We start from the raw sequence: 107,867 nt of genomic DNA, 5'->3' as shown, positions 1-107,867 counted from the left end.
GCTTTAAGAATCTCTGCAATGTAGCACTGTCAACCTAGGTTACCAATTGTTGATATAAAGCTAAGTTCTTCTGTTGACATTATTTCCACTTTAAACACCTTAATTAGAAAAGCATCTCCACAGCAATCGAACTCTCTTACGTTAACATCAGGAAGAACTTTTTTTTCGATGACACCTTTGCCCTTGCGTGAAATCGTCATAAAATATCAGGTTAAATCGTTACCTATTGGAAAACATACCTAACTCAATTGACGGGCCAGAGTAATCAAGGTCACCAATGTAATAGCGGTAAATAAATGAATGTAATCAAGGGAAAAAGACCAGACATGGAAAACAGATATACACAACAAAGAACATAAAGAAACTAAAATCATACATACAAAGTAACAAAAACAAATGAGCAACTCCTAAAAACTGGGAACATGGACAAGGTGCACCGAGAGGATAAGCGTCCTCTGCTTTAGATGGTACATCTAGACACAAATACATGTATATAGTTCTAGATTCCCCATACTTTGTAAGTAATATTTCCAAATCATCTTCCAAATATACAGAGGAAGATGTTTACAAAATGCTGGAATTTTTAATCGACAACATATTTAAAACGGTTGGCATTCCAATGGGAACAAATTGTGCTCCTTTACTTGCTGACCTATTTCGTCACTCTTATGAGGCTGACTTTATAGCTGATTTGATCATGAGAATGTTAACATAATTGTCTGTTTACAAAATGTAGTTCTGCAATAATGATAACAACTTAACGTTAAAATAAGGGGGGAGCAAATTCAGCCGGAATCTTTGGAATCAATGTGGAATCGTATAGATATTTTCAGAAGAGCAAAACAAAGCAAATGTTGTAAACCGTATTGAACCATTTTACATTTAATTTGGGTGTCCTTTGTCATGTTGTATGTTCTCACATAAGGTATTGTTACTTGATTGAAACTTGCAATTCTAAAAAATGCAGTGGTCGCTTATCCTATCGGTCCATCTTGTCCATTTTGTTTATTGTTGTCCCTGTGTACGTTAAAATTTGGTTATTTCATTTACTGTGTGTGCATGTGTGTGTGTGTTTGTGTTTTCTACGTGTAATTATTATCTTTCAATGACAGTCTCATTATTACGGTTGAAATCATAGTTCCCTTGATTTTCCCCTTGATCTTATGAATATTCCTTGCAGGACAGTTGAAATTTTGGTAAATAAACATTCGCTTTTATATTCCAAAAATACATGAAAATGCTAAGGAAAACAAATTATCGCAGATCGTACTCTCAGAGTTTTCACATGTTTTTTTAAATACAATATTTAAATTTGTTATTGGCATTTTTAGGCTGTTTCTATATTTACTGATTTCATAAAAGACGGTATGTTAGTCTTTTGTGTCTACAAAATTTGATCGAAAGACGATTAGAATATAAGCTTGACTCTCACACATGACACCAGGTTTTTTTTCAGTAAAGATTTGATTTTTTTTAATGTAGAAGATAAACCATAAATTATATTACGTTTTATAGGGGATATTTTGTCTTAAGATGGCATTATTTAGAATGTAAATGCTCGTTCAAATGTCAAGAAGCTTTCTGGAACGCTTGGCATCCAAGCAATCAAAAATGTTTCATTAAAGTGCATGTAAATGTTCATTAGCCATAATTAGGCTTTGGTTTATCTGGGTTATCTGCTTTGTAAGTGTGAACTATAAATAAATCGTAAGAGATGAATGATTTTTCAATCTTTCTAACGCTAGCAGTGACAAGTGACATTCAGTGAATTAGGGGTAAAAGCACAGAGACGGTCGTTTCATCTTAATTTCAATCAACAATAACGTCGGATGTCTTTTTCATTCATGGAACTTTTACATTTCAGGAACTGAAACTGTAAAATGAGAAGTAAAACATAAGTCTTTACCGATTGCATAATATATTATGTAAATTTCTTTGTGAACAACCTAAACATTTATTATGGACGCCTTTAAAATTAAATGTAAATATTTCGAAACACATATCTGGGGGAAAAACTGAAGGTTAAAACAATTTCATTTCGAATAATAGATAAAAAATGGTGGATCGGAATAAATATTCACGTTATTAATTTTCATGTTATGTTATCTAACCTGATATATGTACTTTCACATATACCATACACTAATTTGTATACAAAAAAAATCAAATGCTACATGTCAAATTTGAAACAGTTATTTGAATATTAAATAACTGTGTTTGATCAATAAATTCCCCTATTCCTCACACAAAGATCTTGGGATCCACGATTAAAGGAGAAATTTTAAAATGAATATAACCATATATTCTGTAAATGCTTCCATCAAATATACTGCCGTTGGTTTAAATAACACGCTTTGTATGACCGATATCAAAATGGGCGTGATCTTGATTGCACATGTATCGGTAATAGCCCGGAAATTTAACAAGGACGTTTTTAAGAAAATACCAAGAAATTAACATCATAGAAGTCACAAATAGAACAATCGGCAGACATCTATATATAGAATGTGACTAAGGATTATATAATTTGGTATCATCTATAACAACACAAAAAAGTGAAGCATCTTACTTCTGTCTATGGCAATATCCATACCCGTACTGTCTCTATGTGGTAAAAATGCTAAAACTTTTTTGTTTTATTCATATTTAATATTGGAATGCTAACTGCAATTCAAGGTACGGTACTATTTAAATTTTACAACATTTGTATTTAGCACTACTAAAACTTTTCAGCGATCAATATACTTAAAGGGAACCAAAGATATAGCGGTAATAAAAAATGTAATTCATGGACACAGACCAGACATGGAAAACAGACATACACAACAAAAAACATGAAGTAACTATAATCATACATATAAAGTAGGAAAAGCAAATGAGCAACTCGCACTCCATTGAGAAAACTTGGAACATCGATCAGGTGCACCAGTAGGGTAAGCGTCCTCTGCTTTTCTAGAAAACCCACCGAGTTGCTGATAAAAAAGTCAAGTCCGGGGTAGACAACAGAGGAAAGGAAAACTACGACACGTTGAATAAATCAGTTTGCATGGTGCAGATGGATACACCATAACAATTCACGCGTTCATGATGACGACCATTTAACTACCATATAAATATATATATATATTAAGTAGTGATGCATTTAATCTTATAGCAACATAACCCTTTTTTATTTTATTTAGATTTCTATTGCGATACAAAACGTCTGCATTGTTTCGGCAAGCACTGGCATAACGCATGAGTTTTGATATGAACACTCAATTTTTATACACAGGTGCTGACGGGATGTTGTGAGCGATGATAGTGTCAGTCCTTTCTCCCGTCTGGACCGTTCGCCGGTTTTTTTCGTCCACACCTTTTCGTCATGTGGCTATGTTTCAATATCTTTTTTCAATGCTTTGTTCAACCTCTGCCAACAATTGAACAAATTGGTTAAAAGGGAAAAAAGTGTTTAAATGTCTTATATGTTACAAACCCCACTCCACATTAAAAGGACACAACTGTTACAAAATGCAATTATATTTCTTTTCAACCTACATGTACCTGTATCTATAAATTTTACAATAACATTTTCACAATAAAACATGTGCGAAAATATTTCTCAACCATTTAATTACTTTTATCTTATATTCATCATTTACAAAAAAAAAATGGAAATTTTACACCTAGTTACATACACATAGTATCTCTGTTAGCAAATATACAATCAACCTTACGACTTGGTCGGTTATAAACGATGAGTATAAATTATTGCATTATACTTGTTCTAACAATTCTGTTCCCTGACTGATATTATTTTGACTTTGCTTCTTTCTATCAATATATTGTTATTGCTTAATAAGTCATACATTGTAACCGATTAGATTTTCTTTCACATTTGACGAATTAAATATAGATTAGGCCCAAAGATAATTCTCGCTCTACCCATTAACTAAATACTAGCCCGTCAAATAGTTTTTTTTTCGTATTATATCTGTTTTCGTCTTTGTTCTTCTCCGAAGTAAAACATTTGATATCATTTGAATTTAAACGAATACCTATTGGTTTGTTTGAGTTGAGGACATTCAAAATCAGAAAAATATGAATCCCTTAAATGTATAGGGTCAACGGCCCATCTTATTGAAATTTGTTTACAAAAGTAAGACGCGGATAAACAAAAATTGTTTAAAACTGAGGTTCAATGTACTCTATTGTTACATGTAGTTATATGTTTGCGTTTTTATTATGCGTAAACTGTCAGGTGTTGTTGAATAACCTAAAAAAATAGACGCATTTTATAGATTATTTTTCTTACTCCATTAAAGCATCAAGAGTCACGACATTTCCCTGTGCATCTCTTTTGTAAAACGGGGAGAATTTATTAAAGGTTTCATTTTCTGTGTACTCATATAAGCTAATTAACTTTGATTATGATTAAAAATTGAATTAACATCAGATAAAATTTCCATAACCTTATGGATGATAATGATGAAGTTGTTACATCGTTATTATTAAATTACTGCAATGTGTCCGAACCTGATAATGATGGAATACTTGTTGATCGGTGTTACATGAAAAAAGTACCAGAAGTATAAAGCAAGGAATGAGTTCTTCCATCATAAGATATACACGTTTTAAACGTTTTCTATATACAAAATTAGAAGTGATGGGACAATGATTTGAAATAGGAGTAGGATATACATAGTCGGTGGACAAAGACTATCCCAAAACCATAGGCGAACACACTATGTTCATCGGAACTTGACCAAAGGAATTTACACAACAACGTCATGTTTGTATGTCTTTGAAAAACCCAGAGACAAATACAACTAGAAGTATGAACCAGAAGAACCGATAACAACGCTATTAAACATCCGGCGCGCCGCTTGTATCAATGATAAATCACAGTCAATTGATTGCCTTCATTTACCACAAATAAACCAATTGACTCTGTCAACTCGACCAAATTATCCTTTGGCAACCACACATTTGTAATATGTGTTATTTTTCGGTATAATATGTGAATTTGATTTGAATGTTAGATTTAATTTCTTTAAAAAATCAACAACAAAATAATAATAATAATAAAAATAAATAAATAAATAAAATAAAATTGCGGTTTACACCATATAATTTAAACTCCGAAACTTCCTATCTTGTTTCAAAAACACCTTTCAACTTCTTCTCTCAAATGTCCTTGAACATGAAACCTAAACTATAAATGGTCAGTAATACTAGAAATGTAAGACAGAATGTCATAAATAATAACTTTAATAGGTTTTAGTGATATGTGTAGTCTAGCCAAACTGGTTTACATGTGTTATAGGTGTTGATATATTAAACCGTGGTGCGCGAAACCTTGGTGTGAAAACATTAATTTGTCGCTACCTTAAGTTGTCACAATTTTGTATGCTTACAAAGCGTTTACCGAGAGTGGTAAAATCTTTATCCAACAATAATTTCAAAAACGTCGAAGGATTTTCATTATGTTCTTCATAGTACATATGATGTTTCTTATGTAACTTTTGTTATTTCTATAATTACGAAAAATGCAATTTTTGATATTTTGGTGATGGAATATTCTACTAATCAATATAGAGTGGCTGAGATAAGAAATGGTAGAGTAAATTGTTAGGAGAACCTATGACAGGGTAACAGAAGAACGGATAACTACGTATATCCCGCTTTCAAATCAGGGAAAAAGTGCATATGTTATGTATTAAAAATAAAGTTGGGATGTTTTTATTTGGAATTTGTTTTCTTTTATGCCCCTTTATGCATAGATGTTTAATTTCTAATGCCACTGACTCTATACCCAAAACTGTTTTTTCGAATCACCCTTAAGAGTCTAACTAACCTGACAGAGATAAAATATACTTATGTTAAGTTTAGTCTAATGCTGATTTTTTTCTAGTACGGACTAAATTGAACAGCTACAAATTATTCGGGAATTCATTCCGTCTATCTTTTTAATTTGGTTTTAACAGGTTATCCGGAACAATTTTTCTCTTTGAGCAATCCAGGTTATATTGTGAAATCAGTTTTTTTTTAATGAGACCCTTACTATCGACTAGTCCGGACGATTTATTGTGAACCGTTTACGTGTTAATGCAAGGTAATTTTTGTATAATTTTGTATAACTTGTTTATACATAAATTACATTCCTTAATGAATCTGAAAACAGATGTCTGTAATCCTCGTCCAATTGTACTTGTTATTCGTATTTATTTCCTTGGAAAATGGCACAAAAATAAGGTTCAACATAGCGGCGTCCGTATGAGACATAGAGCACAGAATTTATGTTAATAAAAAATATGTTTTATTAGAGTAATCAAGGGAACCAAGCTTCTAGCGGTAATCAAAACAATGTAAACCAGACAGGAAAAACAGACATACACAACAAAAGAAATAAAGTAACTAAAACAGTACATACACAGTAATAATAATAAATGAGCAACTCGGACTCCAATAAAAACTGGGTGCATGAACCAGGTGCACCGTAAGGGTTAGCGTGGTTGGTTCTCAGCCATAAATGTTAAGGCTAATACTTTTACCAACAAACAGTTTCAATGACATGTAATAGAAAATGTCACGATTCGTTAGCTCTCGAATATATAGACATCGTGTTTGTTTGATTTTTTGTTAATAACTGACGGACAAAGAACATTGTCATTCATCAAATACCGGCCAGCATTTAAGCACTTACTAACATAAGTGACAAAACTGGTTTTCATTAAATTTAATACGCATAGGTGATGTTTCCTAATTTCTAGAACAGAAATATGACGTGTTCTTATACCTACACATTTTTTTCATTAAATTAAACAATTAAATCGTATTAAATATATAGTACTTATTATTGATTGAGTATTCATTTCGGTAAATTGTCAATGTTCAAAAGTCCCTATATATTTGTTAAGATGTATAAATTCATTTTTTAACTTCACTTGATAATTGCATTGTGAACTAACATGTTTACGAATATTACAGATTTTGATTTATAAGGGCACACCTCTTTGATCGTCAGAAAATATCTTATTTCTGAAGGCTTATAAATATGAAATAAAAAATGCAGTGGATACTTTGCGTTTGTTTATTGTCTAGGCTTTTATTTGTTACAGGAAGGGATGATTGTGTATAATCATATCCAAATAACTGGAAATGAACGTACAATGGAACAAGAAATACTACTGTCACTGGTAAAACATGTAAGATGTGGAAAAAATACCAACTATGCTCAATATGGAATAATGAACTATTGTCGTGCACCAAGGGATGACGTCGACTCCCCCGAAGGACCCTGGTGCTATGTTTATCATCCTCGTAGGTGGGAACGGTGTTTTGTTCCAATTTGTAGTATGTATATTATATTATTCAACCTCAATTTATTTTGATTAAGAGCACCTTCAAGTACATATATATTATTTTCCAAATGGCATTTGTTAATTTAATCAGGTACAATTTTCTGAATGTTTCATTATTAACTATTTTACGATTGTTATATTCATAAATCAAGATTGCAAAAAAAACATAAATGACACAAATTACAATGTAACTCTAAATGTAACTATTTCCCGAAACCATTGTCGGAAGTGGAACATGGCCTCCAAACTTCCAGCTGGCGGACCCCAACAAAGTTATCATAACGAGACATTAAACTACTGCAGGACACCACCTGGTGACACGGAAACTACACCATGGTGCTACATAAACAGTAAAGAAAAACGATTTGAGAGTTGTAATGTTTCATTATGTAGTAAGTAATTCCGATAAATTTACGAATGGACCTACGATGTATTAATCATAGGTATTGTAATGTTGAAATATAATTATATTTTTTTCCCTCCATTATTGTCGTTGTGAAATTTTTATCTACCAATGTCACCAATACCACATCTCTTTATCTTGTCCTACTCAAAATATCCATATTAGAGTATTCTCGATATTGTAATGATGTTTGTTGATTTGTCGATTTTTAACATTTCAATGTCCTGTTTCAACTTATTTTTGTTTTCAACAGAAGCATTCGATTTTAATGTGCATTTTATTATGAATGAAAAAAAAATTGTTTTAACATAATTTATATGCATTTTTAAAATTACTATGCATTAAGTATGCTGTATGCATGTATCACTGAATTCGATAAATAACATATGACGCAATTCGTAAAGTAATATGAAAGAATTATCATCAAATTCGGCATACTAAAACTAAAACTTTTTTTAGTAAAATTGCATTAAGGGAAGTTTTAACTGAGTTAACGTTTCTTTTGTAGGTGACATCAGAAGTAAGTTTACGACGATATGAACTATATATATCTGATGAATTGATAAATAATGATAAGACAAAACAATTTTAGGAATATTGATACAAATGCTGCTGTAAAAACAGTTTAGTTTTGACCACTATAAATCAAGTATATTAGATGCTTATCAGAAAGCTAATTTTCCCTTTTATAATTTTAATTAAATGTTTATGGAGAACGGATATAAACAGAGAAAATCACACTGTAAAATTCCGATAGAGGTAGAATTTAATAGTATAGCACATCTTTTCAACTTTTCAAGCTACCCTATATCCAGTCTTGGTCGGATCTTATCTATTGACTGAACCATCAATTCTGACAGGGTGTCAGTACGGCTCAGTGGTGACATTTAGATGTACGAAAGGATACAAAATCAAAGGTCCTTCAGCTATAATGTGTACGGTGGATGCACATCACTCGATTAAAGGTCATTGGAATGTAACACAACCAGAATGTGAGGGTAATTTTGCACTTAGTGCAGCTATTTACTTATACAACCAGAGTGAAAACGAATCTGGGTCCCTTTAACAGGAAAACCCTTCATCTCAGGGTACAAGAAAGTGGACATGAAAAATGAAATTTATTTACAGTTACAATATTTGAAGACAACTTTAATATTGTACGAGAGGAGTAAATTACAGAATGTGAATATTTAGCACACTGTTCTATCTTTGAATTGAGTTTATACTGTTAATAAAATAAACAATTCATAATGTTAGATAATATATTACATAGTCGATTCTACGTGGTATATTAAACAATTGTATGTACATTATATTTTATTTTATGTCAATGTGTCCCCTGCAACGCCCCATTTATATTTTTCATGAAATGTTATGTTTGGTATTTTGTGACAAGTCATAAAGACTTTTTATAAGAAATAAACTACCAATTTCTATGCTCTGTTTTGTTTTGTTTTTGTTTTTGTTTTTGTTTGTTTTTGTTTTGTTTTGTTTTGTTTTGTTTTTTGTTTTGTTTTTTTTTTTTTTTTTGTTTTTTTTTTGTGGTCATATTCTTCATACATTTAATTCGGTTTTAATTTTTGATATTACAAATTAAATGTATGGAGTTATCTACTCTCGTGATGCTTGTTAACACTTTGCATATACAGTGCGATTGGCTTGTAATTTGTAGCTTATCTGTAATAGCAATATAATATAACCTATAATTTCAGTGATAATAACACCTTTTTTTAATTTTCTGATGATATTAAGGTATTTGATTTATAATTGAAATGATATCATTCTTTTTTTCAATAACGAATATATTTAGAAATGCAGTGAATCATAATATTTAAGTTTGTTATTGTTTCTTCCAACAGGTGAGGTTTTTAATTTAAGCTACAAGTGCTGTATATGTAACATATTAGTTAATATATAGAATAAATTTCAAACAGTATGAATCTGCTCGTCTTCTAATGAATCGGATGTGAGCAATTTCATTATTTGTACTAGAATAGCAATGAAACTTTGCCTGCAATACAAATGAATGATGCTCGACAATGAGGCTGCATTTTCCTATGTAGTGTCGACTGAATAGGGTATATGAGTCTCGTTCTAGTAATCGTTTTTCTTACGGCAATTTCCAATGTAGAACGTATCAAAATCCGAGGCAGCATTTTAGTGTTTTACTTCGTGAATCTCCAAACATTGTTTTAGAATGCAAAGTTTTCTCTTTTCTGCTTTTGATTTTTCGAACCACTTGTTTCAGGAGGTAATAAATAGTTTTGGTTTTAACACCAAAAGTTGTTGTCTTTTAATACTGAATTCAATGTTCTGAAAATGACAAATATTCATGCATTGTAATGAAAGTATATGACCCTTTTGTCCGAAAAAAAACAGAGTCACATTAAGATACTTCCATACCAATTTTTAAGAATGAAATGTTTACAAGGTGCTCGGGGATAATGTTAAAACAGTGAAGGTAAACAATTTCGGTAATGCTTGTTTTCCCAGTATGATAAGGTTCAACATACAAGTTTGTTGGCCTCTTCACATATTATTTGCACCAGAAATGAAGGCACGTGTACATATTTGCTCTGTTTTAAAGAAAACTGAACAATAAAAATTTACCTTTAAATCCAGACTTTGATACTGTTTAAGGAACAGAACAATGTGACCCTTTTCCAGCAAATGTTTTGGAATAACAAAAGAACCGTACCGGACAACATCAGAGATCTGTTCTCCTTTATAACTGTCAAAGAAGAGGCACATGGAAGGTAAAGTAAAGAAGAGCTCCTACTTGTACATTGTATGTAAGTTAACAGGAATTCAATGTGTGTTTGGGACTGAACTTCAATTTTAAAGCACACTTACGAAATTTAAAAAGACAAACGTATATTTTATTTTCTGTTTTGCATAGTGTAGATGAAAATATAAAAAAAAACAAATTATATTAAATCAGCAACATCAGAAATACGATAGTAAATTGGAAACAGTGAATAACCACAGTATTATCAGGACTGCAAACGAAGGCTTAGATTCAACGAGCGACAAGTTAAATCTTAATGCGCTCTTTGTGCGAGTGATTATACTTTGATTATTCACTGTTTCTAATTTACTATCCTTATTTCTTGATAGCCAAGTTTGTAGTATAACACATTAAAAAAATACCTAAAACACCGTGGCTTCATTCCTTCCTTTGAACAACATAGAACCCCTGGGTGATTGATTTAGCTTCCTATTTCGATAGTTTAGGTTTTGAATACTTCTTGTTTACAATCAAGTGTTGGATTAAGATATTCCTATATATTTGATTTTAATTATGCTGACGAAAGGTTTCTCCTTTAAGGCACGGACAGTGAATCGATATAATTAGCAATATATATGATTGGTTTCTTTTATATTTATCAACCTCTTCATTATTTCAAGGTACCCAATTCCTGACATGACCCATTTTGTTGCCAAAGAATAAATGAACTGTTCATATCGTATTTGGCTTTTTTTTTTACATAATTGCATTCACATAAAAATGTGCTGGGTTTCGTTTCTTATGACTTTATTGTTCTTCACAAATTAAAACGAAATATTATGCTAATTTAGATAGAGTTAAACTTAAAACTATTCCTTTATACAGAAACATGTTCTGCTAATATATTCATTCCTTTGTAGTAACAATACTGTTTCCTGTCTGAAGCCGTCATTGATTTTCTGAAACAGTTCGAGACCTTCGCCAAGTTCAGTTAGCAGTTTTCTAATAAAAAATAATGAAAAATAAGACATTGTAGTTAACAAAAATAATATAAGCTTATTATTATAAACATTTGACGTTTAACAATTAACATGTATATTAACCAAAAGACTTACTTGTTTATGGCAACAAATGTCATTATAACCTGTTTTCACGTTTGTGGCACATACTTAGATTTTGATGTTTTTGAAATGCCTATCCCATTTTTTGTCGCTATGATATTGTTGCCAATAGAAATGTAGAAAAGGACTTTAAAAGTATGTGCAGGATATGATTAAAATAGAGGACATACTTTTTACACGTACGATCACATAGTAAAGCGGCGCAGCATCTAAAATAGTTGCTTCAAGTCAGCAGTATAATGTTATTTGTTTCTATGTCCTTTCGTCCGTCTCCATATCAGTCCACAATTCATCTCAATTATAGGAAAGAATAATCAAGGAAACCAAGGTTTTAGCGGTTATCAAAAAGGATGTAATCCAGGGACAAAGACCAGACATGGAAAACAGACATACATAACAAAGAACACAACTGGGACTCCATTAAAAACTGAACCAGGTGCACCAGTAGGATAAACGTCCTCTGCTTTTCTAGAAACACCCGCCGAGTTGCTCATAAAAAGTCAAGTTGGGATAGTCGAAAGAGGAACCAAAAACTAAAAAATAAACACAGCAGCGCTAAGCTTGTCGTAAAAGGCGACTAAATAGTGTTCAGAACCCTAGCCAGGGCTAGGGTGTTCTGCCCATAGAATTACTGGGTTGTGTGCCCCAGGTGGTGGAATGGGGTACCCCTGGCGTGTTACATGCTGGGGTTGTCAGGCTAAAATACGGAAAACCTGACCGCAAACCAGAGTGGTGCACCGTGTTGGGAAAGATGCAACGTTCCTCGCTCGTTAAAAACCCTACTGTGGTATTCGTCCGGAATAGGAACCATAGGGCTTCGCCACAGGATGCTTAATTGCCCGACCCTACCCACCTCTCCTTATTTCCAGCGGCAATCAAAATTTCTCGACCCCATTGTCTATGTGTCCCGTCCCATTTTTCAATTCATCATCATTTCATGTTCATTTTATTATCCACTGCATGTTCATCGCTTGAATATAGCTGAAATATTGCTGCTCGGGCGTTAAACCCCAACAAACAAACAAACAAACAAAAGCAATATAACCCTGTTCCACAAGCCTATTCGTTAGACTTCCAGCGCGATACAAATGGTCTGCGTAGAGTCGGCAAGTTCTGGCATAACGTATGGGTTGTGTAATGAACACACCATACGCATGTGCTAAAGGGATGTTGCCACAGATGAAAGGAAAGCTGAATGAAAAATCATCACGTTTGTCGTAAAGTGAATCATCAGTTTTCCTCTTCCGTCGATTTCTAAGTGTAGGTCAAGATGTGAGGCTGATATAGTATCCTTTATCTCAAGTTCTTTGGGGTAGATGTGACATATCAAATCCCCAAAGTAAGGATTGTTGAAAGATAATACGTCATCTTTATAGCTGAAACTGAGATTAAAGGATCTAGCTAAACGATATTTGTCTTCCGAATCAGATCAGCCTCATAAGAGTGAAGGAATAGGTCAACAAGGGAGCACAATTTATTCCCATTGGAATTCCGACGGTTAGTTGAAAAATGCGTCCAGCACATTGGGCAAATATGTTGTCGATTAAAAGTTCCTGCATTTTGTAAACATCTTCTTCTGTATATTTGGAAGATGATTTGGAATTATTTCTTTCAAAGTATGAGGAATCTCTGCCAGGAACTATATATTTGTATCGTTGTATACCATCTTTTTTGAGAAAACAAGAACGATGTATAATATTCTTAAGTCGGGAATTTAACTGAGTTGAATATTGCCACATGTATAGGTTTGTATAAATTGTCTATGCACTTACATAGTTAGATATAATTTGAGGTCTTCTATTTCTCATCTGTTTGATGGTGTGTTGTATGTCAACATCCTGATCTATCCTCATTTTCTCTATAACACCTGACATTACACAGTACAGACCAGTATTGTCACATCCATTCCTGAAATATTTAGAAAGACTGTTATTACAAACTACTAAGACCTCTACTGTATTTATATATGACAAAAGAGTAGTTCAATAAAAGCGATATAAAATGTAAATAATCATTATTGCTTTTAATTGTTTGAAAAAAAGTTATTTCAATCAGATCAATATACGAATTTCGCTGCCAATGACAATCACAGATTTCACAGTTCTAACATCGTTGGGAATTTTGCAGACCCTTCTATAATTTTACGTTACCTTCCCTGTATCAATTTGATCCGATGGAGCAGTGTAGCGAATAGAGTCGTCACATTCTTAGACGTTTGAAGAATATTGATTTGTTGTGACATGCATCATTAATTTGATCCTCTATCCTACATAATAACACATAGATGAACTGTCCCGTACTACCATACATCGTGGACTAAGTTAGAGCCCTAGATTAATTCTACCAGATGGAATGACCCGGCCAGCAAAAGCTCTATTTTTATATAGCCTAGCTGCCCGAGTTGTCTAGGGCGCTGGACTTTGTGCAGCCGGTGTTGCCATAGATATCACAGCGGTACGAGTTCGAGTCCCGCGGAGGGAACGACAAAAAATTTGACAGTTCTAACATCATTGGGAATTTGTCATTGTTATACGTTTACATATCTTCCCTGTATCAATATCGTACAAATTTTCTTTAATAGCAAAAATAAATAAATCAATTAGTATCAAGTAGACCAAACAGGAGAAATACTTAACAACGCAAACATGATCAACCACGTTGACTTTGTGAAACATATTGTGTTTGAGGTAACTGAGGTATATTGTCTCAATTCACACCCTCCGAAATCCCTTTGGTCTTATGTGTATGTATCAGATATCTTAAACAGTGTAAACTTGAAATCTTTACTGAAGAGTTGGGTGTTATCTACAAAAACAAATATCTGAAATGCGTCCACTTCCTTGTTTAGCCTTTTTAGATAAACCTAGGGTCTTAAACGAAATGACTTCATGAAATAACAATGCTAACAAATTTTGTGATTTTGATATTTAATACTGGAATACTCATAGCAGCTCAAGGTAAGATTTGAATACAGTATGAAACTTATTGCGTTTATTATGCGTAAACAATTTAATAGATGATATACTTCCACATGTGCTTATACAATAGTGTCATTAATTGTAATGCATGTCATCACAAGCGGGACGATGGAAGATACATATAAAGGCGTATCAAGACAAACACAAAATATAACTAATAATTCTAAACTCATATAACCATCATCTTCTTACATTTTCGAACGTTTTTAAAAAAATACATCCTGATATAAAAAAGTGAGGTCAGTCATTCATGGAAATAGTGTAATGTAATAAGTTATAAGATTAAATTGTATGTTTATGTCTTTTTATGAAAGGTGTTTTTCCTGGTTGTATAAAGTCGAGTTTTATCTTGTATTAGTACAGACTATATTGTACATATCGCAAATATACAACAACTACTTACATTAACACCACAAATTTGATCAATGTACTTTTGTACATTGTAGTCACAAAATTGCGATTTGACTTTTTCAACAAGTCTTCAACTTTCATCAATTGTCCTTTTTAGAAAGTCGATATTTACTTGAAAAACGAGTATTGCAAACATTTATGAAAATATAGATAGATAATCGATGACCCACGATAAGGTAATATAGAGGGAAACCTGCCTGTCTACACAGATCCCCTTTTGGCATTTAAAAAATGATTCGAATGAGATACGTGTTCAGTTCGCATGGTTCCGAAATACATTGCAATCGATATAAAGAAACTAACAACTGTCTAGTATAGACATGTATTCAGACTATTCGGGTTTCAGTTTAGACTGGCGTAACTGTATAATATATGATGTTATGTGCCATTCCTTTCACGACGAGAGGGGATATACAGATTCAATTTTATATTAACACTTGTAAAGGAGACATTTGATAAAAGTATATCATATATTTTCTGCGAAAATTGGAGTCTCTCTCTTTAGTAAAATTCAGGCAGATCATATGATATGGGAAGCAAGGGGTAAACTTTCTTGGACTTCATTTTTCGTTCCAATGAATTGTTTACGTCATATATAGCTTATGTTGTGTACAGTCTGTTTTAAGTGGACAATTGATTGCTAAGAAAACGATTAAAAAAAACCAACACAAATCAACTATTGTTAAAAAAAGAGTTTTTTTCCCTCTTTTAAATGACTGTTGATGCTTTTCTTATTCATTTTGTCTCTTAAATCGTTCCAGTTAATAAAAGCAACATTCAACTTTGAGATTCAGGATTTTATTTTACTCAAAGAGTGTAAAATGTAACAAGTGGCAATCAATAATACAAAACTTTTGACGAAATTGGTAAGATCAACTCAAATACATTTAATTAGAAATGAGCAACTGGTACTGATAAGAGGTTATACATCAAGTGCTTTTTATTAAACTCTTATTAATTCAAACCAAATAATATTCTATTTCATTGGCGGATAGAGTGGGTCCAGTGTGGATATCTGTTGTGGTAAAATTATCGAAATATTAAGTTTTAATCTAAAGCAGCCAAAATCTACCCTTGACAACCCATGCTTTGCAAATTTTATGGGAGAGGCGCATGCCCGGCACGCCCCGCCTGAATCCGCCCCCTGTTATTCAGATTAACAGGTTTTCTGTTATGTTATTTTTTTTTTATTCGGGTAAAAAATGCGGAATCTTGTTTGATTTTTTTTTAATATAGGGATCTATTTTCTTGCAGGGGTGTATGAGATAATTTCATGTGCTAACATGCTTTACATATCTTCAGGTTCTGGTGATTGCTTTATTATTTCTGATTTTCAATCTAAATTGATAAAATGATAGAGCTTGTGTCACCTAAACATGCCTCGAATTATATGACACATGTAGGAAAATCTAACTGTGAATAAATGATAATCATTAAACTGGTGTATTGATTATTGTGTTCTCTCTCAATAAACTTAGATACCCTGTATGGTTATTGATAAGCTTCGTCGTAAAACGACATAATTTTTTTTATGATCCAACATTATGATAAAGGTTTGGTACTAGATCTGACAGCTACTCACCGCTACCTGAATTCATGAAAAAAGTAACTATAAGAAATATAATTCATGGGTTGGATGTTTTTTTTTTTTTTACATAGCTGAATTTCAATCTACCAAAAAATGCAAATGTATTCATATTCATATGTACGTATTTGTTAAAATATTTCTATTAAGAGCTACCTATATACTGTACATGATCATATACTGCAAACAGCAAATTAGTTTGCTAGTACATGCTCATGCAACACATACATGTATAACAAACCTTTTTTGTACTTTAAGATGTACATGAAATTTCATTGAAACTCAACGAAAGTACCTTAACTACCCTGCATACTTACATTATCATCACAAATTGATAAATATATCAAATGCATCTACCTTTTTAAATGTTCATACTTTTTTTACATTGAAGTCACTAAAAAATGTCTCTTAATCTTTCATAGATGTTCCTTGGTAGGAAATCGATATTTATTTTAAATACCAATATTGCAAATATTTATGAAAATGTCGATAGGCAAGGTAATTTAAAGTGAAACCTGCCTGACTATAAAAAAAGATTCGAATGAGACACGTGTTCAGTTCGCATGGTTCCAAAATACATTGAAATCGATATAAAGATACTAAAACTAGTATAGACATGTATTCAGACTTCAGGTTTCAGTTTAGACTGGTTTCACTGTATAGCGTAAGATGTTACGTGCCCTTTCTTTCACGACAAGAGGGAATATACAGATTCAACTTTTTATTACCACTTGATAAGGGAAACATTTGATAAAAGCATATCATATTTTTTCTTGCGAAATTTGGAGTCTCACCATTGTAAAATTCAGACAGATCCTATGATATGGGAAGCAAGTGGTAAACTTTCTTGTACTTTATTTTTCGTTCCAATGAATTGTTTACATCATATAATGTGTACAATCTGTTTTACGTGGACAATTGATTGCTGAGAAAACGATTTAAAAAAACAACATAGTACATCAACTCGTTATATCCCTCTTTTAAATGAATGTTGGTGCTTTTTTTTATTTATTTTTGTCTCTTTAATCGTTCCAGTTAATAACAGCAACATGCAACAAGTGGTATTCAGTGATACAGACTATTGACGAAATTGAAAAAGATGAACTCATATACTTATTCAAACGATAACTAAACGAGTACTTAATCCATAATGATCAAACAATTAGCACAGGCAAATTTTATCGGGCAAACCTGGTTTGATCTACATGAAAACTTTCGATTAATCATTCCTGCATTATATAATCCTTTGACTTGTTTTTTTCCCACAAAATTACATAGCCATTTATACGTAAATATTTCGATTTACAATATGTTATTCAAAAGTGATTCTGAGAAAGGGTGCATCTGTGATATGATATAGGTAAAAATGTTTTGAAAACAAAACTTGTAGTGTGCCACCGAATGGCTGGTTTTTACATTGACACACCCTTTAACATTATTTTGAATTTATAATGAGGAATGGGGAAATTTATGGTATATGACAAAGACACCAGTTCATTTCAACTCTTGATTGGTATGAATTTTCCATGTAAACAATTTAACACTGCCTATTTTAGAATTCCGATTCTCCCCTGGTCATAACCAGAAGGGAAGTCTTCACCCCGACCCCAACAAGAGTCCCTTCTCCAATAGAATCCCGACAGCATTTTTATGAAATATTTACGTTAATAATTGGGTTTTACAATTTTGAATTCTTCAGCATTATTTTTAATTAGATATGATGGAAACAATGTATATTTCATATAACTCAGTACCTTTAAAGCTAATTTCAACATCATCCCAATTCATGGTCCCAATCTTTTGTAGACAATTGACATATCCCCATCAACATTCCCCATCTCCATATTTCTATTTTTTATATAACAGAGACTAGGAAGTTTACCCGATATAAGTATTGTAATTAAAAAAAAAATCACTTGTTTATATAGATTTATTCATGTTATTTATAATCATATGCAATACATGAAAGTTTACACCATGTTTTTTTACATTTACAAGTATACCACACCTCGTTTTGCCTTAGTATTGCCTTGGTTAACAAGTGTTCATTTATTTACTTACGTTGATATGAAGAAAAATTGAAGTGTCTTGTTTTGACAAATATTCAGATTCAAAACTTCATTGTAAAAAGAAAAAGTGTTAGCTGTTTTAGGGATTTTATGCGTAATCTTTCAGGTGATGATGAATTATATAATAACATGTTACAAATTGACCATTCCTTTATGCATATTTTTATCCATGCCAGCTTTTGATTTCTTCTTATCCCCCGTAAAACATCAAGGGTTAAGACATAATTCCGTTTATTTCATTAGTAAAACGGGGTGAACTCTAGTTTTTGTATACTCAAATAACTCATTAACTTTGATTCAGAAAATAAATTCAAATTGCAACAGAAGTAGTTTCATCTCCTTATGGATGATAATTATTAAATTGTTACAACTCTATATTCCGTTGCTTCAATGGTTTTGATATGATCACGATCGAATGGTTGTTTATCAGTAATCACCTATATGTGTCATAAATTAGAAAACAAACTGCTTAGATATGTTAAAAGGGTAATCAAGGGAACCGAGATTCTATCGAAAATAAAAAAAAAATAATAATCCAAGGACAAAGACCAGACACGGAAATAGGTAAACACAACAAAATAATGAATACAAGTAACAAAAGTGAATGAGCAACTCGGACTCCACTAACAACTGGGAGTATGAACCAGGTGAACCGGTAGGGTAGGCGTCCTCTGCTTTCCTAGAAACCCCTTTTGAGTTGCTCATAAAGATTCAGGCCCAGGGTTGACTTAAGAGGGAAAGAAAACCACGACACGTTGAACAAATCAAATTCCATGGAGCGGATGGATACACCGTAACAATCTGATTTATCATAGTGATGACCATGAAACCTCTGTAGTAATGACTTCAATCTTGTAGTAACATAATCCTGTTTAAGAAGCCTAACTGTAAGATGTCTAGCGCGATACAAAAAGCCCGTGTTGTTACGGCAAGCTCTTGTCTAACGTATGAGTTGTGATATGTAAAATCCATACGTAGGTGCTGAAGGGATATTACCAAAGATAAAAGGGAAGTTAACAATTCTAAATGAAAGGTCATCATCTTTATAATAAAGTTTGTTCAATAGTTGTCTTTAACTATGGATCTCTAATCTGATCTTTAATATAAAAAATGAAGTCGCCGTGGATACATGTAGGAGCCAAAATATCGTCTAAATATCTGAAGGCGTTGTCAATTAGTTTTACAAAATGTTGTTTGGAATGGTCTTCATTTATTTAAGCTGTAAATTTATCTCCGCAACAATAGAGAAATAGGTCCGCAATACATGGTCAAATTACTGGAAGATAACTGGTATTGCATTAGCAACCGAAAGTGTTGCTTAACAAGAATTCGATTGCTGAAACGATGTCTAATTAACGCAGTGTTTATGTTTTTCGTTACTTAAAATGATCTTTAAGAATTTGAACAAATGTATTCAAATCTCGATTTATGAAAGGACATATTTGATCCAATAATTCGTGCATATGAGATTTTGTGAAAGTGCTGTGTTTAGTGTAGAAAAATCAAAACTTTGAACTTTTGAACAGATCCGGAAGATCCCACATTGGCATATATTTATCAAGCACTTCAGGCTAACTAATCAAAAAAAAATTCATAAACTTTGTTACAAACATTTGTAGGTAGAATGTTATAATACTCAACGCACTAGTGAGTAATAATAAAAAGTGTAGTGAACAATGATTTGAAAAGGACATAAATCAATATTTATAGGGTGATTTGATGTCTGGGAATACAGTACATGTATTTTGTATGAGGAACTTTAATTAATCTAGGCTCGATTTGTGAAGCCGTTTATGTAAGTTCCTCATATCAGCCTCTGAAAATTTAGTCAGCTTGAATATTGGTGAATTCGTAACTTAATTTAGTAGAATTGTAATATACAATATTCCTCAAATAATAACGATATTGTTTGCAGCATTATTATTAAGAATAAAAAACAACTTCCATGCCGAGTTCATTCAACTTAGGGAAATACGGTCTTTATGTTTACATCAGGAATTAAGTGGTTTATAAATATTTAATCTGTATATCTGAATAGTGAATATCTAAACAAATCAAATTCCATTTATGTGCTTCTAGACAAATGAAATTGAACTGTTTAGTAGACTGTATACAAAGCATATTAAAACTTATCAAAATTAGATACTACAATAAGTAAAGATACCTTAATTGGTAGATATGGAAAACAGAAAGACAATGGAAAGTGAAACGAGACAAAAATCTCGCAAAAGACAGTAGTTGGCCTTCAATTTACATGGTATATGTATACAAAAATGTAAATAGAGACAGAATGTATTAAAAATCGAAAAAAAAAACAAAATATTCTGCATTTGCTAACTGTTAAAGAAAACCAAGACTGTGTTGAATCATATCCAAATGACTGGAGAGGAAACTACAATGGAACAGTGCATACAACTGTCACTGGCAAAACGTGTAAAATGTGGAATGGCTCATTTTTTTTCTAACTATGGGCTAACCAACTATTGTCGTGCACCAAAGATTGACGCAGATTCTTATCATGGACCTTGGTGTTATGTCGACGGATATCCTTTATTGGGAACACTGTTTTATTCCAATCTGTAGTGAGTATATATTATTTATTTTGAACACACATGCTATTATTCACTCCCACATAAATTATGTGTATATAATGTTAGTGTTCCACCTACTGTGTGTGTGTGTGTGTGTGTGTGTGTGTGTGTGTGTGTGTGTGTGTGAAAATAGTTTTTTTTCTTTCTAAAAAAAATATTTTTGCATTGATGGGTTATTGATTGTGTCATTTTGTCTGCGTATGAAAATATTATACAAACAGAGAACAGGTATTAAAAAAAATCCGTGTGTTTAAGATCGTTAGAAAGCATTGACATTTCAAAATTAAAGTTCAAATTAAAGAAAACACAATTGATAATGACAAGGTAGAAAGAGAAACAGTGTTAATTGCACTTATTGACTAGATCTTATTAGATCCCCTTATTATATTTTATTAAACTAAATTTCCTTTCAATAAAAAGATAAAACCAAATTATCTAAACTTAAATGATGTAAGTGTTTTTAAATCCTCAAATTCCTAATATTTGATGGCATTTGATTGATATAATTGTTTGCATAATTCAAATAAATTCAGCAAAGATTAGTAGACGTAACAAAAATACCACAGAAAAAAACAGAGTGAATTCCTCCTGTATTTATAACAAGAATAAACAGACAGTGGATCGAAAGCTACATTTACGGTCAACTGAAAGAAGCTTAAGACATGAGTTATCGAAACATCGAAACCGTATTATATAGTTTAGATTATTTAAAGACATTTCAACAATCTCTAATGTAATAGACAAATACAATTCAAATCCGTTTTAATTACATGAAAAAAAAAACTTATTTCAAGTGATAAGAAAAATGTTATATAAATAAAAATGTAAACAGAGAGCAACACGGGGAAATTTTTTTGCGTAAACAATTCAACGAAACTGTTTTTAAACTATACAATATCAATTTTTTTTTGTTTAAGCACTTCAATAAAGGTGCATATCTTAGTAGTTTTATCAACTCAAGTAGATAAAGCTTTTTGAACATGCAATACAACTATATTTGTTCAATGATTTCAACCCTGTGTTAAGCTGCATTCGTTAGTACTAATAAAACGTTTGCAAACTAGGTACACCTGCCGTGGAAAAAAAATAACAGATTGCCTCTTTAAAAATGTACTTTGGCGTAAAATATAGATATATGGTATCAATTAATCTAAGCTCTTTTCCTCTCGTAATGATAGACAAAGATTGTATAAGGAACAGAAATGACCAAAACTACAACGGAACATTGAACGTCACAATATCTGGTTACCATTGTCGGCCGTGGAAATATGATCCTCCAATTGACGGAACTCCACCGCGTTTTCATGGGGAGACATTAAACTACTGCAGAACACCACATGGATACACACAAACTATACCATGGTGCTACACAATTAGTGCAAAAAAACGACTGGAGATATGTAATGTTTCTTTATGCGGTAAGGTTTTTATTATTGCATATCAGTTCTTGAATATTAATGTTAATGTAAAACTAATGACAATCAAGAACATAAATGACAATTTGTACGAAGACGTGACTAAGGAATTCATTTAATTTGCTCGCACGTACAATGTTAATTAACTTCTCAGGCATGCAGTCCGATTTTCCCACTGTATTTTTTTTTTCTATTTCTTGACAACTATCTTTTATTGATGATAATCTCATTGTAACGATTTCGAAAGGCCACTACACCCATAACATTTCCTGAATACGAAACGTGTGCTAGGGTTTGCAACACGGTCAATTATCTTTAATATGTAACCATGCACACATCACCTCTTGACTTGTTCTTGTGTTTAGAGTGTCATTGATATCTCATACATTACACCAGAGCTGTAAGGATAACATATATTCGTATAACCATATTTGTCATGCTAAAGTTCCACGAAATATAAAATTATAGAGCAGTTTAATGCTGTTAAAAAAATGTGTAAGTACTCAAGTCGCCACCATAATTCATTAATTAGTTTTTGCGTCAAATCAATCAGTATTTTATGAAGGTATTTGTATCTTTTGTAGGTGATATCAGATGTAAGTTTTTTTTTATAAATACATACACTTTGTTACCTTTTCACATTATTTCACCTTTTTGTCGGTCATAAATATTATTTGAAGTTAAGAAGGTTCTTTTTAGTTTGTAAATCAATTTACACATCCAGGTATGTTTTTATCATTATTCATGAAGGAAGTGAGTGAATAACTTCAACATGTCCGTACGTCTATCACAATGTTAATCCTTATATTTCAGACCGTATAATATTAATAATCAAAATATGATCGTTGAATAATGTTATCCGTTTTTATGCCGTCCTGAAACTATTATACAACAACACAAAATTATATTAGAAAAAAATGAAAACCCATTAATTAAAAGAAAAAAAAATGTAAAAAATACTTTGTTCAATGCATTGTGTATTAAAAACATAACCAGCGATTGTGGGACTGTTTGTCCTTTACATTCTATTCATTTTTAGCCGACATTTTTCTTTCATAAAGGACATATTCAAACCTCAAACCTTAATTGACGCATTTATTTTTTTTCCAAGCTACCATATGCCCAGACTTAATTGGGTCTAATATGTTGATTGAACCGTCAATCCTTACAGGACATCAGTATAACTCAGTGGTACACTTTAGATGTAAGAATGGATACATGATTCATGGCCCTTCAGCTATAAAGTGTATTGTGAATTCGCAAAGTACAATCATAGGTCATTGGAACGCAACACAACCAGAATGTGTGGGTAAGTGTTATAAAATTCATCTTTTTGCACTTAATTACAAATGAAATTCGATCAGTGCTATATAAATCACAGAACATTAACTTCCTTAAATTCTATAGATGAAAACAAAAATAATTTGGCTTCCTGAAATTAAAAATCTTCCTGACAAACATCTTACACAAAAGCATCATTAAGCAAATGCTTTATTTACCTTATATCCTTACATATGAAATTGAAATTCTCTAAAAACAATTATGAAGTATGCAAATAGTTGTGTAAATCTCTTCTACAAAAATATTTCCGTTTTATTGGATGCCATTCTTTTTAGAAAAGCAGAAAAAAACACCTATCATGCAGGTACAAATACTTTAGACAAAGCTTATTATATTTATTTTTAATTATAGTCCTTTTTGTTTGTTTGTTTTTTGTTTGTTTGTTTGTTTGTTTTGTTTTATTTTTTATGTTTTTTTTTCCGTTTCTTTGTTTTTAGTTTGGTTTGTTTACCTAGGTATTAAGTGTCCACCCATTACAATAAACCATTCAAATATATCGAACATGAGCAGCACGAGATTTCCTGGTAGGATAGAAGTAGCATTAAATATGTACAGCAGTTGTCGTTATCATATGATCATTCGAAAATCCATATTATTTTGACATTTATGTATTTTCTAGTCATTATATCCATTGAAGTGATGACAGAATACTGCATTGAAAACAATAACAATCAATAAGTTTGAAGTATTTAATTGTTACACACCTCATTTTTTTCTAGCCATCCTCTGTCCAGATTTGGTTTCTTCTGATCGGTTGATCACACCAACGCAACTGTCAGGATATCTAAATGGCTCAGTGGTGGTTTTCAAATGTAAGATTGGATACAAGATTCAAGGTCCAACGGTTATTAGTTGTATGCGGGATTCAGAGGAAACTATCACAGGTCACTGGAATGCGACGCAACCAAAGTGTGTGGGTGAGTTATATTTTTGCATTTTTAGTTCATCATCATTGCTTAACCATAGTATCATAAGAAAAATCCTCTTTTATTGTATTAACAGTTATTTGTTAAACACTGTATTATACCATTGTTATGATTTACTTGACTTGTCTTCCGTCGTCTCTGACACAATATACTGTTCTCTGTAGGTCGGATCGATTGTTTGTGCATACATATATGTTGCTACATATATCTTTTTTAACTGTAAAAGATGTATCAGACGTTACTATCATGCAGCAACATAACACAATTAGATATGCCAGCTACCCTAACAAAGATTGTTTTGAGGACATTATTATTAATATTATTACTACTATTTTTTATAATATTTGTATAGCGTATTATATATTAATATAACTACTCTAAGCGTTTTGCATACATAAAAAATATCACACAATATAAACAATAGTATGTAAATAATATAAACAAACAACTGAAATTCAATTTAAAATTCATAGAAAATTTATCCAAAGTAAAAAACTATTTAAAAAAATAATTTTAATAAAGGATATCTTTACTACTGTCTAAAATATTAAAAAAAATATTTATATTTAAATATTTATTCTAACTGTAATGAATTACACTAGTACTGAGTTTAGGTCTAAAACAAAAATTTCGATCTTAACACAATCTTAGATCGTCTCAAATTATACTGAACAATCTTAACAAACACAAAAAATTTCAAGACTATGTAAAAAAGTAAGATCGATTTCAGTTCGAAATGTTAAGACTGTTTAAGACTACAAGATTGTCTTCAGTTCGACACATGTAAGACCAGCTGTTTTGTTGTCTGTTCAGACTAGTTCAGACTTTGTTGGATCATTTGAGATTGTATGAAAATTCTGTGTTAAGATGTTATAAGATCGCGTCTAGACTTGTAAAGCCTTAAAATCGTGAACATGAATTGTCCCCCTTTGACAATATTCTTTAATTATATGCCTTTTTTAGATTTTTTTTATAAATGTAACAGTTCATTTTGATTCTGAATATTATATGTATTTAAAGAAGATATATCAAAATAATTTATTTCGTTTTGATTCTAATTATTATTTACATTTACTTATAAAAATAAATGTTGTTAGATTTTTATCCATGTTTAGTGTATTCAATATCCCTCCGACTTTAAAAATTTTTATACTGATGATTTTGAATACATATGGTCAATTTATCGGGTAATTGTAGAAAAAAAAAACTTGCAGGTGCCACTGTGTGCTGAACTACCTCCAAATTCTGTTTATAGTTAACTTGCATTCTAAATATCTGACTGAAATATATCCATAAAAGTTTTTACCTAATTCAAAAAAAAAAAAAAAAAAAAGAAAAGAAAAATCGTAGAATTAAAATCCCTCGTAAACACCAATTAATCATATCCGTATTGTATAATGTTTTGCAGTTTTGTTTAAGACATCAAAAAATATCAATCTGCGAAACACGTTTGCAGATTATGGAAGTCGCTAGCCGACACCCTGCAACGATAAAAATAATTCAGCCGCGCTTACAACCACAGCAATCAAGCCTTATCGCGACGAGATGTTTATTAAACTCTCAATTTCCAAATAAATTTATTCATTGCGTTTAATTACGTCGGTTTTGTTTATTCTATACATTTATATCTTTCACGTACTATAATCTGAATTCAAGAGTGCTATAAGAACATGTAAACCACTAAAGGAATAAAAATGTTTCATCATTATTACAAAGGATATTTTGTGTTAAATATTAATCGACCTTTCACTAAGTGTTGTAAATGTATACCTAATGAACCGTCATATATAAATGACCTTATTTATTAAAAGCATTGCATTTCAAAATCATATACAGTTGTGATCACTTCTAACCTCTCTTCGATCCTGTCAGGATTCGCTGTCATAGAACAGTTCTAAACTGTGAGAAACTGTTTAAATATTGTTATTAATGCACATGCTGTATCATTTCTTTTTATTGACAAGTTTATCATAATAGTGTACACACATCTTCAAGTATTAACCAACATGTATAATTATCAGTTATGCATGTACACACGAAAATAAAAACAACAAATTATGAGATGAGTACTTTTTGCTTCCTGGATCGCAATAAAAATCATACATAATGGGGTCTGGCTGTATCCCCCTTCACGAATAATTTACTTGGCACAGTAAGGTAGTTGGCCTTGGATAACCCCAATATTTTCCCATATTTCAATCTTCATTTACATTGGTACATTGAATTAAACTAACTGTACAAGAAGTACATCTTCTGACGTGTTTTTTAAGAAATTTCACCGTGCAGATTATAAACTAAAAGTACTAAAAATATCCATTTTTTTATAAATCCGAATCGTTTGACAAACTGGAAACATTTAGTCAATGTTTCAATTTCTTAGTTCCCAAATGAGCTGGAGGCTGACATGTTTGTTCTAGAAGTTGAACATTTGCTTGAAATTATCAGTTTCACTAAGAAGCTTGAATATCAGGAGCCATTCAAACATTCTACTGACTGCGAATATTTCTATGTTGGTTACCTCCCTTACCAAAGGTCTACAACCTTAAGGTCGTCATTATTTACTGCAAAATGACTTACTGTTTCATTTTATTCATAAGTTCTATGTCATCCCTAAATACTGAAGACGTCTTAACTGAGTTAAAATGATACTGTACAGAAATTGGCAACACATAAAAGTTGTTAAAGAGATGATTGTATACTATAATCAACATCCCTCGTTCGTCTGTTATAATAGACAACGGACTGCAGCAAACAAAGAACTAATGACAAATAATTTAAGATGCTATCCATGTGAAAATCAAATGAATCCTATGATATAGTAAATTTCATCCAACTGATTTATTTGTTCAAAGTAATGTTTCTGTTATATGTATGGGAAATAGTAAAAGCGTCAGTGGATGGCTCTGAAAACGATTTGAATGTTCTCTTAAAAAAGCAACATATTGTGCATACAAAGTTATCTCCCTTTTTCAAAGAACTTCAATGTTTTATACGTATTTTTCGCTATAACTGTTGCATGTTAACAAAAACCAACATTCAACTTTAAGAAAGTATTGATCTTTGATATGAAAATGACGAACATTTTTTGGAAAACAAAGACAAATAAATCTAATATCTGTTCTTACCCTCATGTTTCCCGGACTGACAGCTGTTAATTTTACGTCATAGCATTTATCAATTTTTCGTCCTGAATATGTATACACTATTGCTTATTATAAAAATAGTAATGCTTTATCTGTATATAACATATTTCATTAAAATATCACAAATCAATTATGTAATACAGGCATTATTTTCGTTACATATCTGTTTATTCTCTGCATTCCAGGGCAGGATGACAGATTACATATTATCAGGCCTCTTATGAGCTTCACTAACATTAAATGCATCCAAACGTTCAAACCTTAATGGTTCTTTTTTTTCTGCCAATCGGGTAACGTCTAAGTCTAATTGGCGTTGCGTTTGTCATATGAAGTTTTGGTATGATTTAAGAAGAGCAGGAAAGCACATATCCGGGAGCATGAATTATGGGAAAAAACGATAGGTGTTCGTTAAGATCACCGAGAAAAGTCAAATGTAGCAGAAGGATAAAGAATCAGCACTGAAAAGCACGCAATGCAACAACGAACTATTTATGATTGTTAAAAAAAAATGGCAAAATATTTTAATTAGTGTAAAACTAGATTGATAAATCGCTCTTTTTTATATTGCTTTTGTTACATGCATTATCCCTTCACTTAATACATGAAATGGATATTGAAGAGTAGACTGATATTTCTCTAAAGCAAAGTTGAACTGGTTATGAACAAAAATATGTTATATGATGATATTTGTTACTTAAGCAAATTCAACACTAAATGTTGCCATAGAACATTATGTGTATTTTCATATTTTGCAACCATTTTCTTAAATTGTATGCATCATCCATAACAAGGAAAAGGATGTATTTATTAGTGAAATATACATACAGTTTATATTCAACAAGTTGGTCGTAACGAAATATCATACCACTCTTCTATCATTCACAATCCAAGTATACCATTAGACAGGGGCTACCAAATGGATATTTCTATTACTTTGTTTAATTAAACAGCACTTTAAAAAAAAATAAACAGGAGGTGATTATCATTACATTTGATATATGAATGTGATTTAATGTTAAAAGAAACCTTACCATTGGACGTGCAAACAGTTTGAATGACTTATATAGTCAATTGTGTGTTAATGTGTTTGAGTTCATGTCGGTATTAAATTAAATTTTTAATTGTTGAAATCAATCTAAATATTTGTAGAATATGTTGCTTTTTTGTTGTTTGTTGTTTGTTTGTTTTTCTTTTTGGAGCATGAAAATGTATTGTGAAGTAAAAAAAAATGTTCAACATTTTAACTATTATCTTTGATTAATTAAAATAAATTTTTCATATCCATATATACTTCAAAATATATTTTTCCATCATCCCCTTTCAAAATCCCATCGCTAATTAAAATATTCCCCCATTCCCCATGTACCATATAATGGGAAGATTTTCTGACACAAGTACAGTTTATAACTCCTTCAATGGGTTATATGTCAGAAGTATTGACTTCCTGAGACATATCAAAAACAGATTGATTTTTGTGTCTTGATGTCCCGTTACACATACGTAATGTCTACTACATAAGTACTGTTGTGTGGTCAATAACACAATTCAGCATTTAATATACATGTAATAATATGCATTAATCACATTTACACACTGACTACGCCGATCAGTATTACTGTTAAGGCGTGCAAAAAGAGTAACCAAGGGTCCAAGTTTCGAACTTAAATCGAAGGCACACAATCCAGGGACTAATACCAAGCAACACAAAGCAAACAATAACCGAAATAATGCGAACGAAAAAAATGGACTACAAAGTCGTAGCATAAACTTTTTTTTCAACTAGTTATTTGATGTATTTTTTTATTTAGCAATGTGAATGTAAATACAAAATATTTCTCATCATTTCCAAAATTCTGGGAACAATTTTCTCGCAGAAAAGCTAGTGACTTTTTTATTTTGTGTAAATCGAATGAAAAAAAAATGAATATTTTTTAAGTGATGCAAATGACTATTTACTGTGTTTCTGGTTAAGACTGATATATTGACACATGCCACAATAAAGTTGTTCCACCAGCCGTCTTTATAAACACTCGTTTGCCTTTTCTTTCTAATAAGTTTGAAATTAAGTTATTTAAGACAAGTAAGAAATGCTACGAGCCATCTATTACAGGTTTTCTTAGTCTGTTATGGATTGTACACGAAACAACTTGTTTATTAAACCGGCCTGATTCCTAATCAAAGCGTTTGCTTACCATCCTACCAACATATTACAGCACTTAAGATAATTTTCCTTATCACTTGTCTTTTTCCTGCATTTCTTCATTTTGGGATGCATCTCATATTGTAAAGTGACTAATTATAAATATGATATGATGTTTACTTGCACAAAGTCCACATGAAATATATACCTAATTACACTATTGATATGCAATTCCCATTCCTCATTATCTTTATACACAATGACATAAGAAATTTACCCAACACAACTACAGTAATCTGTATGTTGAATAGGTATATAAACAATGCATCAATAAATAAAAACTGTTGTGTTACGACTCTAAACCGCTAAGGGGACGAAAAAAAATATATCGAAAAATTGAAGTTTTTATAAGTAAAAAGTTACTCAACCAAGAGTCTTTATAGACATTCGTTTGCGTTTTTCTAATACCTATGAATGTATTTGTTCAAGACAAGGAAGACACGATACGAGCTATATATTACAAGTTTTGTAGTCTGTATCGATTGTACACGGAATAATTTTGTTCTAATCGGTCCTGCTTTCCAAATTCAAGTTGTTCTTTTCCCTCCCATCAACATATTTTCAGCACTTAAGGTAAATTCCCTGAAAACTGAAACGTGTCTTTTTCCTGAATACCTCCATCAGATGGTGCATCTTAGATTGTTAAGTGACTTACTGTAATTACTAAATTTGACGTTTACATGCACAACATTTCACATGAGAATAATTGTCTACTTTTACAATTGATATGCAATTCCCATTCCTAATTATATATATATACACATGTAAATGAAAAATTAACCGAACACAAATACTTTAATCTATCTGTTTAATAGTTAGACATATTTTGTATCATTGAAATTTAACTGTCGTGTTAAGTCTCTTAGGCACTAAAAGGGCACTCAAATATACTTAAGATATGAAGGTATGTTTATTTGACTATCTTAATTGAGTAAAACTCTCTCATGTCTACACCTTCCGATGAGAGAGAAGAATTTTCTGTTTAGGTCTGTCTTGGTAACATTTCAATCATGTACTTATCTTAAAATTATCCTGACTATAATTCCTCCTGATTTTTTAAACTGAGGATTTAACATCAATCTTTGTATTGTGTGCATGTATCATACATCCTTCCCGTTGAGTATAGCATGTTGATGACACTTCCTTTATGCGTTTTATGTAACACAATTCTCGTGTTATGGTTGTACATGTAACCACAATCACCATAGATCATAACTGATTTGTGTATACATTAAATTTGACAACTACGACGTTTATAATATCGCAAAAATTCTCTTAAATAAAAAAGGTAAATCGATCACTTATTGTCAAGTAAACCCAACAGGAAAATACTTAAGGCAAAATAATAGGTCACGCTGACTTTGTGAAATATATTGTATTTGAGTTATATTGTCTTACTGTTTTTTTTTTGTTTTGTTTTTTTTTTTATTTTATTTTGTTTTCTTTATTCAGGTATTTCTTTCTTTCTTTAAATGAATTTCATTTCATTTCCAATTTGTACTGAAATCTATTTGGTCGTATGTACATGTACCTTATTTAAACAGTGTTATCTTGAATTCAATATTTACTGACGAATTGGGTGTTATCTACAAAAACAAATGCCTAAACTTCCTTGTATAATTTTCTAGATAAATGTGGGGTCTTACACGAACTGATTTGATGGAATAACAATGCTAATACATTTTTTGATTTTTATATTGAATGCTGGATTACTCACAGCAGCTGAAGGTAAGATCTGAATATAGTATGAAACGATTACGCTTATTATGAGTGAACAATTTGAAACAGATAATGTACTTTCATCTAGTGCTTATACAACACTGTCATTAACTGTATTGCATCACTAGCAGGTTGATAGAAGACACATGTACAGACATATCAATATAAATAAAAATATAAATAATAGTAAGTCCTATAATCTTCTTGCATTTTCGAACGTTACTAAATAAAAAACATTTTAATATAAAAAAGTCAGATCAGTCATTAATGGAAATAGTGTAATGTAATACGTTATACAATTAAATTGTATGTTTAATGTCTTCTAATGAAAGGTGTTTTACTTGGTAGTAAAAAGTCGAGTCAAATATACAATAACTACGCAGGTTAGTTAAAGTACTTCCGGGAAAAGTATGATGGAATTTACGGATCACTTTAAACCTCTCTTATTTCTACCACATCATAAATATGTTTCAGTAAAAGTTATGATATAAGAAAACAAGCGATCAAAATTACTTCATTTATTTTTTGTCTATATTAAGAATCGACAGTAAGCATGTCAAGTGACACTTAAAGACATATGGACGAACTTCACTTAAAACCGAAAAGTCCTGCGTGATAATTCCAAAAGATCTATATAACCAATACATTATAAAATGTGGCGTTAAAAAGAGTTTTAGAAAAGTGTTATGCCTACGATTTTTAACAATTTTTAATTCGTAATTTCTCTTTTTGTAGAATTGCAATATACAATATTCATCAAATAATAACAATATTGTATGCAGCATCATTATTAAGAATAAAAAATAACTTCCATGCTGAGTTCATTCAACTTAGGGAAATACGATCCTTATGTTTACATCAGGAATAAAAGGGTCTTCAAATGTTTCATCTGTATATCTAAATAGTGAATATCTAAACAAATCAAATTCCATTTATTTGCTTCTAGACAAATGACATTGAAAGAGTAATCAAGGGAACCAAGGTTATAGCGGTAATCAAAAGAATGTAATACAGGGAAAAAAAACAGACATGGAAAACAGACATACACAGCAAAGAACATAAAGTAACTAAAATTATACATACAAAGTAACAAAAGTAAATGAGCAACTCGGACTCAACTAAAAACTGAGAGCATGGACCAGATGCACCGGTAGGGTAAGCGTCCTCTGCTTTTCTAGAAACATAGTTCCCCATAAAATGTCAAGTCCGGGGTAGACAAACGAGGAAATCAATCCTCACAGGATATCAGTATAACTCAGTGGTAACATTTAAATGTAAAAATGGATACATGATTCATGGCCCCACAGCAATAAGATGCACGGTAGATGCGCATCAAACGTTTAAAGGTCATTGGAATGCAACACAGCCAGTATGTGTGCGTAAGTATTTTGATTTAACATGTTTTGTATATTAAATTGATTATATACAACGATCTTAATTTGCTCAAAAGTCAAGTATTAAGTATTATATATATATAAAAAAAAGAAAAACGCGGTTGTGATAAGAAGAAATGTCATCAATTGTCAAAACTCATCTTAATACGTGAACTTTCGTCGATGATCATATTTTAAGTATACAAGGGGATAAAATTAAAATTCCCAAACATAATATGATCAACAAAATGTCAAAATGTGCAATAAAAATGAGTCACGTGATCGATGAATCAAACCTTGGTCGGACCACATAAAGGTCAAAAGTGCAATAGGAAGATGACAAATTTGTAGATTCAAATTTAAATGGTAGGTCAATGAAAATTCCTGTTTTTTTTCAAAACGTGCTGCGTGAAGTCTGAAATATCTACATGGAAGTTAAAAAAGGTTTGTAGTACTCATGAGATGAGATATTAAAAAAAAACATAATAATATTGCCATTTTTTAATTTTTTAAACAAGAATTTTAAACCACTATTGAAATTAAAATTGTTCACATCAGTACAGTCTTCAGAAATACGTCAGTTTTTTGAGAAATTGAACTGAAATCGATGTGTCAAAGCCACACAAATGATACTTTTTTTGACAATTTTAACATTTCAAACAATAATATAACAACATTAAGGTAATTTCAGGTATTTGCAATCATTCCATTTTCAGAAAAAAAAAATGTAATATCATTTTCAAGAATTTGGTCTGAAATATAGAATCACATCCATCAACGTAATGATGATATAGTAAATTTTAACATTTTTACAATACTTTTAGACAAATAGATACATTTAAATGTATATTTAAAGTGTTCGCACACATACACTGTGCCAAATGTATCATTTTGAAGATTTTTGACTGAAATATGAGTGTCGCAACTACCAGCCGGATAAAAATATTGCCAGTCTTAATATTTTTAACAATAATTTTGCACCATTTTTGAAATTAAAACTGCTCGCACCCTTACAATCGGCAAAAATATGTATTTTTTGAGAAATTTGATCGAAATAAATGTGTCAAAGCCACACACATGATACTTTTTTGACAATTTTAACATTTTAAACAATAATATAACAACATTAAGGTAATTTCAGGTATTTGCAATCATTCCATTTAAAAAAAAATGTAATATCATTTTCAAGAATTTGGTCTGAAATATAGAATCACATCCATCAACGTAATGATGATATAGTAAATTTTAACATTTTTACAATACTTTTAGACTAATAGATACATTAAAATGTCAATTTAAAGTATTCGCACACATACACTGTGCCAAATGTATCATTTTGAAGATTTTTGACTGAAATATGAGTGTCGCAACTAGCAACTGTATAAAAATATTACCAGTCTTAATATTTTTAACAACAATTTTCCACCATTTTTGAAATTAAGACTGTTCGCACCCTTACAATCGGCAAAAATATGTATTTTTTTTTTTTGGAGAAATTTGATCGAAATAAATGTGTCAAAGCCACACACATGATACTTTTTGACATTTTTAGCATTTTAAACAATAATATAAGACCATTAAGGATATTTCAGGTGTTTCCAATCATTCAATTTGCAAAAATAATATATCATTTTTAAGACTTCGGTCTGAAATATATATATATAACAACAATCAACAAAAAACCTTATCTGGACAATTTCCTCATGTTTAAGAATAAATTTAGAAATAAAATTTATTCACAATTTAAACATGTATCTATAGTTTTAAGAATATTTTGCATGATTTTTCTCATGCAGCTCGGAATGACAAAAATACATGTAAACAATGCAAATATCGCGTGATTTCGGTAATTTACGAACTCACCGGCGAGATTCTGAAATAAATATTGATTGCACAAAACTTTCTACATCCTCATGCATCATATGCGTAGGATAAAACATTTACTTTACTTTTTCTTTTCGGAATGGGAACAAGGCATAGGACAACAGGAAACAGGTTCATGCAATGGGAATGGAGCTATAGGGAATATACTATGGGGCAATGGGAGATGGGGCTATGCGGAATGGGGCATGGGGTAATGGGGAATAGGGTATGGAGCAAAGGGAAATGCGGGATTGGACATAGGGGTGTGGGGTAGGTGGGAAGTTTATCCCATGCAGGGATACCCATGTGCAATTTATGAGAAAACAATTAGAGGAATTGAAGTATGACATACTAGAAGTTCACTCCGGTTAATTGTGCAGAATATCGGCAACAAATACACAAACTTCAAAAAAGGGATATTTCCAACACGTCAAAATTCAAGCCTAAAAATTAGAACAGGAAACATGGACGATCTGTAAAGAAAAAACAAATAACGCATCTTAGACAAATACACTATCGTAGAAGAGCTATCAACAAAATTGTATATGTCAAAGCTGTTCAGCCTGTCTTTGCGTATGTTTTGTGCCAGTTGGTATGAAGGTTTATCAGGCCTTCCATTAATATGTTGATAACAATTGTGTATATGCACTAAAACATGATGGAACATTTTGTCAAAATATTTCTTTTGATAGCCATATGTTATTTTCAGTGTGTCAAATGTGTTATATCTATTTCATTATAAATAATTTGTCCAAATGTACAGATCATTTCAATATTGTCTTTGAGCAATAATCATCCTGTGAGATTATGATTGATATATCTAGTAAAGTTATCAAAATATACATTTGACAGAAATAAGCCTTGTAACATTTTTCGTCACATTTTGTAGAAACATACTGATATATTGGTTTTATAATTCTAGCGATCTAGTTTCTTTCAGAAATATTTAACCAACGTATCATAAGTATTGGTTAATCAATAGTTAACAGTGACGGTCACGAGTTTTCATTTTTGTGTTTACCGAATTGTCTGAGGAATTCAGTAATAAAGAACAATGAAATATGCAAAAAAATAAGATTGAATTTAAAATCTTTTAACATTGACAATTAAACTTCCAGCTACCATATGTCCAGATTTGAGCGGTTCTGATCTGTTGATTGAACCATCAATCCTCACAGGATATCAGTATAACTCAGTGGTAACATTTAAATGTAAAAATGGATACATGATTCATGGCCCCACAGCAATAAGATGCACGGTAGATGCGCATCAAACGTTTAAAGGTCATTGGAATGCAACACAGCCAGTATGTGTGCGTAAGTGTTTTGATTTAACATGTTTTGTATATTAAATTGATTATGTACAACGATCTTAATTTGCTCAAATGTCAAGTATTATGTAATACAAACAAATAAAAAAAACGCGGTTGTATTAAGACGAAATGTCATGAATTGTTACAAACTCATCTTAATACGTAAAATTTCGTCGATGTTCATATTTTAAGTATACAAGGGGATACAATTAAACTTCCCAAACATAATACGATCAACAAAATGTCAAAATGTGCAATAAAAATGAGTCACGTGATCAGTGAATCAAGCCTTGGTTGGACCACATAAATGTCAAAAGTGCGGCGGGAAGATGACACATTTGTAAATCCAAATTTTAATGGTAGGTCAATGAATATGCATATTTTTCAAAAATTGCTGCGGGAAGTCTGAAATATCTACATAGAAGTTAAACAATGACTTGTAACTTGCATGAAATGAGATATATGGCGTTTCCTTGTATTTTGACGAATATTAAAACAAAACGTTAATGATAGATAACTTCCCGGAACAATTTTCTGGTAAAATGAAATATGCTCTTTGAAAGGAAGTATAAATCAGGTAAATTGAAATAGCGCATGCCACTGCACTTTTGCATTTTCTTAACCATATTCTTTTAACACATAGTGGCGACATAGAAACAAACGCACTGGCGACCTCAGATACGTTGGCATGTGACGGATACGTGTGAGCAACCGTCTAAGTTGCCATAGCAGACTACGCTTTTTTTTTCATTGAATATTGTACTTATTTATAATATAACTTGCAGAAAAGTTACTAGTTGTGTTAAAGATGTCTCTTTTTTTCTGCTGAACAAAACATGGTTACCCCGTTTTTTGTATGGTATCGTAGAAAATATTCCATATCCAACAATTTTGTGGCAATATTTCCTTACATTAGAAATTTGTTACGACTTCTCAATCCCCCAAAAGCTACATAAATGAATACAGAAAGTTCATTTTTTTAAATAACATAGTATGTAGCGGCTTAGTATTTGGTGTACAATTTGAACTCACTAAAGTATTTGTTTTATAATGAATATGAGGTATCATCATAGAAACTTAAAGTTGATGAATAATTTGCCAAATAAGAAGACACCATCGTGGTGCTTTTTCTTCATACATAGATAAAATAATTCAATGATAGTGATTTTGACATAGCTCCCACCCACCCACACACACACACACACATACACGCACAAACATACACAAACACACTTCACCATAGTAGCAAATGAAGTATCATCATTCAAGGAATACATGTTTATAACAGTTATTTTAAGGATGTACATAATTAGCGTTATTTAGCTTTATTGATGTCTGTACATCACTACTTGTATATTTGATTTAATATGCTAGGGATAAGTGTTGCTACATCCACATGTATATTCATGCAATAATTCAAACATTTTATCTTTTTATAGTTCATAGTTAACACATACATGTATGCTTAACAGGAATGGTCATGCTTCTTCAAATTTTCTGAGTTTTCAACTTTTGTTCAGATTAAGATTGCAAAAGAAATGTTTTTTTTTAACATTTTATTTTCAAAATAATTATGTGTACATACAAAGCAATAGTAAGTGTTAGCACATAATAGAAAGTTATGTTGATCATATTGATCACTGTACCTGTCTTATAGCATATTATTCCATTAACACCTCCATCTAGTGGAATGCAGTTAAGACAAAATTTGGCACAGAACCTTTTTCAAATGCACTTTCCATTGAACACATAACTACTTGTATTTCACTAATACATCCAATTTCAATGTACATGTATAATGTGCACATAAATTATGGCAAGTAAATGCTTCCTTCCGTTAACTTTGCAAACAGTTATTGAAATCAAAATTAAATCCTGCATCTAAGTTCCAGGGAATATTTATTCACAATTTCACAATTAATAAGTCAAGTTTCCTGTCAGTCTCAGTTGAAAACTGTTGAAGTTCGATAATATTCTATACTCGATATTCCATCATCAAAGTTCTAGATCTATCAACCATGAGTAAAATTAACCCTGCTGTTCATGGTTTTGAAACAGCTTGGAGTTGGAAAATATCTCTGTAAACAAAGACAGTAAAATTCAAATTAGCATTTCCTTCATGCAATTAAATCACTGGTCAGTCATTTAAAGAGCCACGCATCCGGCCACACGGGTAGAAATGCATCAAAAAAAATTCTTCACACATAATACAAAAAATTGACAAGTCATTGAATATATTATCGAAAAGAAAACGATAACTTGAATTCCCATTTAGTTAGTGTTTATTTAAAAGACATACTTTACAATTTGATTAACACTGTTAAAAGAAGATAATATAAACAGACAGTTACTAATATCAATTTACAATTTGCGATAATGTTAATATATTTATCATTTCAATACACATTTCGGCAGATGAAGATTTTTTCGAATTTGAAACTGATGACAGTTGTTCAATGCATGTTAGTAGGTCAGTGATGAATGAACCCCACTAGGCGGTCCTGCACATAGTTACAACCGTCTTATACCAAAATAAAAAGATTTTAAGATACCACTTACCCAAACGTTGTACTGGTAACATGTATGACCTCAGAATTCGTCGATGATCGAAGTGTAATGTCTCGGTCAATGCAAACATGACGTCTTATTTGTTTACTACAGGTGCTCTGACGTTCCAAGCTGCTCTGTGACGTCAAAATCAATACAAAAAAGGCTGTCAGTTTTGTTATGTCGTGTTTCTTAATAAAGATGAGGGTTTATTCAATCGTTAATGTATAGATTAAAAGAACTAAGGACTACATTTAATACTAAAAATATTCTTTTGTGTTATTTACAAAGATTTTGGCTACTTCGGGAAAAAAATTCTCCCAACTTAAAACGTCATATTTTATGCGCGTGATCAGACATCAACCAGATGTTTAAGAAAACTCCTTAACATTCTCGCGAAAAAAAAATTATGCCGCTGTGAAAGTGTTCTAAACTGTAACCTAGTAACAGGTACTTTAATTTAACAATTTTTTCCGATTTTCATTTGAACGCAATATACATTTCCATGACAAATCGTCGTAGCTATTTTTTTTTAATTTGGAACGATAAAAGTTAGGTATCTAAGAGTAGAATAATGTTCATATCAATTAACATTTTGGCACATGTTCACTATGCAAACAGTTTCTTCGTACGTGAATATATGTTTTTTTTTTCTGTATTGTTTTGCTTTGTTTATTGTTTTGTTTGTTATTGTTTTTGTTTGTTTGTTTGTTTTTGTTTGTTTTTGTTTTTTTGTTTTTTTTTGTATCAATGTTTACATTGATGATGCAACTTCATTTTAATTTTCATCTGCACCTTCTCTAAAAAATAAACTCACACTGTGTTGTTCTTCTTGTCTACCGTATTCACATAGGTGACTAATTTTATCATGTTATTCCTTTCACTATACCTAAAAAAACAAAAAGCAATATAATCACAAGGTATCCTGATATGATACACGTGCAATGTGATATTGGATACCGATTGAATGGAAACGGTAGTATACAGTGTACAAAATCTGGTAACTGGAGTAATATGCCTTCATGCAAGGGTAAATTACATTCTAAATGCTTTTATTTGACAAATATTATGAACAATAATACATGTATGTATAATGAAAAATTGAATTCACGTAACCGACTTTTTCAATTTATAATTAAATATTTTAATTATGTTTATTTTTAATTGTCTAAGAACACATTTGGAACCAAATTAGACGGATATTATAACCACGCTTATTTGTATCATTTTTAACTACACAAATAAAAGAATATGAATATTGCATATAAATTAATTACATGACAACACAGCAATAAAAAGCAAAATGCATTGTGGAGAGAAAATTGAACCATATTATAAATGTGTAGCCCAAATACAGGTGAATAGTCAGTAAACATATGCAATAAACTGTTCGCAGTGTCACTGATAAAATAGCCCTATTCTAAAATATTTTCTTTTAAGCACATTAATCATGTTATGATAATGACGATAAAACATATGTTTGACAGGATAATAATAATAAATAATAAAAAAAAACAGTTTTACAAGAAAGCATTTGATTATTTTGTTGAACAATGTCATCATTACTACCGTTATGCACAAAAATACCGTTGAGCAATGAATACATCAATAGTATTTCCAAAGATATTGCATTGCCTAATCATTATGGTAGAATTTTGCATTGCTTTCAAAGTTGTATTTGAAACAAAATTTGAATACAAATAGAATATAATTCAGAGTCGGTGTCATTTTTTCGTAAGAAAAACACTAAATATTTGAAAGTCTACCGTAGAAATTACATGTACAATTAGAAGGTTTAGTTTTTCTTTGTGTGGTTCCTAAACAAACAGTATACATAAATTACTAGAATTGTTCATCAGTTTGGGGTCTTAAGAAAGGGGTAGTTGAGTTGACACTTGCACTCCCTCTTTTTGATTATTTTGCGCAATATAAGTTAAATGATGAATTATTTTTTCCTTTTAATTATTTCCATAGGCATTAAATGTCCTCTCATCACATTAGAACATTCCAATGTATTGAGCCGAAGTATTAGATTTCCAGAAACAATTCAAGTAAAATGTAATAGTGGTTACCAGTTGAATGGATCGAGTAGTATACAGTGTACACAATCTGGTAACTGGAGTCCTTTACCTACATGTGATGGTATGATATATATATATATATAAAAACGATTCCATGACATGTTTATTCGTATAATATCTGTATCATTCTTATTCATAATGTCTACTTTTGATCGAATTCAAACATTTTACATATCAAAGTTTGTTTAATATTGGTACAAAAACCTGGAAACAGAGGCGATCTTCATAAAAATGGAGACTAAGACTAAAGTACGTTTCTGACATTATTACATTTATTAACCTGACAAATATTCTCTCAATCATGGAACTTGGATAAGATTAAAGACTGAGGTTTCGTAGTAGATGTTCGACTTGAGTGTTTGAGGTCATTGTTTTGATCGACCCAAAGCCGAGTCAAACAAAAGTCTGTAGAGTGAATAGTTATAAACACACCATATAAGAAGATGCTAAGATAAAGTTGGTCCAGAGTTAAAATAATTAGAGTGGCGTAGAATGTTTTCTTGTTGACTGTCGACATATTGAAAATTAGCAGAATCAAATCGCGTTATCGTAAAAATTCTTAGCAAGTCATTCTCAATTGATCAAAACTCGCTTTGCCGTCCCATAATGCCTGAATTGAATTATTCAGAAATAAAAAAAAAACCCTTGAGCAATAGATGCACCAATAGTACTTCAAAAAAATATTGCATTGCGTAGTCATCAAGTTAGAATTTTGAATTGCTTTTTAAGCTGTATTGGAAACAAAGTTTGAATACAGATAGAATATAATTCAGTATCAGTGTCATTGTTACGTAAGAAGAACATTAAATATTTTAAAGTCTACTATATTAAATACATCTACAATTAGCAGGTTGATTTTTCTTTGTGTGGTTCCTAAAACACAGTATGTATACCTTAATGGAATAGAATTGTTCATCAGTATGGGATCTTTAGAAAGGGGTAGTTGAGTTGGTAGTTGGACTCCCTCTTTTTGATAATATTGTGCAATATAAGTAAAACGATGAATTATTTTCTACTTTTAATTATTTCCATAGGCATTAAGTGTCCTCTCATCACATTAAAACATTCCAATGTACTGAGCCGAAGTATTAGATTTCCAGAATCAATTCAAGTAAAATGTAATAGTGGTTACCAGTTGAATGGATCGAGTAGTATACAGTGTACACAATCTGGTAACTGGAGTTCTTTACCTACATGTGAAGGTATGATATATAATAAAACCTATTCCATGACATGGTTATTTGTATAATATCTGTATCATTCTTATTCATAATGTCTACTTTTGATCGAATTCAAGCATTTTACATGTCAAAGTTTGTTTAATATTGGTACAATCTTAAACATCAAAATGGAAAAAACAATTCAGAAATTTCAAGATCAAAGTACATTAAAATGTCCAAAACTTAATAAAAAAAAAACCTGGAAACAGAGGCGATGTTAATAAAAATGGAGACTAAGACTAAATTACGTTTCTGACATTATTACATTTATTAACCTGACAAATATTCTCTCAATCATGGAACTTGGATAGGATTAAAGACTCAGGTTTCGTGGTAGATGTTCGACTCGTGGGTTTGAAGTCATTGTTTTGATCGATCCTAAGCCGAGTCAGACAAAAGTCTGTAGAGTGAATAATTATAAACACACTATATAAGAAGATGTTAAAGTTGGTCCAGAGTTAAAATAATTAGAGTGGCGCAAAATGTTTTCTTGTTGACATATTGAAAATTAGCAGAATCAAATCGCGTTATCGTGAAAATACTTAGCAGGTCATTCTCAATTGATCAAAACTCTCTTGTCCGTCCTAAAATGATTGAAGTGAATTATTCACAAAAATAACATTGTGCAAACAGAGACGATCAGCATACAAAATGTTATCAAAAACTAAGATACATTCTTGCAACATCGTTCCAAATAAAAGCCTTTTGATATCTATGACATGATTATTATCCGAATACAATGAACTTAAAACCTATTATTTTTCAACTCTTCATATTTCTATTCCTTATACTCAGTTAAAATCCCGACTCAGAAACAATATACATCGTTGTTATTCTAAAAAGATGATACAGATAGATACATTTATGTAGTTCTTGGTAGAGATTTGAAAAGCAAATTCTAAATTATATTTCATGTATACCGAAAAGGATGTTTTCAATATAAAAAAAAATTGAAATCGACAACGTAATTAATTGTCTAGTGTGATGGACAAATTTTTCAACAAACGGTCGGCCTTCCACTGAAAACAAATTGTGCTCCTGTACTTGCTGACCTATTTCTTAACTCTTATGAAGCTTAAATTATGGCTGATCTGATACATTAGAGGGCACATGGGGTAATTGGGAATGATGTATGGGGCAATGCTGGATGGGACAATGGGGAATTGGGCGTTGGAAATATTTCTGATTGATCAATCAAAAATAATTGTTTTGCCTTTTTCCGCAACCAACGTACAAATCATAATTATATGACAACAATTAAAAGAGGTTGACAATTTACGCGCTCATACGATTTATAAACATTTTTTTTTTCATATTCGGATTTAAATAATTTTATGTCGGAGACATTTGCATAATTTTAATATTGACAAATTAAACATTTTGAGCAATAAGAAGAAGACAATTAAAAATTAATATGTCATTTTCGCAACCTCGAAAAGTATAATGATATTGCCATTTTTATTTTTTTATTTTTTAAATAATTTTGGACCATTATTGGTATTGAAATTGTTCCTACTCTTACTTTGTCCTCTGCTTTTCTAGAAACACCCGCCGAGTTGCTCATAAAGAGTCAAGTCCGGGGTAGACAAACGAGGAAAGGCAAACTATGACCCGTTGAATAAATCAGTTTTCATGGTGCTGATCGAAACATCATAACGATCCACGAGATCATGATGACGACCATAAAAACTTCTGTAATGATGACTTCAATCTTGTAGCAACATAACCCTGTTCCAGAAGTCATTTTGTTAGACTTTTAGCGCGATACAAAAAGTCTGCGTAGTTTCGACAAGCTGTTGCATAACGTATGAGTTGTGATATAAACACTCCATACGCAGGAGCCGAAGGAATGTTGCCACAGATGAAAGGAAAGTTGACAATTCTGAATGAAAGGTCATCACGTTTGTCGTAAAGTTTGGTTAATAGTTTTCCTTTACCATCAATTTCTAAGTGAAGCTCAAGATATGAGGCTGACTTCACAGTGTCTGTAGTATCCTTTATCTCAAGTTCTGTAGGGTAGATGCGATGTATCAAATCCCCGACATTAGGATTGTTTAAAGATAATACGTCATCTATATAGCGAAAACTGAGATTAAAGGATCTAGCCAAACGATATTCTTTCTTTCTGGTCAGATCAGCTATAAAGTCAGCCTCATAAGAGTGAAGAAATAGGTCACCAAGTAAAGGAGCACAATTTGTTCCCATTGGAATGCCGACCGTTTGTTGAAAAACACGTCCACCACACTGGGCAAATATGTTGTCGATTAAAAATTTCAGCATTTTGTAAACATCTTCCTCTGTATATTTGGAAGATGATTTGGAATTATTTCTTTCTTGGTATGAGAAATCTCTACCAAGAACTATATATTTGTTTCTAGGTGTACAAACACAGTGTGTCACGGCCACACATATGATGCTTATTTTGACAATTTTAACATTTTTAACAAAAATATAAGAATATAAGGTAATTTCAAGCATTTGAACTCATTCAATTTGCAAACAAATATCTAATTTTAAAGAATTTGATCTGGAATCTATTTATCACAGCCATCACATCAACACAATACAGATATAGACAATATTAATATTTTTGAATATAATTTTTGACTGATAGGTTTATGAAAATTGTTCGCACACATACTCCTTTGAAAAATATGCCATTTAAAGATTTTTGACTGAAATTTGAGTGTAACAACCACCTTCCTGATACTAATATTGCCATTTTTAATATCTGAATATATTTTGAATCATTATTGAAATTAAAATTGTTCGCACCCTTACAATCTGCAAAAAAATATTTTTTGAGAAATTAGACTGAAATAAATGTGTCACAGCCATACATACATTTGACAATTTTGATATTTCAAACAATAATACAAGACCATAAAGGTAATTTTAAGTGTTCGCATTCATTTACTTTGTAAAATATCTCATTTTCAAGAATTTAGTTTGAAATATATGTATTACAACCATCAACATAATATTGAAATAGACAATTTTAACATTTTTACAATAATTCTAGACTAATAGGTATATCAGAAGTGTTCGCAAACATACACTTAAAAAAATATGTCATTTTGAAGATTTTTGAGTGATATATGAGTGGATGCTAATATTGCCATTTCTAAAATTTCAAATAATAATTTTGAACCATTATTGAAGTCAAAATTGTTCGCATCCTTACAATCTGCAGAAATATGTCATTTTTTGATAAATTGGACTGAAATAATGTGTCGCAGTCACACATATGATGCTGATTTTGGCAATTGTTTACATTTACTATCAATCTATCATTGAAATTGAATTTGTTTGCACCTATACCGAAATATGTTATTTTGTGAAACTGGGACTGTACACATATGGAAAAGTGTTTCCCTATTTTAAATTTTAAATAAAACAAGAATATCCATTTTTAGAATCATTATAGAAATGAAATTCATGCACAATTTATATATATATATATATATATATATATATATATATATATATCTACAGTTTTAAGAATAATTTGGCTGATTATTTCTCATGCAGCTCGGAGTGGCGATAATGCATGTAAACAATGCAAATATGGCGTGATTTCGGTAAATTTCGGACTTGGCGGCGAGATTCTAAAATCAATATTGATTGCACGCACAAAACCTTTTGCATCCTATTATCATATGTGTCTATTCGTCAGATCAAATCGTTGACAATTACGTATCAGTTGTTTGAATTGATTAATGTAAAGTTGAGGTTTCTTTATTCTAACATTAAATTAGAGCTGGTAAAATGATGTTTTTTACATCGTTACATTTTTACAATATTCCATACAACGTGAAATATGATATGTATAATGTGGTCCTATTTCAAACACATGTTATGTTGAATTTCTACACGGTCAAGTTCGATCGAAAAATGATGACTAAAAAAAGAGTGATATAAATCTGAGACAGAATTTTTTTGGATTCTAATATGAACTGTCAACATGATATCAATGAATTATGAACCGTATTTAAATAGAGCGGTATTCTGAAGTCTGTTTAAATACAATGTATAAACAACACTAACATGTTGGTTCGTTTTTTCGTTCAATTATACACAGAATGTGAACATTTTCTTAGTTCACGGCTTTATATAGATTCATCAAAAAAGGAATTTTTCTTTATAAATATCATTCAAACAATATAACAGGAGATTATTCATATCATATATCAGTTAAAATATTGTTGTTCCTATTTTTCACAAAAGCATTATTATCTGCATTTCCAATATGTATGAGATCTGAAATATTCCTATTTCACTTAAATTGGTATTGAGTGTTCAACCATTACATTAAACCATTCTAATGTATTGCACCATATAAAGAAGTTCCCAGAAACAATACAAGTAGAATGTGATAGGTTTGCGTATTGAATGGAAACGGTAGTATATAGTGCACACAATCTTGTAACTGGAGTCAGTTACCTACATGTGATGGTGAGTTATATAATGAACCCTTGCATTTGATAGGTATTATAGACAATTTGCATTTTTCGGGTATCTAGAACTAGCAATTTGGTTCACATTACCACATTTATTGAAATTTGTATATTTAAACATTTTTTAAGATTTTTGTTTGTTTTGTTTTAGTTTTTGCAGTCGCGATATCTAGACGCACACTAAGCGCTAAGCGCAGGCTTGAACGTCGAACAATTTTATAGCGTGTTTCGTATGAAGAATAGAAGAGTAAAATAAACAATTATCAGAAACATTGAAATCTTGAATATACACGAAAATCGGAATTTTCACTATATGTCCGTTTCTGTGTTTTACTTTGTTTTGATTTCCTTTTTTTTAAGTTTAAGTTTGTCGTCTGTCATTTAACATTCATAGATCACTTTTTTACTTTAAATTTGCTCAGTATCAATGACAGATTTATTCAAGCTGATGTTAGACAATTAAATATCAGTCATTTTAGGTGGCATACATTTGCTGAAAGAAAATTAGCATATTATTGTCTGTTCATTTGTTTGTTTTTGTTGTTTGTTTGTTTGTTTGTTTGTTTTGTTTGTTTGTTTGTTTTGATTTGATTTGTTTTGTTTTGTTTTTTTTTTTTTGTTTTTTTAGGTTTTTTTTAAATATTCAAAATACATTTTGCATTTTAGCAGGTCTGTGTCTATATTAGTTTGAAGAAACTACGGAAACTAAAAAACAAACCTATAACACTGATGTCCGTCAATTACAGTAACCATTTTATACATAAATCATTTCTGAATTATAATAAGTTCAAGGATTAATTCAACGGTTCTAGCAAAATGAAATTGAAATGAAACAAAAATGCTAAAACTTCTTATTTTCTTTTGCTTTGTAACTAGATATTAACCCATAAATAAATGTCACCCAAAGGAAGTTTGAAATCGAAATTGTATAACACAAGTGGTAATGTTGACTCTTCCTTTGAACACATCCCCTTACTAAGTTGCCATGTATCACAATGTCAGCCTGTCACTGATATAATGGCACTGATGTGCATGGATTCTGTACACTGTTTTTTTTTTTTAATATAAAGTCAATACTGTCAAATAAGCTTCTATAACAGGAATATTATCAGAATGTTGATATGATCACAACATAAACTATCTTCAGTTAGGTTTTATGTTTCACCAGGTTGACTATATACCCACCGAACGTGTGGCTTATTGAATTTTACTCACCTGCAGTGGGACAACTGTCACTAGTTAAACAGGACAAACCACATTTTTTGGACTTAAAATTGCTCTAGATTCCTTGTGTTTTGGGGTGTTGATCTTTTTGGATTATACTTATTTTTTTATAATACACTTAAACATCTTCAACATTTATTACATTTAGCTGTAACAGTGTCCATGAAATAATTTTGGCGGCTTATCAATAATGTAAACGCCATATTCATGTCAGCTTGGAACTGAAATGTTTACGTTTTTTAAGGTTCCATATATCCTGACTTGATTTTCTCCGATTTATTGTTTGAACCATTGATCCTGAGTGTGCATTAGTATTATTCAGTAGTATATATAAGAAAGAGACTTTAATTCAGTGTCCCACATCTATAAAGTGTGCAGTGGTTTGAAAAAGAACGATTAAAGGACTTTGGAATGAAAGAACCAATATGTACGAGTAAGTGTTCCATACATATAGTTCACCTTTAAAAAGAACTTACTCTCCTTACATCTACTCTCACGTGCTCAAAACTTCACGGGGAATCCTGGTTCACTTTATTACTCTATAAAGTACACTTAATCAAACAGATGATTTGAAAAAAAGTTCATTTAGGCCGAAGGTAGACAGCAATAATGATACCTCCGTTTATTTTAAGTTATTTAAGAGTATCGTCAAAAAGTTAAACAAAATAGCATCAGGGAATACCTCAACAACGAGAATGATGCCCCTGTCGACCGTAAAGTTATGATAATATCAACAACAAAATAAAATCATTTTTGAATAGTTTTCCAGAACAGTAATTTATAAATGTTAGTGGTATTTTGATTGCTTAATAATTAGAGGTAGAAATCTGACTATATTTGCATGTCGACAAACATGTCACACGGGTAAAGAGTCCTTTTTTACATTTGAAAAAGTAGTCAAGGGAACCAAGGTTCTAGCGGAAATCAAAAGAAAAAAATACAGGGCCAAAGATCAAACATGGAAAACAGACATACACAACAAAGAAAATTAAGTAAGTAATAGTATATATACAAAGTAAGAAAAGCAAACGAGCAGGCGTCCTCTGCTTTTCTAGAAACAGCCGCCGAGTCCCTCATACAAAGTCAAGTCGGGTTCAGAAGAAAGAGTAAAGGGCAAATCACGTTTGTGTTAAAGTCTGGTCAGTACTTTCCCTTTACACTCGATCTTTAAGTGTATGTCAAGATAAGAGGCTGACTTCACGGTGTTTGTAAAATCCTTTATCTCAAGTTATTTTGGGTGGATGCGATGTATCGAGTCCCCGAAATTATGATTTTTGTTAACGTTAGTATGTCATCTATATAGCGGAAACTGAGATTAAAGGATCTAGCCAAACGATATTCTTTCTTTCTGATCAGATCAGCTATAAAGTCAGCCTCATAAGAGTGAAGGAATATGTCAGCAAGTAGAGGAGCACTATTTGTTCCCATTAGAATACCGACCGTTTGTTGAAAAACGCGTCCACCACACTGGACAAATATGATGTCGATAAAAAATTCCAGCATTTTAAAAAACATCTTAAGTGTGCATGAATTAGGAAGACGATTTGATTTTGTACAAAGTATTTGGAATTTGTACCAAGAACTATATAATTATATCTAGGAGTACCATCTTTTTTTTCTTTTGGAGAAACAACGATGTATTATGTTTTTTTAGTCGATATTTTAACTGAGTATGAGGAATAGAAGGATATAGTGTTAAACAATTGTAAGTTTTAATGCTATTATATTCTGGTAATAATCTTGAATTGAGGGTCTCCAAAAGATCTTTCGAATTTTTCGGATTCACATTGAATAAATACCACTACGGGAGAATCAAGTGCTGTGGTAAGACTGGAAACCGTCTTTGACAGCGTTGAGCATATCAGTTGAAGGTTTTGAAAGAGGTTTGATGTAACGTTTTGCAGATCCAGCTATGTAACGGTGTATGCGTTGACTCTTGTGGAGTTTAGGAATCCAGTACATAGAGGGTAAATCACAGTCATCATATTTGATAAAAGAGATAAAAAGATGATAGCACAGATTTATGGATATCCACTATCTCTTCTTTTGAAAGTGTAGAGGTAGTATAGGTTTTATCACTGCTATTATTTTCAACGTCTACCTCTGATAATAAACGTTGGATATGATACGTTTAGCAGACAAAACAAAATGTTGTTTTGAGTTTTGTCTGCTGGAACGACAACTGATCTATCACGTACAGTAGACAATGTTTTAGCTACATCGGGGTCTTTGAAAACTGATGTAGCACTAGCACTCATTGGCTAATTAAAACTTTCATTCGTTTCAAAATGACTTCGCGGCCTTTGTCCACTCTGCTTATGGATCGTAGTTCGCGGTACTTGGGAAACGATATTACGCAGACAGTCGTTTTCGATGACGGTTAAATCTCCCGTAACGACATGACCAGAAAGGCAATATTTGAATGGAGGTTTTTGCAAGAACAGTCAGGTTGTTTCAACTTAAAGTCCTCAAACTTGAGGTTCTGCAATAGCCTTTTATAATTAAAAATTTTTGATGCAATTGGTGAAGTATAGGAATATGAATAATCGGTAATGATTTGTCCTTGAAATATGGGAACATTTTGTTGGTTACGTTTTGGTGATGGAGAATGTTAGCTAAATTAATTCTATCTATATCTTTTTTTGACCAACGGTAGTTGAAAAATGATCTTTTTTCTTCATCTTGACATTTTACACAAACGGGTTGAAGAATTTGTGGAATCCAATATCCAAAATGATGAGAACAAATCTGTATAGAGAAGACGTAGGTTCAGAAATAGGTTTGTCAAGACTTGTTTTCGAAAGGGGTGTAGTAGAGTGAGCGGTATAGTTTGAACATATTTTATTAAGTAATTTACATATTTAACATCAAACCAAAACAATAGAATGAAACAAGCTTTAGCAAATTAATCACAGGATTTAGAAACAAGACTTAACGTCTTATGTCAATCCGTCTTCTGAAATCATGAATAATAACTATATCATATTGTATCATATCTTAAGGAAGTAGTGTTCTAGTGCTCATAACGTGCATTTGGTGAGTTTGGTGCAAAGTAAAAGAAGTTAATATTTAATGCTCTACGTATTTACTCAGGTCATAGGTATTTTTCAAAATTGTTCAAGCAGTAACTGTGTAATTCAGGTCGATAATTTGAAGCGTTTGCTCTGTATCAAGAAGTTTTGAACCTTGGTAAACATTTCAACGTTATCCTCATCAAATATTGCATCCGATCCAAATAGGAGAATATTTGAAATCAGTTGATCAGGAAGTTGAAGTGCCCAGATATATTGTCTCTTAAGCTATTGATATAGTGGACAAAAGAGTAAGAAATTATTCAAGGATTCAATTTCGCTGTATTAGCACAATAGAGATGGAACAGTGCCGAATAAATCTTTAGTTAGATGAACACACTGAGGACGAAGTGTGGCATGTAGGATTTGACCTTTGCGTGATTTGCAATGGTAATACAATGGTTTTATGACTACAGCATTTTCGAGATGAGTTTGGAAATTTTATTACCGATTGCGAGATTTTAATATCATTTGGTAATGTGTTCTACAATCGAATAGTGGAAGGTATTATGTTTTTAGAATAGCAGTGTTTCTATCACATATTACATGGGGATATTCAAGAATTCATCTAATAAAAGTTATGTAAAGGTTTTCAAGAGTCTGTCTATCCAAAATTACTTTAAATATTCGTAATATATTTAAATGATTGCATGCTTTGGTGGTAATCATATCAATATGAGCGGTATAGAATATAGTTTGGCTCGAATGTGATGAAGTATAAGAGGTTTCTGTATGAAAGGAAGAATACCATCTATGGAGACATAATGTATCTTAGGTGTCGTATAGTGGCGATGGCCATGACTCCTTGCCCGTCTTGAGTTTTTGGATAATGTAGAATAACATTCAATTCCAAATTCTTCTATTAACCAGTAGATTACATTATGGATACATTTGCCTGGTTAATATACATGTAACAACATGCCGTGAAATATATGTTTATCAGGTTTTATTACTTGTTATAGCTTGTCGGACCTCATTATGTCTTGCTAAGTCTTTTTTTCAAAATAGGTCTTGTTCCATTACAAGGTTAACAAAAACAAGTGTAGTTATGCCAGGTTAGGATGTTATGACAATTTCCTGCATGTTATTGTCTAAGTTAATAGGAAATAAACTAAGGATGTTTTTGCCATACTTATTTACCATTAATACACATTCAGTGTCCTAGCATGAAATATGGGTATGAGGCTAAGAAACGTGGTTTCGTGAGGTTTTGCTGAGCGATCGATCCCCGTTTCTCGCCGAGTAACACATATTTCCGTTATGAAAGAAAAGGAAATATCTACATGTAGCTACCAATGTTGGGCACAACATGGTAACTAGAAGAGTGTAACAACAGACTTGTTCTATTTTACAATGTCTGATCACGACTTAAAAAAAACAACGACAAACGAATTGCATCCCTAAAAATCTATAAAAAACCACTAACCCAACTAACCCAAGAATGAAATATAACATAAAACTGTCAGCAACATTTGTTGACAATTTATTTGACGTACTGGACATATTTTGCATAGTTTTAAGACTTGTATTTAAAATACACTGATTTATCTCCTGTTGATAGAAGGCTAATTTTAATAGAAAGAAATATCACATGATGAAATTGTCCTATTCTATAGGAAACGGGAATAGGGAAAGGAAGGTTATGATTTTGAATGGAGTGAATTGAAAGAGTTGTATTTAAAAAAAAAAATATGAGTATATATAATTATATTTTATTGATATAAAAACAACTGTTTTTAATGTAGAAGATCATTACAAAAAAATAATTAATAAAGAAACATGCAATTAGGCTTATGGGGTAAGGTTTTATTTTAGGAATTGTGAATTATCTATGGGAATCTGGAGTGGGACAACAGGGAAAAGGGAATGTGTGGGATTTAATGAAACAGATAATTTGAATAAAACATTAAAGATGTGCTATTTCATATCTTGATATTTGATTGCTGTGGTTGGGAGGGGGTCAATAGCAACTCATATACTTTGCCTTTGATAAACTTAGTGCTATTTTCTGTTATTCGTAACTTGCCAGAACTACCGAAAGAAACTTTGACACTGTGTATTTTTGTTTGTTTGTTTTTTTTTTTTGGTGACATTTTTTGGTGTTTATTTATTGTGACATTGTAAAACAGGGGGTTTGTCCCGTTTTGGTATAGGTACTCCCATACATCGTGTACTAATTTACAGCCCTAGAATAATCCTACGAGGAGGAATGACCCGGCCAGCGAAAGCTATATTTTTATATAGCCTACATAGCCAAGTGGTCAAGGGTGCTAGTGCAAACGGTGTTGCCATAGATATGGCAGCAGAACGAATTCGAGTCCCTTGGTTCCTAATATGCTGCGCATACCAAAATAATGCTGTACTCCACTAAAAACTGGGAGCATGGACCAGGCGCACCGGAAGGGTAAGCGTCCTCTGCTTTTCTAGAAACATCCGCAGAGTTGCTCATAAAAAGTCAAGTACGGGGTAGACAAACGAGGAAAGGAAAACTATGAACCGTTGAATATATCAGTTTTCATGGTTCAGATAACGATGTGCGAGTTCATGATGACAACCATAAAACTTCTGTAGTGATGACTTCAATCTTGTACTAACATAACCCTGTTCCAAAAGCCTATTTGTTAGAGTTCTAGTGCAATACAAAACGTCTGCGTAGTTTCGGCAGGCTCTGGCATAACGTATGAGTTCTGATATGAACACTCCATACGTAGGTGCTGAAGGAATGTATCGACAGATGAAAGGAAAGTTGACAATACTGAATGTAAAGTCATCACGTTTGTCATAAGGTTTGGACAATACTTTTCCTTTACCATCGATTTCTAAGTGTGGGCCAAAATATAAGGCTGACTTTATAGTGTCTGTAGTATCTTTTATCGCAAGTTCTTTGGGGTAGATACAATGTATCAAATCGCCGAAATTAGGATTGTTGAAAGATAATATGTCATCTATATAGCGGAAACTGAAAAAGGATCTAGCCAAACAATAGTTTTTCTTCCAGATCAAATTAGCTATGAAGTCAACCTCATTAGAGCGAAGGAATATGTCAGCAGGTAAAGGAGCGAGCACAATTTGTTCCCATTGGAATGACGACCGTTTGTTGGAAAACACGTCCACCTCACTTGACGAATATGTTGTCGATTCAAAATCCCAGCATTTTGTAAACATCTACCTCTGTATATTTGGAAAATTATTTAGAATTATTTCTTACAAAGTATGAGTAATCTCTACCAAGAACTATATATTTGCATCTATGTGTACCATCTGTTTTGAAAAAAACAACGATGTATAATGTTTTTAAGTCGGGATTTTAACTGAGTATGGGGAATAGAAGTATACAGTGTTGAAAAATTATAGGTTGTAATGCTATTATATTCCGATATTGAAGTGATTGTCTCCAAAACTATTTCGAACATTTCAGCATCCACATTGAATTAATACCACTACGGGAAGAACAAGACATTTGGTAGGACTGCAGACCCTCTTTGACAGTTGTGAGATAGAAGTTAAAAGTTTTGAAAGAGGTTTGGTGGTACAGTTTGCAGATGCAGCTATGAAACGTTGTTTGTATGGATTCTTGTGGAGTTTAGAAATCCAGTACATAGACGGTAATTCACGACCATCGTCCTTGGTAGAGAGACCAAAAGAGGTTTACACAGATTTATGGTTTTCCACAATCTCTTCTTTGGAGAGTGCGGTAGCAGTATAGGTCTTATCACTGCTATTATTTTCTACGTCTACCTCTGATAATAAGCATTTGATGTAAAACGTTTTACAGACAAAAACAATGTTGTATTGATCTTTGTCTACCGGTACGACAACATACGTGTCATTAATAGTAGACAATGTTTTTGCTACATCGGGGTCTTTGAAAACTATGTAGCTTTGGCACTGATTGGCCTACTTAAAACTTTCATTACAATGAAATAATATTTGTATATTTTACTGTTATGAACAAAAAATGTTTATATTTTTTTACTGTTCATATTTTGTCTGCAGAACAAATCTTTTATACTGATGCAAAACTAATCACAAGCCTCTCTTTAAAAGTGGTATGCCTGCTAAATACCGAAGTCACAACAAAGGTACAAATCACAAATTAAAACTACTAATTATTGGCAAAACAATACCGAAAAGTCAGCAGTGGGATGATTTAAATTCTTTAAAATCCAAAACCATAAACAAATAATGCAGAGACGAACTTAATACACAATGTAGCAAACAGAATGAACAAAAAATAAACATAACATCTGAAGACAAACCAAAATGCCCTTTACTTGAAAACAGGAAACAAAGACAATCTACATACACAAAGTCACTGACCAAATAAAACAGAATACATAAACAAAAAAACTAAAGGTAAGGCATAACCCAACAATATTATTTAAGTCCGTAGGAAATGTATAGAATTTAGTAGATTGTGTGTAAATTTTGAAAGTTAAAGCGTCTTAATAATGAATGAAGTGACAGAGATTATGGAAAATTATTGTAACTCGTATCTTTTATATTTAGGAGTCAAAATGTAGTAGGAGTAAAACAGCTAGTCTGTGTGCATTTTTAAATTTGTCAGTTTGGTGTTAGCTTATACCTACCACTGCCATCCAAAAGTCCCTTTTTTTTTGTTGTATAACAACGTAACCATAAGATAAATAAGATCAAGCACATGGGTAGTAAATGAAAGTTAACCATTGATCTATAATATACCTCAAATATGGAAATCATTCAGCAGGTCGCTTCGTAACATTATGGAAAAAAAGAAATGCATTCAGCATACAAAAAAAATGTGACGGTTTTTCGTTGAGTGTTGTTGAATTTTTTATTATGTTATTATGTTTTTAGAACATGTTGCTGATACACTTTTTTGTTTAATTTATTACAAGCGGTGTCCTGCCCTGACTTAATTTTAAGACCACACATTGTACAACCAATTAAGGTATCAGATTATCGTTACCATGATAATATCACGTTTGTCTGTGACTCTGGCTATAATGTGGTAGGAAACATAACAATCACCTGTACAGCTTCAGGACAGTGGAGTGGATACGTACCAACATGTGATCGTAGGTTTCTTTATCGAGACAAAACAAACGTTTAACTTTCAGTTTTCAGGTTTTGTTTTATTAACTGATCATAATTTTGAGATTATGGCGTCACTTTATTGTGAACATATATTTTTTTCGTAGGGTATCAATTTTATTTTCGGTTTTGCTATGTGAGATATATTGCCATCACTTGGCGTCCGTCGTCGTCGTTAACATTTCTTTTTTTTTTCAAAACTTTTCTCCTCTGACACTACTTGACTGATTGGAACAAAACTTAATATGAATGTTCCTTGAGGTATCTGCTTAGGACTGATGTTGGGAGTTTTGAACCGTCGAAGAACATGGCTGCCTTTAATAAAAATAGAATATAGGGGTCAAACAGTAGTTTTTCGCATACATTTCAAAAACCGTTAAGTTTAACTCAATTTTGACAGAAGTAACTTTATTCAGCATTATCTGTGGTTTAATTTTCATTTTACTCTGACCTTTTTTCGAAGTTTTTTTTTTTTTTTTTTTTTTTGCTAAATTTTTAATGTTCTCATCTGACTCTATTTGACCAATTGGTAAGAAACCTTTGTGTATTCAACATAGAGAAAATATAAATATTTTTGATCTGTCGTAAAACATGGCCGCCGTTTTCAAAAATATAACATGTAAGAGGGCTCAAATTGTAGTTTTTTCCTGTGTATTTTCAAAACGGTTAGGTTTATCCAAATTCAGACTGAGAATAAAACTGTTAAGCATCTGAGAAATACCCATGGTCGAATGTTCGTTTTAATCCATTAAACCATGTTGGACTAATTGCCTTTTTTTAAGTTTTTTTGTCATTTTAATGTTATTTCTACAAAAATTTCTCCTCTGGTACTACTTCAGCAATTGGAACAAAATTTGGTAGAAATGTTCCTTGGGATATTTTGCATAGGACTTATGTGAAGATTTGATCCGTCGAAAAATTGTCCACCATTGCTAACAATAGAACACAGAGGTCAGTCAGTAGTTTTCACCCAAATCTCCAAAACCATTAGGTTTAGCCAAAGACTTTCAGTGGCCGAAATGATTCTTTGTATTAGAAATACAAAAGTCGTCAGTAATAAAAGTTGTCAGACGACTCTTTGTAAGAGTTATTACCATGAAAACGCAAAAATGACGGGGTTTTATTTTGTTCAGTTTTCAGCCAATATTGATGATAAGTCCTACCAAGTCTTCTTATGTCGACTTCTTGTTAAATGTATTGCATTTGAAAGGCAAAAGTCAAACAGGTGAGCGATTTAGGCTCCTGTTTTGTTTTGTTTGCTTTGTTTTGTTTTTGTTTTCGTGGGTTCGGCAAACTATAATATTAGTTTCCAAAACGAACAAAGCAATTTTTTATTCCTTGGTATGATTGGGATTTCAAGTTCAAGAATTCAATAATATTTAAACCGATGATTTTCCTTAAACTACAAAAATTGATACCAACGAATACACATACTTTCACAGTGATTGCCCTTTTGGTTTATATATATACATGCAACTCCAATGTACATGTAAAGGATTAATACTTGCGTGTATCTCTCAGCGTTGTTCTATGTTAATACTTACAGAAATCAGGGTAAGCTTGATACGCACCCAGTAAGAAATAAAAAGTTGAACAGGCTCATTTGTATGAGGCATAGTTATGATACCCTTGTCAAATCATTAAGGATAGCATTTTATGGTATTAACATTGATTCGGCTATTATGGCATTTGCACAGAAACACTGTATTGACAAAAACTTTTCGGCAAGATATGGGTTAAGTCCTTTTTTTCGTTTTTCGAATAGCTTATGATGTATCTTGATTGCCAACCCCTAGTAAAAATTGGGATTAATATTTCATACGAAGTGGACATCACCTCTTATATGTTTAAACTGGTCTGAAAGCGGTATGTCAGTTTAATGCTATAAATCTTTAGTTTGTACATTTGTGATATTTATATTCAATTTCTTTATTTCCGTTGTAACAAGGGACTCAGATCATTTAGTGTATTTTATGTTACTTGAGTAAATAGGGACTACCATTTCACTGAAACTCTGAATAATAATGTGTTTTGCCCGGCTGTAGCCTACCCTGTAGTGATGTTTTCTCTTTGATATATACACCTAACCTATACTCATTTTATAACATTAAAAAACAAAAACAAAACAAAAACAAAAAAAAAAAAAAACAGTGTGAATTTACCCTGCGCCACTCATAGGTGACTGATTTTAACATAAACTGCCTTTTTAGATTTTACTAACGAAATATGCATTGTCGTTTAAAAATATCAGTAACTATAGTGTCCGTTTAAAGGGAGGAAACTTTTATGAAATACAAATTATAAAGGAGCATTTTTACTCGTATTTACATGTACGTTTATTTTATCATAATTTATCAAAATCTAGTGTTCTTGTGAGTTTTCCATACATCCGTGTTCAAAACATCTGAGGTAAAATGCTGGAGTACGGACAGCTTGGCTAGATAATTCATGATTGTTCGAATTAACCGAAATTTAACTAATAAGATTTCGAAATATTGAGGTTCGACTAGATCTAGTGTAATATGTACAACGTATTTTATGTATATTGTTAGTAAGGTTTTGATTGTTGGTTGGCTTTATACTGTATATGACATATATATTTGTATTATATACAGCTTTATCCTGTCCAGTTCTGAACATACCGAACATGAAACATCCATCACATCCAATAAAATATTACTTCAAAGATACTGTGCATATACAGTGTGAAAGTGGATTTATATTGAATGGACCAGCAGACCTTAAATGTTTAGCCACCGGTCATTGGAACGCACAGTTTCCTGTATGTCAATGTATGTACTGTGTTTATAATGTATCAATTAAAACCATAGTTGAAACATAATATTTGAATCTGCAATTCATACAACTGGTACAACTACAAACTAAAAACATATTTTCAACATTTTTGCGTTATTCATTCAAAACGGAAGATACTTTTACAGCAAAACTAAGGCATGCTTTATCTTAAGATAAACACCTGTTCTTTTGTATATCTACACATATATTTTACATTCCTATTATTTTTATACGATTATTTTGTTTCTTTCTGATTTTTATTCTGTAATCGTCTGTCATAGATTTTTTGTTTTGTTTTATACAATCATTATTTTTGTTTATTCAATATAGCAGCATTATGTGTCTCTTTATATGCAAATACGTAATGCAGAAGGACCAAAGGAATAGGACTTGCATTTCTAATATAATGCCCCCGTGTATAGGTAATGTGTTTGATTGAAAAAAAATTCTTGTGCAATTGTAGATGTATCATGTAAAACCAACAATATACCACCGAACGTGATTGTATTGCCACTAAAAATGAAGTACTTTTATAACGAAAGTGTTACATTTTTCTGTGACGCAGAGTTCTTTGGAACCTCTGTAAGATCAACTTGTAATGTTTATGGACAATGGAAACCAGCGCCGTCTAAATGTTCCAGACGTGGGCTTAAATCCGGTAATTCTTAAATGTTATGGGCTTAGTTCGGGTAGGTCTGGTTTTAGTTTTACACTGTTTTTTGTAATTTGTTTTCCAGTAGACTATAATTTTCGTTGATCTTACAGCCTTGCTTGTCAATTGTTCCTCCTCAACAGAATAAATATATTGTTTGAATATCTTAAAATATAGTACTTGAGTATTTTGAAATGATATCACTGTTTACTACAGAGTCAAGTAGCAGAGTGGTCAACATGGTATTTGGAGTATTGTTCGGTTGTTCCTTAATTTGTATTGCAGCATTAACAGGAGTTGTAATACATGTCAGGTATGTTATACTTTACATTAGTATTTACGGTGTGACAGGAAATAAAATAGAAAATTAATTTCGATTCAACTGTGAGAAACAATATTAAAAAAAAATGTTTATTAATTGTTTTGATGAGAACAAAACCCATTTCTCATGGTACATGTATATTGAGTTACCATTTTTCAATTAACATTAAACCGCAGATGCTCCATGCATGTCAAAATTCACCTAAACATCTTATTCAAAAACTGTTAGTGACCACATGACCTGTCTCAGCTTGGCATTGTCATTTGAGATAAAATAATATAAGCTGTGTATGAAATTTGCCCTTTGCCAGAGTTAACATTCTTGATTTGGTTGAAAGTCGGGAGAAGCTGCCGACACCATAATATTTACGTAAACCATACATGTATTATGTATGTAAATCGATTTTTTTTATCTGCAGTATGAATGAATTTCCCTGAAAAACTTCTATTATAATATGTATAAACTTGTTTTTTTCTTTGTCCGTCTTAAATGTATATTGTACAAAAAACATGCATCCGAAAATCTGATATCAAGTCACTTTATCTAAAACGAACTACCTTTAATACATGTAACAAAAAATTAAATATTGGAATAAAATGAAAATAAAGCCATATAACAGCACGCATGTTTTTGTTGATGCATATACATATGTCCTGCAATGTGTTTGTTAAGGTACGTCATTACAGTTCGACAAAATGGATTTAACGTCGTTACAAATTTATACAGACAAACCTGTACGTGTTTCAAAATCTGGCCTGTCTTTTTTGTATCAACTCTGCTGCAAGTATAAAATGAAGTGACATAATGTTTTGGAATGTAAGATTGATGCTATTCCCGTTTCAGACCGACATTGATTATGCGTTCACTTGGGACACTCTTACATAACAATTAATTATTTCAAAGTTATGTCGGTGAAAACGGGGTCCATTATATACTTCCATTACTAACGACGGTTTTTTATACTGGTATGACATTTTCTATTGTAGAAGAAAGCTTAAAGAAGCTACAACACCTTATGAAGATATCAAAATGAGCAAAGGTAGTTCTAAATCTTTATCTATTCTACTTTCATTGATGAAACATTTGCATACACTTATTTCATTTATCTATCAAACAAATCACTTCTTACAAATAGTTTTATTTAAGCTTCATAAAGACTATAAATTAAAACGTAATTACGATATTAATATAATGATGCATTTTTACGACGGGGAAGTTGATTTGAATTATAGTAATCTATAGCATAGGATTTACTTTTGAACATAAATATTTGATGTGTTATCAAAACATTTTATACATATCTTACATGCAAGATAATGGTATAAGATGCTCATTAATTCAAAATGCCAAACCAATCATGCATGAGCACATAACAAAGAAGCTTTATTACATTTTGATGCTCGAATTGCAGTGCAAATTACATTACATAAAGTAAGTTCTTCCATGACTACGTTTATGAGCGGGTCAGTTATTGTTTATTGAAAAAAAAGTCTATAATTGTATTGTGGTTATAGGATCCACATCAAACCGAAAACCTGAAGATGTTTATACTGAGTTAAACTGACATAACATGGAATTTTCCAATGAATAAAGAAGAAAGAAGGAAGGTGTACATACATACATAAGTACAAATTCCGTCAAAATTATTTCTTACGTTACATTTAGCAATTGATATTTGACAATGGATTTCTACAATCAAGGAACTTATAGAAGGAACTAAGTAACTTCGAGGGATAACGATGACTTCTTCACGATAACTCTGATGCCATAATGGCAGTCGCCACGTTCATTACTGCAATTGAATATTTCTTATTGTAACTTCACATATATTTTATCAGTTTCAATGTTAAGAGGATGAAGTTTTAGAGCCGTTTTGGCTATGTAGGCCACTGGAATACTGTAATCCATATTAAAACGACAGCAATTTGCCACTATAATATCACTATCATCATATCCAGCGTAAGCAAAATTCAACAGAGATATTTGATGGAATGTCAACAAAACGGTGTGTTACTACTATGCAATAATTTAACCTCGTTACTTCTTTCTCAAAAACGAATGTACTTTAGATATATATTTAATAGTTTTTGTGTATTGTTATAGTTTGTTTGATGTATTTATGATATTGTTCAAACTATTTCTAATTCATAAAGGACACAAATATATAAATGAATTCATTAAACCCAGAAGGATTAATACAAAGCGTCAACTGTCAATTATCATAATACAATTTCTACAGGATGACAGTCTGTATATTAATTATTCATTCATAACCAAAACATTATTTTGTTTAGAACTTTAGAATGCAGGTCAATCGATGTTAAAGACCTCGTAATAACAATCCCGGTAACACAAACGATAAAAGAACCAAACAATTGGACAATTTGGAACGAATTGAATAAATAAAATTAAAGTATTCAATGTATCATTGCTATGGCTCCTGTGTATAGTATTAAGAACTTTCATGATCAGTCAGTTTGCGTCCTTGTGTATTTATTATTTTTAAATAGCAACGCATTGCAATTTCTGCTATTTGTTTGAATATTTACAATACTTTTATATTTTTTCACGTATTATACTCTTTTATTGGCTTTATCTGGTTTGTTCTTATTTTGTATATTATTCAATATAGTCTGTTTGTAAATGAACCAAATTGTGCTACATCCGTCTTCTAGTGGTCGCAGTGTATGAAACATTAGGTCTACAATTAAAAGTTAGTAATTTAGTTTTTAATTAAGGAATTTTAATATTCTTAAAGCCAGTCTGTTTAAATTGTTTTCCTAGGTGTTTATTTATTAATTATTTCAGCGCAATTGAACAATTTTTTCTTCTGATCTTTTTCACAATACTAATTTTCAAAACAGTATTCAATACGGAAAGGGCAAGTATTCGCTTGTGAAGTCATTTAATTCGTTTCACATTTATCAAGAAAACGAAATGTGTATTCAAGTTCTTAATTTGCACTATGCGTAAAAGGCGCCGATCGAACTATTTAGCTGATAAGAGCACTTATAAATTATATAGGCGAAAACGTATATCGTTTATCGTGCATCAAATTTCGTTTTTGTTAGAAATTTACTCTACTCGAGTATTTTAATACTGGCACAAGAACAACGTATGCAAAATCAAGGGCACGGTACAATTTTAGAGAGGGTCCATGCAAAAAAACAAGCAGTGGGTGGCACCTGACAAACGTTGTTTTCAACCATTTCATATCCCTAATGCATCTTTTCTCAAAGTTGAATGTTGTCGAATGATTAACAAAAAATTAATAGAAATAAATCACATATGATCGAAGCGTTGAAGTTCATTGAATGAAAATAGCTCTTTGATTGAGCAACATTTTTTTTCGGAGCCATCCATTATCGATTGAAAACAAACTTTATACTATTTGACATACATATAACATATACATTACCTTATCCCCCAATATCATAGGTCTGATTGACTTTTTCATGGGCATTCTCTTTGGATTTACTGACGAAACGGACATTGTCGTTTTTAAATATCATTAAATATAGTGTCCGTTTGACGGGAAGAAATATTTCAGAAATACAAATTAGAAGTGAATAGTATTACTGTTATTAACATATATTTTATCATAGATGATCAAAACCTCGTGTTCATGTCAGATTTCGATGCAAGTTTTTCGTGAATAAGGACAGTTTAGCCAGGTCTTTCATGAGTTTCAAATTTACCGATATTTAACTGACAAGAGTTCGACATATTGAGGCCCGACTTGATATAGAGAATATGTAGCAAATGTGCCATATATTCGGTTAAGGATACATGCATAGTACCCCAGGTTGGTATATGTATAGTACTACAGTGTGTTATACATATAAAGCACCACAAAGCGACATGGGTATAGTTTCACAGAGAGTGATACATGTATAATTAAAGTACCACAGAGAGTGATAAATATATAATACCATAGAAAGTGATAAATATATAATACCATAGAAAGTGATAAATATATAATACCATAGAAAGTGATATATGTATAGTACCACATAGACTGGTATATGTATAGTACCACATATACTGGTATATGTATAGTACCACATAGACTGGTATATGTATAGCACCACAGTGTGTTATGCATAATGTACATATATAGAACTACAGAGAGTGATAAATGTATAATATCATACTTCATACAGAAATCTTGAAATCTGATTGGGGAATGGGTGATGAGTTATTTTAATGTATTCCCTGCACATCCTTACTTGCCCCGCCCCCTCTGAACAGTGGTTGGTGGATTGATTAACCGCCCCTCGGCAGAGATATATCACACGCTGTATCACCCCTCTCAAGGATAGATCATCCTGGACGTCACTATGTATCACCCTCGACGTCAGGATATATCACATTCTCGAATTCAGTATAATGTAACACATACTGCATGTAGTAGAAGGTGTTACGCATCGTATCACACTCTGTAAATATGTCACCCTCGACTTCGTCTCGGGTGATATATTTACCTCGTGTGATACTACAACGCAACACCTTCTACTACAAGCAGTATGTGTATAATACCACAGAGAGCGATTTAAGTATATTTTCACAGTGAGTGATACATGTATATTTTATTACCACTGAGAGTGATACATGTATAGTATCACAGAGGTTGATATAGTTTATATAAAAAAAATAATACTAGTGTTTGAAGTTTCGTTTGTAGTAGTATTCAGAGGTACAAAACTCCATAGGTAATTATCCAACATTCATTGATACATTATACGTTTTTTTACAAGGTTTTATTTAACTGCTATAGTGCAATGAGTTCTATATAAATAGAATTGCATTCAATATACCATTTAAACATCTATCACATCCAATAAGATACTACTACAAGGATACTGTGATTACACAGTGTGAAAGTGGACATACATTGAATGGCACAGCAACCTTAGATGTTTAGTCTCCGGTCAGTGGAACGCACCGTTTCCTGTATGTCAATGTATATACTGCAATTATACTGTATCATTTCAAACACTGGTTGATTTTCTTGGCAATACAAAAATACAGTTGTTACAGATTATGTTGTAACTACAAACGAAACACAATTTTTATTTGAAATGTTTCAGTCAACCATTAAAAAAGGACACTGATTTTGAAGAAAAAAAATAAAGAAAAAAAGTTATTTATTTGCTTACATGTAAATACGTAATGCGTAAAGTTAAAATACCGTTGAATTTTGCATATTTCTAATATAATGCCTTATATGTAGTACATTTATTTACAATTGATGTATTATCGCGGTTGAAGATGGTTCCTGTAAAACCAATCATTTACCATCGAACGTCATTATAATGCCTAAAAGATTGATGTACTTTTATAATGAAAATATCATATTTTTTGTGACACAGACGTTTTTGGAACCCCGGTAAGATCTACATGTAATGTTAATGGACAATGGAAACCAAGAATGCTTAAATGTTTGAAACAAGTGTCTAAATCAGGTAATACCTACATGTTCGGGATTTCACTAGGATGGGTTTGTCCTTAATTGTACACTTTTTCTTGTGATTTGTTCTCCATTGTACTTCAATTTTCGTTTATTTTTCACTCTAACTTATTGAATGTTCTTCCGAAATAGAATAATCAAATTATTCAATAGCTCAAAATATATCACATAAGTACTTTTTTTACTGATAATTCCAATCTAATTAACATATGCCTATTTCGTGCATTATGCTTGTTCACCTTTTCAATGACAGTTTTTACAACAGTGCAAATTCCATGTGCACATCGTAAACAACATGCCTAAGATCGCTTCGACAAAGACTGGAGCCGTTTAGAGGCTTAAACGGTATTATCTGCTTTATTTCAGTCATTGTCGGCATTGTAATTTCAAAACAGTAATTTTGAAAGTATATAATTATCAGTAGCCCGTAAATACTTCGATTGTTTAAACAGAAAACAATGTCGCATTGTCGGTTGTATGCCGACATTTGGATTTTTTTATTAATATTTAGCGATAGGTTATTCGTGCATGTGAAAATTTACCTAATATAATATGATATATATATATATATATATATATATATATATATATATATACAACGTCTCAGAATGTGACGACTCCATTCGCTACACTGCTCCATCGGATCAAATTGATACAGGGAAGATAACGTAAACTTATAGATGGGTCTGAAAAATTCCCAACGATATTAGAACTGTCAAATTTGCGATGCAAATTTTTAGTCGTTCCCTCCGCGGGACTCGAACTCGTACCGCTGTGACATCTATGGCAATATGGTTTTTAGCTTATTTTTGTTTCAAATTGAATTTGTTCGTTTTGTATACCTAACATTACGGCCAGGGTATTCAAAGAAAAAAGGCAAGACGCAAAAAAGGGTGATCGAAATATCACTAAAAAGAACAATACAAGTAAATGAGTAAGAAGGAATGGGGCATTGTTCTGTGTCCTCCGGAGATCATTTCCATTTCAAAAACATGCTTTATTTTTAGCATGCATTTTATAGGTTTTTTTATTTTGTTAATTTTAAACTCGATCTTACTTATTATAACTTTAAACTGTCTCTTATACACTGTACTTAAATTCTAACAAAATTCTCGTGTTTTTGTCAATGCATTACTACAATCACAAGGGTTGCCATTTTTTCTCTTAATTGTGTATAATTTAAATAAGGCGACTTTGCCTTTATAACATCATTGTTATTGGCAAGGTGAATAAAAATTCTTTGATAGCAAGTAGATTCAACAAGAGAATTACTTAACAAAGCAAACTGATAAAGTTGATGGATTTAAACAAGAAAATGTTCACGACACAGTCACGTAGACCTTGTTTCAACAGTATTGTATAACGTTTGGTTTTAACTTTTTCCTGACTTAATTAGTTTTGTTGTTGTTTGTTTGATTTTATTTATTTTTTTTTAATTTATTTTTTTATTTTAATTTTTAAATCTAGTTTTAATATCTATATATTTATACTAAATATACTGCACGATATATATTTATTATTTTTATACACATGAGTAATCAAGGGAGCTAAGGTCATAGCGGTAATCAAAAGAATGTAATTTAGGGACAAAGACCATGTAACAAATGCCGTATTTTGAACAGTGTTATCGTAGATTTTTATATCACTAAAGAATTGCTTGGTATTTACACACATTTCAAAATGCCTAAACTTCCTTGTTTAGCTTTAAATTGCATACAAAGTCCTATTTTGGTTTTGTTTTGAACAATGCTTACACGTTTTGTAATTTTACTATTGCATGCTGGAATACCTAATGCAGTTCAAGGTAAGATTTGAATACAGTATGTAACATTTGTATTAACTACAAACGTTTCAATGTACTACATGTACGGACGGCATTTATTTTCGTTATATAGCTGTATATTGTCTGCCTCCTGGGTAAGAGGGCAGATTACATATTATCAGGCCTCTTGTGAACTTCATTAACGTCAATTTCGTCCAGATACTCGAATATTTTTTTTCTGCTAATCGGGTAACGTCTAAGTCTAATTGGCGTAGCGTTTGTCATAGGAAACTTTGGAATTTGATTTAGGAACAAGAAAGCAAACATCCGAGGGAAAGAATTATGGAAAAAACGATAGGTGTCCGTAACAGATCACCAAGAAAATTCAAATGTAGCAGAGGGATAAAGAATCAACACTTAAGTTACCAAAGAAAATTGTGTAAAGATTCTCGTTTTCCAACCATTTTCTTAAATTGTATGCATCCTCCGTAACAATGACAAAGATGTATTTGTTAGTTCAGTATATATGCAGTTTGTATTCTACACGTTTAAGTAACAGTCTTTAAAAAAAATCAACAGGACGTGATTAATGCATGACCATAATTCCGATATATTAATGTGATTTAATGCTAGGAGAAATCCTACCATGGTACTTAAAACAGTATGAAGGACTTCAATAGTCAGTTTGTGTATACGTAAATTTAGTGTGGGTATTACATGTAATATTTGATTTTTGAAACTAAACTATATATGTGTTAAATATGTTTAAGTTTTGGAGCAGGTAAATGTATTTTGAAATATGATTTAGAAAAAAATATTCAATATTTCAACTATTATTATTTGATGAAATCAAATTCACTTTTAATATCAATAAATACTTCAAAATATAATTGTCTTATCCAAATCCCTATCGCCCAAAACAAGATTCCATGATTCTTCATTCCAAATGTACCATATGATGGGAAATTTTCCCAATACAAATACTGTATATGACTCCTTAAATAGGTAATATGTCAGTGGTATTGACACCTGAAATACACTAGAGCTAACGACCATTTTGACAAAACCACTCGCCCACGGTGGACAAATGAAGTTGTCCAAGCTTTGTCCATTCTTAATGCCCAAGGTGGACAGACGTCCACGTGTCCACCGTGTCAGGTTGACAGTATAGTGTCCACGCCCACGGTGTCCGGTGGATGCGTGATAACCTGTTGATTGGATATGATCCATGATGTCTTAACATTAACAAAGATCTGATAGCATTTTTTACGGAAAATAAGTTGTAAATCGAATTACAAAAATATTGAATTAATTGTAACTGATATAAAAGTGTTTATGGTTAAGACTTATTAGAAACATGCCGCAATATAATTTATTCCATAAGCAGTTTTTATAGACTCTCAAATATACTCAAAATAGAAAATCTTAATTGAACATAATTATCTCATGACTTCCAATGAGAGAGAAGAAATGTGTGTTAAGATCTGTATAACATACATGTCGAGTAGCTAGTTATAGTTTTAATCTTATTCATATGTATTAAGGACAGTCAAAATTAATTAGTGAATTATACTGTTAGCAACATTGTTTTGTCAATCTTTTTAAATATCCTGTAAATAAGCGTTGAAGATTTTAACACCAGTTCAACTTTCTTTTTCTTTTGTTATTCTGATGCAATCGGTATAGTTTGGCTTTTTAGCCGTTGACGTTAAAAACAATCTACCGTGGGAACGCAATTCACCTGATCGCAATTATATTTCCTGATTGGCCAAATACTGATAACTTGGTGGCGTTTCGAAAAAGAACTGTATCGGCAATTGAGGTTTTTATAAATGAGAAGAACAAATTTTACTGCGTCTGCTTTCTTTTTTTTTAAATAATAACTGTTTGTTTTTCTGTTTCTGTTAATTGGTTTTTTACCACATTTGTTATCTTATGGATTGAAAAAAATGCAGATCCGTATTTGACAATTATATATTTTTTTGTATTTAAAAGGAAAGGAAATGGCTTCAGGCTTAACGGTACACAAGATCTTTTACTTGACATTTCTGCCCATGTTGTTATAAAAATTGATCTTTTTGTCTTTTTACACTCGTTACACATACGCAATTTCTACTACACAAGTTCTGTTGTGTGGTCAATAACAAAATTCTGCATTTATTTTTACTTCAGGTGAATGAACCCAAATAACACGCATTCATCACATTTACATGTAACGCATTGACTACATCGTGATCAGCATCACTGCTAAATCGTGCAAAAGGAGTAACCAAGGGTCCGAAATTATTGATCTAATCAAAGACAAATACCACACAGAAAAGAAACCCGATACAAACAACAACAAAAAAATAAAATAAAATAAAATAATAAACGAAATAATACGTACGAAGAAACAAAAGAAAATAAGCAACTCGGATTCCTATTAAAGAACTTTAAAACTGTGAACAATACACAATGACTTGTTCTAGAAACAAATCAGAATACAGGGTGTGCAAAACTTACAATACTAGTACAGTTGCATATTAGATTTAGCAACATAAATACAAAAACAAAATATTTCTTAACACTTAAAAAGTTCCTGAAACACTTATTACAGAAATACCTAGTAATTTGTACGCTCGACGTAGCTTGCATTACAAAAAAAAAATACATTTTAACTGCTATAAAGGACTATTTACAGTGTTCCTGATTAAAACTGATAAAGACACATGCCACAATAAAAGTTATTCCACCAGCAATTTGGACAGACAGTACTTGGTTTCGATTTTATAATTATGTAATTTACTTTTTTTTTATTTTTAAAAAGACAATGCAGATACACTACAAGTGATTTATAACATTTTTTGTTTTGTTATTGATTGTACAGGAACATTTTTTTTTCTAAACGGGCCTCCTTTCCAAGTTTAAGTGTTTCTTTACCATCTCATTAATACATTTTTAACGCTGAAGATCATTTCCATTAACACCGAACGTTCTTTTTTCTGAATTGCTTCACTTGATGATGCACCTTAGATTGTAAAAATGACTACTTGTAACTACTAAATAAAACGTTTACCTGTACACAATTCGACATGAAAAGAAATGCTGATTTCACTATTAATATGCAATTCCCATTCCTCATTCTCTATATACATAAGAAAATGAGAAATTAATCGAACACAAGTACTTTTATCTATATGTTAAAACGGTAAATGCATATTTTATCACTGAAATTAAAACTGTCGTGTTACGAATCTTAAAACTTAAGGGGCGCTCAAATATACTTAAGATATGAAAGTATGTTAATATGTCTATCTTAATTGAACATAAATCTCTCATGTCTACGCCTTCCAATAAATGAGAGGAAATTGATTTCTGTTGAGATCGGTATTGTATACGTGTCGATTAACAAGTTATGAATTTCTTATTTATAGGTATAAAGGACAGTCATGATTAAACATTGGTTTACATTGTAAGGATTATATTTTGGTAATCTTCGCAAATGTCCTGTAAATAAACGTTAAAGATTCTATCAGCATTTTACCTACCTCAAATTTTGTTTGCTTTTTTTCTGCTTTAGGTAATTTTTTTTTTACCACATTTGCTTTTTTATCGACCGAAATGGTATGCAAATCCGTATCTTACAGTACTGTTTCTTCTTATTATTATTATTAATTCCCCGAACGCAAAATGTCGGGGACTTATTGTTTTTGTACGTTTTTTTTACTGGTGAACTCTTGTCCACACGTATTTATAGGAATAGAAACGAAACTTGCTCAGAAGTTGGGCCTTATCCCACAGATGTGGACGCTGTAACAAAATGAAAGGAGAGGCGCTTTGGCGGAAAGGGGGATAGGTCATAATTTAGGACATTGTGATAGCCTGGAAACCTAAGTGGACAGGGACTTGAACATTGGTGTGGTGGTAGAGTTTAGTGAGCTCTAGTGTCACACCTATAAGTTTGTTTTTATTTAATAGGCAATGCAAATAAAACTTTATTGAATGTTGCGTATCGTTAACATCTCGGAATACCAATAAAATTTTTTGCCGATGTATAGCCATTTTCGAAATGGCTACCAAAGTTCATAATCTAGGACATTGCAATATCTCGGTAACCTATATGGCTAGAAACTTGAATTTTGGTATGGTTATACAGTTAATGAATCGATATGTTGTTTGTTGCCATGGCAACAAAAAACTATTTTTTTTTCACATGGCCATGAGTATTTTTTTATTCATTAAACAAATTTAATGAAACTGACCATGGAATCCACGCAAAAATTCTGACGTAAAGTCGCCATTTTCAGAATGGCTGCCTTAAGTCACAACCTAGGATAGAGCATTATCCCAACAACATGAATAGCTACAAATCTAAAAATAGGTCTGTCAAATGAATTGAATAGACATAACAACACAATTATAAAATTGGGAACTTAAACGGTTGTCGGGGGCGACATTCGCTATTGCAATGTAATTCTAGTTATATATTTTTTTCCTTTTAAAATAATAATGAAATGGCTTTAGACGGTGCACTAGACCTTTAACCCGGCATTTTTTTTTTATCCCTGTTGTATTAAAAATTGACATTGAATCAACTGCCTATTTTATCAAAATTGACGATATTAGGGTTAAAATACTTCACTTTTCTTGGAAAAAAATCCGTTCAAATATGGTATTTCTGGTCACGTCATGAGAGGATATTTGAATTGTCCTTCAAAATTCGACGCTTCGATATTTTTTTATTTTATTTTTTTAAAGTAATTTTAATAAACCAGTAAAGTCAATAATATTTCATATTTTTTACGGTTTTTTTCTCTGCAATATCGTCTTTTGTGGAAATAACACATATAAGCAAGGACCGTGAAGTTAAAAATTCTCATTAAATCATTATGATCATGACTTTAATTTCCTTCTGATTTTTTAAACTAAGAATTAAACATCAATCGTTCAATTGTGTACATGCATCACATCAAACATCCTTCCCGTTTAGTGTAGCATGTTGATGTTCTTAATTCTTATATGTAACACCACTCTCGTGTCATGGTTGTACACATCACCATAGAATATAACCAATGTGTATATAGACTAAATTTGACAAATAAGACTTTTATAATATCGTACAAATTTTCTTTAATAGCAAAGATAAATAAATCACTTAGTATCAAGTAAACCAAACAGGAGAAATACTTAACAACGCAAAAATGATCAACCACGTTGCCTTTGTGAAATATATTGTGTTTGAGGTAACTGAGTTATATTTTCTGGTTTTTTTTTATATTATTATTATGTTTTGTTTTGTTTATTCGTGTATTGCTTTCATTTAATGAATTTCGTTTCATTTTGTTTTGCCTCAATTCACACCCTCCGAAATCCCTTTTGTCTTATGTGTATGTATCAGATATCTTAAACAGTGAAAACTTGAAATCTTTACTGCAGAGTTGGGTGTTATCTACAAAAACAAATATCTGAAATGCGTCCACTTCCTTGTTTAGCCTTTTAGATAAACCTAGGGTCTTACACGAAATGACTTCATGAAATAACAATGCTAACAAATTTTGTGATTTTTATATTGAATACTGGAATAGTCATAGCAGGTCAAGGTAAGATTTGAATACAGTATGAAACTTATTGCATTTATTATGAGTAAACAATTTTATAGATGATATACTTCCACATGTGCTTATACAATACTGTCATTAATTGTAATGCATGTCATCACAAGCGGGACGATAGAAGATGTATATAAACGCGTACCAAGACAAACACAAAATATGGCTAATAATTCTAAACTCATATAACAAACATCTTCTTACATTTTCGAACGTTTCTTAAAAAAAACATCCTGATATAAAAAAAGTGAGGTCAGTCATTCTTGGAAATAGTGTAATGTAATACGTTATATGATTAAATTGTATGTTTTATGTCTTTTTATGAAAGGTGTTTTTCCTGATTGTATAAAGTCGAGTTATATCTTGTATTAGTACAGACTATATTGTAAATATCGCAAATTTACAAGAACTACTTACATTAACACCACAAATTTGATCAATGTATCAAATGCATCTACATTTTTTTTTATTTTTTATACTTGTGTACATTGTAGTCAAAAATTGCGATTTGACTGTTTTCAACAAGTCTTCAACTTTCATAAATTGTCCTTTGTAGAAAGTCGATATTTACTTGAAAAACGAGTATTGCAAACATTTATGAAAATATCGATAGATAATCGATGACCCACGATAAGGTAATAAAAAGTGAAACCTGCCTGTCTACACAGATCCCCTTTTGGCATTTAAAAAAATGATTTGAATGAGACACGTGTTCAGTTCGCATGGTTCCGAAATACATTGCAATCGATATAAAGAAACTAACAACTGTCTAGTATAGACATGTATTCAGACTATTCAGGTTTCAGTTTAGACTGGTTTCACTGTATAATATATGATGTTATGTGCCATTTCTTTCACGACGAGAGGGGATATACAGATTCAATTTTATATTAACACTTGTAAGGGAGACATTTGATAAAAGCATATCATATATTTCCTGCGAAAATTGGAGTCTCTCTCTTTAGTAAAATTCAGGCAGTTCATATGATATGGGAAGCAAGGGGTAAACTTTCTTGGACTTAATTTTTCGTTCCAATGAATTGTTTACGTCATATATAGCTTATGTTGGGTACAGTCTGTTTTAAGTGGACAATTGATTGCTAAGAAAACGATTTTAAAAAAAAAAAAAAAAAAACAAATCAACTATTACTAAAAAAAGAGTTTTTTTCCCTCTTTTAAATGAATGTTGATGCTTTTCTTATTTATTTTGTCTCTTAAATCGTTCCAGTTAATAAAAGCAACATTCAACTTTGAGATTCAGGATTTTATTTACACTCAAAGAGTGTAAAATGTAACAAGTGGCAATCAATAATACAAACTGTTGACGAAATTGGTAAGATCAACTCAAATACAAATTAAAACGATAGATAAACGAGTATTTAATCCACAATAAAGATACAATTAGCACAGGTCAATTTTATCAGGCAAACCTGGTCTACCTTAAAACTTTCGATTAATCATTACTATTATATATAATCATTCATCTTGAATTTTTTGTTTTCACAAAATTTAATACCTATTTCTACGTAAGTATTGCGATTAATAATATATTATTCAAAAGTGATTCTGAGAAAGGTTGCATCTGTGATATGAAATAGGTGAAAATGTTTTGAAAACAAAACTTATGTACCCGACGTCAAATACAGCACATTTTCGATTTGAAGCTCTATTTTGTTAAACTGTCGGGACTTACCGCTACAGTTGTCTCTCTTTTATCTAATTTGAAGATAGTTCGTATATATGCATGACGTGATAGTACCAACGAGTCGTTTATTGGCTGGAATCGTGAGTAACAAATCTTTACGGGAAAATCGTAAATTAATATTCACCGTTTTGGTTTCTATGGGACGATTTGTTTACAAACGAAGTTCCTAAGTTCCCGTCGAACTCCAGCGACAATCGTATTATTTCCCCATTTTGGATGTAAACGAAAGCTGATTTGCCGGACGCTTTTTACACGATGCTGTTCAATCTGTTTATACTATTTTTGTGTATCATTTACGATTTAAGGCAATTGTAAACTGGATTTAAAGTAAGACAGCCAGGATTCTAGGGTTCAGACATTTTTTTTCTGTCAGTAACTTACATGCAACGTATTTTTGTCGGACTATTTGAATAATTCTGATTAAGTTATTACTCGATCATTAAGCACGAGAGATTACAGTTTAGAGTACAAATATGCATATGACACATCGCATTTTTCGCAAAAGCTTGCATGATAGAAACAAATATAAAAAAAAAAACATGTTTACATGTGACAAAGACTATATACATGTACAATACTGATAGCAATATAGAATCCGTGAATATTTCATAACAATCCTTATAAGTGCACTCTGAATTTATGGAGACACAGGCACTTCAACATGAGGATAAACTTCTGCATGAAATGAGAAGAAAGCTCATTCGATTGTTGTACAGTATCACTCTTAAGTCATCATTGCCCCTTTAGGACTAGTGAAATGGTGCAATCTAAAAGGATTTCTTTGTCTAGTTGAACATTAAATGGCTTTGTAGGTGTCCAACATTTATAGACAACTTGAATATCGAAAGTAGTGTAGTCATGCAAATACATGTAATTAGAAATGAGCAACTGGTACTGATAAGAGGTTATACATCAAGTGTTTTTTATTAAAATCTTATTAATTCAAACCAAATAATATGATATTCCATGGGCGGATAGAGTGGGTCCAATGTGGATATCTGTTGTGGTAAAATTATCGATATATTAAGTTTTAATCTAAAACAGCCAAAATCTACCCTTGACAACCCATGCTTTGCAACTTTATGTGAGAGGCGCATTTAATCGTTCCAGTTAATAACAGCAACATGCAACAAGTGGTATTCAGTGATACAGACTATTGACGAAATTGAAAAATATGAACTCATATACACATTCAAACGATAACTAAACGAGTACTTAATCCATAATGATCAAACAATTAGCACAGGCAAATTTTATCGGGCAAACCTGGTTTGATCTACATGAAAACTTTCGATTAATCATTCCTGCATTATATAATCCTTTGACTTGTTTTTTTTTTTTTTTTTTCACAAAATTACATAGCCATTTATACGTGAATATTTCGATTTACAATATGTTATTCAAAAGTGATTCTGAGAAAGGGTGCATCTGGGATATGATATAGGTAAAAATGTTTTGAAAACAAAACTTGTAGTGTGCCACCGAAAGGCTGGTTTTTACATTGACACACCCTTCAACATTATTTTGAATTTATAATGAGGAATGGGGAAATTTATGGTATATGACAAAGACACCAGTTCATTTCAGCTCTTGATTGGTATGAATTTCCCATGTAAACAATTTAACACTGCCTATTTTAGAATTCCAATTCTCCCCTGGTCATAACCAGAAGGGAAGTCTTCACCCCGACCCCAACAAGATTCCCTTCTCCAATAGAATTGGACAGCATTTTTATGAAATATTTACGTTGTTAATTGGGTTTTACAATTTTGAATTCTTCCGCATTATTTTTAATTAGATATCATGGAAACAATGTATATTTCATATAACTCAATACCTTTAAAGCTAATTTCAACATCATCCCAATTCATGGTCCCAATATTTCGTACACAATTGACATATCCCCATCAACATTCCCCATCTTCATATTCCTATTTTCTATATAACAGAGACTAGGAAGTTTACCCGATATAAGTATTGTTATTAAAAAAAACCATCACTTGTTTATATAGATTTACTCATGTTATTTATAATCATATGCAATACATGAAAGTTTACACCATTTTTTTTTTTACAAGTATACCACACCTCGTTTTGCCTTAGTATTGCCTTGGTTAACAAGTGTTCATTTATTTACTTACATTGATATGAAGAAAAAATTGAAGTGTCTTGTTTTGACAAATATTCAGATTCAAAACTTCATTGTAAAAAGAAAAAGTGTTAGCTGATTTAGGGATTTTATGCGTAATCTTTCAGGTGATGATGAATTATACAATTACCTGTTACAAATAGACCATTCCTTTATGCATATTTTTATCCATGCCAGCTTTTGATTTTTTCTTATCCCCCGTAAAACATCAAGGGTTAAGACATAAGTCCGTTTATTTCATTAGTAAAACGGGGTGAACTGTCGTTTTTGTATACTCAAATAATTCATTAACTTTGATTCAGAAAATAAATTCAATTGCAACAGAAGTAGTTTCATCTCCTTATGGATGATAATTATTAAATTGTTACATCTCTATATTCAGTTACTTCAATGGTTTTGATATGATCACGATCGAATGGTTGTTTATCAGTAATCACCTATATGTGTCATAAATTAGAAAACAAACTGCTTAGATATGTTAAACGAGTAATCAAGGGAACCGAGATTCTATCGAAAATAAAAAAAATAATAATCCAAGGACAAAGACCAGACACAGAAATAGGTAAACACAACAAAATAATGAATACAAGTAACAAAAGTGAATGAGCAACTCGGACTCCACTAACAACTGGGAGTATGAACCAGGTGAACCGGTAGGGTAGGCGTCCTCTGCTTTCCTAGAAACACCTTTTGAGTTGCTCATAAAGATTCAGGCCCAGGGTTGACTTAAGAGGGAAAGCAAACCACGACACGTTGAACAAATCAAATTCCAGGAAGCGGATGGATACACCGTAACAATCTGATTTATCATAGTGATGACCATGAAACTTCTGTAGTAATGACTTCAATCTTGTAGTAACATAATCTTGTTTAGGAAGCCTAACTGTAAGAAGTCTAGCGCGATACAAAAAGCCCGTGTTGTTACGGCAAGCTCTTGTCTAACATATGAATTGTGATATGTAAAATCCATACGTAGGTGCTGAAGGGATATTACCAAAGATAAAAGGGATGTTAACAATTCTAAATGAAAGGTCATCATCTTTATAATAAAGTATGTTCAATAGTTGTCTTTAACTATGGATCTCTAATCTGATCTTTAATATAAAAATTGAAGTCGCCGTGGATACATGTAGGAGCCAAAATATCGTCTAAATATCTGAAGGCGTTGTCAATTTGTTTTACAAAATGTTGTTTGGAATGGTCTTCATTTATTTAAGCTGTAAATTTATCTCCGCAACAATAGAGAAATAGGTCCGCAATACATGGTCAAATTACTGGAAGATAACTGGTATTGCATTAGCGACCGAAAGTGTTGCTTAACAAGAATTCGATTGCTGTAACGATGTCTAATTAACGCAGTGTTTATATTTTTCGTTACTTAAAATGATCTTTAAGAATTTGAACAAATGTATTCAAATCTCGATTTATGAAAGGACATATTTGAAAAAAATAATTCGTGCATATGAGATTATTTGAAAGTGCTGTGTATAGTGTAGAAAAATCAAAACTTTGAACTTTTGAACAGATCCGGAAGACCCAACATTGGCATATATTTACCAAGCACTTCAGGCTAACTTATAAAACTATAAAAACGGTTTATCAAAAAAAAAAATCATAAACTTTGTTACAAACATTTGTAGGTAGAATGTTATAATACTGAACGCACTAGTGAGTAATAATAGAAAGTGTGGTGAACAATGATTTGAAAAGGACATAAATCAATATTTATAGGGTGATTTGATGTCTGGGAATACAGTACATGTATTTTGTATGAGGAAATTTAATTAATCTAGGCTCGATTTGTGAAGCCGTTTATGTAAGTTCCTCATATCAGCCTCTGAAAATTTAGTCAGCTTGAATGTTGGTGAATTCGTAACTTAATTGAGTAGAATTGCAATATACAATATTCCTCAAATAATAACAATATTGTGTGCAGCATTATTATTAAGAATAAAAAACAACTTCCATGCCGAGTTCATTCAACTTAGGGAAATACGGTCTTTATGTTTACATCAGAAGTAAAGTAGTCTTCAAATATTTAATCTGTATATCTGAATAGTGAATATCTCAACAAATCAAATTCCATTTATGTGCTTCTAGACAAATGAAATTGAACTGTTTAGTAGACTGTATACAAAACATATTAAAACTTAAAGAACCGTATCAAAATTAGATACTACAATAAGTAAAGATACCTTAATTGGTAGATAAGGAAAACAGAAAGACAATGGAAAGTGTAACGAGACAAAAATTTCGGAAAAGACAGTAGTTGGCCCTCAATTTACAGAGTATATGTATAAAAAATGTAAATAGAGACAGAATGTATTAAAAATCGGAAAAAAAAACAAAATATTCTGCATTTGCTAACTGTTGATTTCTCAATATGTTAAAGAAAACCAAGACTGTGTTGAATCAGACTGGAGAGGAAACTACAATGGAACAGTGCATACAACTGTCACTGGTAAAACGTGTAAAAGGTGGAATGGCACAAGGTTTTCTAACTACGGGCTAATCAACTATTGTCGTGCACCAAAGATTGAAGCAGATTCTTATCATGGACCTTGGTGTTATGTCGACGGAAATCCTAATTGGGAACACTGTTTTATTCCAATCTGTAGTGAGTATATATTATTTATTTTGAACACACATGCTATCATTCACTCCCACATAAATTATGTGTATATAATGTAAGTGTTCCACCTCTTGTGTGTGTGTGTGTGTGTGTGTGTGTGTGTGTGTGTGTGTGTGTGTGTGTGTGTGTGTGAAAATGTTTTGTTTTTCTTTCTAAAAAATATGTTTGCATTGATGGGTTATTGATTGTGTCATTTTGTCTGCGTATAAAACTAATACAAACAGAGAACAGGAATTTAAAAAAAATCCGTGTGCTTAAGATCGTTATAAAGCACTGACATTTCAAAATTAAAGTTCAAATTAAAGAAAACATAATTGATAATGACAAGATAGAAAGAGCAACAGTGTTAATTGCACTTATTGACTAGATCTTATTAGATCCCCTTATTATATTTTATTAAACTAAATTTCCTTTCAAAAAAAAATAAAACCAAATTATCTAAACTTAAATGATGTAAGTGTTTTTAAATCCTCAAATTCTTAATATTTGATGGCATGTGATTGATATAATTATTTGCATAATTCAAATAAATGCAGCAAAGATTAGTAGACGTAACAAAAATACCACAGAAAAAAAAAACAGAGTGAATTCCTTTGTTCAAAAGATATACAGAAGCCAACTGCTTTTTGTTGTTGTAGGATACAACTTTTGCATAGATTCATATCCAGGTGACTGGAAAGGACGGGATGGGAACACTGTTTTGTTCCACTTTGTGGTGAACACATTTCTTTTTTAACTGTATTTATAACAAGAATAGGCAGACAGTGGATCGAAAGCTACATTTACGGTCAACTGCAAGAAGCTTAAGACATGAGTTATCGAAACATCGAAACCATATTATATAGTTTAGATTATTTAAAGACATTTCAACAATCTCTAATGTAATAGACAAATACATTTCAAATCCGTTTTAGTTACATGAAAAAAAACTTATTTCAAGTGATAAGAAAAAGTTATGGAAAACAGAAAGACAATGGAAAGTGAAACGAGACAAAAATCTCGCAAAAGACAGTAGTTGGCCTTCAATTTACAGAGTATATGTATACAAAAATGTAAATAGAGACAGAATGTATTAAAAATCGGAAAACAAAACAAAATATTCTGCATTTGCTAACTGTTGATTTCTCAATATGTTAAAGAAAACCAAGACTGTGCTGAATCATATCCAAATGACTGGAGAGGAAACTACAATGGAACAGTGCATACAACTGTCACTGGTAAAACGTGTAAAATGTGGAATGGCTCATTTTTTCTAACTATGGGCTAACCAACTATTGTCGTGCACCAAAGATTGACGCAGATTCTTATCATGGACCTTGGTGTTATGACGACGGATATCCTTATTGGGAACACTGTTTTATTCCAATCTATAGTGAGTATATATTATTTATTTTGAACACACATGCTATTATTCACTCCCACATATATTATGTGTATATAATGTTAGTGTTCCACCTACTGTGTGTGTGTGTGTGTGTGTGTGTGTGTGTGTGTGTGTGTGTGTGTGTGTGTGTGTGAAAATAGTTTTTTTTTTCTTTCTAAAAAAATATTTTTGCATTGATGGGTTATTGATTGTGTCATTTTCTCTGCGTATGAAAATAATATACAAACAGAGAACAGGTATTAAAAAAAATCCGTGTGTTTAAGATCGTTAGAAAGCATTGACATTTCAAAATTAAAGTTCAAATTAAAGAAAATATAATTGATAATGACAAGGTAGAAAGAGCAACAGTGTTAATTGCACTCATTGACTAGATTTTATTAGATATCCTTATTATATTTTATTAAACTAAATTTCCTTTCAATAAAAAGATAAAACCAAATTATCTAAACTTAAATGATGTAATGGTTTTTAAATCCTCAAATTCCTAATATTTGATGGCATGTGATTGATATAATTGTTTGCATAATTCAAATAAATTCAGCAAAGATTAGCAGAAGTAACAAAAATACCACAGAAAAAAACAGAGTGAATTCCTCCTGTATTTATAACAAGAATAGACAGACAGTGGATCGAAAGCTACATTTACGGTCAACTGCAAGAAGCTTAAGACATGAGTTATCGAAACATCGAAACCGTATTATATAGTTTAGATTATTTAAAGACATTTCAACAATCTCTAATGTAATAGACAAATACAATTCAAATCCGTTTTAATTACATGAAAAAAAAACTTATTTCAAGTGATAAGAAAAATGTTGTATAAATAAAAATGTAAACAGAGAGCAACACGGGGAAATTTTTTGCGTAAAAAATTCAACGAAACTGTTTTTAAACTATACAATATCAATTTGTTTGTTTAAGCACTTCAATAAAGGTGCATATCTTAGTAGTTTTATCAACTCAAGTAGATAAAGCTTTTTGAACATGCAATACAACTATATTTGTTCAATGATTTCAACCCTGTGTTAAGCTGCATTCGTTAGTACTAATAAAACGTTTGCAAACTAGGTACACCTGCCGTGGAAAAAAATAACAGATTGCCTCTTTAAAAATGTACTTTGGCGTAAAATATAGATATATGGTATTAATTAATCTAAGCTCTTTTCCTCTCATAATGATAGACAAAGATTGTATAAGGAACAGAAATGACAAAAACTACAACGGAACATTGAACGTCACAATATCTGGTTACCATTGTCGGCCGTGGAAATATGATCCTCCAATTGATGGAACTCCACCGCGTTTTCATGGGGAGACATTAAACTACTGCAGAACACCACATGGATACACACAAACTACACCATGGTGCTACACAATTAGTGCAGAAAAACGACTGGAGATATGTAATGTTTCTTTATGCGGTAAGGTTTTTATTATTGCATATCAGTTCTTGAATATTAATGTTAATGTAAAACTAATGACAATCAAGAACATAAATGACAATTTGTACGAAGACGTGACTAAGGAATTCATTTAATTTGCTCGCACGTACAATGTTAATTAACTTCTCAGGCATGCAGTCCGATTTTCCCACTGTATTTTTTTTTTCTATTTCTTGACAACTATCTTTTATTGATGATAATCTCATTGTAACGATTTCGAAAGGCCACTACACCCATAACATTTCCTGAATACGAAACGCGTGCTAGGGTTTGCAACACGGTCAATTATCTTTAATATGTAGTCATGCACACATCACCTCTTGACTTGTTCTTGTATTTAGAGTGTCATTGATATCTCATACATTGCACCAGAGCTGTAAGGATAACATATATTCGTATAACCATATTTATCATGCTAAAGTTCCACGAAATATAAAATTATAGAGCAGTTTAATGATGTTAAAAAAATTTTTGTAAGTACTCAAGTCGCCACCATAATTCATTAATTAGTTTTTGCGTCAAATCAATCTGTATTTTATGAAGGTATTTGTATCTTTTGTAGGTGATATCAGATGTAAGTTTTTTTTTTATAAATACATACACTTTGTTACCTTTTCACATTATTTCACCTTTTTGTCGGTCATAAATATTATTTGAAGTTAAGAAGGTTCTTTTTAGTTTGTAAATCAATTTACACATCCAGGTATGTTTTTATCATTATTCATGAAGGAAGTGAGTGAATAACTTCAACATGTCCGTACGTCTATCACAATGTTAATCCTTATATTTCAGACCGTATAATATTAATAATCAAAATATGATCGTTGAATAATGTTATCCGTTTTTATGCCTTCCTGAAACTATTATACAACAACACAAAATTATATAAGAAAAAAATGAAAACCCATTAATTAAAAGAAAAAAAAAATGTAAAAAATACTTTGTTCAATGCATTGTGTATTAAAAACATAACCAGCGATTGTGGGACTGTTTGTCCTTTACATTCTATTCATTTTTAGCCGACATTTTTCTTTCATAAAGGACATATTCAAACCTCAAACCTTAATTGACGCATTTATTTTTTTTCCAAGCTACCATATGCCCAGACTTAATTGGGTCTAATATGTTGATTGAACCGTCAATCCTTACAGGACATCAGTATAACTCAGTGGTACACTTTAGATGTAAGAATGGATACATGATTCATGGCCCTTCAGCTATAAAGTGTATTGTGAATTCGCAAAGTACAATCATAGGTCATTGGAACGCAACACAACCAGAATGTGTGGGTAAGCGTTATAAAATTCATCTTTTTGCACTTAATTACAAATGAAATTCGATCAGTGCTATATAAATCACAGAATATTAACTTCCTTAAATTCTATAGATGAAAACAAAAATAATTTGGCTTCCTGAAATTAAAAATCTTCCTGACAAACATCTTACACAAAAGCATCATTAAGCAAATGCTTTATTTACCTTATATCCTTACATATGAAATTGAAATACCTTAAAAACAATTATGAAGTCTGCGGATAGTTGTGTAAATCTCTTCTACAAACATATTTCAGTTTTCTTGGCTGCCATTCTTTTTAGAAAAGCAGAAAAAAACACCTGTCATGCAGATACAACTACTTTAGACAAAGCTTGTAATATTTATTTTTAATTATAGTCCTTTTTGTTTGTTTGTTTTTTGTTTGTTTGTTTGTTTGTTTGTTTTGTTTTATTTTTTATGCTTTTTTTTCCGTTTCTTTGTTCTTAGTTTGGTTTGTTTACCTAGGTAATAAGTGTCCATCCATTACAATAAGACATTCAAATATATCGAACATGAGCAGCACGAGATTTCCTGGTAGGATAGAAGTAGCATTAAATATGTACAGCAGTTGTCGTTATCATATGATCATCCGAAGATCCATATTATTTTGACATTTATGTATTTTCTAGTCATTATGTCCATTGTAGTGATGACAGAATACTGCATTGAAAAAAATAACAATCAATAAGTTTGAAGTGTTTAATTGTTACACACCTCATTTTTTTCTAGCCATCCTCTGTCCAGATTTGGTTTCTTCTGATCGGTTGATCACACCAACGCAACTGTCAGGATATCTAAATGGCTCAGTGGTGGTTTTCAAATGTAAGATTGAATACAAGATTCAAGGTCCAACGGTTATTAGTTGTATGCGGGATTCAGAGGAAACTATCACAGGTCATTGGAATGCGACGCAACCAAAGTGTGTCGGTGAGTTATATTTTTGCATTTTTAGTTCATCATCATTGCTTAACCATAGTATCATAAAAAAATCCTCTTTTATTGTATAAACAGTTATTTGTTAAACACTGTATTATACCATTGTTATAATTTGCTTGACTTGTCTTCCGTCGTCTCTGACACAATATACTGTTCTCTGTAGGTCGGATCGATTGTTTGTGCATACATATATGTTGCTACATATATCTTTTTTAACTGTAAAAGATGTATCAGACGTTACTATCATGCAGCAACATAACACAATTAGATATGCCAGCTACCCTAACAAAGATTGTTTTGAGGACATTATTATTAATATTATTACTACTATTTTTTATAATATTTGTATAGCGTATTATATATTAATATAACTACTCTAAGCGTTTTGCATACATAAAAAATATCACACAATATAAACAATAGTATGTAAATAATATAAACAAACAACTGAAATTCAATTTAAAATTCATAGAAAATTTATCCAAAGTAAAAAACTATTTAAAAAAATAATTTTAATAAAGGATATCTTTACTACTGTCTAAAATATTAAAAAAAATATTTATATTTAAATATTTATTCTAACTGTAATGAATTACACTAGTACTGAGTTTAGGTCTAAAACAAAAATTTCGATCTTAACACAATCTTAGATCGTCTTAAATTATACTGAACAATCTTAACAAACACAAAAAATTTCAAGACTATGTAAAAAAGTAAGATCGATTTCAGTTCGAAATGTTAAGACTGTTTAAGACTACAAGATTGTCTTCAGTTCGACACATGTAAGACCAGCTGTTTTGTTGTCTGTTCAGACTAGTTCAGACTTTGTTGGATCATTTGAGATTGTATGAAAATTCTGTGTTAAGATGTTATAAGATCGCGTCTAGACTTGTAAAGTCATAAAATTATGAACATGAATTGTCCTTCTTTGACAATATTCTTTAATTATATGCCTTTTTTAGATTTTTTTTTATAAATGTAATATTTCATTTTGATTCTGAATATTATATGTATTTAAAGAAGATATATCAAAATAATTTATGTCGTTTTGATTCTAATTATTATTTACATTTACTTATAAAAATAAATGTTGCTAGATTTCTATCCATATTTAGTGTATTCAATATCCCTCCGACTTAAAAAAAATCTTATATTGATGATTTTGAATACATATGGTCAAAGTATCGGGTAATTGTATAAAAAACTTGCAGGCGCCACTATGTGCTGAAATACATCAAAATTATATTTATAGTTAACTTGCATACTAAATATCTGACTAAAGTATATCCATAAAACTTTTTTTTACCTAATTCAAAAAAAAAAAAAAAAAAAGGAAAGAAAAGAAAAATCGCAGCATTAAAATCCCTCGTAAACACCAATTAATCATATCCGTATTGTATAATGTTTTGCAGTTTTGTTTAAGACATCAACAAATTGCAATCTGCGAAACACGTTTGCAGATTATGGAAGTCGCTAGCCGACACCCTGCAACGACAAAAATAATTCAGCCGCGCTTACAACCTCAGCAATCAAGCCTTATCGCGACGAGATGTTTATTAAACTCTCAATTTCCAAATAAATTTATTCATTGCGTTGAATTACGTCGGTTTTGTTCATTCTATACACTTATATCTTTCATGTACTATAATCTGAATTCAAAAGTGCTAGAAGAACATGTAAACCACTAAAAGAATAAAACTATTTCATCATTATTATAAAGGATATTTTGTGTTAAATATTAATCGACCTTTCACTAAGTGTTGTAAATGTATACCTAATGAACCGTCTTATATAAATGACATTATTTATTAATAGCATTGTATTTCAAAATCATGGGAATGGCCATGTACAGTTGTAATCACTTCTAACCTCTCTTCGATCCTGTCAGGATTCGCTGTCATAGAACAGTTCTAAACTGTGAGAAACTGTTCTGACCGGCGTCACACCTTGTCTGGGTCTGTCAGGACTTTGGACAAGCTCTGTCATAATCTGTCATGGTTCCTGACACCCTCCTGTCAGAAACTGCTCTTGGTAGAACAGATACATGGATTAGAAGAGTTCCTGACATATTATTACAGTCATTAGCTTCTCTGACTGAATTACATGTAGTACGTGTACCTGATTACGAAAAAAGGCGTAGCACCCGTATCCCGGTCACGAAGCCTTGCTATATTTAAAAGTTTTTATCCGACTTGTTTGTATAACTTGCAGTACCAACAAATAGTATTGCCTGCCGTACGTGCTACACCCCTGACAATTTCAAACAGTTTATACAGACCTATATGGAAATTTAAAGTGCTCGCACTTGTACAATTTGCAAGAATAAGATTTTTTTTTTTTAAGAATTTTGACTCTAATAAATATCTCACAGCCACCCACATGATATTACTATTTTTTTTATACATTTTTGTCATTAAATGTAAACCCTCATGGAAATAAAAAGTGCTCGCACTCATACATTTTGCAAGAATATGGAATTTTTAAGACTTTTGACTCAAATTAATTTGTCATAGCCACTATATGATAGTTATATAAAAAAAAATAAGCATTTTAGTCATTGATTTTAGAGCTTCGTGGAATTTAAAAGTGTACACATTCATACATTTTGCAAGGATATTACATTTTTAAAACATTGACAAAATTAATATGTCGCAGCCATCACATGATAGTTGTATTAAAAAAAATAAGCATTTTAGTCATTGACTTTAGACACTCAAGCAAACTAAAAGGGTGCACACTCATACTTTTTGCAAGAATATGATATTTTAAATAAGTTTGACTCACGTTAGTGTGTCGCAGCCATCACATGATAGTTATATTGAAAAAAAATAGCATTTTAATTATTACTTTTAGCCCCTCATAGAAATAAAAAGTGTTCGCACTCATACATTTTGCAAGAATATTACATTTGTGGAAAACTTTGACTTAAAATAATTTTTCATAGCCACTATATGATAGTAATATTGAAATATTAAGCATTTAAGTCATTAATTTTAGAGCCTCATGGAAATTAAAGGTATGCTAACTCTTTCATGTTGCAAGAACATGATATTTTTAAAGAATATTGATTCAAACTAGTGATTGATTGATTCATTGTTGGGGTTTAACGCTCAAGATAGTGTGTCGCAGCCACCACATGATAGCATTTAAGTCAATAATTTTAGAGCCTCAAGCAAGTTAAAAGTGTGGACACTCATACATATGCTTGACTATGACCTTGTTGAAGAATTTTGACAGAAATGTATGTGTCACAGTCACCCACATGATCGTTGTATTGAAAAATTAGGCATTTTAGTCATTAACTTTAGATACTCAAGCAAATTGAAAGTATGCACACTCATTTTGCAAGAATATGACATTTATAAAAAAAAGTAACAAAAAGTTATGTGTCACAGTCACCCACATGATAATTATATTGAACAAATAAGCATTTTAGTCAATAATTTTAGATCTTTATGAAAAAGAAAACTGCTTGCACTCATACATTTTGCAGAATTTTTACTGAAATAAAGGTGTCACAGTCACTATTATTTCTACATTTTCTACATATAAGATCTAGATCTACCATTTAGGAAAATTTGAAGTGTTCACACTCATATTCGTTGCCAAAAGTAGCATTTTGTAGAACTTTGACCGAAATATTTAGGTATCAATCACCCATTTATTGCTAAAATTGTCAATTTTAGAATTTTTACAATGATTTGTGACCCTTATGTAATTAAAAGTAGCTTTCACTCAAAACGAACTTTAACTTTAACACCTGATAGGTATCTGTTACGACTTTTACACTTAGAACAGAAACATAGACCTTTAATTTCATAATTAAATAATTTGATTAAGTTAATATCGCAGGACAGAATGTAAAAAATAAAAATTAAATGTAAACCATGATAATTTTTAACGATATGTGACTGGACCGTGATCTAAGAAATTTGGTACATGAACAACGATCGGTTGATTGTAGGATGATGATCACGACGAGCTCTCTATATATCATTGGAAATTCAACGTAAATTTTGAAATCAAGATTTTTTTCATAATTGGGTTAGCTAATTTTACATTAGTAACACTATTTCATTTATTTATCGCCGACTTCCTGTTCTAAATTACGTCACGTAGAATAGAAAGATTTAGTGCCTGGAACTGTCCAGGGGTATGACAGTATAGAAGAGATATTCGTATATTATTTGTCACTACCCGGGACAGTTTCTGTGAGGATCTGTCAGGTAATAGGGAAAAGTGTGTTCTGACCCAGGACAGCCTCTATCAGACCATGTCAAGATCTGTCAGGATTTCTGTTCTATCTGCTGTCGCAGAACAGAAATCTGACAGATTCTGATAATATTTGAGAGGTTAGAAGTGATCGCACTGTAACACTAAAGAAGAGTCCAATCCAGATTTGTTTCACTCCTCGATTGACTTACTGCAGCGTTTGGAAATGTTTACAGACTCACATCGGGTACATGTGTATGAGGCTGCTACATTTAGTAAGACGAATCATATTTTGACATATGGACACTTCTTTGGTCAGACAACATGAAAGCTTGCTTCGCCAACATCTACTTACTAATACCCTCGTAATTGGTGCTCATTACAGACCATTACAAATCCATTAGTCGACTTTAATCCTGAGTATATTCTGTCACCACTTTCATTTTATTTTAATTAAAGACATTTAATAAGAGCGAAATGTTAAATTAAGCAGCTTTAGTGATACAGTAACTAAAACAATAACAGGCCTTATTAAATGTCAACGAAATCTTGTAACTTTTATAAGTCTAATTTATTTTTAAGCTGTCCCGTGTCCAGACGTCAACGCCTCTGATCTGTTTATTGAACCATCAACCCTGATAGGATATACCTATAGCTCAGTGTTAACATTTAAATGTAAGACTGGATACAAGATTCAGGGCCCTCCAGTCATTAAGTGTACGGTGCACTCCGAAGAATCGATAATTGGTCATTGGAATGCAACACAACCAAAGTGTGTTGGTAAGTTCTTCAACTAAACATATTTCACACATTTATATAAAATAAATATTTGTCTTTTTTATTATTTTCTTCAATTTAGTAAAAATAAATCTTTTCTTTTTTTTATATATTTAAAATATTGAATCTAGTCTTACATAAATTTATTCTGGAGATTTTATTTTGACATAATTAAAAAAAAAATGAAAATATGAGTGACGGTACCATTCTGTCTTTCTTTCTTATTCAAGACATTTAATTAGAGCAATATTGTTAACATATTGGGCGATATGACATTAAAGTACCAGTGCACTTTAAATTCAGATACCTCCAATGGATAAGTGAATTATGGTGTAAAAGACCCACTAAACAAATGATACTTTTTCAGCCTACACATGCTACACTTTAATGTAACGACAACCATTTATGCATTCAATTCTGCGCTTTTAGAAAACCATACATTCGTCTCCCACTAAAATCGACCAAATGAAACCAAATCAAAAACAATAACTCCTGCAAAGTGCAAATTTCATGAAAAATATATATATTTATTTCAAAAACGCAACAACCAACTTATAGACTACAACTGGTCATGTGACCGGTATATATTTCTGAACAAGAAGTAAAACTAAATTTGGTGGTTTAAGACGTGCATGAATAACCCTCTGTTTGATTTTCAGAAAGACTGCTACTTAAATAGTGTGCAATACCAACATTAAAAAATCCGTACATTAATGAACACAACGTGGAAGTTTCTTTGACTTCTAGATTACAAAATTTTGCCAAATTTTTGCAATACAGTTTTAATGTAAGGCTACACCATTCTTGTGTACAAAAATATCTAATTGAATGTAATTTTATTTTATTCTAGTTACAAACTTAAGTTGAGATGTAACACGAAGCAATTTGGTTTAGTTTATTTTGAATGCAACAAATTTTGTTTTGAAATTTATTAAACTGTTAAATTTCCCGATGGATGCTCATGTTTAGCAATTTTTGTCAGATTTCGAGACTCGTCTCGTTTTATCTTTTTCATAGCATAATTATTTTTTTTGCCCAGTGACCGAACTTTTCTTTTCATAATTTAATTTAACAAACCTTGAAATGTTATTTTGTATGGGATCTTTGTTATTCCCTTGGGGTTTCCTATAAAAAAGAAAAACCATACTAATACAAAACAAATGTAAAACTTAGAGAAATCCTTTTCCTGTCAAAATTTCAAATGCTTATATTTAAAAAATGAGCACACACTAAACCATATTGTACAGATTTGTAAAATTACATTGTAAATTACTATGTGCAAGTACAAGTATAAAAAAGTTCTTAAATATTATTTTGCTATCAGTTAATTATTCACGGAATCACCATTCTGATATGAAAGAAATATATATCAAAATGTGTTGTTAGAGGTAAATGATGATTGATGATATTATTGCTAGTGTTTAGTATTAACATAATGTACCAGAAAATAGTACAGTGTATCTACATTATATGTATCTAGCCAGCTTTTACAAAATTGCATTTATTTAGTGCTTGCTTCTTAGTCGTATTGCTTTCTTTGTTGATATTATCAGTACTTGTAATTTTTACACACACTGAAAATAACGTGAGCACTTACTTGTGCTACAAAATCAATTGCATTACTATTTCGATATTACACAGCCCTCAATTACATAAATTAGACGATTTGTAACATAAGACCATAAAGTGAACAGTTTAAAAAATAGAAACGTTTAGGACTAGGAAAACTTTTCCAAATGCCATTTTAATTTTAAATGTCACAATAAGTGTGTTTGTGTCTTCTGCATTCGATATTTTATCGACATGAATTTCCATTATTAAGATAGTAATTGTTAATAATTATCCTTCCAATTAGGTTTGTAGTGATATAACTTGTATCCGGAGCAACTAATACTTTTGCAATCAGATATTTGGATTTGTGTTGTAATAAAGAACAGGTACCTTTGAGTGTGGATCATTCGTCATCAAGGTCAGGTCAAGACGTATTTATCAACAAATTCTAATTAGCTGAAATATACATACATGCTTTATGTTTCTTTCTGTTAGTTCGTCATCATGATTTACTGTACACTCCGAAAATATGAGTATGCATTTAAAATTAGATTTATATTTTAGCATTGATTTTCAATCTATAAATAGAACTGATAAATGGTCTGCTATGTAGGAGAAATTCCTCAATAAAATCAGATGATAATTAAATCCATGCATGACAACGAATGTCACATTTGCATCGGACCTAGGTAAAACAAAAACACAATGGCGGTTGATGACCTAGATTTGTATTTTAACATTGATTTTCAATCTATAGATATAACTGAAAAATGGTCTGCTATGTAGGAGAAATTTCTCAATAAAATCAGATGATAATTAAATCCATGCATGACAACGAATGTCACATTTGCATCGGACCTAGGTAAAACAAAAACACAATGGCGGTTGATGACCTTTGATGAACCTTGTCATTCACCCATTCGTTAAGTGGGTTAGCATTTGCAATTATAATATTTTTGTCGACGAATACCCAGGCTGCATGTATAAAGGCAAAAAATGCACACCAGTTTATGTTTTAAATTTTTATCGGAGGCTAAACGTTTTTATCAACAGGATGGTTAGCCATCAGGAAAATTTGCTGTAGCAAAAGTACAGCAGATTTCATTGAGCAAAACAAATAAAAAAAAAGAAATTATTATGTAAGTTAATTTGAAAATGCACACAACTGATACTTATCAAGTTATGTCCAGAACGTTCCAAAATATTTCAGGTTAATACAGTCAGACAATTATACAATATTGCTATGCCTTACAATTAGCCCCTCTGAGAATTCAAGGGTAGAACATTACTATAGTCTGACTTTTCTACGGGAAAACTGTTATCAACAAACCTACCATAAATTATGATAGCCGGCGATTTCTACTTGATAATGTTGTTAAAGTAAAAACTATATTTATTGTGTACTTGTATGCATGGCGATTCATACGTGTCATGTTTAGATTAAAATTATGATTAGTTAATGATTTTTTTTGTCAAAAAAATGGTCACTGTTTGTGGATTCAATAATACCTGAAACAAATCTAATTACAACTATAAAAAAAGTGTATCCTTATGTTTTTGAAGATGAAAAAAATCGCTTTCCGACTCAAGGAATTTGAAAAAGATTTAATTCTTTTAATTTGAAATGATTGAAGCAATCCTCTATTTTACAGTGGATACCAAATTTTTCAAGACAACATCTCGACAGTTTTAACCTGGAGACAACATATGTGAAGAATACGTTCCTCGGATCACCAATACATAGGACAACCGTAACATGACCAAAAATAACATATAAACCTCGATACAAATACGCGCCGTGCAGGTTTGGGTGTCACAAGAAAGGGGCCACTTAGCTTGTCGTAAAAACCATGGCCAGGGCTAGGGCGCTCTCCCTCGGAGCAACTTGACTGCGTCCCCCAGGTGGTGAAATGGGATACCACTGTCAAGCTACGTGCCATGGTCGTCAGGCAATAATACAGAAAACCCGACCGCAAATCATAGTGGTGCAACGGGTTAGGAAAGATGCCATGTTCCTCGTACGTTAAAGAACTCTATCTGCTGTGGTATTCGACAGGACTAGGAACCTTTGCGCTCCGCCACAAGAATCTAAATTTCCCGATCCTACCGCTCTCTTTTTCCTGTGGCAATAAAAATTTGTCGACCATATTTTCCTTGTCTCCCATCCCATTCTTCATTTCATCATCATTTCTTGTTTCATGTTATCATCCATTTCTTTTGACTTCTGTTTTTTATACAATCGCTAATGAGTGTAGATGCATTGCTAATTAAATAAGAGTTTTTGATTATTATCAGAAACAATTCATCTGTTATGGGATCAATTTGCATGAAAGCCTCAACGTTTAAAAGATTTTTAGAACATTTATATGATATTTGGTAATAATCGAAATTCATGTTTCACGCATGAAAACAAACAGAGATATATTCTGAATAAATGCTATATTTTCATTTCGATTATAATTGTGATTCGTTTAGCAAAAATGCAACCACTACTGGCCGGAGACTGTTGGAAAATCAAATGACTTTGACGGAATTGTGATAACATCGACGAAAGAAGATATATATATTCAGATTTCACAATTAGGCATATCAAGATTTTAAAGGTAGTCAAAATAAATCTTGATTGTTAAACAATTTATCAATATCATTTTTTTTCTATTTTCATACGCTTGTATGTGCGAATTCTGTAAACCTATTTATAAAAGTCCATGCTCTATGGGCGTCAGTAGTGTATTAGTACTGGAATTGTTTGGAAAACATTTAAACACATTTTTTCGTCAATGATTAAGTATCTTTTGAACCTTGTTGCTTTGATTTAACATGGTACATAGTTTATTGCTGCAATGTATAATAGTATGAATAATAATGTTAATCAAAATCTAAAGAGAAAAAAAAAACACTTATATAAGTGAGCCTTTTTAAGCGATAATGTTTGCTACACTGCTAAAATCAGTACTTCTCTTCTCATGTTATAAGGAAAGAGAAAAGAAGGCCATCAAACAATTCCATTTCACAGCTTGGCCAGACAAAGATGTACCGAAATATTCATCTTCTCTTGAATATTTTCGACACAAGGTTAATTCGACGGAAAGTTCATCAAAGGGCCCAGTTATTGTCCATTGCAGGTAAAACAGTCTTTTTCATGTTCAAAGTAGTAAAGTTGAGTATGACGAAGTCAACTGTTTTCTTTTACTTTAAATGAAGTGGTTTCCAACCTTTATCGTTTATGTAAAGATCTATCAGAAGTGTATTGATGATTTTAAATAGTGAGTCACATGTTTTACTTTATTTTTAAGTGCTGGAATTGGAAGAACGGGAACATATATAACTCTTGATTACGCTGCAACCGAGGCAACAGAAGTGGGCTATGTTGATGTATTTCGCTGTGTTGAGACTTTAAGGAGACAGAGAGTAAACATGGTGCAGACCGCTGTAAGTTGAATTTACATGATCAAGCTTCATTGTTGTTTGACAGAAACTAGCTTGGTGTCCTTATGTGAATCCGGGGTAATAAATCAAACTTTATTGAAGAGGTTTACTAATGTATAAATAAGCAACAAAAAATTTCACACAAGATTGGATCGTTGAATTAATTAAAATAACTTTCGGAAACTAGTATGTTTATGAGTTAAAATTTCTATTTCAAGAAATCGTAATGATCAGGGAATTAACAAATTTAGTGGATCTATCAATCTGCACCCTCTGTGTGACATAAGTATATTTTTGTAAATGATAATAGGTGTATTAACTAAATTTCAATGAAAATAAAAATGACCGTACCGCAGTAATTGGCAACGGGATTTTTTTTTTTCGTCTTACGAATTCAATTTTGTAATATTAGCGCCAGTACATATTCCTTCACGATGCTGTCTTAGAAGCACTGGTGTGTCCTTACACTGGGACCCCTACCAACGATTTCCCAGACGTTTACAAGGATCAGATGAAGTTTGATTCTACTAAGAAAAAACATAAGTTACACGTTGAATATGATGTAATTACTTTAGTGTTATCAACTTGGTGGGTGTTTATAGACAAGCAGAGGACGCTTACCCTACCGGTGCACCTGATCCATGCTTCCATTTATCAGTGGAGTCCGAGTTGCTGATTTACTTTTGTAACGTGTATTATTTTGGTTATTTTATCATTTTTGCTGTGTGTCTGTTTTCCATGTCTGGTCTTCGTTCCTGGATAACATTCTTTTGATTTTCGCTATAATCTTTGCTCACTTGATTACTCCTTGATATTGAATTGTTCATTTGAAATCGAAATATACACACATCATGTACAAGGTGACACTTATTTTTTTGGAAATTTTGATGTTGCTATGATGGAAATGAAGAGTAATTTTAAAAAAATCGGTCTGATAAACTCAATGTAATAGTCATGGAAAAGTGAACACAACAAATGCAAAAATCAAGGTTAAGTCCAGAAAATCAGAAACAACAGAAATGACATTGCCTTTGCAGGAGAATTCCTGGTGAGAATGATGGGTTAAAGCTAAGTTTTATAGCGTGCCTAACCTCCAGCCTACATGTTATTACGATTAGTTATTTACAGTATATTCCAATAAAAAAGGTATTGTGCCATTATCTATAACCGTATAGACAGCGATTATATAACTTTATATGCATGTATTGTTATTTACTCTTTTACCCGTGTTTCTTATACCTTATTGAACCGATGAATGATGTAGCTAAAAGCATTATGAATGTGGTCTCAATGCAAAAAAAGAAATAAATAAAAAATACTGGCGTACAATATATGATGTGCATTTTATTTCTGATAACCTTTTTCTTTGTTATAGTTCTTCAGCTTATTACATCACTGTCGAAGAAACATGACGAAGATGATTTTGAGAAAGGAAAGAACCCCGAAAACAGGGAAAAAGGATACAGTAATATAATCCCAGGTAGGAAATAAATATCGTTGACTCTGATGGAATGCTTTGTTTTATTTGTCAATTATTGTCATTTATTCTTTTCTTGCAAGGTGTATCAAAGTCAATCCTGTTAACCTTGCCTTCCAATAGCATGGGATCGGTTTTAAACCTGTGCTAAATAAAAATTTGCATCTTTGAGATACAAATTATTTCAGTAAATGAAAACAAAGTTTAATTTGAGCTACTTTGATATATATTTTTTTGTAGTGGAATAAGAAATGCCACGTTTAACATCAACTGTTGAAGGCCACAATGAGTACATCAACGCTGTTTTCCTTCCGGTATGGTGTACTTTAATATATTTTAAAATTTTAACATTAATTTTTTGTTTTTTGTACCTACATTACAAGTGTTGTAAGCCCTATATTGTTTCTTCTATATAGCATAACAATTACAAAAAATCAAACACCTGGATCTATATCACATACCATATATCCATATTGCATACCTACTAGGAACAAACCCCTAGATCTATATCACATACCATATATCCATATTACATACCTACTAGGAACAAACCCCTGGATCTCTATCACATACCATATATCCATATTACATATTATTTCTAATCGTATTCTAGCAAATTAAGTGTAACGAATCTCTACGTATTTACTTAACAACATTCAGCTTCACATGAACAATACAACTAAAGTAAGTGAAACAAGCCATTATCTAACACCAAAGTTCTTATGATAACACAAAAAATACACATGGAAGAAAAACAGGAAAAGAGAAATATTAAGCCAGTGCTGCCTGGGATTCATCAGGTCTATTGAATATGATGGCATTAAAATACGTCACCCCACATTATAAAGGTCATCACTTCTGTCCATCAATGTCGCAAATGCTAATGCGAAAACACATCAAAGACGACAATAATCAAATTAATACGATATTTCAACTCTTAACTGAAGCAGTTGCAAATCGATGGATACGATGTGTTACACATAGATACTGATTGTCGAATAGTTGAGACTTTCAAAATTTATAACTCTAAAGTAATTATTTTTCAAAAAATGTTTCAGTGCTACAAAAGCGGCCGAGCGTTTGTTGTGACACAGATGCCGATGGAAAACACAATGATAGATTTCTGGAGGCTAGTTTATGACTATGAAATTTCAGTTATCTTCATGCTGAATACCGAATATGAACAAAAAGTAAATACCGATGAAGCCTTATTGAATAAAATAGATATTTTTAAAGCATTTACTACTTTTTTTGTGTAGGAGTTTATATAGTTCGTGCTGTATATTTTTTATATATTTTTGTTGTTGTTGTTTTTTGTTTTGTTGTCTTTGTTTTGGCTGCATTGTGTACGTAGACAATCTTTGTTTCCTGTTTTCTAATTCAGCCAAATGACATATTTGAAATATCCCATTGCTTACACGTCGGTATTCCTTATCACTTTACCAATATATGTATAGAGAGAGGACGTATTCCGTGAGGTTACTGCTATCTGTTTAGCTTCCAGTTAATATTACAAAGAGTAAAACTATACATATTAGGACAAAACCTCCGATAAGGAATTTATTCATTATTATTTTTTTTTTATGGAGCAATGTGTTTTCATGAAAAGTGTATTTGTGTATGCTGAAAAATGTCTTTGTACATGCAAATTAATGTCAAACCGGTTTGTCTTGCATTTAAAAAAAGGTGTAATGCTATCGAATATGAGAGTATCTATTACAGTATGTGTACTAGCTTAAGCAAAAAGATGAAATTTTTAGAATTTAAAAATCAATTCAATTGAATCAATTGATTTTATCGTTTAAAATTAAACAAAAGAATCTAGTCCGGAAGAAACATTATGTAGTTATGAAATTTTCCTTAACTTCCAATCATGTAAGTTTTGTAAAGCTATTTGTACATTTTGACGTGACTTCAGCTATGGTAATGCTGTTACAGGCATTATTTTTATTATTAATCCACTTTCAAGAAGATACATGGCGAAAAATGCACAACATGAATGGAATGGGAATTTAAGTTGGAATGAGGACAAAACCGTACCAGATAACATCGAAGATGTTTTCTCTTTTACCATTGACATAGAAGATGCACGAGGAAGGGGAAGCGGAGAAGGTACTCTCCTCGTCCATTGCCTGTAAGTAAACAAGAATCTAACGTACATTAGGACGCTTACCTTACCGGTGCATCTGGTCCATGCTCCCAGTTTTTAGTGCAGGTCCGGGTGTTAACAGAATAGGCCTTGCAGCAGCGCTAAGCTTGTCGTAAAAGGCGATTAAATAGTGCTCAGAACCGTAGCCGAGGGCTAGGGCGCTCTGCCCACAGGGCAACTGGGATGTGTGCCCCAGGTGGTGGAATGGGGTACCCCTGGCGTGTTACATGCTTGGGTTGTCAGGCTTTAATACGGAAAACCTGGCCGCAAACCATAGTGGTACACCGTGTTGGGAAAGATGTCACGTTCCTCGCACGTTAAAGAACCCTACTGTGGTATTCTCCCGGAGTAGGAACCATAGGGCTCCGCAACAGGCGGCTATATTGCCCGACCATACCCACCTCTCCCTATTTCCAGTGGCAATCAAAATTTGTCGACCCCTTTGTCCTTGTGTTCCATCCCTTTTTCATTTCATCATCATTTCATGTTCATTTTATCATCAATTTCATGTTCATCGTCTGAATATAGCTGAACTATTGCTGCTTGGACGTTAAACCCCAACAAACAAACAAAAACAAACCAGTTTTTAGTGGAGTCCGAGTTGGCATTTGTTAATTTGTATGTATGATTTTAGTTACTTTATGTTCTTTATTATGTATGTCTGTTTTTCATGTCTAGCTTTTGTCCCTGGATTACATTCTTTTGCCTACCGCTATGACCTTTATAATTCTTTAAATGAAGTTTTCGTTTGATTTCAAATTTAAACCACATATCTTTTAAAGGGGGAATGTACATGAAAATATGAAAATAAAAGTTATACGTTTCAGTATATGTAAAATAACACAAGATATGAAACCGATATGTTCTACCCTATGCAAGCAAAGAATGGCGCTTTCGCATTTTAGGGTGTTTGAATTGTGTACGACTCTACTTATCGAAAAGTAATTTCTGTTTTGGTTTTGAGCCAACGACTACCCGCACGGATCTATTATCCATATGCAGCAGAATCGCACGATCAAGTGATTTTAAGTTCAAAACACTCATGTTTCATTGAGCAAGAACCTGTATACAACGTACAGCTGCGATTGTCAATTCGTTACGATATGTCATGAATCATTGAAAATGATATGCATGCTATGCTTTTGTCATATATACATAAAAAAGAGTTCTTAATATTTCAGAAATGGGTGTGACAAGAGTGGTCTTTATTGTGTAATGTCAACTCAAAAATGAGGATAGACCATGATGTTGACATACAACATACCATCAAACAGATGAGGAATAGAAGACCTCACATTATATCTAACTATGTACGTGAATATAAACTTACACGTATAACAATCTTCAGTTTAGCGATTGGGAACAACACATTTTTGAGTATGCAAAACAATTTCAGTGCTGCGAGAGCAAACACACGCCTATGAAAAAACATTTCATACTAGTCATTAAAAGGTGAAAATAGAGGAATCTAGATAACACCATTTAAATGTAAGCATGTAAAGAACACATACATGTATACTGTTTCATGTATAACTATAGCATATTCGAAGAATACATAACCGTATATCATTGCTTCATAAAAAATAGGAACTGAAATAAAGTAATTTCTAGTTCACAAACATTCCCAAACCCAACCCCCTGTCAACTTCATTGCAATTTAAGGTATCGTAGTTTCTATACGATTCATTTTGAGGCCCAAAGTGTTAAATGAAGAACTCAAAACATTTCTGCTAATAGATGGGCGGATCCAGGATTTTAGATGGGGGAACACATCTAATTTTTTTAGGTTAAATTCTTAAAATATTCTTCTAGAGGGGGTGCAGTGTAAATATTTTGTGTGGTAAAATTAGTGAGAAATTAAAATTTCAACCGAAAACCTCTTAGGTACGCCCCGCCTAAATCCGTCCATGGCTTAATAAACAATCACTTGTATCCAAAAACAAAATGTGTATTGTTCCAAAAATAAACACACTATAGAGTATTTGGATGAAGACAGAAAAAAGGTATGAAGTTACGTGAAATTGCATGTTAAGATCATTAGAAGACAAACATGCCTGAATTATATTTTTTACTTTGTAGGAGCAGTTCCGTTTTCTTTATGAAGCTGTCATTGAATACTTGAAACGGTTCGAGACATACGCCAACTTAAGTTAGCAATTTGTAAAAACAGTCAATGAAATAGATTATTTGTGTATTTTACTTGCATTAGCTAATCATTGTATATGTTTGACGTTTGGCAATTAAAATATAAACCAGTTGGCTTTCATTTTGTGTTTTTCCCGACACAGTCGGTATAGTTTCGCTTTCTACCCTTTGACCTTAAAGACGCTTTTCCTTGGAAAAATCACCAGACTACAATTCTATTTCCCGATTTGCCAAATACTGATAATTTAGTGGCGTTCGAAAAAAAATGCTTCAAAACTTAAAATTGCATGCTATGTGTTATTTCATTAATGTAATGTAGAAAATTATAAGTAAGAGTTGGATATCCCAGCTGGGGATAATAAACTTATATTGGCTTATCAGTTATATGCTTGAGGTTTTGCAATTAACATATCAACCAACAGGCTTTCATCTTTTTTAATGTTAGCTTATATCATAATTTATTGAAATTTTATTTCCTGTTATAAGATATTGTTTTTTAAAGTGTGAGTATGATATGAATAAAGGTATAGGACATGCTTGATGTGCTGTATGGATAATACTAGAGCACATTTGATAGCATTTCTTCAATATTTATCATGACACAAGCCATGCGAAAAACAGGAAGTGCCTCAACATTTATAAATTAAATATCAACAGTCAGAGTCTTTCTTACAATATGATACGAGCATATTTCCAACTGTTATAAATGTTCACAGATCTATTTAAGAATATCAGGGATTACAAAGGGTTGTGAGGTCTTTTAAAATCTTTCATTATAGAACGAAATAAGAAAATCTGCCAAAAATGGCTGCACATGACCAGCAAACATCCTTTATAGTCTTTCGTCGTGTAACAAATTCGTGAATGTGTGTTACCTTAAATTATATCGGTACACATCTTATCAAAGTAACAACACTGCACAAAGGCGTATCCAAATAACAGATCCCACAAATTGGAGATGAATACATCATTTCTGTTAGAAACTGGAAGTTTATCTGCGATGTAGTTTGTATATTTTCGACTAAGCTTCTTTTTAGAATTGAAAGTAAGATGTTAATTATTCATTATTTCAAACATTACAATGCTGATATCATGGACGTGATATATTATTCTCCAAAAAAATTGCTGGTATATACATTTAACATATTGTACAAAAAAATGTAAATGCATAGACAATATGCTATTTGAAAAGCCTTTTCAATGCCATAATGATCTATGATGCTCATGGAATAGTCCTTAGAAGGTTTGATAGGGTTTAGATTGGATGAATTAGCAAATAATTACATTCATATTATTTTGTTTAATAAGAATCTCCGTAATGTAGCACTGTCAATATAGATTACCATTTGCTGAAATAAAGCTTAGTTCTTCTGTTTACATAATTTTCACCCCAAAGCAATCGAACTCTCTTACTTTACGAGGAAGAACTTTTTTTTCGATGACGCCTTTTGCCCGCGGGTGCAATCGTTACCCATGGACAACAAACCTTACTCCATTGACGGACATTGTAACAATGACGTCCAAAAACGTCGACATCAGTCAACATTAAGTGTTATGAATCTGGTTAATAGTTAACGCACAATGAAACGTTTAGAATTAAACTTTGCGGTACATACATGATTGCACATTGTGTAACCGTTACAATGCAGCTGTTCTAAGTTCAACCTGACGAATCCATGCGTTTATCATTCGGTTTCCTAATGTTGGTGTTCTAAGGAGTCTTTCCTGGGGAAGATTTGTAAATTTCGGAAGTCCTGATCTTCTCCAATATTCATAGAATTCGTTAAAATAAACAGGTTAGGCAACCAAGAAATTGTATTTGCATCTACCGTTCTAATACACAAGACTGAAGCATGCCAAGAGAAAGGTTCCTTTCAATGCTATTTACTAATTGAAATATTTTTTTTTTGTTCAAAGACAACTAGCCGTTAATAACAACCAATATGCTTTTTTAAGGAATGTAAATTCATTACATTGTATTTATTCACCCTTTCGATAAAGTGACCGTGATGTCTTTATTATTTTTCGTATGAGAATTGTTTTACGTCAATATTTAAGTGTAAACGTTTGCAAAATGGGAAAAATTAGAAACACGAATGTCAAAACCCCTGACAATGTAATATCACTCAAGGATACTTTATCTATTTGAAAAGACCATTATTTGATCTATGCCTCACCGGATATGAGCAAAACTATGTCAATAGAATCTCAGAAAATGAGGTTTTTCACAGAGTTAAGTCCCCGTGAAATGTACATTTTCAGTGCATTTTAACGAATTTGTAACTTAACGGTTCAGCATGATAGGAAAAATGTGTCTGTTTTTCTTTAGTCTGATAGTGGAAATAGTCAAATTACATTATAAAAATGATCGTTTTTTCATACAATGTGTCACCCACTGTCTGATTCTCACAGGGATAGACACTTAGGGTGCGAGCATTTGGGTGAGAATGATCAAACATTTATTTGTTTACAAAATGTAGTTCTACAATAACAATAATAGCCTCATGTTCAAGCAAGTTCAATACATTAAGACAGAATCTTTGGAATCAATTTAGATTTGAATAAATATTTTCAAAAGTGCAAAAAGAAAAAGACTTTAACCTCATCATGAAGCCCAAGAGAAACTACAGAAACGTTGAACTTAGGTAGATAGTTAAAAAAAAACATTTTTTGTTTAGGAAAGTAAGAAACCAAATTATAGAAAATTGTAGCTAGCATCCAATATATGTGTATTTTATGTGGCACTTTAGGCTTAAGGTGGCTACTGAAAAAAATATATTTGTAAAAAATTCCCTCTTTTGCAGTTTTAATTTATGGACATAAACACCGCATGACATGGTGTTTTTACTTTATGGTGTATTGCAGCATCATTGTGTTAGATTAAAGAATTTTCACACGGATCTATTTTTAGAGTTTAGAAGTGAGGACCTCCTATACCGAAATTGCAACGTGAATAATTGCAATTTTCTATCCTCAAAATCGTTAAAATGCAACAATTGAATAGGGGAAAAATAAAAATTCGATAATATTAACTTATTACAACAATAATATGTATGTTGTTGACATAATGCAGCACTGCCTGTTGATCTTTTGAAACACTGATACTTATAAACTTTAGTAACATTTGTTCGAAGATAATTAAAAGCCCTTAACAACCAATATACAGAGGAAGATGTTAAGAAGATGAAGACATTTTTAATCGACAACATTATTGTCTAGTGTGGTGGACGCGTTTTTCAAAAAACTGTCGGCATTCCAATGGTTACAAATTGTGCTCCTCTAAATGCTGACCTATTCTTTCGACCGTTATGAGGCTGACTTTATAGCTGATCTGATCCGGACGAAAGAATATAATTTAGCTAGATCATTGTATCTCAGTTTCCGCTTTATAAAAAACGTATTATCTTTAAACAATCCTACCTCATCGCATCTACCCCAAATAACTTCAGATAAGGAATACTACAGATACTACGAAGTCTCATATCTTTACCTACATTAAGAAATCGATGGTAAAGGAAGGCTATAGACCAAACTTTACGACAAACGTGATGACTTTTCATTCTTAATTGTCAACTTTCCTTTCATCTATGCCAACATTCTATGGAGTGTTCATATCACAACTTATAGCGTTATGAAAGAGCTTGCCAAAACTATGCAGACTTTTTGTATCGAGCTAGAATTATAACAAAAAGGCTTTATAAGCTTTATAAATTTTATGGTCGTCACCATGAACTCGTTGGTCGTAATCATGTATCCATCGCCGCCATCAGAACAGTTTTATTCAACGGGTCATAGTTTTCCTTTCCTATTTCGTCTACCCCGGACTTCACTTTTTATGAGCAAATCGGCGGGTATTTCTAGAAAAGCAGTGGACACTTACCCTACATGTGAACCTGATCCATACTCCCAGTTTCTAGTGCAGTATGACTTCCCGATTTGCTTTTGTTACATTGTATGTATGATTTTAGTTACTATATGTTCTTTGTTGTAGATGTCTGTTTTTCATGTCTGTTTTTGTCCCTGGATAATATTCTGTTGATTACCGCTTTAACATTGGTTCCCTTTATTATTCTTTTAAAGAGTATTCAACCAAGGTTATAGCGGTAATCAAAAGAATATAATCCAGGGTCAAAGATCAGACATTGAAAACAAACACATACAACAAAGAACATAAAGTAACTAAAATCATACATACAAAGTAACAAAAGTAAATGAGTAACTCGGACTCCACTGAAAACTGGGAGCGTGAACCAGGTGCAACGGCAGGGCAAGCGTCCTCTGCTTTTCTAGAAACACCCGTCGAGTTGCTCATAAAAGTAAAATCCGGTGTAGACAAACGTGGAAAGGAAAAACTATGGCCCGTTGAATAAATCAGTTTTTTTTTATGGTGCTGATGGATACACTATAATGATCCAAGAGTTCATGATGACGACCATACAACTTCTGTAGTGATGACTTCACCTTGTAGCAACATAACCCTGTTCCAGAAGCCTATTTGTTAGAGTTCTAGCGCGATACAGAAAGTCTACGTAGTTTTGGCCAGCTCTGGCATAACGTATGAGTTGTGATATGAACACTCCATACGCAGGAGCCGAAGGGATGTTGCCACAGATGAAAGGAAAGTTGACAATTCTGAATGAAAAGTCATCACGTTTGTCGTAAAGTTTGGTCAATAGTTTTCCTTTACCATCGATTTCTAAGTGTAGGTCAAGATATGAGGCTGACTTCACAGTGTCTGTAGTATCCCTTATCTCAAGTTATTTTGGGTAGATGCGATGTATCAAATTCAGATTGTTTAGAGATAATACGTAATCTATATAGCGGAAACTGAGATTGAAGGATCTAGCCACACGATATTCTTTCTTTTTTGATCAGATCAGCAATAAAGCTCGCCTCATACAAGTGAAGGAATAGGTCAGCAAGTAAAGGAGCACAATTTGTTCCCATTGGAATGCCGACCGTTTGTTGAAAAACACGTCCACCACACTGGACAAATATGTTGTCGATTACAAATCCCAGCATTTTGTAAACATCTTCCTCTATATATTTGGAAGATGATGTGGAATTATTTCTTACAAAGTATGAGGAATCTCTACCAAGAACTATATATTTGTGTCTAGGTGTACCATCTTTTTTTTTTGAAAAAACAACGATGTATAATCTTTTTTAGTCGTGATTTTAACTGAGGATAGGGAATAGAAGTATTAAACTCAGATAATAGTCTTGAACTGATTGTCCCCAATAGATCTTTCGAATTTATCAGGATCCACATTGAATTAATACAACTACGGGAGTAACAAGTGTTGTGGTAGGACTGCCGACCCTCTTTGACAGTTGTGAGTATAGAAGTTAAAAGTTTTGAAAGAGGTTTGGTGGTACATTTTGCAGATTCAGCTATGAAACGTTGTTTTTATTGATTCTTGTGAAGTTTAGGAATCCAGTACATAGACGGTAAATCACAATCATCGTCCTTGGTAGAGAAACCAAAAAAGAATAGCACAGATTTATGGTTTTCCACAATCTCTTCTCTGGTGGATCAGAATAAATATTCACATTATAAATTTTACCTTTCTGCTGTCTAAACTGATATCTGTACTTTTTCTCACGAGACACCAATTTGTATAGAAAAAAATCAGATACTACTTTGTTACCGTTATTTGAATATTAAACTACTGTATTTGATCAATAAATGTCTTTTTCCTCACACAAAGATCCAGGGATCAACGTTTAAAACCGAAATCTTAAAATGAATATAACCATATCTTATGTATATGCTTGCATCAAACATACTACCATTGGTTTAAATGACATGCTTCGGAAAACCGATATCAAAATGAGGGTGATCTGGTTTGCACATGTATTAGTAATAGCCAGGAACTTTAACCGTTTAACAAGGACGTTTTTAACAAAACTGGGAGCATCGACCAGGTGCACCGTTAAGGGTAAGCGTCATCTCCTTTTCTAGAAAACTCGCCGAGTTGCTCATAAAATGTCAAGTCCGGGGTAGATAATATATTACATAGTCGATTCTATGTGGTTTATAACACAATTGTGTGAACAATTTATTGTTTGTCAATATATCCCCTGCAACAACTCATTTATAGTTTTCAAGATGTGTTATGTTTTGTATTTTGCGACAAGTCTTGAAGACTTTTTTTATAAGAAGTAAACTATAAACTTAATATAATCTATAATTTCAATAATAATAACACCTTTTTAATTTTGTGAAGATTTTAAAGTATTTGATTTATAATTAAAACAAAATCGTTCTTTTTTTTTCAATAACGAATATATTTAGAAATGCAGTGAATCATAAAATTTAAATTTGTTATTGTTTCTTTCTACAGGTGAGGTTTTTAATTTAAGCTACAAGTGCTGTATATGTAAACGTTGGCTAATATATAGAATAAATTTCAAACAGTATGAATCTGCTCGTCTTTTAATGAATCGGTATATGAGTCTAGTTCTAGTAATCGTTTTTCTTACGGCTATTTCCGATGTAGAACGTATTAAAATCCATGACAGCATTTTAGTGTTTATCTTCGTGGATCTCCAAACGTTGTTTTATAATGCAAAGTTTTCTCGTTTATGCTTTCGAGTTTTGCAAAACACTTGTATCAGAAGGTAATAAATGGTTTTGGTTTTAACATCAAAAGTTGTTGTCTTTTAATACTGAATTCAATGTTCTGAATATGACAAATATTCATGCATTGTAATGAAACTATATGACCCCTTTGTCCGAAACAACAGAGTCACATTAAGATACTTCAATACCCTATTTTAAGAGTGAAATGTTCAAACTAAAATGTTACCATGTATTACTTGACAAGGTGCTCGGGGATATTGTTAAAACGGTGATTTGTTTTGCTTTTTTTTTTTTTTGTTATTTTATTTCATTTTATTTTATTTTATTTTTTTTAACTTTATTTTTTTTGTCTTTATATTATACTTCATTTTATGTACAGTGTTTTTTTATCATACCACATACATTGGTGTTTCATTAGGTGTTGAGTGTCATTAATTTCGTTTCAACATTCAAATGTACAAATCCTGACCAAACGACGGTTCCCAGAGCAAATAAATATATCATGTGATGTTAGTCACTATTTAAATGGAGTTACAGAAATTAGTATTTAATGTGCAGAATCTGGCAAATGGAGTAAACAACTAATATGAGATGGTGAGTTCATAGTTTGCTTTGCTGATTTAAATAGACAATAACCAAATAATAGTTTTGCAATACCAGCTTAAATTTTTATATTTACCTATTTCTACCTAAATGCTTTATCAATTTTATGAATCGAATCATGTTTCTGAGTTCAAGTTATCTATTATGTAAAACTAAAATTCAAATGGAAATAAATGTATACATACAAGTTTGTTTGTTTGTTTGTTTGTTTGTTTGCTGGCTTTTCAGTGTCTGTAGTATCCTTTATCTCAAGTTCTTTGGGGTAGATACGATGTATAAAATCCCCAAAATTAGAATTGTTTACAGATAATACGTCATCTATATAGCGAAAACTGAGATTAAAGGATCTAGATAAACGATTTTTTTTTCTTTCGGATCAGATCAGCTATACGGTCAACCTCATAAGAGTGAAGGAATAGGTCAGCAAGAAGAGGAGCACAATGTGTTCCCATTGAAATGCCTACTGTTTGTTGGAAAACACGTCCACCACACTGGACAAATATGATGTCGATTAAAAAAATATAATTTAAGCTGGAATGAAAAATGTTAGCAAAATTTAAATTTCGTTTGTTTTAAGCAATCTTATGCCCA

The 107,867-nt window shown here is 31.8% G+C and overlaps 3 protein-coding genes, 2 long non-coding RNA genes and 1 pseudogene across 21 annotated transcripts; 4 read left to right on the top strand and 2 right to left on the bottom strand.

The window, feature by feature from the left end:
• Positions 1 to 9,086: 9,086 nt before the first annotated feature.
• Positions 9,087 to 14,241, bottom strand: LOC148605236 (uncharacterized). The gene is made up of 4 exons (XR_015915802.1): positions 13,746 to 14,241; positions 13,368 to 13,503; positions 10,357 to 11,476; positions 9,087 to 10,059 (listed from the first exon to the last, which is right to left on the bottom strand). It is a non-coding gene; the product is annotated as an uncharacterized LOC148605236 (long non-coding RNA).
• A 136-nt stretch (positions 14,242 to 14,377) lies between these two features.
• On the top strand, positions 14,378 to 82,410 carry LOC148605233 (putative apolipoprotein(a)-like protein 2). 8 transcript variants are annotated; one of them, XM_088548030.1, is made up of 5 exons: positions 72,040 to 72,775; positions 79,031 to 79,255; positions 79,909 to 79,985; positions 80,410 to 80,642; positions 81,836 to 82,104. In XM_088548030.1, the coding sequence occupies exons 1-4, from the start codon at positions 72,718 to 72,720 to the stop codon at positions 80,524 to 80,526; spliced, it is 477 nt and encodes a 158-aa protein (XP_088404156.1). In that variant the 5' UTR covers positions 72,040 to 72,717; the 3' UTR covers positions 80,527 to 80,642; positions 81,836 to 82,104. The 8 variants fall into 8 exon arrangements, 7 of the variants coding, with proteins under 7 accessions (XP_088404154.1, XP_088404152.1, XP_088404157.1 ...); XM_088548029.1 differs by having other exon boundaries at positions 72,057 to 72,775; positions 81,196 to 82,104; XM_088548032.1 differs by lacking the exon at positions 80,410 to 80,642 and having other exon boundaries at positions 72,062 to 72,775.
• LOC148605235 (uncharacterized) lies at positions 22,823 to 28,018 on the bottom strand. Its single transcript, XR_015915805.1, has 3 exons — positions 26,765 to 28,018; positions 24,690 to 25,128; positions 22,823 to 23,042 (listed from the first exon to the last, which is right to left on the bottom strand). It is a non-coding gene; the product is annotated as an uncharacterized LOC148605235 (long non-coding RNA).
• On the top strand, positions 23,741 to 62,559 carry LOC148605234 (P-selectin-like). Of its 8 annotated transcripts, none has more exons than XM_088548018.1 (10): positions 31,824 to 31,982; positions 36,328 to 36,525; positions 41,043 to 41,210; positions 42,184 to 42,351; positions 55,999 to 56,178; positions 58,810 to 58,986; positions 59,454 to 59,648; positions 59,859 to 59,955; positions 60,951 to 61,003; positions 61,479 to 62,559. In XM_088548018.1, the coding sequence occupies exons 1-10, from the start codon at positions 31,925 to 31,927 to the stop codon at positions 61,526 to 61,528; spliced, it is 1,344 nt and encodes a 447-aa protein (XP_088404144.1). In that variant the 5' UTR covers positions 31,824 to 31,924; the 3' UTR covers positions 61,529 to 62,559. The 8 variants fall into 8 exon arrangements, with proteins under 8 accessions (XP_088404150.1, XP_088404144.1, XP_088404149.1 ...); XM_088548016.1 differs by lacking the exon at positions 31,824 to 31,982 and adding an exon at positions 33,207 to 33,352; XM_088548023.1 differs by lacking the exon at positions 36,328 to 36,525 and having other exon boundaries at positions 31,828 to 31,982.
• Positions 82,411 to 83,072: 662 nt separating the features above from the next.
• LOC148605232 (P-selectin-like) lies at positions 83,073 to 91,120 on the top strand. 2 transcript variants are annotated; one of them, XM_088548033.1, is made up of 4 exons: positions 83,073 to 83,385; positions 84,141 to 84,338; positions 89,142 to 89,339; positions 90,661 to 91,120. In XM_088548033.1, exons 1-4 carry the CDS (start codon positions 83,220 to 83,222, stop codon positions 90,720 to 90,722), a joined length of 624 nt encoding a protein of 207 aa, XP_088404159.1. In that variant the 5' UTR covers positions 83,073 to 83,219; the 3' UTR covers positions 90,723 to 91,120. The 2 variants fall into 2 exon arrangements, with proteins under 2 accessions (XP_088404159.1, XP_088404160.1); XM_088548034.1 differs by lacking the exon at positions 90,661 to 91,120 and adding an exon at positions 89,996 to 90,419 and having other exon boundaries at positions 83,080 to 83,385.
• A 1,247-nt stretch (positions 91,121 to 92,367) lies between these two features.
• Positions 92,368 to 100,214, top strand: LOC148605231 (receptor-type tyrosine-protein phosphatase U-like; annotated as a pseudogene). Its single transcript, XR_015915762.1, has 11 exons — positions 92,368 to 92,376; positions 93,363 to 93,490; positions 93,864 to 94,012; positions 94,184 to 94,319; positions 94,729 to 94,878; positions 95,700 to 95,796; positions 96,034 to 96,107; positions 96,852 to 97,048; positions 97,712 to 97,927; positions 99,124 to 99,252; positions 100,022 to 100,214. The product of XR_015915762.1 is annotated as a receptor-type tyrosine-protein phosphatase U-like (transcript).
• The last annotated feature ends 7,653 nt before the right edge of the window (positions 100,215 to 107,867 follow it).

Source organism: Perna viridis, chromosome 10 (assembly GCF_037379345.1).
Source record: "Perna viridis isolate PV_CMFRI_1.1 ecotype Kerala chromosome 10, ASM3737934v1, whole genome shotgun sequence".
Taxonomy (NCBI): Eukaryota; Metazoa; Mollusca; class Bivalvia; order Mytilida; family Mytilidae; genus Perna; species Perna viridis.
This window is presented reverse-complemented; position numbering and strand designations above follow the sequence as displayed.

Excerpts from the sequence above, each read along its gene's own strand:
- LOC148605233 (XM_088548028.1), top strand. The coding sequence starts at position 14,495 with ATGCTAACAAATTTTGTGATTTTGATATTTAATACTGGAATACTCATA. Across the intron at positions 14,553-79,030 it reads AATACTCATAGCAGCTCAAG|AAAACCAAGACTGTGTTGAA; the intron begins GTAAGATTTGAA and ends AATATGTTAAAG. Across the intron at positions 79,256-81,835 it reads CTGTTTTATTCCAATCTGTA|ACAAAGATTGTATAAGGAAC; the intron begins GTGAGTATATAT and ends TCATAATGATAG.
- LOC148605234 (XM_088548016.1), top strand. The coding sequence starts at position 33,262 with ATGATTCATGGCCCCACAGCAATAAGATGCACGGTAGATGCGCATCAA. Across the intron at positions 36,526-41,042 it reads AACACAGCCAGTATGTGTGC|GCATTAAATGTCCTCTCATC; the intron begins GTAAGTGTTTTG and ends TTATTTCCATAG. Across the intron at positions 59,956-60,950 it reads GGAGTTGTAATACATGTCAG|AAGAAAGCTTAAAGAAGCTA; the intron begins GTATGTTATACT and ends TTTCTATTGTAG.
- LOC148605232 (XM_088548033.1), top strand. The coding sequence starts at position 83,220 with ATGTTGATTGAACCGTCAATCCTTACAGGACATCAGTATAACTCAGTG. Across the intron at positions 83,386-84,140 it reads AACACAACCAGAATGTGTGG|CCATCCTCTGTCCAGATTTG; the intron begins GTAAGCGTTATA and ends ATTTTTTTCTAG. Across the intron at positions 84,339-89,141 it reads GACGCAACCAAAGTGTGTCG|CTGTCCCGTGTCCAGACGTC; the intron begins GTGAGTTATATT and ends TTTATTTTTAAG.